A 143809-nucleotide genomic window follows, 5' to 3' on the forward strand; every position below is an offset into this window, starting at 1 on the left:
AGTTCAGGGTGCCACAGGGAAGGGGCTCCCACTGCTTCCGGTGTCCAGGGACAGCGCTGCTGGAAAGGCCAAGGATGAGCTTTCCCCTGGAGCTCCCCCGGGACCTCGCGAGCCTTTCCACCTGGCGGCTTCTCTATCTTAGTCGAATGCCTTCTTTCTGCACATTTGTTTGAAGAATTCTTTTATAAAGTCAACGATGCTTTGTAACCCTGAATTCTTCCTTAATTCATGGTTTTTTATTATAAAAATTATGTAGCCATACAATGGGACATGTGAAGAATACAGATAAGTTACCACTTTGATGCAGTAACTATTAGCATAATATTGTATTTCATGCCAGTCCTTTCCTGTAGATATTTTTAATGCCATTTCAACCTTGGATTTGTGAGTGAAAAGTGTTTCTAAAAATACAGAAATAATGTCAGATCAGAATGTGATCTTCTATATTTGTATTTAAATGAATTAGAAGATTCCTGGTGGTTCTATGAAGAATTTGTAATGATCACTTTCTCTTTCCTCCAAGCCCTGAAACTTTGGTCCTCAAAAGAGCATTTCTTTGATTATTTTTTTTTTTTTGTAAAGCAAATTTATAAAATAGAAGTATTAGGCTATTCATAAATCTTTTATATTGAGAATTGGCTATGTCAATAAATATTACAACATCAAAAAAAAAAAGTAAACCAAAGAAGAGCAGAAGTGGCTATTCTTATATCAGATAAAATAAACTTTAAATCAAAAATGATTTGAAAAGGACAAACAAAGCTATCATATAATGATAAAGTGGTCACTACAGCAGAAGGATATAACAATTATATATATACGTATGCACCCAACATCAGAATACTTAAATATATAAAGAACATAGTAATGGATATTAACAGAAATCTATATGTGTCTCACAACCAGTTTATGTTCTGATGGTAGGCTAGTCTGCTTCTCAGAGCATGGAGTAGATAGTGTATGCCTGCTAGGATCGACCAGGTATTACTATAGGTAATAAACAGCCCCCAAAATGGAAATTTACAACACAGAAGGCTCTTTTCCCAGTCATGCTGCACATCCTCCATGGCTCTCCTGGGCCCTGTGCTCCACATCCCCTCATCTGCCACTAAAATAAAGGAGCAGCCTCTATACGGGAACTATCAACAGCTCTAAGAGATGGAGGAAAGGGTGGCCAGTCTGAATAGCTTCCAACTCTTTTGCCCCAAGGTGACACACTTCACTTCCACTCACATCTCCTGAGTCAAAGCAAATCCCATAACTACATTCACCTTCAAGGGGCCCAGAGGAGAACCTGAAATACCCAGTGGACTCCATTAGGGCCACCATACGGTGTCAGCCTGTACAGGAGACTGTGGAGGGGGAGAGGAGGAGAGTGGGGAATTGATGGGAAATGACAGCAGGACTGAGTCACCTCTGATTTGCTTTATCCTCAGCCAGGTGGAGTTTGTCACAGAGCCGCACAAAATCAGCAGCAGCGTGATCAAACGGGGTAAAGCTCAGAAAAAGGAGTTTGTTGAGCTGTGATCAGTAGTGAACTCAGAATCAGCTGAGTGACACTGAGTCAGTAAATTTCTGACTGCCTCAGTTACCTTGTATGATAGTGGTGAAGATGGGAACGTTGAGAGAGCTGATTTGGAAGGATATCAGGAGTGCAAATGTTCAACATTTTAGTTTCTTTAAATTAAATCCAGGCACTATCTTTCCTGCAAGTCTCCTGTTCCTTTCAGATTGCACAGGTGAGAGTGCTCTGATTAGGGCTGGAGGACATAAAATATTGGCTCCCATACCAACAGCTCCTGTGTTGTGAATGCATTCTGTGCATTTTCCTGTGCTAAACAGTGTTTCAAAACATCGTGGGGCCTGATTCTTCCTCCTTGTTCCAATGGCCCTGGGTGACTCAAGTGCCCATTCAATGACCAGGACACAGAAGTCTTAGAGGGATACTCTGTGAGGCCTCAGGTGCCAGCTGCTGCCCTGCCAAAGCATGAGGCAAGGGACAAGACATCGGCTGTGGGGGCAGTGGTCAGCCAGGCCTGGTGACTCTACTTGGTGGACAGATGATCCTACACCTTCCACCTCCAATGGATCCACTGCCTCTGTGCCTGTTTGTCCTGCCAATGCTCCAGTGGCTGCCCCAGCATCCCAGCCTAGGCCCAATGCCGCTGAAGACAGAACTGGCCCCTGGGGACCCAGGAGACCTACAGGACTCACTCAGCTGTCGCCAGGAGTCCCCAGACCCTCATTCTTATCAAGGACCTGGGAGCCCTAACCCGTGGCCCTCCATCATCAGCTATAAATGATGATTTGCTGCTGTTATGATCATCACTGCCTTTAGTGGCCAAGGGCCTTCCAAGGTGCCAGCTCTAGAAGGAAAGATGTCCTTGGGAGGTGATGACACTTGGTACATGGGTACTCGACAGGTTGCTTCCTCCTATCCTCAGACAGCCTTTGACAGAGCCATTGACACTCCACTGTTTGGAAGGAAACCAGCCCAGGGTCACACAGTTGGTCTCAAATCTAAGGTGACTCACTCTGCCTCCACGAGGGACCTGCCTGCAAGGGAGGTTGACCCTGGGTTTGGGGAGCCTTTCCTGAGCTGCATGAATCACCTCCCCTGTTTGAGGCCCAAAACTCCGCTCACATCTCCTTCCTTGCCCTGTCTCTGCTTGGGCTATAATCAAGGTGACCCCAGCATCCCTTCATGGACATGATGGTACTACTCTCTGCCATTCACTTTTGGCTAATCTGACTTCAATGCCCACTTACTTGGTCTCTTCTTTCACAACCAAGACAACCAAAATCTGGGGCTCTTTATGCAGGTGACAGCATACTAATAGAATTCAATGCCATAGTTGTGTTATCCCTGTTTCATTTTGCTTGTGTCTCAGGGTTGCTTTTCTATTTATGATAAAGGCATTTGTAGCATGAATAGAATATTTGCGGTTTACAATAACTTTACATCATAGTAAATGGTCAAGACACTGAAAGCAGTGATTTTCAGCTGCGAGAGGCCTGAGTGAGTTTGAGCACACTCTGTGTGATCAGGCAGAAGCAGGCCTTTGGGAAGTTTAGCTGAGGATGGGGCCAGGAAAGATGATGGACAGTGGGGGTCTGACATGGTCACCAGACCCCTGGCTCCTGCCCACCTGCCTGGCACTTCCCATCCATCACTCATGATCTGCCAAATCCTCTGGGTATTGTGGCCAAATCCACCAGGGGAGAGGCTGACGAACTTTGTCTCTTGAAATGCACAGATTCCGTGGCCATCCCTGGGAAGTCAACCATGGGAGTCAACTTGGCTTTCTCCCCCTCATTAGGGTTCAAAATTAAAAGCCCACCTTCACAGGCAGTAAGATAGTATAGATAAGTGACCACATCGCCCTGTTTCAGATGTTGACATGGCTAGGTGCGTTAGGGGTGATTTGAGACCACACAACCTTGTGCCACAAAGTGAAATTCCTGGGCCAGAGGGAGACATTTGATTGTCATGTTATGACCTTATCACTGAGTATAAAAGCAGTCTTGTTTCATTTTGGATTCTTTCTTATGTTTATAAGAAAGAATGTTTATGTTTCTTATGTTTATATGCTTTGAAGTTCCAAGCATATAATAATTTTTGGATAGCTTTTAATCATTGACTTCTAGCACAATTCTATGATCAGAAACATGCTGAGATTTGCTTGATGAACAAGATAATTGAGTTTAATTTTGTAAATGTACTATGCATGCTTAAAATGAATGTTGCTCCACATCCCCTTATCTGCCATCATCCAAGATACAGGATGATGGACAATGGCTCCATAGATGTGATGGAGATGCTTTACTATTGGGACCCTTTGCATCCTTCTGATGTTTTGTTGCTTAGAATATGAATGGCAGAGAGGGGGCTGTGGAGCTCCCACTCTGCTTGTGTGTGAGGTTCTTCCTGCCATCATTTGTTTCTTATGTTTTGCAGCCAAGACTGACTGTGAGAAACCCTGGGAGCTCAGGAAGGAAGAAGCCGCTCAGAAGCAGAGATAGGGAGCTGGTGGAAGAGACCAGAAGTCAGGTCTGTGAAGGTTCCAGAGAGGACCTGTCCTTGGGAGTCAAGTAGGGGGCCTGAGGTGGGGGAGGGGCATTGGAGGACACAGGTGCTCTGTGGAATGTCCACTGTGAGGTACCACATTCCGGGGCCGGGGTTTGGTGGAGAGGGAGTAAAAAGCCCCAGGATTGCTTAGGCAGCGCCCAGACAGGTTTGGTGGAAACCAGAGCCCTGGTCTCCATCTAATTGCTAATGAGCATCCTGCTTTTTTTCCCCGTGTATCCTGTTGCTTCTCTGATAGATTTTCTCCCTGACTTGTAGCTGAACCTCCCACTCTCGCTTGAAGACTTAGTTTAAACCAGATCCTTTCCCAGACCGTTTTCTCCTCCCCCTCCATTGGGTGCCCAACAGCCCCCTTCCCCTCCCTCCCCTTTCCTCCCTTCCCCCTCCCCAACTCCCCAACTCCCCATCCCCTTCCTTCCCCCAGCCCTAAGCCACTGCCATCTCTGTCTTGGCCACCTAAGGACACCCTGAGAAGACCAGGAGATGCAGATGCGGTGGCTGCTCTTTTGGTTCCTCCTGCTGGAGTTTCCTAGCCATTCAATCCACCCTTGAGAATAGACACTGGACCCTCGGGTTTCTTCCTTGTTATTGGGCTGTGTCACGTGGCACATTACACAGTGCAGGCCTGTAATTTCAGCGCTTTTGAGGGTTAAGGTGGGCAGATCATCTGAGTCCAGAAGTTCAAGACTAGCCTGGGCATCATAGCCAAACTCCATCTCTACAAAAGATTCCAAAAAAGATGAGCCAGGCCTGGTATCTTTTACTGGAGAGGCTGAGGTGGGAGGATCACTTGGGCTCAGGAGTTGGAGGTTGCAGTAAGCTGAGATCACCCACTACACTCTTGTCTCAAACAAAATGAACCAAAACAAAGTGAAATGTCATTTGAGTTTTGTGTCATCTGGTTTGATGACTTTTTAGGAAATGCTGTGTCATCCCTGTCTTCTGCTCTTGGGGGCTGTCTCTAGGGAGTCTGTGTCCAGTCAGTGTGATGGGAGCAGAGAGGACCATCAGATGGAGAAGAAAGGGCTGCACCTGCTGGGAGGTTTGCAATTTGGGAGTCACTAGGAGTGACAGAACCAGGATGTGAATGACTGTATTGTCCTTTGTTTTGTAAAGTGTGTATGGTGCAGGTCATTGATTGACCCAAATAAGAAGGGTCTTCAAGTCCTTATGTTATCCAAATATAAGGAAATGACAGGCCTGGTGTAGTGGCTCACTCCTAAAATTGGGAGGCTGAGGCTGGTGGATCCGGTGAGGTCAGAAATTCCAGACCAGTCTGACCAACATGGTGAAACCCTCTCTCTACTAAAAATATAAAGATTAGCAGGGCATAGTGGCAGGTGCCTGTAATCCCAGCTACTCTAAAGGCTGAGGCAGGAGAATGGCTTGAAGCCGGGTGTCAGAGGTTGCAGTGAGCCGAGATTGCACCATTGCACTCCAGCCTGGGCAACTGAGTGGGACACTGTCTTAAAAAAAATTTGTTTTTGGTTGGTAATTTTTCTTTTTTTGAGACAAAGTTTCCCTCTCATCTCCCAGGCTTGAATTTGTATTTAATTTTAGAATTACATATACCACTGGAATCACATTCATATTTCTATTACAGTGTACTGATTCTGGGTTAAGAATCACTAATTTAATTCCACTTCATTTTACATATACATTTCCCTGAAGAGATATAAAAAATAAAATCATATGAATAAGTTATATGTTTAATAGTTCCATTCAGTCATCTCATAAGACAAAATTGCTTTCTAAGTTAATTTTAATTCAGATCTTTATTTGTTGAATTTGTTTTAAATTTGAACACGTATGTACAATTTTACCTTTTTCTTCAGAATACTTTAAAGTGTTTTCACAATTAAAAATATCAAAAACATTTTTCTCTGTAAACCTTCAACCTCCAACCTTCTTCAGTCTTATCTGCAGTTATCTCCTGCACATGTAAATGATGTGGTAGAAGATGCAGCTCAAGATGAATTTTAGTTATTTAAAGTGTGTCACAACGTGAACATTTTACTTAAAAAGGTATAGGTACATTTTATTTGAACAGGTATAGGTATATTTAAAATTATTAATCACTTTTAATTTTTACAAAGAGACTTTGAAAATCTCTAGTTTAAAAAATAAATTTAAAATGCGTATGTATGAATAATGTATAAAGAAAGATGGGAAATATGACCATGGATTACACAGAACTCAGTGTACGGAAATTTGCAGTTTTAAAATAACAATCTTATTTTTGTTATCTGAAGAGGATTTCATTGATGATGTTTCCGTTGTATTTGGCTTTAGTTTACCAACATTCACATATAAATTATTACAAAAAATGTACACCAGTTCTGTGGCCTCTCCTTTGTCATGTGTGAGTCGTATAATTTGCTGGACTTAATGAAAGCTTCTATTTCCACTTGGAGGCTGTGAATATGCCAGATTATGTACATTTTGTAGTAGAGATTACTAAGCTGAACAAGTACAACAGACTTGTGAAATATATTGTCTACAAACTTCATCACTTTTGGTAAGAAATGCACAAAGCCTATGATGATGTCATTGCCAGCTTATATGTTTGTGAGTTTCAAAACATTTGCTGTACGTTAAGACTAAAACTTGGTTTTATATATAAACATATTTAAAAACATATTTTTTGAGAGCTATGCATATACAACCAACACAAGGCAAATTAAATTCAAAATGTTGAATAAGAAATATAATATTTAAAATTTTTAGTATAATCAAGAAAAAGATACAGTGCTATTTTATCAGTTGATTAATTGTTCATAGGATTAGGCCTATTTGTATTTCTGGGTATCCAACAGAATCAGTCCCTTAAAATGCGGAATATCACAATTTGTGGTTCAGCTAATAGATTTATATCCATTTTATTACTTAGTCATAATATGAAGGAAGTTTCCTCTTCATATCCCAGGGAAGCTATGGTAATTGACAAGGAGTGGGTCCAGGTTTTATGTCACCTGAGGTGTTACACAGCCCAAGGAGCCCCTTTTAAGAGAAATGGACACGTCACTGGAATAATTTATTGAATGTAGTGATTGAATATTTATTTAGAACATAAAAATAAATCACAACAGATTATAAAATTCATAATTCTGACAAATTCTGCAAGGATAACAAAACATAAAATTAATATTTAGAAAATTGCTTGATGCATTTCTGTGATTTTTTTGGCTCTATAGTTATGGCTCTATATAAACTGCTGTTAATTCTCTGATTGCCTCCTCATTTGACATGTTCTGTTACGTTTTCTGTGTTGAGAATAACAAGATAATGCAGTCTTTTCTCTAGTATGATGGATTATAATCTGTCATTTTGTTACTGATAGTTTAGAAAAGTTGCATCAAGTTTCTCAATTTGTTATTCGTGATTTCATAGACATTCTTAGGACTATGATGAAACTTGGGAAATAACGCTATCAAATGTCTTTCATCTGTGAACTCTAAGATTTGGAAGAATTTTCAAAGACCAGTTCCTGGCTTTGTAAGTTTTGAACATCGTGTCTCCTTCACTCCACACGGCTTTGTGTTGCCTGAAGCTCCGGGCACATTGATTTTGCAGTGATCTCTAGGCTCACACTTTCATGCTGCCAGCACCATGGTAATCAGGAGTGTTCATGGAAGCTACATCTGGAAAGTCAGCAAGAACCTAAGGGTACATGGAAGAGACTGAGAACCACAAGAATATAATCACATCAAACAGAAACTAAGTGTATCTTTAACGCAGTTTCCAATTAGCCCGATCCTGAAACAGACCACAGTCACCCCAATGCCACCTAACCCAAAGGGAAAGTGTGATAGAGGCAAAATTGATATGTAGACATTGATCTTAAACTTCTGCAGTTAAAATATCTCACTCATGCAAAATTCCAATAGCAAAGGAGCATGCCAACCCACCCCTAGAGCCTTTTCCAGTGCCTTAGAAAGGAGTTCATGCAAGTGAGAGGCCCTGAAGCTTCACCCTTCCTAGACTCACAGTAACTCCACCTCTGTAATAGACGGAAACATTTCTAGACCACAGGAACTCTGGCTAAGGAAACAAAGAAACTGTGTTTACAGTTAAACAGAAATAGTTCTATTTTTTTTCCTAGTGTTCAGCACCATTTCTCAAGGGATTTTTCTTAGATGTTATTTTTATGAAGTCTCCTCCACAGGTTCTTTTTGAGCCAATAATTCACACGTGACACTGTTTCTTTAAATCACTCCAGTCTTTGACTAGTGTAATCTTTTCGGGGAGAAAACAGGAGGGCTTCCGTAGGCTTCAAATGTTCATTTATTTTCCAATTTTTTGACTTGAATAGGAAGAAGTAATCTCTTTCATGTGAAATATTCTCCTTGATTTATTTTAAAGAACCAAATGGCATTGTCTGATAATGGGATGAAAACCCAATTCACTGAACAGAATGTGCTATTTGTAATCTGGATTGTCCTTTAGGCTTCTGAGCATAGTCTTCAAGAAGCTGAGAATCTGTTATTTTATTGATTAAAACACACATGCACATACACACATGTTTGCATAAGAAATAAAAATGCTGTAAGCTGAAATAGGCAGGATATTTCACCTGAAAAGCCTGAAATAAATGATGAGAACCTATGAACTAAGTTCCAGTGCAAACGAGGGGGTTATTTAAATTCTTACTATAGAAACTTCCAGTGAGCAATACAGCATGACCATGGAACCGTAATTCAGGAACAATCTGTAGAACAAAATATAGGGACATTAATTTTGTTATATTTGCAGCCCACATACTGTAATCCCAGATTTGCTCCTCTTGTTCTGGCTAAAGATGAGTCAGGAACCTCTGATAGAGCCATTCCTAAAAGACAACAATGGATTCAGAATGTGAGACTGAGAGAAATCCTAGAAGTCTGACCTTCAGATCAGTTTAACTGTAGATCAATAATACATTACTTAGACCCATGCAGGATCAAAAATCTCCTCAGTTGGCTGCCAAGGTTATTTTATCTTAAATAAGCTCGTTGAAAGCAGTCAATATAGATAAATTTTTCCCACTGACAATTTGCCGATTCAGAGAACATGCACCATCCAACCACGAAATAGATAAAGGTCAGCCCTGCCCTATAGAATATGGTCACCTGGCTTTCCTGCCCTGTAAATGTTCTACTGGAAGAATAGCACTTAAGCCCTTAATGTTCATTTAAACCAAGGCTTGTTCTAAATTCCCTAGATGCCATCTCATACATGATTACATCTCTCTTGGCATACTCGTCTTCTTGAAGTGCGTAACATTTATATACCATCTAAAAATGTTGAGTATTATTTATATTGAGGGATGGGGGCAGACCCAGGTCTATGGCCTTATGTGTTATTAGTGAATTACAATTTCTTAGGGTGATAGGCCATGATAAAAGTCACATGTTAGGAAAACTTTAATCCAGTAGGGAAAATTTCCAATATTTTTCAAAGTAATTTGCCACATTCGTATACAAATTATATAGGCATTTTTGATGGTGTCCTCGCTTCTTTGTCAATGTGAAGAGGTGTAAATGTGAATCAATGCTAATTGTGCTGTGCTACACAAAGGGTTAATTTGAGTATTATCCTATCCCATCAGTTCATTTTCACCATACATTTTTGTCTTTACAAAATTATTTTTAAAACTCCACTGGAAGGAAATATATATACATATAATAACCTACATGTAAAGTACACAATTTAGTAAATTTGGATATAGGTATACATATCTGTGAGAAAATTGCCAAAACTGAGATAGCACTCATGTATATATTACCCCAAACATTTCTTCTTGTGTCTTTGTCATCCCTTTCTCCAGCCTTTTCTCAGAACTCTCACCTTCTCCAGGCTCATCATTACTCAGCTGAAGACTCAAGAAGGGGCCTGTATGTCCCTGAGTTCTCTCTCTGGAGCACTCTCTCCTCTCTGTCACTCTTTTCAGCAAATTCTAGCTACCTTGACCTCTTTGAATTCTCAGCTCCATCTCTTCAACTTAGGGAGACTTTTGGGGTCAGTGAAGGACACCCCGTTCTTGTGTTGAGACCTGAAAACCCTCCAGCATTGTATGCTGGGGCAACCATAGGTATCATCTCATTGCCTTCCTTTTCTCTAATCACCATGCTAAGCTAACTGTTGCCTAAGGTCTGAAAACTGTTATTTCATTCACTTTGTCCAGTTTTGCCATTCTTTCACGAGCAAGCATAAACCTGGCTCCTTTGGGCAGTCTCCCTAGTGACTGTATTTACTACATTATTACTGTCAGCTTTGGACAAAAAAATTGTAGAGATCGACTATGTTATACTATTTAAGTATTTTTTATATTGATTTTACTCAAACTGAAGGAGTTTATTAGATATATTTTATTATACAGCTTATAACAAATAATTGTATGAAAATTAGAAAAATCAGATGAACAAATTTTTTTTACAAGACTTCTTGTGGTTATAGAATGACTCTAACATTTGGTAGTAGATTTTTTTAGAATTTTGTTCTTAGTGCATGTATTAGTCTGTTTTCACACTGCTAATAAAAGCATACCTGAAACTGGGAAAAAAAAGAGGTTTCATTGGATTTGCAGTTCCACATGGCTGGGGAGGCCTCAGAATCCTGGCAAAAGGTGAAAACCAATTCCTCATGGCAGTGGCAAGAGAAAATGAGGAAGATAAAAAAGCAGAAACACCTGATAAAACCATCAGATCTCATGAGACTTATTCACTACCATGAGAATAGTATGGGGGAAACTGGCTCCATGATTCAAATGATCTCCTACTGAGTCCCGCCCATAACACATAGGAATTATTGGAATACAATTCAAGATGAAATTTGGGTGGGGATGCAGAGCCAAACCATGTTAGTGCATATGTTTAAAGGGACATAAAAAAACTATACAAATGTAATAAGAATATATGCATATTGTTATGAAATGAAAACATTCGAAATTATAAAAGTAGTAAATATTTTTTAGTAAAATTAAATATATGCACAAAAGGTGAAAACTGTTTTCCTTTCATTCCCAGAGAAAAATTTACTTAAATTTTACATAGTTTTTTCCTGAGTTCTTCCTATACCTGAAAAACACACTGGGTTATTTTTGTATACAAAAGAAATTGTGTTATACATATTTCCTTTCACTCTTTTTCTTTTCACTTAATTCTTTCAGATAATTGTTACCATTTGAATGGCCTCGGATGATTCCTTTATATGAATGAACCATAATAGTTAACCAGTTTACTAATGACAGACATTTATATTGCTCCTAAGATGTTACTGTTGTTCATTTATTTAATTGTTTCTTTAGTTTTAATTTCTAGACAAGTTGCTCTATCAAAAATAATGTACACTTAATATTGCAATAGTTATAAGAAAATCTGTCCTTTTTTCCAGCAATCTATGAGTGTCTACTTTCAAAAACTTACTTTAAACTCTTAGCATCATATTGTCTTCTAAACCTTTGCCAGAAATTAATGTAAATGAATATGCAATTTTAATTGTCATTTATTTGATTATTAGTAAGATTTAGATTTCATTCTGTTTACTAGTCATTTTAGGGAAATGAGCATTCTCTGCCTATAAGCTTTGCCTAGTTTTATATTGATATGTTCATCTTTTTCTTATTTCCTCATTTGTAATATCATTTTAAAGTGCTTTTAAAATAGACAATTTTTTTCACATTTGTTAAGACTCCTGTTGTGATTTTTTTTTTGTCTTCCAAATTCTTTTTTTTTTTTAATTATATTGCATTTTAGGTTTTGGGGTACATGTGCAGAACATGCAAGACAGTTGTATAGGTACACACAGGGCAGTGTGTTTTGCTTCCTTTCTCCCCTTCACCCACATTTGGCATTTCTCCCCAGGCTATCCCTCCCCAGCTCCCCTCCCGCAGGCCCTCCCCTTTTCCCCTCAATAGACCCCAGTGTTTAGTACTCCCCTCCCTGTGTCCATGGCTTCTCATTTTTCATCACCCACCTATGAGTGAGAATATGTGGTATTTCATTTTCTCTTCTTGTGTCAGTTTGCTGAGAATGATGTTCTCCAGATTCATCCATGTCCCTACAAACAACACGAACTCATCATTTCTGATTGCTGCATAATATTCCATGGTGTATATGTGACACATTTTCCCAATCCAGTCTATCATCAATGGGCATTTGGGTTGGTTCCAGGTCTTTGCTATTGTAAACAGTGCTGCAATGAACATTCGTGTGCATGTTGTCCTTATAGTAGAACGATTTATAGTCCTTTGGATATATACCCAGTAATGGGATTGCTGGGTCAAATGGAATTTCTATTTCTAAGGCCTTGAGGAATCGCCACACTGTCTTCCACAATGGTTAAACTAATTTACACTCCCACTAACAGTGTAAAAGTGTTCCTTTTTCTCCACATCCTCTCCAGCATCTGTTGTCTCCAGATTTTTTAATGATCACCATTCTAACCAGCGTGAGATGGTATCTCAATGTGGTTTTGATTTGCGTCTCTCTGATGACCAGTGATGATGAGCATTTTTTCATATGATTGCTGGCCTCATATATGTCTTCTTTCATAAAGTGTCTGTTCATATCCTTTGCCCAATTTTGAATGGGCTTTTTTCCTGTAAATCTGTTTGAGTTCTTCGTAAATTCTGGATATCAGCCCTTTGTCAGATGGGTAAACTGCAAAAATTTTTTCCCATTCTGTTGGTTGCCGATTCACTCTAGTGACTGTTTCTTTTGCCGTGCAGAAGCTTTGGAGTTTCATTAGGTCCCATTTGTCTATTTTGGCTTTTGTTGCCAATGCTTTTGGTGTTGTGTTCATGAAGTCCTTGCCTACTCCTATGTCCTGGATAGTTTTGCCTAGATTTCCTTCCAGGGTTTTTATGGTGCCAGGTCTTATGTTTAAGTCTTTAATCCATCTGGAGTTAATTTTAGTGTAAGGTGTCAGGAAGGGGTCCAGTTTCTGCTTTCTGCACATGGTTAGCCAGTTTTCCCAACACCATTTATTAAACAGGGAATCTTTTCCCCATTGCTTGTTTTTATCAGGTTTATCAAAGATTGTATGGTTGTAGATATGTTGTGTTGCCTCCGATGCCTCTGTTTTGTTCCATTGGTCTATATTTCTGTTTTGGTACCAGTACCATGCTGTTTTGATTACTGTAGCCTTCTAGTATAGTTTGAAATCCGGTAGTGTGATGCCCCCCTGCTGTGTTCTTTTTGCTTAGAATTGACTTGGCTATGTGGGCTCTGTTTTGGTTCCCTATGAAGTTCATGGTGGTTTTTTCCAGTTCTGTGAAGAAAGTCAATGGTAGCTTGATGGGGATAGCGTTGATTCTGTAAATTACTTTGGGCAGTATGGCCATTTTAACGATATTAATTCTTCCTAACCATGAACATGGAATGTTTCTCCATCTGTTTGTGTCCTCTCTTATTTCGTTGAGCAGTGGTTTGTAGTTTTCCTTGAAGAGGTCCTTTATGTTCCTTGTGACTTGTATTCCTAGGTATTTTATTCATTTTGTAGCAATTGGGAATGGCAGTTCGTTCTTGATTTGGCTTTCTTTAAGTCTGTTATTGGTGTAGAGGAATGCTTGTGATTTTTGCACATTGATTTTATATCCTGAGACTTTGCTGAAGTTGCTTATCAGTTTCAGGAGTTTTTGGGCTGAGGCGATGGGGTCTTCTAGGTATACTATCATGTCTGCAAATAGAGACCATTTGGCTTCCACCTTTCCTATTTGAATGTTCTTTATTTCTTTTTCTTGCCTGATTGTTCTGGCTAGAACTTCCAGTACTATATTGAATAGGAGTGTTGAAAAAGGGCATCCTAGTCTAGTGCCAGATTTCAAAAAGAATGCTTCCAGTTTTTGCCCATTCAGTATGATATTGGCTGTTAATTTGTCATAAATAGCTTTTATTACTTTGAGATACGCTCCATCGATACTGAGTTTATTGAGGGTTTTTAGCATAAAGGGCTGCTGAATTTTGTTGAATGCCTTCTCTGCGTCAATTGAGATCATCATGTGGTTTTTGTTTTTGGTTCTGTTTATGTGGTGAATTACATTTATAGACTTGCGTATGTTGAACCAGTATTGCATCCCCGGGATGAATCCTACTTGATCATGATGGATAAGTTTTTTGATTTGCTGTTGCAATCGGCTTGCCAATATTTTATTGAAGATTTTTGCATCTATGTTTATCATGGATATTGGCCTGAAGTTTTCTTTTCTTGTTGGGTCTCTGCCGGGTTTTGGTATCAGGATGATGTTGGTCTCATAAAATGATTTGGGAAGGATTCCCTCTTTTTGGATTATTTGGAATAGTTTCAGAAGGAATGGTACCAGCTCCTCTTTGTGTGTCTGGTAGAATTCAACTGTGAACCCATCTGGACCTGGGCTTTTTTTGTGTGGTAGGCTCTTAATTGCTGCCTCGACTTCTGACCTTGTTATTGGTCTATTCATAGTTTCAGCTTCTTCCTGGTTTAGGCTTGGGAGGACAAAGGAGTCCAGGAGTTTATCCATTTCTTCCAGCTTTGCTAGTTTATGTGCATAGAGTTGTTTGTAATATTCTCTGATGATGGTTAGAATTTCTGTGGAGTCTGTGGTGATTTCCCCTTTATCATTTTTTATTGCATCTATTTGGTTGTTCTCTCTTTTCTTTTTTATCAGTCTGGCTAGTGGTTTGTCTATTTTGTTGATCTTTTCAAAAAACCAGCTCTTGGATTTATTGATTTTTTGAAGGGTTTTTCGTGTCTCTATCTCCTTCAGTTTAGCTCTGATCTTAGTTATTTCTTGTCTTCTGCTAGGTTTTGAGTTTTTTTTATCTTGCTCCTCTAGCTCTTTCAATTTTGACGATAGGGTGTCAATTTTGGATCTCTCCATTCTCCTCATATGCGCACTTATTGCTATATATTTTCCTCTAAAGACTGCTTTAAATGTGTCCCAGAGATTCTGCCATGTTGTGTCTTCGATCTCATTGGTTTTGAAGAGCTTCTTAATTTCTGCCTTTATTTCACTGTTTATCTAGTCAACATTCAGGAGACAGTTGTTCAGTTTCCATGAAGTCGTGTGGTTCTAGGTTGGTTTCTGAATTATGAGTTCTAACTTGATTGCACTATGGTCTGAGAGACTGTTATGATTTCAGTTGTTTTGCATTTGCTGAGCAGTGCTTTACTTCCAATTATGTGGTCAATTTTAAAGTAGGTGTGATGTGGTGCTGAGAAGAATATATATTCTGTGGCTTTGGGGTGGAGAGTTCTGTAAATGTCTATCAGGTTTGCTTGTTCCAGGTCTGAGTTCAAGCCCTGAATATTCTTGTTGATTTTGTCTGGTTGATCTATTATTGACAGTGGAGTGTTAAAGTCTCCCACTATTATTGTGTGGGAGTCTAAGTCTCTTTGTAAGTCATTAAGAACTTGCCTTATGTATCTGGGTGCTCCTGTATTGGGTCCATATATGTTTAGGATGGTTAGCTCTTCTTATTGTATCGATCCTTTTACCATTATGTAATGGCCTTCTTTGTCTCTTTTGATCTTTGTTGCTTTAAAGTCTATTTTATCAGAGATGAGAATTGCAACTCCTGCTTTTTTTTGCTCTCCATTTGCTTGGTAAATCTTCCTCCATCCCTTTATTTTGAGCCTTTGTGTATCCTTGCATGTGAGATGGGTTTCCTGAATACAGCACACTGATGAGTTTTTGTTTTTTGTCCAATTTGCCTGTCTGTGTCTTTTGATTGGTGCATTTAGCCCCTTTACATTTAGGGTAAATATTATGTGTGAATTTGATACTGCCATTTTGATGCTAGCTGGCTGTTTTGCCCGTTAATTGATGTAGATTCTTCATTTTGTTGATGTTCTTTAGCATTTAGTGTGATTTTGGAATGGCTGGTACTGGTTGTTCCTTTCTATGTGTAGTGCCTCTTTCAGGAGCTCTTGTAAAGCAGGCCTGGTGGTGACAAAATCTCTGAGTACTTGCTTGTTCGCAAAGGATTTTCTTATTCCTTCACTTATGAATCTCAGTTTGGCTGGATATGAAATTCTGGCTTGAAAGTTCTTTTCTTTAAAGATGTTGAATATTTGCCCCCACTCTCTTCTGGCTTGTAGAGTTTCTGCCAAGAGATCTGTTGTGAGTCTGATGAGCTTCCCTTTGTGGGTGACCCGACCTTTCTCTCTGGCTGCCCTTAGTATTTTCTCCTTTATTTCAACCCTGTTGAATCTGACAATTATGTGCCTTGGGGTTGTTCTTCTTGCTGAATATCTTTGTGGTGTTCTCTGTATTTCCTGCATTTGAGTGTTGGCCTGCCTTGATAGGTGGGGGAAATTTTCCTGGATAATATCCTGAAGAGTATTTTCCAGCTTGGATTCATTCTCTTCGTCACATTCTGGTACACCTATCAAACGTAGGTTAGGTCTCTTCACATAGTCCCACATTTCTTGGAGACTTTGTTCATTCCTTTTTGCTCTTTTGTCTCTAATCTTGGTTTCTCGTTTTATTTCATTGAGTTGATCTTCAACTTCTGATAGTCTTTCTTCTGCTTGGTCCATTCGGCTGTTGAAACTTGTGCATGCTTCGCGAAGTTCTCGTATTGGGTTTTTCAGCTCCTTCAATTCATTCATATTCCTAAGTTTTCCATTCTTGTTATCATTTCCTCAAATCTTTTTTCAAGGTTCTTAGTTCCTTTGTATTGATCTAAAACATGTTCTTTTAGCTCACAAAAGTTTCTCATTATCCACCGTCTGAAGTCTAATTCCATCATTTCATCACAGTCACTCTCCGTGCAGCTTTGCTCCCTTGCTGGTGAAGGGTTTTGGTCCTTTGTAGGAGTCACGGTGTTCTGGTTTTGGGTGTTTTCCTCCTTTTTGCGCTGGTTTCTTCCCATCTCTGTGGATTTATCCACCTGTCATCTGAGTAGTTGCTGATTTTTCGATTGGGTCTCTGAGTGGACGCCCAGATTGTTGATGAAGTATTTCTGTTACTTGGTTTTCCTTCTACCAGTCTAACCCCTCCACTGTATGACTGCTGAGGTACACTCCAGGCCCTGCTTTTCTGGGATGCATCTATAGTGGCTGCGGAACAGTGAGGGATGCTACCAGTTTCTTTTTCTGCTATCTTTGTCCCAGAATGATGCCTGCCAAATGTCAGTCTTCTGGATATAGAGGGGTCAGGGAGCTGCTTGAGGAGACAGTCTGTATTTTATAGGAGGTCAAGTGCTGAGCTGTGAGTTCTGTTGTTCATTCAGGGCTGTTAGGCTGCTACATTTAATTCTGCTGCAGCAGAACTCATAAAAAAAAAACCCTTTTTTTTAACAGTTGCTCTGTCTCGGGGGGTTGGGGCTTGCTTTATGAGTGTCCATTGCGCTGTCCTGCCCAGCTAGGAGGCAGTCTAGTCACTATTTGCCTGCTGAGGCTCTGCCCTGCTGGTGTAAGGTCCGCCCTCTTGCTGCAGGCTCTGCCCTGCTGCTGTGGTCTCCGCCCTGCTACAAGCTATGCCCTGCAGCGGAGTCTCTCTGTTGTGGGTTGCCTCGGCAACGACAGGCCTCCGCACATTCACTGACAGCTTCAATCTTGGGTTGTTCTCACCGCGCCATCTTGAGTCGGTCTCCTGAAAACAAAATTTAAAAAACAGAGGCTCCCTGAATCCTTCCCTCAACCCCTCCCAAGTGAGCACGGCCCTGACATGTCTTCAGGGCTTTGCTTTGCTGGCATCTGACAAAGATACAGAAATGTCAATGCCCAAACCCATGCTCTCTACATATAGAAGCCTCCAACCTCATCTTGAAAAAGAAAGCAATGAGGCTACCCCAGGACCCTAGGGCTCCAAAGAAGCTAAAAAACCCCTAGGACTAAACATATCTCAGTGCCTCTTGGATTTTACCATGTTCACTGCTTCATACCAGGACCTACTGAGTGCCTCCTGGCCTGCAATACTGGGCTGGGTGGGCTGCTTGCTCGTGTGACAAGAGCCTGGGAGTGCCTCCACCCCTCTCACACCTTTCCCAGGAGGCCTGAACCAGGGGGATTCATGGTCAACCCTACTGTCTCCTCAGAATAAACTAGCGATGCTCCCTGTTGGCTTCAAGGGGCTGGGAGGACAGAGCTGGGTCCCCCCAAATGAGATGTTGGTGAGTTTAAGGGTCACTGCAGAAAAATAACACAGTGCACAGCCCTCAGAATCCCACACATGGTTGCCCAACTGGCACCTCAGTGTCTCCCTCACTAAGTAGCCTGATGAGGGCTCAGCCCAGAAGGCTGATGCTATGGAGTGGGTGTCTGTTCCTGGAGGATGTTCTCAGGGCATCCTTTACTTGCCTTCAGAGGTTTCTAACATATTTTACAAATGTCCAAAATGTTCTGGGCTCGCCGCCTGGTGTTATTCCTGGGCTTACTGGTTTTCCTGATGGAAAAAGAAAAAAGTGAGCGTAGCCATGAAGAACACAAACACTTGTCTCCTTCCCCTCATCATTCTTCCCGCTGCATTCTCACCTTTCCTTCTTCACTTTCAGCTTCTTTGTTGCTTTTTCTGTAGGTTTAGAACATTCTTTCACCTGGGAGAAAAAGAACAATTGTACATGTCCAAAGATACCAATGCAGTACACTGTGAAGCAAGTGTCCAGAACAGACCCAAATGTCACGGGGGGTCTCCAGCAGAATGGGGTCCAGGTCTTCTGATCCCCAGCCTGGCTCCCTCCCTGGACCCTGTAGGGTAGTTCAGAAAATTCAAAGCTGCAACCTGAGGGTCAGTAAACAGACCAATGCCAAGGCAGTGGGCAGGGGGGCTGGAGAGGGATTTTATCAACACTGAAGACCCCAAGGACCTCAACTGTGAAATGAGACCAAGGCCTTCAGGAGAACAATCACATGAAAGGGAAAGAGGAAAAGGACCAGAGTTAACAAAAAAAAAAAAAAAAAAAAAAAGATCATGGGTCAGAAAGAGGATAAGAGAGAAAGAGGATACAAAAAAACATAAATTACCTGCTGATGGCTGCCTGCAATGGAGTCTTCCAGTTCTGTGAAGCAAGTATCAGAGCGTCCAGAAAAGGAGCAGTGATGGGGTAGCCATAAGTAGGAAAAAGGAGACTTAGAGTTGAGACAACCACTCAGACCCCACTGTCTTAGAGCTGTGCAGCTATGTTCATTTCTAGACCCTTCTCAACAGCCTGTATCTCCTCTGTGCTATGAGAAAGGGACCCCAGACTTCCCACATACTTTCCCAGCCTTCACATTCCATAACTGAGGAAAAGGGAAAACTGTGTCATTCTGTTTTTCGAAGAGGCAGTCACCCTCTTGACAATGATGTGTATGATGTGGAATTCCCTCCCTCCTCCATCTGTAGGGCCTATTTCTGTTCTCATGAATCCAATTTTTTTTCTCCCTGTATACCAACACCAGTCCTACTGCTCTTCAATACAAGACATCAGAATGAATATCAAGCCTGCCTTGTCAGGCCCTCCAATAAACCTGTGGATCACACGCTAGGTCAGCAGCACCTGCCGTAGGCCTGGAGTTGTGCTGGGGCCTGTGGAAGGTGATAATGTCTAATGTCACAGTTAAGAGTGACTGTTCTATGTCTGGAATGGCCTTAAAGACTTGGTTAATATTCAGCCCTCAAAACAATCCCAGTAGCTTCTGAAAATGTGGAAACAATGTAACAAAATTTGAGATACAGCCTCTTACCCAGTTGCCTTAATCTGAAGCTGAGGCCAGCAGTTGCCAGCATGTAAGTGAGACGCCCTCTCAGAGTCTGCCTGAACTATGCAAAGACCAGAAGGAAAGGAACCAGGCAGTTCTGACACAGAGAACAAGCTGGGTCTGACTGGAGTGTGAGGAGCAGGTCAAGACTGTTGGGCCAGAGAGGACAATGTGACAAGACAAGTGACCCCTATGCCAGCTGTCCAGCACTTCTGTCCTGGGCCCACTTTAGTCCAGGGACCAGGCTACAGGGAGAGTGAGAGCCACTGTCTACAGAAACACAGCAACCCCTCCACACATATCCCCTAGGATTCCTGCCAGCCACAGAGGGCCTTGAGCAAAAGCTGGCCTCGGGCCTCTCAAGTAAAAACCAAATCAGTTTTCATTCAAAGCCCAAGGATTTGGCATTGGAAAAGACCGGGTGAGGAGTGGAGGCCAAAAATGTGCTCAGTCATGTGTTCTGCCCTCAGGACCCCAGGATTCTGGGGCATACGTACGAATCCCGGAGGAAAGATTCTCTCCAGGAAGCACCCTTAGAGCAGGAGCAGACAGTGAGGACAGTACAGGAAGGTGTTGGTGCAGGTCCCGAGAATGTAGAGAAAGGAGTGCACTCCCTTCACCTGGCACATGTATGAGCGACTTTGTCTTCAGAATCACATAGTGCCTGTGAGGGGCTGTGTCCCACCCCACACTCAACTTTACACCTGCATACTAATCTTCTGTTTTCTATTCACAGAGCCCATGAGAACAAAACTCTTACGACTTTCTCATTAAGATACAAAACAAGCCAAGTGAGAATTCTACACCTATTTTCCTTTGATGTTTATTAACTTCAGAGATCCCATCCTAGGCTCCAAAACAAGGATTGTCTCTCACTGTTGTACCACAATTGTACGCAAGAATTGTCTCTCACTCTTCAACCCCGGAGTGTTGGTCCCGCCCTGATCAGTCTATTTCCTCCTGGATAGATTCATGAGCCCATGTACACACACACAAACAGCACTGCTGCTCTGTCCACTGTGATTCTCCCTGGGCTCTGTGACCTTGGGGGCCTTTATGAAAGCACTGCTCACAGTTGTGAGCCTTTAGATGAGACACAGGACATGAAATAATCTCCTTCAACTGTTCAGTGACACTGGCTCACAGCATCTCTTACTTTCAATCTGAGAACCCTGAGATTCCACCCTTGATGCACGTGCACTCAGTTAGGTGAGTGCAGCAAACAGAACCTGGGCCAGACTCACAGCAGCTGCTTCCCAAATGATTCTGGGAGAATGGCGATGCTCTCTTAAGAGTACACTTTGGCAACTGGGCATTGTAGCATGGCTCTTGTGAGGAGGTTACACATTTTTTTCATTTATTTAAATATGAATGAGCACCTATGACACTGAGGACCACACTGGAATGCACAGGTCTAAACCCAAAGATGAGGAAGATGTGACTCTCCCCCCTGGTGATTCTGGCAGAGTGGTTGCTGCTCTGACCTGATCATTCACAAAGGGGTACTTCAAAGGCACATGAACAAGCTCCAGGACCCCTGTGTAGTGCAGGGAGGCCACAACAAAAATAAAAAAGCCTGGTCCACCGAAGGAGAACTCATAAACAGAAGAAAGAACATCTTCTGCAAGGAGAAAAACTGAACCAAAGTAGCCAGAATAGAGATGAGGAAGATACTTCATTGACTTCAGAGACAACCCTATTGTCCTGTAACCTTGGATCAGAACCCACTCAGGTTTCTTGATTACCATGAGAAACAACAGACTGCAGAAGATGAACAGGACACCTTTTCACACTCGTGCTGGATCTCAGCAAAAGGGTTGCAAGCATTGGAACATCACTGGAGGCCAAGATGGGCTGCCCAGGCTGAGCTCCGGGATGAGAAGGCATCATGAGGACATAGTCCCTGCCCTCTCAGTGACTAGTCATGGCCAGGATTCATTCACACATGAGTGAAACAAAACAAAGTTTGGGACTAATAATTCCAGGACTATCTCAGAGAAACAGGCAAAATGATATCTTATAGGTCACACAGGAGAGCTGCAAGGACCATGTGGACTCCGGAGCAGCACCTCTCCCTTTGCTGAGCTCACCCTGCACTGAAGCAGGGTCCCTCCTCACCTCCCCTGCAACTAGTGTGGGCAGGTGCCCTGCCTGAAAGCTGACACTCCCTCCAGTCACACAGGATTCTGGGCCAAACCACACGTGGCCAACAGCAACTACACAGGGACCAGCTGTCAGGTGACTCCCAGAAGCAGGTGAAAAGTAAGAGCTGCTCTCTGTCACAGCCACAGGGGGACCAGGCCTAGGAACTACGCTGTGTCTGGCCTGACCGTGAAGTCTATCGCTGCTGATCATATCCTCTCTGGGCCAAGTCAGATGTTTCAGGAACTCACTCCTGTTCTCTGCCTCTCATTAATTTCTGGTGGTGCCACTGCCATCAACATACAGGAAAATAGAGAAGACAAGAAAAAAGAACGTAGCACCTCTGTCCAGGGTCTTAGGAAGACCGCCAGAAAGTGCTAAATCCAGCTCTGAAGTCAAAGTGCAACTCATTCTCCCTGTGTCAAAATGTGAACATCCCAGTTGTGCCCAGGTGATGATGTAGAACTGATGCATATCATCAAGAAAATGGCACAAATTATGAACATATTCAACCACATTATGCAAGTGCTGAGATATTTCATGACCACCAGGCCTGCCTTTCAAGAGCTCCTGAAGGAAGCACTGAACATGGAAAGAAACAACCAGTGCCAGTGACTGCAAAAACATACCAAATGGTAAAGACCATCGACACAATGAAAACACTGCATCAACTGACGAGCCAAAGAAACAGTTAGCCTCAGAATGGCAGGATCAAATTCACACATAACGTTAACCTTCAATGTAAATGGGCTAAATGCCCCAATCAAAAGAGAAAGACTAGCAAGTTGGATAAAAGAGTCAAGACCCATTAATGTGCTATATTCAGGAGACCCATCTCACATGCAAAAGCACACATAGGCTCAAAATGGAGAGATAGAGGAAGACTTACCAAGCAAATGGAGAGCAGAATTTAAGAAGAAAATTAAAACAGGGGTTGCAAAACTAGTCTCTGATAAAACACTTTTAAGAGACCTTAATGGTAAAGGGATCAATGCAACAAGTAGAGCTAACAATCCTAAATATATATACACCAACACAGGAGCACCCAGACACATAAAGCAAGTTCTTCATGTCCTACAAAGAAGCTTAGACTCCCACACAACAACAGTGGGAGACTTAAACACTCCACTGTCAATATTAGACAGCTCAACGAGACAGAAAATTAACAAGGATATCCAGCACTTGAACTCAGATCTGGACCAAGCAGACCTAATAGAAATCTACACAACTATCCACCCCAAATCCACAGAATATACATTCTTCTCAGCAGCATATCACACCTACTCTAAAATTCACCACGTATATGGATGTAAATCACTCAGCCAATGCAAAAGAATGGAAATCATAACAAACAGTCTCTCAGACCACAAGGCAATCAAATTAGAACTGAGGATTAAGAAATCACTCAAAACCACACATCATGGAAACTGAAAAACCTGCTCCCAAATTACTGGATAAATAAGGACATGAAGGCAAAAATAAAGATGTTCTTTGAAGTCAGTGAGAACAAAGACACAATATACCAGAATCTCTGGGACACATTTAAAGCAGTGTCTAGAGGTGGATGTGGGAGAAGAGTAGCAGCCACAGGAGCGGAATAGCCAAGAAAGGGAATCAGGGCTTTTGGTTTCTAGCTCCAGGCCACGTCGTAACTATGAACTAGCCAATCTCAAACAGCACACCACACAGTGCAGGCTGTGTGTCCCTGGCCCCCTCATAGGGCTCCTCTTTCCTAATCTCACCTGAGCTCACTTGTCCTCTTATTGATTCCTGCCAATGTCATCTCCTCCTTAGAATCTGTATGTGCTGCTGTCTGTATATCATCTCCTCTAGAAGATTTTGTACTGAATAAGAAGCAACCTTTCTTGAAAGAGGAGATTTAATTCTAGCCAAAAGGTTTTATTAACTAACTTTTTGTTATTAGGCAATTAAAACAAGACTTGAAAACACTCAATTATCCTATGATTTAAAGATGACCCCTACTTAGCATGTGATTATTTGTACTTCCACTTTTCCTTTTCAACACAATGTGTGCGCACCATGGAGGTCACTGCTGCACACTGACTCCAGCATCGAGACGGCCCGTCATGCGAGCGGTGCAGAGGAGGGGCACTGATCCCCTCCAACCCAGCTCTGCGTGTGATTCCAGCTGGGAAAATGGGGCCAGGCTAACACCCAACTTGATCCTTAAGGTTCTAAAAGATACTATGTCCTGGCATTGGGTTCTACTGAGTTTCAAATGCTTGTGGTCATTATCTTTTTAAATGTGATAGAATATGTCACTATTGGTTCTCAGATTTTGAACATAAGGTGAGGAATGACTCCACCACTGTAGACCAAAAGCCTGTGAACTCTGTATGTTTTACATTAACGATGACACTAAAACCCACTGTGCAATGTACCTACTCAAACAAACCCTGGGAAAGTTGACCATTCAGACCATCCAATGATGATAGTATCGGGGATCTGAATAGGTTTTCATACTTCCACACGCACACAGAAGTGCTGGAACAACTTGGCATAGTGAGGAGCTATGCTAGGGCACACCACAGCTGACTGTACGATATACCTACTCCAACACCAGGTTATGCAACCACTGAGAATATCTAACAACAATAGACAGTGTTTGGAACTTCCATACATTTTCAGGCTTTCACGTGCACCCAGAGATGCTAGGACTCCCTGGCATAGTCACGAATCATACCAGGGCATTGTGATGCTTCCAGTGCAGTAGAACATAGCACCATCTTTTCCCCATTCCTGAGCTCACAATTTCCTGTTCCATTGAGGAGACAAGACCATAAAATGTTCACCACTGCCTCATCTCTGAGGATGGGAACATACAACTAACCTTCACATTCAGCTGTGGTAGAGGATGAAGTGACTTACTTATCAAAGTGCAGTGGTGATAAAACTTGGTTTTAGAACTTTAATCTTTGTGTTGTGCATTGCACATGTTTTCTGGGGGAGAGGACACACACTTTCAAACATATCCACAGTCAGTCCATGGAGACTCTCTCCCTTATACCTCCTGATCCTGATGCACACCATCATAATCTATCTGAATGATGCTGCTGCTTCCAGAAACTAGAGATCACCTCAAATTCTATAATGGACTCTCCATCGTTCTTACACCAAACTGCTCTAACCTCATTTTCAGCAGGAAGCTCCAACCAGAGTTGTTTTCCAGCACATGTAGACTAGAAAGTACCACCTTTGTCAACACTAAGATTTTTCCTTAGCAAAGGGGTGATCCCAGAATACATACCGTCATCCCATAAAGGTGACTGTCCCTGCATTTAGGAAAAAAAAACAAAAACAAAACACCATGAGGGTCAGGCATGTTGTGTCTTCTGTGCACAGCTTTTGTCTTCACTTGGGGACATTACAAAACCAGGTGAGAAATACTGGTAGAGGCAATAGCCCCAATGCCTAGAAGATGTCTGTGGAAAGGCACGATGTTTTCATCCATGATGCCATGATGTTTCCACTTTATTTTTCTCAAATTCACTTTTTTAAAAAAACAGTATTTATCCTGAAAAAGGATGCTTCCTGCCACACAGTTCCTAAAGAGCTGTTAAATTATGAATGCCATTCTGAATCATACTTAATTGGAAAAAAAAACTCACTTTGCATTATCCCACAAAGGGTCATCTATAATGTACAGTGTAAGATTTTTATATTCTAATTAAAATGAACAACAAAATACCCATTTCAAAGAAAGACTTTACCTTGTGAATGGCTATAATTTCTTCTGATGATTCTATCCCAGGCAAGATTCCTGCCGGAACAAATTCTCCTGTATGCAGAAAACAGAGTAACAGTCAACACATTGTTTCCACCGAAGGAGCCACTCTGGTGGCCTTGTGTGCTGTGAAGAGGGTGCTGGCCTGTGTTGACAAGCCGGGTTAACAGCACAGGCTGAGCTGCTGCTGACCCATCCCGCTTGGTGGTAAAGGCAGGCAAATGGGGTCATGAGAAGAGCCATGGACAATGAGGCCTTGGTCCTCTAGCTAAAGCAAGCTCCTCAATGTGAGAATGCCCATCTCAAGCAGGGCGCACCACACACGGCAGGCCGTGCTTCCCTGCAGCATTTCAGGGCTCCTCCTTCCTAAACTGACCTGAGCTAACTTGCCCTCCCTTCGTGATCCCCTCGAGGTCATTTCCAGCTCAGGATCCACATGTGCTACTGCTGTGTCCCTCTTAGATCATTTTGTACTAGATAAAAAGCAACCTTTCTTCAAAGAGGAGTCTTAATTCCAGACACAGTATTCTATGCATTCACTAAACATTTGTTTTAAAGAAGACTATATCAAGACTTGAAAATACTCAATTATCCTACCATGCTCTTGCCGGCACTGACTCCAGCACTGGGACAGCGCATCCTTGGGAGCAGCAGGTGGGGGTTCTAACCCTCTCCAACCCAGCTGCACAGAAGACTCCAGAATATATGAGTACCTAAACTACACCCAAGTTTTTCCTTCAATTCTTTTTTGAGATGGAGTCTTGCTCTGTCACCTGGGATAGAGTGCAGTGTCATGATCTCTGCTCCCTACAATCTTTGCATCCCTGTAACCTCTGCCTCCGAGTCATTGGGACTGTAGGCACATGCCACCACACATGGCTACTTTTTGTATTTTTAAAGACCAGGTTTCACCATACTGGCCAGGCGAGTCTCAAACTCCTGACCTCGTGATCCACCCGCCTCAGCCTCCCAAAGTGTTAGGATTACAGGTGTGAGCCACTGTGCCTCAACTTTCCTTCAGTTATTTGGTGCTGTGTCTTGGGTGTGTGCTGAACTGCAGCATATGAAAGGCTTGTCGTGATGATCTCAGTAAATATAATATGTCTGACTATTTTCTGCTTTTGACCAGGAGCTGAAAAAATAAGCCAGCACTGCAGACAAAATCCTGACCTCTCAATGTCTGTTTCCCACTTCTGACCACACCAAAGTCCACTGTAAAATGTTCCTACTCCTACACTGAGTTATGTGATGGTTGCAACAATCCTATGAGAGAGACAGTGTTTGGGATTTCTAAAGGCTATCAAACATCCATATGCACACCTAGGTGCTAAAACTCTCACATAACGACAAATTATACCAGGACTATGTGATTACTTCCGAGTAGTAGTGGTGGCATCAACCTTCCTCCCGCTCCTGAGTTCATCTCTGCCTCTTGCACTGAAGAGATAAAGAGATTGGCAATCTCCTCTCTGCAGTATCTCCATGTGATTAATGGAGATATTAAACTTACCTCCAGCTACAGATGTGGTGGAGGATAAATGGGCTGATTTACATACGGTGTTCAGTGGTGATGAAATCTTTATTTACAACATTCACCTTTGTGTTGAGCTCTGCACATGGAAACACGCTTTCTGGACAAATGTACACAAACTCCCAAAGACATTCACAATCACTATAAACAGACTCTCACCTTATAACCCCCACCTTGAGGCATCCCATTCTATTTCACAAAAATGACACTATGGCTAACAGGAACTATGGAGGAGAGCCACCACTCTTCAGTACACTCTTAATTTCTGCCCAAATCTTGTTTTCCAAAAAGAAGCTCCAATGACAGTGCCTCATTAGACAAAGCAGGCAAGAAAGTGTCACTTTCTCAACACTAAGATTTTTCCCAAGCAGAATGATCCCGGAATACGTACTCGTCCATTCGGAAAGTGATGAAGATGACTCCTCCTGCATTAAGAGAAAGAAAAACACTGAGGGTAAGATTATGCTGTGTCCTGTGTACACAGGTCTTTTTCCTAACTGTTCCTAACAGGCGCTGTTGGAAAACCAGATGGAAAATTGTGGTGGTGGCTACAGCCCCAAACATAAAGCCTAGAAAACACTTGCAGAAAGGCACCAGCTTTTTGGGCAGGATTTTAAAGCTTATTTTGGTTGCAAATTCATAATTTTCAAGAAAGATTTTCTCCTGAGGAAAAGCTTGCTGACATAGTTTATATGAATTCTCATTTTACATTTTCCTACCTAGAAATTCACTAAGTCATCTATAATGTACATGTTAGGATTCTCAAATCTTTATTCAAGTACAATAAAAAGAAACATAGGAAGATAAATAAAATTTAACTTCCAGACAAAGGAAGAACTTACTGTGATAACCGAGAGGGATGCCTGAAAGGGTTTCATATGGGGACATGCTGCAGGGTACTCTTGTTGATCTAGGAGACATAGGGCAAGTGTCACCACACGTATTCTACTGAGGAAATCCCTTGTGTTGTATTGGGGGGTGTGGACAGGAGGCTGGCTTATGGAGGTGAGTTACAGCAGACGGAGCTGTAGACCCACCCTCCTCATTTCACTCTGTTGCTCAGGCTGGACTGGTGTGGCGTGATCTAGGCTCACTGCAACCTCCACCTCCCAGGATGAAGTGATTCTCCTGCCACAGTCTCTCAACTAGCTGGGATGACTGACACCCACCACCATGTGCAGTTAATTTTCTTGTTGTTAGACACAGTGTTTTGCCATGATGGCCAGGCTGGTCTCAAACACCTGACCTCAAGTAATTAACCCACCTCGGCCTTCCAAAGTGCTAGGATTACAGGCATGAGCCACCGCACCCAGCCTGGTCTCTGCTTTTAAACAGGAGCTGAGGAATAACCCAATCACAGCAGCTCCTAACCTCTCCCTGTGTGTTTCACATTTCTAACCACAGGAAAGTCCACTGTAAAAGTTACCTATTCTAATCCTGGGTTATGTGACCATTAAGACCATCCCATAATGATAGAGAGTGCTTAGAATTTCTATAGGCTATTGTACTTCCACATGCACACCATGGTTCTCAAAGTCACTGCTAGGGTGATGAGTTATACAAGGGCTGTGTGATCAATGCAGTATAATAGCCCACAGCATCACCTCCCACCCATTCCTGACTTTGCACTTCCCTCCTCTATTTAGAAGGCCATGAGTTTGGGAAATTTATCTCTGTACAAACTGTATCTGAGGAGTGCATACATTAAACTTACCTTAAGCTACAGCTGTGGTGGAGAATGAATGGGTTGATGTATTTAAAGTGTACGTACATCAACTATTTGAAAAATTAATACTAGTGTTGTACTTTGAACATGCATAAAAATTCACAGGGACCTTCACCCCCACTGCAGATAGACTCTCTACTCCATACCTCCCAAACCTGATGCACACCACCCTCTTTCATGTAAGCAACACAACTTCATGAAAACACTACAGAAAGACGGTACTATTCCCTACCAAACTCTGAATGATTTTTATAGAAAACTGCCTAAAATCTCTTTTCTGTTAGGAAGGTTAAACCAGAGAAATTCTGTAACAAAAGCAGGGTAAAAAGTGTAATCATTCTGAAAAACTAAGGTATTTCCTTAGCAAAAAAGTAATCCCTGGGAGTGAAGGCAAGAGGGAAAAGATCATTAGTACAAATACCTAGTGCATGCGAGGCTTAACACCTCAATGATGGGTTGATAGGTGCAACAAACAACCATGACACGTTTACACTTACGTAATAAACCAGCTCCTTCCACACATGCATCTCAGAACTTAAAATAAAATTGAAACACACACACACACACACACACACACACACAGATGCACACACAGAAGGTAGGATACAGTGGCTAATGACTGTAATCCCAGCACATTGATATGATACTTACCAGCTTGCTGCAGTCCTGTAGCCTCCTGTAATTACAGAAAATAAACTGCTATGAGCACCAGACCATGCTGTTCCCTGACCTTCCTGCACTTGGTAACATTAAAAAACAAGATGGAAACAAGGGTTCAATCAAAGAAGCCCACAGGAAGAAGCGAGCACATCGACTATGCTAAAGACAACGTTTTTCTTGGATGATGTTTCCTTCCAACCATGTTGTTTGGCCATTATGTGCTTTTAGTCCCCAAAAGAAAACAAACCTGCCAAGGCAAAAAAACTTGTGACCACAGAGTGTGTGGTTAATGCTGTCATTTTCTCCCACTGTCTTGAATTGAGTCTCACTCAAGAAGAGACTCTCGTTCAAAACTCCCCCAGCCAAGGAAATTCTGTAAGTCACCTACAATTTATATGGAAAAATTCTCCTATCTTATATAACATTTTCTGATGTTGATTCAAAAAAATAAAGTCAAGAAAGCAATAGTTTAACTCAGACACAGCCTGTGGCCTGACATTCATATCCCATTGTACCTTGACCCATGCAGCATCAACAGAAGGGTCCTCCTGCTGAAGATCAGGCCCTAGAAGGATGCAAAGTGACTGTCAATACCTGGTGGCATTGCTCATTAACAACTCAGGGGCATGCTACGATGTGAGTAAAGGGGGAGAATGGCAGGAAAAGGACAGGAGCGGAAAAGAAAGGGAATCAGGGCCTTTGGGTTTATAGCTCCAGGCCACCTGGAATAGTCCATCTCAAACATGGCACCCCACACAGGGCAGGTTATGTTTCCCCGCAGGTGCTCAGGGTTCCTCCTTTCTAATCTGAGCTCAGCCATCTTGCCCTCCCTTCTTCACCCCTTCCAAAGTCATTTCCTCCCACAGTTCACAAGTAGTGCTACCCTGACTATGACCCCATCTACAAGATTTTCTACATGATAAGGAACAAGCTTGACTCAGATAAAATATTACATTCTGGCCAACATATGATGTTGTATTTATTTATTTTACCTTTCTAACACTTTTTACTTTAAGAGATAACAGTGCTATTGTATTTATTAACCCTTAGTAAAAACTTAAACCAAAATATGAAAATACTCAGTGATCCTATCACTTGAAGATAACCGCTGCTTAGCATATGGTATTTCTCTTTCCACTCTTTATTTTCATCACCTCATGTGTGTTAAATGGGGTCCACAGCTGATCATACACTGGCTCCAAGGCTCTCCCAGTCCTGGGAGAAGGTGAGTGGCCGAAGGTGCGATGTTGATCCTCTCTAACCAAGCTGTGCAGAACAATCTAGCTACACAAGGACCACCTGTCAGGCTACTGCCAGAAGCTATTCACTGTGCCACGAAAGGGAGATCAAGCTGGGTAACTACCCTCAAGTGTCTGGCCTAACCCTCAAGTTCATCCCTGCTGATCATGTCCTCTCTGGGCTAAGTTGAACGTTTCAGGAACTCACTCCTGTTCACTGTCTCTCACTAGTTTCTGTTGGAGCCCCTGCCATCAACACAAAGAAACATGGAGAAGACAAGAAACAAAGTAGCTCCTCTAAAATAGCTCCTAGAAAAACGGCTACCATTCAGGCCAGCCATGAAGTCGGAGCTAAAGTCCACCTTTAGATGAGGCTGGAACATTCCAGAGATGCCCAGGTAATAGGGTACAACTCACTCTCCTGGTGTACACCTTGGCTTCCCCTCCACCTTCATGGCTTTGCTGCCCTCATGCCTTTCTTCTATTCCTCTAAATCATGTATCTTGGCAGGCCCTGGCCAAGGCCACGACCTGCTCTCTCATAGAGCCCACTGGGCAGCCGTCTATGAATTATACATCCACAATGTCGCTAATTCTGATCTCAACCTTTAATCACCCACAGCAGAAAGCCCACCGGGTATCAAACAACAATAACAATAACAAAACAACAACAAACAAAAGCTAAGGATATTCTCGGGATTAAAGAGGACTTAGGGGAATTGGGTTACAAGGAGATGGCATCTGAGGTTAACAGGAAACATTTGAAAATCACAAAAGCCTCAGTGCTTTTAATTGCGGGATAAGTACTGACATTGACACGGCAATAAAATTTGATTTATAGACAATAAGTCGCCACACAGCAGCCTTAATCTGCAGCTGAGGCCAGCAGTTGTCAGGCCCTCTCAGGGTTTGCCTGAGCTATGCAAAGACCAGTAGGGAAGGCACCCGGCAGTCCTGACACAGAGAACAAGCTGGGTCTGACTGGAGTGTGAGGAGCAGCTCAAGACTGTTGGGCCAGAGAGGACAATGTGACAAGACAAGTGACCCCTATGCCAGCTGTCCAGCACTTCTGTCCTGGGCCCACTTTAGTCCAGGGACCAGGCTACAGGGAGAGTGAGAGCCACTGTCTACAGAAACACAGCAACCCCTCCACACATATCCCCTAGGATTCCTGCCAGCCACAGAGGGCCTTAAGCAAAAGCTGGCCTCGGGCCTCTCAAGTAAAAACCAAATCAGTTTTCATTCAAAGCCCAAGGATTTGGCATTGGATAAGACTGGGTGAGGAGTGGAGGCCAAAAATGTGCTCAGTCATGTGTTTCTGGGGCATACGTAGGAATCCCAGAGGAAAGATTCTCTCCAGGAAGCACCCTTAGAGCAGGAGCAGGCAGTGAGGACAGTACAGGAAGGTGTTGGTGCAGGTCCCGAGAATGTAGAGAAAGAGAGTGCACTCCCTTCACCTGGCACATGTATGAGCGACTTTGTCTTCAGAATCACATAGTGCCTGTGAGGGGCTGTGTCCCACCCCACTCTCAACTTTACACCTGCATACTAATCTTCTGTTTTCTATTCACAGAGCCCATGAGAACAAAACTCTTACGACTTTCTCATTAAGATACAAAACAAGCCAAGTGAGAATTCTACACCTATTTTCCTTTGATGTTTATTAACTTCAGAGATCCCATCCTAGGCTCCAAAACAAGGATTGTCTCTCACTGTTGTACCACAATTGTACGCAAGAATTGTCTCTCACTCTTCAACCCCGGAGTGTTGGTCCCGCCCTGATCAGTCTATTTCCTCCTGGATAGATTCATGAGCCCATGTACACACACACAAACAGCACTGCTGCTCTGTCCACTGTGATTCTCCCTGGGCTCTGTGACCTTGGGGGCCTTTATGAAAGCACTGCTCACAGTTGTGAGCCTTTAGATGAGACACAGGACATGAAATAATCTCCTTCAACTGTTCACTGACACTGGCTCACAGCATCTCTTACTTTCAGTCTGAGAACCCTGAGATTCCACCCTTGATGCGCGTGCACTCAATTAGGTGAGTGCAGCAAACAGAACCTGGGCCAGACTCACAGCAGCTGCTTCCCAAATGATTCTGGGAGAATGGCGATGCTCTCTTAAGAGTACACTTTTGGCAACTGGGCATTGTAGCATGGCTCTTGTGAGGTTACAAATTTTTTTCATTTATTTAAATATGAATGAGTACATATGCCACTGAGGACCACACTGGAACGCCAGGTCTAAACACAAAGATGAGGAAGATGTGACTCTCCCCCCTGGTGATTCTGGCGGAGTGGTTGCTGCTCTGACCTGATCATTCACAAAGGGGTACTTCAAGAGCACATGAACAAGCTCCAGGACCCCTGTGTAGTGCAGGGAGGCCATAACAAAAATAAAAAAGCCTGGTCCACCGAAGGAGAACTCATAAACAGAAGAAAGAACATCTTCTGCAAGGAGAAAAACTGAACCAAAGTAGCCAGAATAGAGATGAGGAAGATACTTCATTGACTTCAGAGACAACCCTATTGTCCTGTAACCTTGGATCAGAACCCACTCAGGTTTCTTGATTACCATGAGAAACAACAGACTGAGGAAGATGAACAGGACACCTTTTCACACTCGTGCTGGATCTCAGCAAAAGGGTTGCAAGCATTGGAATATCACTGGAGGCCAAGATGGGCTGCCCAGGCTGAGCTCCGGGATGAGAAGGCATCATGAGGACATAGTCCCAGCCCTCTCAGTGACTAGTCATGGCCAGGATTCATTCACACATGAGTGAAACAAAACAAAGCTTGGGACTAATAATTCCAGGACTATCTCAGAGAAACAGGCAAAATGATATCTTATAGGTCACACAGGAGAGCTGCAAGGACCATGTGGACTCCGGAGCAGCACCTCTCCCTTTGCTGAGCTCACCCTGCACTGAAGCAGGGTCCCTCCTCACCTCCCCTGCAACTAGTGTGGGCAGGTGCCCTGCCTGAAAGCTGACACTCCCTCCAGTCACACAGGGTTCTGGGCCAAACCACACGTGGCCAACAGCAACTACACAGGGACCAGCTGTCAGGTGACTCCCAGAAGCAGGTGAAAAGTAAGAGCTGCTCTCTGTCCCAGCCACAGGGAGACCAGGCCTGGGAACTACGCTGTGTCTGGCCTGACCGTGAAGTCTATTGCTGCTGATTATATCCTCTCTGGGCCAAGTCAGATGTTTCAGGAACTCACTCCTGTTCTCTGCCTCTCATTAATTTCTGTTGGTGCCACTGCCATCAACATACAGGAAAATAGAGAAGACGAGAAAAAAGAACGTAGCACCTCTGTCCAGGGTCTTAGGAAGACCGCCAGAAAGTGCTAAATCCAGCTCTGAAGTCAAAGTGCAACTCATTCTCCCTGTGTCAAAATGTGAACATCCCAGTTGTGCCCAGGTGATGATGTAGAACTGATGCATATCATCAAGAAAAAGGCACAAATTACGAACATATTCAACCACATTATGCAAGTGCTGAGATATTTCATGACCACCAGGCCTGCCTTTCAAGAGCTCCTGAAGGAAGCACTGAACATGGAAAGAAACAACCAGTGCCAGTGACTGCAAAAACATACCAAATGGTAAAGACCATCGACACAATGAAAACACTGCATCAACTGACGAGCCAAAGAAACAGTTAGCCTCAGAATGGCAGGATCAAATTCACACATAACGTTAACCTTCAATGTAAATGGGCTAAATGCCCCAATCGAAAGACAAAGACTAGCAAGTTGGATCAGAGTCAAGACCCATTAATGTGCTATATTCAGGAGACCCATCTCACATGCAAAAACACACATAGGCTCAAAATGGAGAGATAGAGGAAGACTTACCAAGAAAATGAATTAAAACAGGGGTTGCAAACCTAGTCTCTGATAAAACAGACTTTTAAGAGACCTTAATGGTAAAGGGATCAATGCAACAAGTAGAGCTAACAATCCTAAGTATATATATACATATATATATACCCAACACAGGAGCACCCAGACACATAAAGCAAGTTCTTCATGTCCTACAAAGAAGCTTAGACTCCCACACAACAACAGTGGGAGACTTAAACACTCCACTGTCAATATTAGACAGCTCAACGAGACAGAAAATTAACAAGGATATCCAGCACTTGAACTCAGATCTGGACCAAGCAGACCTAATAGAAATCTACACAACTATCCACCCCAAATCCACAGAATATACATTCTTCTCAGCAGCATATCACACCTACTCTAAAATTCACCACGTATTTCGATGCAAAAGAATGGAAATCATAACAATCAGTCTCTCAGACCACAAAGCAATCAAATTAGAACTGAGGATTAAGAAATCACTCAAAACCACACATCATGGAAACTGAAAAACCTGCTCCCGAATTACTGGATAAATAAGGACATGAAGGCAAAAATAAAGATGTTCTTTGAAGTCAGTGAGAACAAAGACACAATATACCAGAATCTCTGGGACACATTTAAAGCAGTGTCTAGAGGTGGATGTGGGAGAAGAGTAGCAGCCACAGGAGCGGAATAGCCAAGAAAGGGAATCAGGGCTTTTGGTTTCTAGCTCCAGGCCACGTCGTAACTATGAACTAGCCAATCTCAAACAGCACACCACACAGTGCAGGCTGTGTGTCCCTGGCCCCCTCGTAGGGCTCCTCTTTCCTAATCTCATCTGAGCTCACTTGTCCTCTTATTGATTCCTGCCAATGTCATCTCCTCCTTAGAATCTGTATGTGCTGCTGTCTGTATATCATCTCCTCTAGAAGATTTTGTACTGAATAAGAAGCAACCTTTCTTGAAAGAGGAGATTTAATTCTAGCCAAAAGGTTTTATTAACTAACTTTTTGTTATTAGGCAATTAAAACAAGACTTGAAAACACTCAATTATCCTATGATTTAAAGATGACCCCTACTTAGCATGTGATTATTTGTACTTCCACTTTTCCTTTTCAACACAATGTGTGCGCACCATGGAGGTCACTGCTGCACACTGACTCCAGCATCGAGACGGCCCGTCATGCGAGCGGTGCAGAGGAGGGGCACTGATCCCCTCCAACCCAGCTCTGCGTGTGATTCCAGCTGGGAAAATGGGGCCAGGCTAACACCCAACTTGATCCTTAAGGTTCTAAAAGATACTATGTCCTGGCATTGGGTTCTACTGAGTTTCAAATGCTTGTGGTCATTATCTTTTTAAATGTGATAGAATATGTCACTATTGGTTCTCAGATTTTGAACATAAGGTGAGGAATGACTCCACCACTGTAGACCAAAAGCCTGTGAACTCTGTATGTTTTACATTAACGATGACACTAAAACCCACTGTGCAATGTACCTACTCAAACAAACCCTGGGAAAGTTGACCATTCAGACCATCCAATGATGACAGTATCGGGGATCTGAATAGGTTTTCATTCTTCCACACGCACACAGAAGTGCTGGAACAACTTGGCATAGTGAGGAGCTATGCTAGGGCACACCACAGCTGACTGTACGATATACCTACTCCAACACCGGGTTATGCAACCACTGAGAATATCTAACAACAATAGACAGTGTTTGGGGCTTTCATACATTTTCAGGCTTTCACGTGCACCCAGAGATGCTAGGACTCCCTGGCATAGTCACGAATCATACCAGGGCATTGTGATGCTTCCAGTGCAGTAGAACATAGCACCATCTTTTTCCCCATTCCTGAGCTCACAATTACCTGTTCCATTGAGGAGACAAGACCATAAAATGTTCACCACTGCCTCATCTCTGAGGATGGGAATATACAACTAACCTTCACATTCAGCTGTGGTAGAGGATGAAGCGACTTATTTATGAAAGTGCAGTGGTGATAAAACTTGTTTTTAGAATGTTAATCTTTGTGTTGTGCATTGCACATGTTTTCTGGGTCAGAGCACACACACTTTCAAACATATCCACAGTCAGTCCATGGAGACTCTCTCCCTTATACCTCCTGATCCTGATGCACACCATCATATTCTATCTGAATGATGCTGCTGCTTCCAGAAACTAGAGATCACCTCAAGTTCTATAATGGACTCTCCATCGTTCTTACACCAACCTGCTCAAACCTCATTTCCAGCAGGAAGCTCCAACCAGAGTTGTTTTCCAGCACATGTAGACTAGAAAGTACCACCTTTGTCAACACTAAGATTTTTCCTTACCAAAGGGGTGATCCCAGAATACATACCGTCATCCAATAAAGTTGAGTATCCCTGCATTTAGGAAAAAAAGCAAAAACAAAACACCATGAGGGTCAGGCATGTTGTGTCTTCTGTGCACAGCTTTTGTCTTCACTTGGGGACATTACAAAACCAGGTGAGAAATACTGGTAGAGGCAATAGCCCCAATGCCTAGAAGATGTCTGTGGAAAGGCACGATGTTTTCATCCATGATGCCATGATGTTTCCACTTTATTTTTCTCAAATTCACTTTTTTAAAAAAACAGTATTTATCCTGAAAAAATATACTTCCTACCACAGAGTTCCTAAAGAGCTGTTAAATTATGGATGCCATCTTGAATCATACTTAGTTGGGGAAAAAAACTCACTTTGCATTATCCCACAAAGAAACGGTCATCTATAATGTACAGTGTAAGATTTCCATATTCTAATTAAAATGAACAACAAAATACCCATTTCAAAGAAAGACTTTACCTTGTGAATGGCTATAACTTCTTCTGACGAATCTATCCCAGGCAAGATTACTGCTGGAACAAATTCTCCTGTATGCAGAAAACAGAGTAACAATCAACACATTGTTTCCACCGAAGGAGCCACTCTGGTGGCCTTGTGCGCTGTGAAGAGGGTGCTGGCAGGTGTTGACAAGCCGGGTTAACAGCACAGGCTGAGCTGCTGCTGACCCATCCTGCTTGGTGGTAAAGGCAGGCAAATGGGGTCATGAGAAGAGCTATGGACAATGAGGCCTTGGTCCTCTAGCTAAAGCAAGCTCCTCAATGTGAGACAGCCCATCTCAAGCAGGGCGCACCACACACGGCAGGCCGTGCTTCCCTGCAGCATTTCAGGGCTCCTCCTTCCTAAATTGACCTGAGCTAACTTGCCCTCCCTTCGTGATCCCCTCGAGGTCATTTCCAGCTCAGGATCCACATGTGCTACTGCTGTGTCCCTCTTAGATCATTTTGTACTAGATAAAAAGCAACCTTTCTTCAAAGAGGAGACTTAATTCCAGCCACAGTATTCTATACATTCACTAAACTTTTGTTTAAAAGAAGACTATATCAAGACTTGAAAATACTCAATTATCCTACCATGCTCTTGCTGGCACTGACTCCAGCACTGGGACAGCGCATCCTTGGGAGCAGCAGGTGGGGGTTCTGACCCTCTCCAACCCAGCTGCACAGAAGATTCCAGCAGAGATGAGTACCAGGACAACACCCAAGTTTTTCCTTCAATTCTTTTTTGAGATGGAGTCTTGCTCTGTCACCTGAACTAGAGTGCAGTGTCATGATCTCCGCTCCCTACAACCTCTGCCTCCCTGAGTCATTGGGACTGTAGGCACATGCCACCACACATGGCTACTTTTTGTATTTTTAAAGACCAGGTTTCACCATACTGGCCAGGCCGGTCTCGAACTCCTGACCTCGTGATCCACCCGCCTCAGCCTCCCAAAGTGTTAGGATTACAGGTGTGAGCCACTGTGCCTCAACTTTCCTTCAGTTATTTGGTGCTGTGTCTTGGGTGTGTGCTGAACTGCAGCATATGAAAGGCTTGTGGTGATAATCTCATTAAATATAATGTCTATTTTCTGCTTTTGACCAGGAGCTGAGAAAATAATCCAGCACTGCAGACAAAATCCTGACCTCTCAATGTCTGTTTCCCACTCCTGACCACACCAAAGTCCACTGTAAAATGTTGCTATTCCTTCACTGAGTTATGTGATGTTTGGGACAATCCTATGAGAGAGACAGTGTTTGGGATTTCTAAAGGCTATCAAACTTCCATATGCACACCTAGGTGCTAAAACTCTCACATAACGACAAATTATACCAGAACTATGTGATTACTTCCGAGTAGTAGTGGTGGCATCAACCTTCCTCCCGCTCCTGAGTTCATCTCTGCCTCTTCCACTGAAGGGATAAAGAGATTGGCAATCTCCTCTCTGCAGTATCTCCATGTGATTAATGGAGATATTAAACTTACCTCCAGCTACAGATGTGGTGGAGGATAAATGGGCTGATTTATATAAGGTGTTCAGTGGTGATGAAATCTTTATTTACAACATTCACCTTTGTGTTGAGCTCTGCACATGGTAACACGCTTTCTGGACAAATGTACACAAACTCCCAAAGACATTCACAATCACTATAAACAGACTCTTACCTTATAACCCCCACCTTGAGGCATCCCATTCTATTTCACAAATATGACACTATGGCTAACAGGAACTATGGAGGAGAGCCACCACTCTTCAGTACACTCTTAATTTCTGCCCAAATCTTGTTTTCCAAAAAGAAGCTCCAATGACAGTGCCTCATTAGACAAAGCAGGCAAGAAAGTGTCACTTTCTCAACACTAAGATTTTTCCCAAGCAGAATGATCCCAGAATACGTACTCGTCCATTCGGAAAGTGATGAAGATGACTCCTCCTGCATTAAGAGAAAGAAAAACACTGAGGGTAAGATTATGCTGTGTCCTGTGTACACAGGTCTTTTTCCTAACTGTTCCTAACAGGCGCTGTTGGAAAACCAGATGGAAAATTGTGGTGGTGGCTACAGCCCCAAACATAAAGCCTAGAAAACACTTGCAGAAAGGCACCAGCTTTTTGGGCAGGATTTTAAAGCTTATTTTGGTTCTAAATTCATAATTTTCAAGAAACATTTTCTCCTGAGGAAAATGCTTGCTGACATAGTTTATATGAATTCTCATTTTACATTTTCCTACCTAGAAATTCACTAAGTCATCTATAATGTACATGGTAAGATTCTCAAATCTTTATTCAAGTACAATAAAAAGAAACATAGGAAGATAAATAAAATTTAACTTCCAGACAAAGGAAGAACTTACTGTAATAACCGAGAGGGATCCCTGAGAGGGTTCCATATGGGGACATGGTGCAGGGTACTCTTGTTGATCTAGGAGACATAGGGCAAGTGTCACCACACGGATTCTACTGAGGAAATCCCTTGCGTTGTATTGGGGGGTGTGGACAGGAGGCTGGCTTATGGAGGTGAGTTACAGCAGACGGAGCTGTAGACCCACCCTCCTCATCTCACTCTGTTGCTCAGGCTGGACTGGTGTGGCATGATCTAGGCTCACTGCAACCTCCACCTCCCAGGATGAAGTGATTCTCCTGCCACAGTCTCTCAACTAGCTGGGATGACTGACACCCACCACCATGTGCAGTTAATTTTCTTGTTGTTAGACACAGTGTTTTGCCATGATGGCCAGGCTGGTCTCAAACACCTGACTTCAAGTAATTAACCCACCTCGGCCTTCCAACGTGCTAGGATTACAGGCATGAGCCACCGCACCCAGCCTGGTCTCTGCTTTTAAACAGGAGCTGAGGAATAACCCAATCACAGCAGCTCCTAACCTCTCCCTGTGTGTTTCACATTTCTAACCACAGGAAAGTCCACTGTAAAAGTTACCTATTCTAATCCTGGGTTATGTGACCATTAAGACCATCCCATAATGATAGAGAGTGCTTAGAATTTCTATAGGCTATTGTACTTCCACATGCACACCATGGTTCTCAAAGTCACTGCTAGGGTGATGAGTTATACAAGGGCTGTGTGATCAATGCAGTATAATAGCCCACAGCATCACCTCCCACCCATTCCTGACTTTGCACTTCCCTCCTCTATTTAGAAGGCCATGAGTTTGGGAAATTTATCTCTGTACAAACTGTATCTGAGGAGTGCATACATTAAACTTACCTTAAGCTACAGCTGTGGTGGAGAATGAATGGGTTGATGTATTTAAAGTGTACGTACATCAACTATTTGAAAAATTAATACTAGTGTTGTACTTTGAACATGCATAAAAATTCACAGGGACCTTCACACCCACTGCACATAGACTCTCTACTCCATACCTCCCAAACCTGATGCACACCACCCTCTTTCATGTAAGCAACACAACTTCATGAAAGCACTACAGAAAGACGGTACTATTCCCTACCAAACTCTGAATGATTTTTATACAAAACTGCCTAAAACCTCTTTTCTGTTAGGAAGGTTAAACCAGAGAAATTCTGTAACAAAAGCAGGGTAAAAAGTGTAATCATTCTGAAAAACTAAGGTATTTCCTTAGCAAAAAAGTAATCCCTGGGAGTGAAGGCAAGAGGGAAAAGATCATTAGTACAAATACCTAGTGCATGCGAGGCTTAACACCTCAATGATGGGTTGATAGGTGCAACAAACAACCATGACACGTTTACACTTACGTAATAAACCAGCTCCTTCCACACATGCATCTCAGAACTTAAAATAAAATTGAAACACACACACACACACACACACACACACACACAGACGCACACACAGAAGGTAGGATATAGTGGCTAATGACTGTAATCCCAGCACATTGATATGATACTTACCAGCTTGCTGCAGTCCTGTAGCCTCCTGTAATTACAGAAAATAAACTGCTATGAGCACCAGACCATGCTGTTCCCTGACCTTCCTGCACTTGGTAACATTAAAAAACAAGATGGAAACAAGGGTTCAATCAAAGAAGCCCACAGGAAGAAGCGAGCACATCGACTATGCTAAAGACAACGTTTTTCTTGGATGATGTTTCCTTCCAACCATGTTGTTTGGCCATTATGTGCTTTTAGTCCCCAAAAGAAAACAAACCTGCCAAGGCAAAAAAACTTGTGACCACAGAGTGTGTGGTTAATGCTGTCATTTTCTCCCACTGTCTTGAATTGAGTCTCACTCAAGAAGAGACTCTCGTTCAAAACTCCCCCAGCCAAGGAAATTCTGTAAGTCACCTACAATTTATATGGAAAAATTCTCCTATCTTATATAACATTTTCTGATGTTGATTCAAAAAAATAAAGTCAAGAAAGCAATAGTTTAACTCAGACACAGCCTGTGGCCTGCATATCCCATTGTACCTTGACCCATGCAGCATCAACGGAAGGGTCCTCCTGCTGAAGATCAGGCCCTAGAAGGATGCAAAGTGACTGTCAATACCTGGTGGCATTGCTCATTAACAACTCAGGGGCATGCTACGATGTGAGTAAAGGGGGAGAATGGCAGGAAAAGGACAGGAGCGGAAAAGAAAGGGAATCAGGGCCTTTGGGTTTATAGCTCCAGGCCACCTGGAATAGTCCATCTCAAACATGGCACCCCACACAGGGCAGGTTATGTTTCCCCGCAGGTGCTCAGGGTTCCTCCTTTCTAATCTGAGCTCAGCCATCTTGCCCTCCCTTCTTCACCCCTTCCAAAGTCATTTCCTCCCACAGTTCACAAGTAGTGCTACCCTGACTATGACCCCATCTACAAGATTTTCTACATGATAAGGAACAAGCTTGACTCAGATAAAATATTACATTCTGGCCAACATATGCTGTTGTATTTATTTATTTTACCTTTCTAACACTTTTTACTTTAAGAGATAACAGTGCTATTGTATTTATTAACCCTTAGTAAAAATTTAAACCAAAATATGAAAATACTCAGTGATCCTATCACTTGAAGATAACCGCTGCTTAGCATATGGTATTTCTCTTTCCACTCTTTATTTTCATCACCTCATGTGTGTTAAATGGGGTCCACAGCTGATCATACACTGGCTCCAAGGCTCTCCCAGTCCTGGGAGAAGGTGAGTGGCCGAAGGTGCGATGTTGATCCTCTCTAACCAAGCTGTGCAGAACAATCTAGCTACACAAGGACCACCTGTCAGGCTACTGCCAGAAGCTATTCACTGTGCCACGAAAGGGAGATCAAGCTGGGTAACTACCCTCAAGTGTCTGGCCTAACCCTCAAGTTCATCCCTGCTGATCATGTCCTCTCTGGGCTAAGTTGAACATTTCAGGAACCCACTCCTGTTCACTGTCTCTCACTAGTTTCTGTTGGAGCCCCTGCCATCAACACAAAGAAACATGGAGAAGACAAGAAACAAAGTAGCTCCTCTAAGAAAGCTCCTAGAAAAACGGCTACCATTCAGGCCAGCCATGAAGTCGTAGCTAAAGTCTACCTTTAGATGAGGCTGGAACATTCCAGAGATGCCCAGGTAATAGGGTACAACTCACTCTCCTGGTGTACACCTTGGCTTCCCCTCCACCTTCATGGCTTTGCTGCCCTCATGCCTTTCTTCTATTCCTCTAAATCATGTATCTTGGCAGGCCCTGGCCAAGGCCACGACCTGCTCTCTCATAGAGCCCACTGGGCAGCCGTCTATGAATTATACATCCACAATGTCGCTAATTCTGATCTCAACCTTTAATCACCCACAGCAGAAAGCCCACCGGGTACCAAACAACAATAACAATAACAAAACAACAACAAACAAAAGCTAAGGATATTCTCGGGATTAAAGAGGACTTAGGGGAATTGGGTTACAAGGAGATGGCATCTGAGGTTAACAGGAAACATTTGAAAATCACAAAAGCCTCAGTGCTTTTAATTGCGGGATAAGTACTGACATTGACACGGCAATAAAATTTGATTTATAGACAATAAGTCTCCACACAGCAGCCTTAATCTGCAGCTGAGGCCAGCAGTTGTCAGGCCCTCTCAGGGTTTGCCTGAGCTATGCAAAGACCAGTAGGGAAGGCACCCGGCAGTCCTGACACAGAGAACAAGCTGGGTCTGACTGGAGTGTGAGGAGCAGCTCAAGACTGTTGGGCCAGAGAGGACAATGTGACAAGACAAGTGACCCCTATGCCAGCTGTCCAGCACTTCTGTCCTGGGCCCACTTTAGTCCAGGGACCAGGCTACAGGGAGAGTGAGAGCCACTGTCTACAGAAACACAGCAACCCCTCCACACATATCCCCTAGGATTCCTGCCAGCCACAGAGGGCCTTGAGCAAAAGCTGGCCTCGGGCCTCTCAAGTAAAAACCAAATCAGTTTTCATTCAAAGCCCAAGGATTTGGCATTGGATAAGACTGGGTGAGGAGTGGAGGCCAAAAATGTGCTCAGTCATGTGTTTCTGGGGCATACGTAGGAATCCCAGAGGAAAGATTCTCTCCAGGAAGCACCCTTAGAGCAGGAGCAGGCAGTGAGGACAGTACAGGAAGGTGTTGGTGCGGGTCCCGAGAATGTAGAGAAAGAGAGTGCACTCCCTTCACCTGGCACATGTATGAGCGACTTTGTCTTCAGAATCACATAGCGCCTGTGAGGGGCTGTGTTCCACCCCACACTCAACTTTACACCTGCATACTAATCTTCTGTTTTCTATTCACAGAGCCCATGAGAACAAAACTCTTACGACTTTCTCATTAAGATACAAAACAAGCCAAGTGAGAATTCTACACCTATTTTCCTTTGATGTTTATTAACTTCAGAGATCCCATCCTAGGCTCCAAAACAAGGATTGTCTCTCACTGTTGTACCACAATTGTACGCAAGAATTGTCTCTCACTCTTCAACCCCGGAGTGTTGGTCCCGCCCTGATCAGTCTATTTCCTCCTGGATAGATTCATGAGCCCATGTACACACACACAAACAGCACTGCTGCTCTGTCCACTGTGATTCTCCCTGGGCTCTGTGACCTTGGGGGCCTTTATGAAAGCACTGCTCACAGTTGTGAGCCTTTAGATGAGACACAGGACATGAAATAATCTCCTTCAACTGTTCACTGAAACTGGCTCATAGCATCTCTTACTTTCAGTCTGAGAACCCTGAGATTCCACCCTTGATGCACGTGCACTCAATTAGGTGAGTGCAGCAAACAGAACCTGGGCCAGACTCACAGCAGCTGCTTCCCAAATGATTCTGGGAGAATGGCGATGCTCTCTTAAGAGTACACTTTTGGCAACTGGGCATTGTAGCATGGCTCTTGTGAGGTTACAAATTTTTTTCATTTATTTAAATATGAATGAGTACATATGCCACTGAGGACCACACTGGAACGCCAGGTCTAAACACAAAGATAAGGAAGATGTGACTCTCCCCCCTGGTGATTCTGGCGGAGTGGTTGCTGCTCTGACCTGATCATTCACAGAGGGGTACTTCAAAGGCACATGAACAAGCTCCAGGACCCCTGTGTAGTGCAGGGAGGCCACAACAAAAATAAAAAAGCCTGGTCCACCGAAGGAGAACTCATAAACAGAAGAAAGAACATCTTCTGCAAGGAGAAAAACTGAACCAAAGTAGCCAGAATAGAGATGAGGAAGATACTTCATTGACTTCAGAGACAACCCTATTGTCCTGTAACCTTGGATCAGAACCCACTCAGGTTTCTTGATTACCATGAGAAACAACAGACTGAAGAAGATGAACAGGACACCTTTTCACACTCGTGCTGGATCTCAGCAAAAGGGTTGCAAGCATTGGAACATCACTGGAGGCCAAATGGGCTGCCCAGGCTGAGCTCCGGGATGAGAAGGCATCATGAGGACATAGTCCCAGCCCTCTCAGTGACTAGTCATGGCCAGGATTCATTCACACATGAGTGAAACAAAACAAAGTTTGGGACTAATAATTCCAGGACTATCTCAGAGAAACAGGCAAAATGATATCTTATAGGTCACACAGGAGAGCTGCAAGGACCATGTGGACTCCGGAGCAGCACCTCTCCCTTTGCTGAGCTCACCCTGCACTGAAGCAGGGTCCCTCCTCACCTCCCCTGCAACTAGTGTGGGCAGGTGCCCTGCCTGAAAGCTGACACTCCCTCCAGTCACACAGGATTCTGGGCCAAACCACACGTGGCCAACAGCAACTACACAGGGACCAGCTGTCAGGTGACTCCCAGAAGCAGGTGAAAAGTAAGAGCTGCTCTCTGTCCCAGCCACAGGGAGACCAGGCCTGGGAACTATGCTGTGTCTGGCCTGACCGTGAAGTCTATCGCTGCTGATTATATCCTCTCTGGGCCAAGTCAGATGTTTCAGGAACTCACTCCTGTTCTCTGCCTCTCATTAATTTCTGTTGGTGCCACTGCCATCAACATACAGGAAAATAGAGAAGACGAGAAAAAAGAACATAGCACCTCTGTCCAGGGTCTTAGGAAGACCGCCAGAAAGTGCTAAATCCAGCTCTGAAGTCAAAGTGCAACTCATTCTCCCTGTGTCAAAATGTGAACATCCCAGTTGTGCCCAGGTGATGATGTAGAACTGATGCATATCATCAAGAAAAAGGCACAAATTACGAACATATTCAACCACATTATGCAAGTGCTGAGATATTTCATGACCACCAGGCCTGCCTTTCAAGAGCTCCTGAAGGAAGCACTGAACATGGAAAGAAACAACCAGTGCCAGTGACTGCAAAAACATACCAAATGGTAAAGACCATCGACACAATGAAAACACTGCATCAACTGACGAGCCAAAGAAACAGTTAGCCTCAGAATGGCAGGATCAAATTCACACATAACGTTAACCTTCAATGTAAATGGGCTAAATGCCCCAATCGAAAGACAAAGACTAGCAAGTTGGATCAGAGTCAAGACCCATTAATGTGCTATATTCAGGAGACCCATCTCACATGCAAAAACACACATAGGCTCAAAATGGAGAGATAGAGGAAGACTTACCAAGAAAATGAATTAAAACAGGGGTTGCAAACCTAGTCTCTGATAAAACAGACTTTTAAGAGACCTTAATGGTAAAGGGATCAATGCAACAAGTAGAGCTAACAATCCTAAGTATATATATATATATATATACCCAACACAGGAGCACCCAGACACATAAAGCAAGTTCTTCATGTCCTACAAAGAAGCTTAGACTCCCACACAACAACAGTGGGAGACTTAAACACTCCACTGTCAATATTAGACAGCTCAACGAGACAGAAAATTAACAAGGATATCCAGCACTTGAACTCAGATCTGGACCAAGCAGACCTAATAGAAATCTACACAACTATCCACCCCAAATCCACAGAATATACATTCTTCTCAGCAGCATATCACACCTACTCTAAAATTCACCACGTATTTCGATGCAAAAGAATGGAAATCATAACAATCAGTCTCTCAGACCACAAAGCAATCAAATTAGAACTGAGGATTAAGAAATCACTCAAAACCACACATCATGGAAACTGAAAAACCTGCTCCCGAATTACTGGATAAATAAGGACATGAAGGCAAAAATAAAGATGTTCTTTGAAGTCAGTGAGAACAAAGACACAATATACCAGAATCTCTGGGACACATTTAAAGCAGTGTCTAGAGGTGGATGTGGGAGAAGAGTAGCAGCCACAGGAGCGGAATAGCCAAGAAAGGGAATCAGGGCTTTTGGTTTCTAGCTCCAGGCCACGTCGTAACTATGAACTAGCCAATCTCAAACAGCACACCACACAGTGCAGGCTGTGTGTCCCTGGCCCCCTCGTAGGGCTCCTCTTTCCTAATCTCATCTGAGCTCACTTGTCCTCTTATTGATTCCTGCCAATGTCATCTCCTCCTTAGAATCTGTATGTGCTGCTGTCTGTATATCATCTCCTCTAGAAGATTTTGTACTGAATAAGAAGCAACCTTTCTTGAAAGAGGAGATTTAATTCTAGCCAAAAGGTTTTATTAACTAACTTTTTGTTATTAGGCAATTAAAACAAGACTTGAAAACACTCAATTATCCTATGATTTAAAGATGACCCCTACTTAGCATGTGATTATTTGTACTTCCACTTTTCCTTTTCAACACAATGTGTGCGCACCATGGAGGTCACTGCTGCACACTGACTCCAGCATCGAGACGGCCCGTCATGCGAGCGGTGCAGAGGAGGGGCACTGATCCCCTCCAACCCAGCTCTGCGTGTGATTCCAGCTGGGAAAATGGGGCCAGGCTAACACCCAACTTGATCCTTAAGGTTCTAAAAGATACTATGTCCTGGCATTGGGTTCTACTGAGTTTCAAATGCTTGTGGTCATTATCTTTTTAAATGTGATAGAATATGTCACTATTGGTTCTCAGATTTTGAACATAAGGTGAGGAATGACTCCACCACTGTAGACCAAAAGCCTGTGAACTCTGTATGTTTTACATTAACGATGACACTAAAACCCACTGTGCAATGTACCTACTCAAACAAACCCTGGGAAAGTTGACCATTCAGACCATCCAATGATGACAGTATCGGGGATCTGAATAGGTTTTCATTCTTCCACACGCACACAGAAGTGCTGGAACAACTTGGCATAGTGAGGAGCTATGCTAGGGCACACCACAGCTGACTGTACGATATACCTACTCCAACACCGGGTTATGCAACCACTGAGAATATCTAACAACAATAGACAGTGTTTGGGGCTTTCATACATTTTCAGGCTTTCACGTGCACCCAGAGATGCTAGGACTCCCTGGCATAGTCACGAATCATACCAGGGCATTGTGATGCTTCCAGTGCAGTAGAACATAGCACCATTTTTTTCCCCACTCCTGAGCTCCCAATTACCTGTTCCATTGAGGAGACAAGACCATAAAATGTTCACCACTGCCTCATCTCTGAGGATGGGAATATACAACTAACCTTCACATTCAGCTGTGGTAGAGGATGAAGCGACTTATTTATGAAAGTGCAGTGGTGATAAAACTTGTTTTTAGAATGTTAATTTTTGTGTTGTGCATTGCACATGTTTTCTGGGTCAGAGCACACACACTTTCAAACATATCCACAGTCAGTCCATGGAGACTCTCTCCCTTATACCTCCTGATCCTGATGCACACCATCATATTCTATCTGAATGATGCTGCTGCTTCCAGAAACTAGAGATCACCTCAAGTTCTATAATGGACTCTCCATCGTTCTTACACCAACCTGCTCAAACCTCATTTCCAGCAGGAAGCTCCAACCAGAGTTGTTTTCCAGCACATGTAGACTAGAAAGTACCACCTTTGTCAACACTAAGATTTTTCCTTACCAAAGGGGTGATCCCAGAATACATACCGTCATCCAATAAAGTTGAGTATCCCTGCATTTAGGAAAAAAAGCAAAAACAAAACACCATGAGGGTCAGGCATGTTGTGTCTTCTGTGCACAGCTTTTGTCTTCACTTGGGGACATTACAAAACCAGGTGAGAAATACTGGTAGAGGCAATAGCCCCAATGCCTAGAAGATGTCTGTGGAAAGACACGATGTTTTCATCCATGATGCCATGATGTTTCCACTTTATTTTTCTCAAATTCACTTTTTTAAAAAAACAGTATTTATCCTGAAAAAATATACTTCCTACCACACAGTTCCTAAAGAGCTGTTAAATTATGGATGCCATCTTGAATCATACTTAGTTGGGGAAAAAAACTCACTTTGCATTATCCCACAAAGAAACGGTCATCTATAATGTACAGTGTAAGATTTCCATATTCTAATTAAAATGAACAACAAAATACCCATTTCAAAGAAAGACTTTACCTTGTGAATGGCTATAACTTCTTCTGACGAATCTATCCCAGGCAAGATTACTGCTGGAACAAATTCTCCTGTATGCAGAAAACAGAGTAACAATCAACACATTGTTTCCACCGAAGGAGCCACTCTGGTGGCCTTGGGTGCTGTGAAGAGGGTGCTGGCAGGTGTTGACAAGCCGGGTTAACAGCACAGGCTGAGCTGCTGCTGACCCATCCCGCTTGGTGGTAAAGGCAGGCAAATGGGGTCATGAGAAGAGCTATGGACAATGAGGCCTTGGTCCTCTAGCTAAAGCAAGCTCCTCAATGTGAGAATGCCCATCTCAAGCAGGGCGCACCACACACGGCAGGCCGTGCTTCCCTGCAGCATTTCAGGGCTCCTCCTTCCTAAACTGACCTGAGCTAACTTGCCCTCCCTTCGTGATCCCCTCGAGGTCATTTCCTGCTCAGGATCCACATGTGCTACTGCTGTGTCCCTCTTAGATCATTTTGTACTAGATAAAAAGCAACCTTTCTTCAAAGAGGAGACTTAATTCCAGCCACAGTATTCTATACATTCACTAAACTTTTGTTTTAAAGAAGACTATATCAAGACTTGAAAATACTCAATTATCCTACCATGCTCTTGCTGGCACTGACTCCAGCACTGGGACAGCGCATCCTTGGGAGCAGCAGGTGGGGGTTCTGACCCTCTCCAACCCAGCTGCACAGAAGATTCCAGCAGAGATGAGTACCAGGACAACACCCAAGTTTTTCCTTCAATTCTTTTTTGAGATGGAGTCTTGCTCTGTCACCTGAACTAGAGTGCAGTGTCATGATCTCCGCTCCCTACAACCTCTGCCTCCCTGAGTCATTGGGACTGCAGGCACATGTCACCACACTTGGCTACTTTTTGTATTTTTAAAGACCAGGTTTCACCATACTGGCCAGGCCGGTCTCGAACTCCTGACCTCGTGATCCACCCACCTCAGCCTCCCAAAGTGTTAGGATTACAGGTGTGAGCCACTGTGCCTCGACTTTCCTTCAGTTATTTGGTGCTGTGTCTTGGGTGTGTGCTGAACTGCAGCATATGAAAGGCTTGTGGCGATAATCTCATTAAATATAATGTCTATTTTCTGCTTTTGACCAGGAGCTGAGAAAATAATCCAGCACTGCAGACAAAATCCTGACCTCTCAATGTCTGTTTCCCACTCCTGACCACACCAAAGTCCACTGTAAAATGTTGCTATTCCTTCACTGAGTTATGTGATGTTTGGGACAATCCTATGAGAGAGACAGTGTTTGGGATTTCTAAAGGCTATCAAACTTCCATATGCACACCTAGGTGCTAAAACTCTCACATAACGACAAATTATACCAGAACTATGTGATTACTTCCGAGTAGTAGTGGTGGCATCAACCTTCCTCCCGCTCCTGAGTTCATCTCTGCCTCTTCCACTGAAGGGATAAAGAGATTGGCAATCTCCTCTCTGCAGTATCTCCATGTGATTAATGGAGATATTAAACTTACCTCCAGCTACAGATGTGGTGGAGGATAAATGGGCTCATTTACATAAGGTGTTCAGTGGTGATGAAATCTTTATTTACAACATTCACCTTTGTGTTGAGCTCTGCACATGGAAACACGCTTTCTGGAGAAATGTACACAAACTCCTAAAGACATTCACGATCACTATAAACAGACTCTCACCTTATAACCCCCACCTTGAGGCATCCCATTCTATTTCACAAATATGACACTATGGCTAACAGGAACTATGGAGGAGAGCCACCACTCTTCAGTACACTCTTAATTTCTGCCCAAATCTTGTTTTCCAAAAAGAAGCTCCAATGACAGTGCCTCATTAGACAAAGCAGGCAAGAAAGTGTCACTTTCTCAACACTAAGATTTTTCCCAAGCAGAATGATCCCAGAATACGTACTCATCCATTCGGAAAGTGATGAAGATGACTCCTCCTGCATTAAGAGAAAGAAAAACACTGAGGGTAAGATTATGCTGTGTCCTGTGTACACAGGTCTTTTTCCTAACTGTTCCTAACAGGCGCTGTTGGAAAACCAGATGGAAAATTGTGATGGTGGCTACAGCCCCAAACACAAAGCCTAGAAAACACTTGCAGAAAGGTACCGGCTTTTTGGGCAGGATTTTAAAGCTTGTTTTGGTTGCAAATTCATAATTTTCAAGAAAGATTTTCTCCTGAGGAAAATGCTTACTGACATAATTTATATGAATTCTCATTTTACATTTTCCTACCTAGAAATTCACTAAGTCATCTATAATGTACATGGTAAGATTCTCAAATCTTTATTCAAGTACAATAAAAAGAAACATAGGAAGATAAATAAAATTTAACTTCCAGACAAAGGAAGAACTTACTGTGATAACCGAGAGGGATGCCTGAAAGGGTTTCATATGGGGACATGCTGCAGGGTACTCTTGTTGATCTAGGAGACATAGGGCAAGTGTCACCACACGGATTCTACTGAGGAAATCCCTTGCGTTGTATTCGGGTGTGTGGACAGGAGGCTGGCTTATGGAGGTGAGTTACAGCAGACGGAGCTGTAGACCCACCCTCCTCATCTCACTCTGTTGCTCAGGCTGGACTGGTGTGGCGTGATCTAGGCTCACTGCAACCTCCACCTCCCAGGATGAAGTGATTCTCCTGCCACAGTCTCTCAACTAGCTGGGATGACTGACACCCACCACCATGTGCAGTTAATTTTCTTGTTGTTAGACACAGTGTTTCGCCATGATGGCCAGGCTGGTCTCAAACACCTGACCTCAAGTAATTAACCCACCTGGGCCTTCCAAAGTGCTAGGATTACAGGCATGAGCCACCGCACCCAGCCTGGTCTCTGCTTTTAAACAGGAGCTGAGGAATAACCCAATCACAGCAGCTCGTAACCTCTCCGTGTGTGTTTCACATTTCTAACCACAGGAAAGTCCACTGTAAAAGTTACCTATTCTAATCCTGGGTTATGTGACCATTAAGACCATCCCATAATGATAGAGAGTGCTTAGAATTTCTATAGGCTATTGTACTTCCACATGCACACCTAGGTTCTCAAAGTCACTGCTAGGGTGATGAGTTATACAAGGGCTGTGTGATCAATGCAGTATAATAGCCCACAGCATCAACCTTCCACCCATTCCTGATTTTGCACTTTCCTCCTCTATTTAGAAGGCCATGAGTTTGGGAAATTTATCTCTGTACAAACTGTATCTGAGGAGTGGATACATTAAACTTACCTTAAGCTACAGCAGCGTCCTAGCATGGGGGCACCCGTAAGTATTGGAGATATGGAATAGAGAGCCCAATATTCAATGCATGCATACACAGTCAACTGATCTTCGACAAAGGTGCCGAGAATGCACAATGGGAAAAGGAAGGCCTCTTTAACAAACGATGGTAACACTCCATATTCTCATTTAAATAACAAAATTTACCAGTGTGCTCAAGGGTGTGCTTCTTTGTCCATTGACAAGACACTAGAGCTTTGCAATGACCCCAGAGCAAATCTTCATCCTGTCCCCATGCCCAGAGAGAGCCCTTGAGATCAGGAGTAAACAGCAAGGACAGACAAATGAATGTGCTGCCATGAAACCTAACGGTTCACAAGGTGAGGATCAGTTTCTCCTAAGCATCTGGGCACACTGTGGAAGACTTGTTGTCTTCAGGATTAAGTAACTGCCATGACAGAACTGTGTCCCAAACCAAAGGCTTTAACATTTTGTAGTGGCAGAGGCAGAAAAGAGGTATCCTCAGAAAGACCATCTTTAAATAATAAAGCAAGAACAAGGTACACAAAAAAAAGAAGAAAAAGAAGAGGTGATCACAGACAGGGGACTCACACTTCTCACCACTATGACATTAAACTCTGACAAGAACAAACTTCAGCCACGTTTTCTTTTTCTTCTCTTTCTACATACTCGTTCACCCTCCCAAGCAGTAAGCAGAAGCTGTAGGCTCCTGGGAACCTGCTTTATTAGATTCCACCTGTAATCTTGTTGCCTACCTGGAAAGATGTCTTCTTCACTGTTGAGATTTTCCAGAATCCACTCTTTAGAACCATCAACAGCAGAGTAAGTCAGAGAGAGGTGCACTCACTTCTACTCCAGGTGAAGCCACGTCGGCTCACGTAACATCCCCTGGCTGGTCCTCTGGGTTCACATGCATTCATACAGTCCCTCTGATCATAGTTATACACTTGCAAAATTATTTGCTCTCACTAAACCCCCAATATTCTTTAACCAGAACCCAGAATCAGGTTTCTATATATTAAAACCAGCAAGTTTGTTCCACAGCAAGTGAGCTACTTCAGGGTACATACCATAAACAGCGAGTGATGAACTCTGCAATTAGACAAAAGAAGACACTATGAGGATCAGATTAATTCTTCTGCACCCCCGCCCCCACCCCCACAGATCTGTCAGTCTCTTGATGACTTCAGGAAACTAGTTGTAAGACAATGTTTAAGTCAAAGGCCAAGAATCAAACATGCTAGAATAGAGGACACCTGTGGAAAAGACAAGACCTTTTCCCACAGAATTTATCTAGAAGTTGATTTACACTGGCAAATACACAATGCCTAAAGAAAAGAGGAAAACTGGTGTTGAGGAAAATTCCTCTGCGTTACAGTTGATAATGAATGCTGTCATCTAAGAACATTCTAATATATCAGGTATCCGATGGGAAGACACTCCCATTGAATTCCAACCCCAAAAAGAGAATTGGACATGTCAGACATAATGTGTCTTCTCAGATTATCACAATTAACAGAAGGAAAGAAATCAGAAAAGAAACAATTCTTTTTTCATTTTCTTTTGAAGTTTAGGTTCCAGAATGCATGTGCAGGACTGTGCAGGTTTATTACACAGGTAAACATGTGCTATGGTGCTTTGCTGCATCTATCAACCCATCACCTAGGTTTAAGCCCTTCGTCCATTAGCTATTTATCCTGATGCTCTCCCTCCCCAATCCCCACCTGACAGAGCATTCTTTAGAGGACAGAAAAAGGGGTTCTTACCTCGCCATCATCCTCAGTAGTGATGCTCCTGCAATCCTCAGGAGGAGCTGGAGGGAGACAGAGTAACAGTCAGTACCCTGGTGGCTAAAGACTGTGAGTAACTCAGGGAGCTTTGCTGGGTGTGGCATATGGAGTGTGGGACTGAAGATTCTGAGAACATCTCAGAGTAACAACTATGTTCAAATAGTACAGTGAGGGAGTCTCACCAGATATCTTTCATCTTAGACAATGCCAAGACCTAATAATACTCTCGCATTCCCAATTCCCAAAAGATATTAACCAATCAAAAAGCAAGGCTTAGATGTTTGCTGTGACATAGGCATATAAAACTAGTCTCCTGGGAAAGGTAATTATTAAATACCAGAGCAAGAAACGATGGTTACAAAAGCAGCCCACAAAGCCCATGGACACACATCCTCTCATCTCTATCTTATTGAAATACAACAGAAATAAGTCAGACCTCTACAGCTATTTTTTTTTTGTTCTGGCTTCATAGCCCCCTTCCTAGGTTCCAAAGCAACAGGTGTAACCCAACTGCTCCCAGAAATACTCCTAGGGTATCATTTTTGTTTTTTTTGTTTGTTTGAGACAGAGTCTTGCTTACCAGGCACCAGGCTGGAATACAGTGGTGAAATCTCAGCTGACTGCAACATCTACCTCCTGGTTTCAAGCAATTCTCCTGCCTCAGCCTCCTGAGTAGCTGGGACTACAGGCACGCACCACCACGCCCAGCTTATTTTTGTAGTTTTAGTAGAGACGGAGTTTCACCATGTTGCCCAGGATGGTCTTGATCTCTGGACCTCGTGATCCACCCACTACAGCCTCCCAATGTGCTGGGATTAATGGCCTGAGCCACTGCACCCAGCCTAGGGTATCATTTTCTACCTGCAGAAATTGTCCTACTGAAGCTTCCCTCATGGATGGTGTCCACTGGCCAATCTTTAGAGACACAAATCTCAGCAAGAAGTTATTTCAGAGAGTGACTGACCCACCCTCCTACTCCAGGTGAGGTCACATTGGATTACACGAGATAACTCTAAGCTTTCCTCTGTGTTCTCAGACTCTCTCTAAGCTCTGTGGAGCCAGAAGTCTTCAACAAGGCATTGCTTATACTTTCCAGCCTTCAAGTAAGAAAGAGAAGCTGAAGGAATCACCTTTCCATTTTTCCTTGCACTGGCCCATTATGGGTCTCACCTCCAATCCCACAACCCTGAGATCCCAACTTTGATGTGCACGCTTTGAGTGCCATGAGTCCAACAATCAGACCCTGGGCCAGGCTCACAGCAGACATGCAAGACAGCATTCTGTGGGGATGGAAATGCTCTCTCATGTACAGCTGCTGGGCCATTTCATGGTGGCTGTCATGATGAGGTTTTGAATATTTCATTGTACATATTTATTTAACTATAAAGAGGCACGTATATGACTGAGAAGCACACTAGATGGGACAGCTCCAGAGATCCAGACATGAGGAAGACCTGACTCCACTCTCCTGTTTTTTGCAAAATTGTTTGTTGCTCTGATTCTACCACACATTTACGGTTACTTCCTGGGCATATGCACAAGGGCCCGTCACTGTGGAACTAAGGATATGACAGTGAGGACAACATCCAGGTCCAGAGGGATTCCAGCAGGGATGTGCTTGCACCCAGTGGAAGAGCGTGGCCCTGCACACCCTGTCTAGACTAGATCAGAGCAGCAGGAGCACAGGGGTGGGGGTGTCTCACTGTCCTCAGGAGCTCACCCTCATCTCCATAAACCCTGACTCAGAAGCTGGGCAGCCTCCAGGATGAGTGTGTGGCTCAACAAACTGGACAGGCTGAGAAGAAAACCTTTCCACACCTGCACTAGATCCCAGCCCTGGGGGGACCTAGAGCTCATCCCAGGGGTGTGTTCATTAAAACATCCATGGAGCCTAAAGTGTCCATCCCAGGACTGAGCTCTGTGGTAAGGACAAATGAAGAAGATACAGTCACTGCCCTGCTAGTTAAATACCCATAGCAAGGGTTCCTCTATTCACCTGTTGGAAGACTCAGACTTTGAGGCCGAAGATTTTAAACCATCTCAAAAATAAGTGGAAACTGAGATGTTATGGACTGCACCGAAAAGTTGCAAGGATGACCTGGAGTCTGGAATCAGTCCCCAGCCCTTTGCTGAGATCACCCTACACTGGAACTCATGTCCTTCCCCACCTGCCCTGCTACTCTGGAGTGCTGCAGCTGCCCAGGGCAAGAGCTAGAAGACTCTGTCCAGTTAAAAAGCATTCCTGGGCCAGAAGACCCTCGGCAAACAGGGTCTACTGAAGACTCATTCCTCAGGAGATTTCCAGAAGAGGTAAAAAATAAAAACTTGTCTGTCTCAGCCCCAGGAAGATCAGGCCTGGGACCTCTCTGTGTCTGGTCTGACCCTGAGGTCCATTCCTACTGACTCGTGTCCTGCCTGTTCTGTGTCAGGAAAATGGGGGCCTGATTCCTCTTCTGCCCCTCTCTGCAATGAAACTCTGCTGGTATCATTGCCATCGTCGCACAAAGAGATGGAGAAGACATGGGTCATGAAGGAAGCTCATTTCTCAAGGTATTTAGGGTGAGGTTCACACCAAGCTTTTGACAGAGAGGAAGGCCAAGTCCTACTCACTCCTCCCCAGAAGGGATCTCATAACCTGCCTGGGCCCTGGTGATAACATTGAACCGATGCCCCTAACATTGCAACCTTGACCTTCTCTTTTAACAATGTCCCAAATGTCCTCATTGTTTCCCCTCTGATCCTCTAAATCATGTTCCCCTTCAGGTCTAGCATGAGGTTCTCCCTTGCTCTCTCCCATGGAGCCCGCTAAGCAGGTGTCCATGAATTCTGAGAACCTCAATGTTGGTAACACTGACATTTTCCTTCACTCACACACAGCAGCGCCCCTGCAGCACCAATGGGAAGCTTTGTCTAGAGATTACAGATGTCTAGGACAATCTGGTGATGAGAAAATCACTTCTGGGGTGAACAAGTGACATTGCACAATCAAACAGTTTCATTCTTTTCTTCCACTGGAAAAATACTGACACAGACAGGACAATCAAATTTTACTAAAAAGCAATGCATCTCCAGAGAATGAATGCTCCAAAAAAAAAAAAAAAACCCCTCAAACCATCATGTGGTCCCCTTGACATTCATCATGACTTAAAGCACCTACCTTAGCTCTCTGTGTGTAAACGTTTTCAGAAGTAAACAAAAACTTATTTCAACAATAGCATCAATAGGGCATGATGGAGAATCTTTTGTCTCAGATCTGAGTTCTTCATGGAGACATCTGTTTCTCACAGCATGCCCTAGGATCCTCACACCTATTAGGAACCTGAAGCTAGGGAGGTTCTCCAGACAAAAGCAAGCAAGAAAATCCCCCCTGACTCATCACTTACATTTGCCATTAGGAAGAAAGTAATATTAGAATATATACAATGTTAGGGAGGGGAACAACACACACTGTGGGAAAAGAGGACAGGAGAGCATCAGAATAAAGAGCTAATGTATGTGAAGCTTAATACCTACATGATGGGTTGACAGGTGCAGCAAACCATGCCACACTTTTAGCTATGTAACAAAGCTGCACATCCTGCACATGTATCCCAAAAGTTAAAATCAAATTTAAATTAAATAAGAAATTGCCAGAGAAGCAAGTCTAGAGAAACAGAAAGAAGCTTAGCAGCTGCCTAGGGCCAGGGGTGTGGGCCTGGAAAAAGAAGAAAAGTGACTACTAATGGCGACAGGGTTTCTCTGAGAGGGAATGAAAAGATTCTGAACTTAGATTGTGAAAATGGCTGCACAGCCCTGTAAATATAGTAAATACACTACATCACCCACTTTAAATAAGTGAATTGTTTTGCAAGTCAACTGTGTGACAATAAAGCAGTTTAAAAGAAAAAGAATACTTACAGAGGTCATTTAAGGCTGTCACAGTGACCTGCAACAAGAGAAAAACACAATACATCATAAGCATCCTATCATGCTGGGTGCTATTGGTGCAGATCTTTTCACATGGTGACATTAGAAAACCACATGTCACTGGTCCCCAAATTAAGCATAGAAGATGCTTCTGGAAAAGTAAAATGTTTTAAAAATTTATCAAGTGGCCATGTCAGCTAGCAAATACCAAATAATTTTTCAAAAATGATATGTTGCTACTGAGAAATATGCCACGACCAGATTAAGTTATGCTATCTTTTGACTGACATCGTGAATCAGGCCTCAGTTGATCATAATCTCCACTGACTGACTGCTAGAGTCCATGACAACTGAGATCTGATTCACAACGGCAGTCAGATATTCACTTGATATTCCAGAGGCCCCAGAAATAAAAATTTCTCTTCGAGACAAAGAAATGCATCTTACCACATCAGAGAGCAGCTCATCATCCTCGATGTCTTCCAAGATGAGGTCCTGTAGGACCTCAACAGGACCTAAGAGAACACAGAGTGACAGTCAGTGCATTGGTGCTGCTGAGGAATCTCACAAGGAGCTTTGGGAAATGTGGACTGGGCTGGAGTGCATGGAGCTGGGCGTGTGACAGGCATGGACCCAGCTGCTGCTGGACCATTCTCCTTGGTGCTGAAGGACGAAAAGGAGAGGGGCAGAAAGAAATGAAAGAGCCTGGCTTCCTAGCTAGGGTAACCTCATCAATGTGAAATCGTCATTTGAAGAACCGGTTAATACAGAAAGGCAGTGTACTATAGAAACAGGAAGTAGATTAGGGCTGCCTAGAACCAGGGGTGTGGGGGGTTGGGGAATACAGAGAAGTCACTACTAAGGGGGTTTTCTGAGAGGGAACCAAGAGCTACTAAAATTAGATTCTAACAATGGTTGCACAACCCTGTAAATATAGTAAAAACACTGAATCACCTACTTAAATGGGTGAATTGATTTGCATGTCAACTACATCTCGGTAACTGTTTACAAGAAAAAGAATACGTACGGCGGTGACACCAAGCCGCAGGCTTCTCCTGCAATAACAGAAAAGGAAACACCATGAGGATTACATCATGCTGGGTCCTGTTGGCACAGGTCTTGTATTCACTTGGTGACATTCAAAAACCAGATAGCAGGCTGGGCAGGAAGGCTCACACATGTAATCCCAGCATGTTGGGAGGCTGAGGTGGGCAGATCACGAGGGCAAGAGATTGAGCCCATCCTGGCCAACATGGTGAAACCCCGTCTCTACTAAAAACTACAAGAAACCTGGAATGGTGGTGGTGAGAACCTTAAGTCCCAGCTACTCAGAATGCTGAGGCAGAAGAATTGCTTGAATGCAATAGGAGGATACAGCAGTAATCTGAGATCATGCCACTGCACTGTAGCCTGGTGACAGAGAGACTCTGTCTCAAAAACAAAACTAAACTAAACAAAAAACCAGATGTCAAACAGTAATGAAGTCACAGGCCCCAAATGGAGCACAGGGGATGCTTGCAGAAAATGCAGTGGGTTTGGAATACCTAGCAAGTATCTATGCTGGCTGAAAAATACAAAATTATTTTCCAAGAAGAAAATGTGGCTACTGAGAAATATGCCCATGACCAGACTGTAAGTTATGCCATCTTTTGACTGACATCATCAATTAGGCCTCAGTTGGTCAGAATCTCCACTGACTGGCTGCTAGAGTCCATGACAACTGAGATCTGATTCACAACGGCAGTCAGATAAAAATGATATTCACTTGATATTCCAGAGGCCCCAGAAATAAAAATTTCTCTTCGAGACAAAGAAATGCATCTTACCACATCACGGGGCAGCTCATCATCCTCGATGTCTTCCAAGACGAGGTCCTGTAGGACCTCAACAGGACCTAAGAGAACACAGAGTGACAGTCAGTGCATTGGTGCTGCTGAGGAATCTCACAAGGAGCTTTGGGAAATGTGGACTGGGCTGGAGTGCATGGAGCTGGGCATGTGACAGGCATGGACCCAGCTGCTGCTGGACCATTCTCCTTGGTGCTGAAGGAAGGAAAAGGAGAGGGGCAGAAAGAAAGGAAAGAGCCTGGCTTCCTAGCTAGGGTAACCTCATCAATGTGAAATCGTCATTTGAAGAACCGGTTAATACAGAAAGGCAGTGTACTATAGAAACAGGAAGTAGATTAGGGCTGCCTAGAACCAGGGGTGTGGGGGGTTGGGGAAAACAGAGGAGTCACTACTAAGGGGGTTTTCTGAGAGGGAACCAAGAGCTTCTAAAATTAGATTCTAACAGTGGTTGCACAACCCTCTAAATATAGTAAAAACACTGAATCAGTTACTTTAAATGGGTGAATTGGTTTGCATGTCAACTACATCTCGGTAACTGTTTACAAGAAAAAGAATACGTACGGTGGTGATACTGGGCCGCAGGCTTCTCCTGCAATAACAGAAAAAGAAACACCATGAGGATTACATCATGCTGGGTCCCATTGGCACAGGTCTTGTATTCACTTAGTGACATTAAAAAACCAGATGGCAGGCTGGGCAGGGTGGCTCATGCATGTAATCCCAGCATGTTGGGAGGCTGAAGCGGGCAGATCATGAGGGCGAGAGATCGAACCCATCCTGGCCAACATGGCGAAACCCCGTCTTCTACTAAAAACTACAAGAAATCTGGCATGGTGGTGGTGAGAACCTTAAGTCCCAGCTACTCAGAAGGCTGAGGCAGGAGAATTGCTTGAATGCAATAGGAGGATACAGCAGTGATCTGAGATCATGCCACTGCACTGTAGCCTGGTTACAGAGAGACTGTCTCAAAAACAAAACTAAACTAAACAAAAAACCAGATGTCAAACAGTGATGAAGTCACAGGCCCCAAATGGAGCACAGGGGAATGCAGTGGGTTTGGAATACTTAGCGAGTATCTATGCTGGCTGAAAAATACAAAATTATTTTCCAAGAAGAAAATGTGGCTACTGAGAAATATGCCATGACCAGATTGTAAGTTATGCCATCTTTTGACTGACAGTGTCAATCAGGCCTCAGTTGGTCAGAATCTCCACTGACTGGCTGCTAGAGTCCATGACAACTGAGATCTGATTCACAACGGCAGTCAGATAAAAATGATATTCACTTGATATTCCAGAGGCCCCAGAAATAAAAATTTCTCTTCGAGACAAAGAAATGCATCTTACCACATCACGGGGCAGCTCATCATCCTCGATGTCTTCCAAGATGAGGTCCTGTAGGACCTCAACAGGACCTAAGAGAACACAGAGTGACAGTCAGTGCATTGGTGCTGCTGAGGAACCTCACAAGGAGCTTTGGGAAATGTGGACCGGGCTGGAGTGCATGGAGCTGGGCGTGTGACAGGCATGGACCCAGCTGCTGCTGGACCATTCTCCAGCTGGTGCTGAAGCAAGGAAAAGGAGAGGGGCAGAAAGAAATGAAAGAGCCTGGTTTCCTAGCTAGGGTAACCTCATCAATGTGAAATCGTCATTTGAAGAACCGGTTAATACAGAAAGGCAGTGTACTATAGAAACAGGAAGTAGATTAGGGCTGCCTAGAACCAGGGGTGTGAGGGGTTGGGGAAAACAGAGAAGTCACTACTAAGGGGGTTTTCTGAGAGAGAACCAAGATCTTCTAAAATTAGATTCTAACAATGGTTGCACAACCCCGTAAATATAGTAAAAACACTGAATCACCTACTTAAATGGGTGAATTGGTTTGCATGTCAACTACGTCTCGGTAACTGTTTACAAGTAAAAGAATACGTACGACGGTGACACCAAGCCGCAGGCTTCTCCTGCAATAACAGAAAAAGAAACACCATGAGGATTACATCATGCTGGGTCCTGTTGGCACAGGTCTTGTATTCACTTGGTGACATTAGAAAACCAGATAGCAGGCTGGGCAGGAAGGCTCACACATGTAATCCCAGCATGTTGGGAGGCTGAGGTGGGCAGATCATGAGGGCAAGAGATTGAGCCCATCCTGGCCAACATGGTGAAACCCCGTCTCTACTAAAAACTACAAGAAACCTGGAATGGTGGTGGTGAGAACCTTAAGTCCCAGCTACTCAGAAGGCTGAGGCAGAAGAATTGCTTGAATGCAATAGGAGGATACAGCAGTAATCTGAGATCATGCCACCGCACTGTAGCCTGGTGACAGAGAGACTCTGTCTCAAAAACAAAACTAAACAAAAAACCAGATGCCAAACAGTAATGAAGTCACAGGCCCCAAATGGAGCAGAGGGGATGCTTGCAGAAAATGCAGTGGGTTTGGAATACCTAGCAAGTATCTATGCTGGCTGAAAAATACAAAATTATTTTCCAAGAAGAAAATGTGGCTACTGAGAAATATGCCCATGACCAGACTGTAAGTTCTGCCATCTTTTGACTGACATTGTCAATTAGGCCTCAGTTGGTCAGAATCTCCACTGACTGGCTGCTAGAGTCCATGACAACTGAGATCTGATTCACAACGGCAGTCAGATAAAAATGATATTCACTTGATATTCCAGAGGCCCCAGAAATAAAAATTTCTCTTCAAGACAAAGAAATGCATCTTACCACATCACGGGGCAGCTCATCATCCTCGATGTCTTCCAAGATGAGGTCCTGTAGGACCTCAACAGGACCTAAGAGAACACAGAGTGACAGTCAGTGCATTGGTGCTGCTGAGGAATCTCACAAGGAGCTTTGGGAAATGTGGACCGGGCTGGAGTGCATGGAGCTGGGCGTGTGACAGGCATGGACCCAGCTGCTGCTGGACCATTCTCCTTGGTGCTGAAGGAAGGAAAAGGAGAGGGGCAGAAAGAAAGGAAAGAGCCTGGTTTCCTAGCTAGGGTAACCTCATCAATGTGAAATCGTCATTTGAAGAACCGGTTAATACAGAAAGGCAGTGTACTATAGAAACAGGAAGTAGATTAGGGCTGCCTAGAACCAGGGGTGTGGGGGGTTGGGGAATACAGAGAAGTCACTACTAAGGGAGTTTTCTGAGAGGGAACCAAGAGCTTCTAAAATTAGATTCTAACAGTGGTTGCACAACCCTGTAAATATAGTAAAAACACTGAATCACCTACTTAAATGGGTGAATTGGTTTGCATGTCAACTATGTCTCGGTAACTGTTTACAAGAAAAAGAATACGTACGGCGGTGACACCAAGCCGCAGGCTTCTCCTGCAATAACAGAAAAAGAAACACCATGAGGATTACATCATGCTGGGTCCTGTTGGCACAGGTCTTGTATTCACTTGGTGACATTAGAAAACCAGATAGCAGGCTGGACAGGGTGGCTCACACATGTAATCCCAGCATGTTGGGAGGCTGAGGCGGGCAGATCATGAGGACAAGAGATTGAGACCATCCTGGCCAACATGGTGAAACCCTGTCTCTACTAAAAACTACAAGAAAACCGGCATGGCGGTGGCGAGAACCTTCAGTCCCAGCTACTCGGGAGGCTGAGGCAGGAGAATTGCTTGAATGCAGTAGGAGGATGCTGCAGTGATCTGAGGTCACACAACTGCACTGTAGCCTGGTGACAGAGATACTCTGTCTCAAAAACAAAACTAAACAAAAAACCAGATGTCAAACAGTAATGAAGTCACAGGCCCCAAATGGAGCACAGGGGATGCTTGCAGAAAATGCAGTGGGTTTGGAATACCTAGCAAGTATCTATGCTGGCTGAAAAATATTAAATTATTTTCCAAGAAGAAAATGTGGCTACTGAGAAATATGCCCATGACCAGACTGTAAGTTATGCCATCTTTTGATGACTAGTTGCTAGAGTCCATGACAACTGAGATCTGATTCACAACGGCAGTCAGATAAAAATGATATTCACTTGATATTCCAGAGGCCCCAGAAATAAAAATTTCTCTTCGAGACAAAGAAATGCATCTTACCACATCACGGGGCAGCTCATCGTCCTCGATGTCTTCCAAGATGAGGTCCTGTAGGACCTCAACAGGACCTAAGAGAACACAGAGTGACAGTCAGTGCATTGGTGCTGCTGAGGAATCTCACAAGGAGCTTTGGGAAATGTGGACTGGGCTGGAGTGCATGGAGCTGGGCATTTGACAAGCATGGACCCAGCTGCTGCTGGACCATTTTCCCTGTGTGCTCAAGGAAGGAAAAGGAGAGGGACAGAAAGAAATGAAAGAGCCTTGGCTTCCTAGGCTCACCTCATCAATGTGAAATCGTCATTTGAAGAACCGGTTAATACAGAAAGGCAGTGTACTATAGAAACAGGAAGTAGATTAGGGCTGCCTAGAACCAGGGTTGTGGGGGGTTGGGGAAAACAGAGAAGTCACTACTAAGGGGGTTTTCTGAGAGGAAACCAAGAGCTTCTAAAATTAGATTCTAACAATGGTTGCACAACCCTGTAAATATAGTAAAAACACTGAATCACCTACTTTAAATGGGTGAATTGGTTTGCATGTCAACTATGTCTCGGTAACTGTTTAAAAGAAAAAGAATACGTACGGCGGTGACACCAAGCCGCAGGCTTCTCCTGCAATAACAGAAAAAGAAACACCATGAGGATTACATCATGCTGGGTCCTGTTGGCAAAGGTCTTGTATTCACTTGATGACATTACAAAACCAGATGGCAGGCTGGGTGCGGTGGCTCACGCATATAATCCTATCACGTTGGGAGGCTGAGGCGGGCAGATCATGAGGGCAAGAGATTGAGACCATCCTGGCCAACATGGTGAAACCCCATCTGTACTAAAAACTACAAGAAACCTGGATGCAGTGGTGGTGAGAGCCTTCAGTCCCAGCTACTCAGGAGTTGGAGGCAGGAGAATTGCTTGAATGCAGTAGGAGGACGCTGCAGTGATCTGAGATCACACCACTGCACTGTAACTGGGTGACAGAGAAAGTCTGTCTCAAAACAACAACAACAATGAGAAAAGCAGATGTAGAACAGTGATCAAGTCACTGGCCCCAGATGACGCTTAGAGGATGCTTACAGAAAATGCAGTGTGTTTAAAAAATTTAGCAGGTGTCTATGTTCTCTAGGAAATACAAAATTATTTTTTCAAGAAGAAAACACTGCTACTGAGAAATGTGCTCACGACCTGTTTGTAGGTGATGTCCTCTTTTGATGGACATTATCCATCAGGCCTCAGTTGGTCATAATCTCCAGCGACCAGTAGCTAGAGTCTAAGACCCCCAAGGCCTAATTTATGATGGCAGTCAAAAATCATATTCACTTCATAGTCTAGAAGCCCCAGAAAAAAAAATTTCCCGACAAAGAATGTATGTTACCGTGTCAGAGGCCACCTCCTCCTCCTCACTGCCAAGTGTACACTCCTCTGGGTCATCAACAGGAGCTAGGAGAACACAGAGTGACAGTCAGTGCATTGGTGCTTCTGAGGAATCTCACAGGGAGCTTTGGGGAATGTGTGTATGGAGGGGCTGGAGTGATGGAGCTGGGTGGTTCACAAGCATGGACTGAGGTGCTGCTGGACCATTCTCCTGGTGTTGAATGAAGGAAAAGGAGAGGGACAGAAAGAAATAAAAAGCCTTGGCCTTCTAGCTAGGGCAACTTCATCAATGTGAAACAGTCGCCTTAAGAACCAGTTAATACAGAAAGGTACTGTATATAGAAACAAGAAATACATTAGGGCTGCTTAGAACCAGGGGTGCAAGGCTGGGAAAAACAGAGGAGTGTCTACTAATGAGGTTTCTTTGAGGAGGAATGAAGAGGTTTTAAAATTATATTGTAACATGTTTGCATAGCCTATAAATATAGCAAAAACACCAAATCACCCACTTTAAATGGGTGAATTGGGTTGCATGTCAACTACATCCTAATGAAGCTATGTTAAAAAAAAGAATACGTACTGTGGTGATATTCACCTGTAGCATTTTCCTGCAGTAAGAGGGAAAAAAACCATCATGAGGATCAGATCATATTGGGTCCTGACTGCACAGGTCTTTTATTCACTTGGTGGTGTTAGAAAACCAGGTATCAAACAGTAATCAAGTCACTGACCCCCAAAATAAAGCATAGAGGATGCTTGGAGAAATGGCAGTGGGTTTTTGTCTTTGGCTTTGAACAGATTCTTGCTCTGTCACCCAGGCTGGAGTGCAGTGGCATGATCTCGGCTCACTGCAACCTCAGCTTCCTGGGTTCAAGCAATTCTCCTGCCTCAGCCTTCCAACTAGCTGTGACCACAGGCGCCTGCCACCATGCCCAGCTAATGCTTGTATTTATAGTAGAGATGGGGTTTCATTACATTGGCCCTGTCTGCTTCAGCCTCCCAAAGTGCTGGGATTCCATGTGTGAGCCACCAAGGCAGTGGGTTTTCATGGAATATTTAGCAAGTCCATGTTGGCTGCCAAATACAAAATTATTTTTCAGAAAGAAAATGTTGCTACTGAGAAACATGCTCACTACTAGTTTGTCAGTGATGTCATCTTTTGACTGACATCATCAATCAGGCTTCAGTCGGTCATACATTCCAGTGACTGGTAGCTAGAGTCCATGAAAGCTGAGGCCTGATTCACAATGGCAGTCAAAAATGATACTCACTTGATATTCTAGAAGCCCCAGAAAAAGACATTTCTCTTCAAGACAAAGAAATGCATCTTACCATGTCAGGTGATGTCTCCTCCTTAACCTTTTCAGGTGTACACTCCTTTGGGTCTTGAAGAGGAGCTAAGGGAACACAGAGAGACAGTCAGTGCACTGGTGATGCTGAGGAATTCCACAAGGAGGCTTGGGGGATGTGGACCAAAGCTGCAGTGTATGGAGGTGGGCTGTTGACAAGCATGAACTGAGCAGCTGCTGGGCCACTCTCCTTGGTGCTGAAGGAAGGCAAAGGAGAGGGGAAAAAAAGAAATGAAAGAGCCTTGGCTTTCTAGCTAGGGCAACCTCATCAGTGTGAAATAGTCTGAGAACCGGTTAATACAGAAAGGCGCTGTATGGCTCAGTGAGAGCATCTCATCACACCTGCTGTCCACGTGAAGGTCTAGGCAAATCCCAACATTTTGTGAAATGTTACAGGATTATTTAGCTTCTGTGGATCTACATATCCTGCTACTACATTAATCATCTATCCTGTTGTATTTTAAAAATTTTAAAAGCTTACATATTTATTATTTTAATTATTAGGTGTGCATTTCAATGATATTATATTTAGTGAGTAACATTCATGATGCTATGTCAATGAGTAAAATCAAATCTAAATTCATAATCTAGCTTCCACCTTGGGCAATGAAAGAAAAACAGCAGTATAATGTCGAATAGAGGAAAAATAAATAACGACTGCAGAAATTAATGGAATAAAAAACAGGAAATCATCAGAGATAATATCAGTTAACACTGATAAACCTCTACCTTGTCTAACCTCAAAGGAAAAGAAGGAAGTCACAAGGTACTAATAATATCAGTTCAAGACGAGTTGAATCAAAAAAAAATAATAAAGGAATGTTGTGAACACATCTGTGCTCACACTTGGAAACATTATATGAAATGAGCTAACTTTTTGGATCTGTTTCGGAAGGTTAAAAGTCTTCTCATGATAAATGAATCATCTGAATAGGCCTATATGTATATCAGAAATTGAACCAATACTTAGTATCTTCTCAAAAGAACAAAAACACTACCTTCAGATGATTTCACCGTTAAATTCTACCAAAATTCTTACAAAGAAACATAGTCTTACCGTACGAGCAAGTAATCATAATTTTAGTATTTCCTTACATTTTAAAAATTATGTTTCCAAACAAGACACAGAAGGTTTATAATTGCTGTATTCATAATTGCCCAAACTGAAAGCAAATGTCTAAATATTTGAGATGTCCTTTACTCTCAAAAGTGAACCAAGCCTGGGCAACACTGTGAAACCCCGTCTGTACAAAAAAAAATAAATTTTTTTAAATAGCTTGGTATAAAGCATGTGCATTACAGCCACCTGCTTGGGAGGCTGAGGTAGAAGGATCACCTGAACATAGAGAGGTCAAGATTGCAATGAGCTGTGACTGCACCAATGCACTCCTGGGTGACAAGATGAGACCTTTTCACAAAAACAAACAAAAAGAACCAACCTCTAAGTTGTTGTGTAGTTGCATCACCCATTGATTTAATGCATTTAAATGGGCACAAATGAAATAAATGAGGAACATCACATAGCATTTACTGAGTCTCTCTGGGACACTGGATGAGTAAACTGGAATTATTTGCTTCAATCAACTTAATGATATAATTTCCACCCTACCTTCATTTGCAGCGGGGCAAATTTTCTTACACCTCCATTTTTTTTGTATCCAGCTCCTGGTGCGGCCAGCCAAACCTGCAAGGTAGAAATGTATTATAATAAAGACAATGCTTGACATCTTGCTGGCAGAAGACCACAGAGAAATTAGTAAAAACTTATTCAGTTTAAACTTCTGATCCTAGTTTTCAACGACTGCTTTTCAATGCTACCTGAATTAGATCTGGGCTCTAGGAAGATTTGTTTGTCCAGGCAGATACCTTTATTCAGATGAGACAATATAGAAAAGCAGAAGATCCAAGTTACCAAGAATAGGCTGGGTTCAAATCCTACTTAGAATCTGCACATACCTGGGAGAGGGATATGAACCCATCTGTGCCTCTCTTCCCTATTCTAAGATGTAGAAACATTAGTTGATCTATGCTATAGACCTACTAAGGTCTATAGCACCTAAAAGGATGAAATGCAGATAAAGACTTAAAAAGACCCTTTTTTCTGTAAATGCCCTAAAATGTTCAATCATTCAATGTCGAGAAAGATAATCCAGATACTTGGTAGTGGTTGAATACAGAGAGGGAGCTTGCATGTCTCCTGTGCAGGGTAGGATGGAAAATGACATCACAGTTTCCATGGCCACATGATTTCCAGCTCATGACAGAGATCTGTGATTTCCCTGATCCCCACATCAGCCCCAAGGGACAGGCAGGGAAGGGGCTACAACCCATATTTTCCAATTCAGTGAATTAAGACTCAGACGTTTTGAGTGACTTGCCCAGAGTCACCACAGTGACGAGTGATAGATCTGAGGTAATAATGTAGTTGGTTCCCCGGGGATAGAGATCCTGGAACACCTGAGTCCTCTAGATCATGCCCTGGACCCCGGACTGAGAGCTCTTCTCACAAGCTTTGTCAAATCCTGCTGCCCCAACATTTCTGTGGGATGGTTGAAGCTCTGGAGAGGTGGCAGGTGGCTTACTGCATTTACTGACCTACTCTATTATCCCTATGTTGTCACTTTTATTAGCTTTATGACCCATAAGGCAAACATTTTAAGTCTTTCAGTTATGATGCATGATCAGAGGTTTTACCTGAGTCCACTCTTTCTACACATCAGGTGATTCTCATCTGCTGGGCTGGAGCTGGCCTGACATAAAAGAGGACACATGGCAAACTATGGAGCTGCTGCGTGCCACACTCCTGTGCACGTGGCATACCACGGAGCTGCTGTGTACCCCACTCCTGGGCACATTCTTGCCTTGCTTCTGCTTTCCCAGCTCTGACAATCCTAATTCTGGCTTCCAAAGCAATCCTGTACATCCCTCTCAGTTCTCAGACTTGCCTCAACTGTTGGATATTTTAATCACTGTTGTAGTGACCATGACTGAACTGTGACATTCCATATACCATAGTATATGTTTATCTTTTTATATATGCCTTAATAAAAGTTAACTTACTTTTTTCAGACTTTTAGGAACATTTCTGGGCTAGGTGTGCTAGCCATAGGCAACACAGTGAGACCTCATCTCTACAAAAAATCTTCTAAATGTCACTAGATGTGGTGAGCCCTTGTATCCCTAGCTACATGGAAGCTGGTTGTGGGAAGATCATTTGAGCCTAGAAGATTGAGGCTGCAGTGAGCTATGACCCTGTCTCTTCAAAATAAAAAGCATTACTGTGTTACAAGTATCCCATTTTATTTCTCATTATCTAATATTGCTGTTTTCATCCTGAGGCTTAATTGCTTTAGTAAGCTAAAAGAAAGTATTTTAGACAAGGTAGTATTTAAAGCAGGCCATATGCACGCCTTTTTATAAATTCTAGTTTTATATGCCATATATCTAGAATTTACATTCTTGATCTACTCAGTCTTCTTCTTAGAACCAGCCTCCTCATATGTAACACAAGTATAATTCCCATATTACACCTAACTCAAAACACTGAGAGGATAGAATAAAATCAAAGAGCAGTCTGTATACTACACAAGGTACAATAGATTACAAACCAAAGCTTTCTCTAACTCAAAGGCGAAAAGTGCACACTTAACATCCTTTGCAGAACCCATAGCAAAATAATATTTTGAGAAAATATGCACTTTGACTACTCAGTGAAGTTAGGAGAAAACTGTCACAGGTCATCATCAAGACTTCCCCAATGTTGTCTTTTATTTTTAAATAATGAAATACACATGATTTCTTCTCCTTTCTTTCATGTATATTACTGCACGTACTCCTTTTGGCTTTTCTGCATACCCTATCTTGGGAATCATTCCACAGCAATAAAAAGACATCTTACTCTTTTTCACAGCTTCATACTTCTCCTTTATGTACAAGTACCAGCTTATTTTACTAGTCCCTTACTAGGCATGTCAGTTATTTCCAATATTTAACTATTGAAAATAATGCAACGAGAACTTTGCACATAGTTTGTTTTATATTTATGGAGCATACCTTCAGGATAAAATTCCTCAAAGTAGAATGTCTGGTTCAAATGCATTTTCACGGTTGTGAGATGGTGCCAAATTCCCCTTCATGGAGTTGAGCCTTTTTGCATTTCCACCAGCAATATATGAATACAACTTTCCTTACAGCCACACCAAAGAACATTTTGCCATGGTTTTGGGATTTCCCTCAATAGGAGAGACCCTGCAGTAGAGCTGTCATTTGCCTTTCTTTTATGAGTGAAGATGTGTTTAAAAATAACCTGCATTTCTTTTTCTGTGATTTGTCTATTTACCACTTTATGATCTACTTTTAGTTTCACTTGATTTTTCTCAAGTCCGCCTCTTTCAGGTCATTGTTGTTTTTCTCTTCACTGTCGGCTCTCACCTGAACTACTCCACCAATCTCCTAGCTGCTCTTCCTGCTTCCACCCTTGCCTGTATTACAGCATATTCACAGAGCTGCTGCTCAGTCTTTTTCTTAGAGAATTAACAGTAACCCTGGGCTATAATCCTCCAGTGGTTTTCCATCTCAACTGAAGTTCATCTTCTCTGTAAGTGCTCACTGTGTGTACAAGGCCTTCACCCACCTTATTCATCCAAGCATCCTTTTACTCTGCTGCAGCTGCCCTTGTGGCTTTCTGTCCTTTGCCTAAAACTTCGTTTCAATTTCAGAAATTCCAAAGTGGAAATCCCTCTCTGGAAGCCCTCTCCCACCATCCTCACAGGGTTCCCCTCACTTTTTTATTTTTAAAAATAAATAAGATGGGGTGTCTCTGTGTTGGCCAGGCTGGTCTTAAACTTCCATCCTCAAGGAATCCCCTCATCCTGGCTTTCCAAAGTGCTGGGATTAAAGGTGGGAGCCACTATACCCAGCCCATTTCACTTTTAAGACTGTTCACATGTCACTTAAAGAGAGCATCCAGCTCTTAACACCAACCCTCCATAAAACTGCCCTCCTCTTTAATCCATTACCCTACTTTACTTTCTTCCCAGCATGTCACCACCTGCCATTCTTGACTATTCATGTGCTGGCTGCCCTTACTTCCCTATCGAATGTAAGGGTCAGACTTAGAATGGGGCTCTCTGCTGTGTTCCACTGTTGGCCCTGCATCTGCAACACTGCCAGGACATCTGAAACTGCTCGATACATATATTTCATTTTACCCCAAACTAGTTAAGTTTCTCCCAATTCTCCCAGATCTGCTAAAGTTGTCTTTTGTTTTATCATCTAAGACAGCATCGGATTTCTTAAACTGGTAGCTATTTAGAATTAAAGACACAAGCTATCAAGATCCACAAAAATATAAATGAAGAATGTTAATGTCTAAAAGTCAATGGTAACTGCAGTTTGACACAAGTATATTTAAAACTAAAATACCTTAAATACAAAGTGACTCATTTCATCAGTTTAATTATGTCACTAGACAAAACATATTATCTGAATTTTATAACAAGATATCACGCACCTGTCATCAAAATGTGCTTTGTGTGTGTTCTGAATCAAACATGACAGGACTGTTTCTGACTTTACGAAAAAAGACGGCCAATCGCAAAGGGCAGGTAAATAAATAGTGCTTTAACCAGTCCGTAGTACACTAAGCAGTTATTCAAAGTCATCAGGTAGAGCAGGGTGCCCTGGCAGGCAAAGACATCCTGGAGTGCTCTCTAGGTGTCAAGTACTGTTTGAGAAACTTACGCCATTATCTCACCGCTTTAAGTAAAAGTTACAAGGCAGCACATATAAAATAATCAGAAAGTTTTCTTTTACAAAAAATTAGTGAAATAAAATATTATATTCAAATGCATAGCAATAATTTCCAGAATAACAGTGCTCAAACTGTAACACAAGTGATCTATGGGTGTTCTGAGTGTAATAAGTAACTTTTATTTTCTACATCTTTTACATGAAACATACTGATAGTTATTTTAAAAGGAGGGTTCAAAATAGGTACTAGAAAGCTGAAAGACCTGCTGCTCAGAGGTCTCTACATCATAAGCCCATGCTTTCCCTTCCCTGACCCCTCACTTCAGAGAGCCAACAAACTAGCAGCGTTCCTATGGTAAGAACACAAAAGGCTGCATGAAAAGTCGATGGGTAGTGTTAAAATTGGATAATGAGCTCCTACTATCTTAATCTGTTCCTTATAGTACCCCCAGTCATATTAGATATACTGCTAAATAAAGGCATGATAGGACAAAATATGCTTGAGTCTGAGATCTAAACTGGGTTCTTAGAGCTTCTCTTTGAAATGGCTTCAAAACACAACGTTCTTTGGAAATATTTCAGAAGAGAACAATGAAGCAGAGCATAATTTATGGCATAAGTTCCTGAAACAGGACTTGCCACCTAGAGAGCACTCCAGGATGTCTTTCCACAGCAGTGCGCCCTGCTCTGCCTGATGCCTTTAAATGACTGCTTAGTGTGCCACAGAATGGTTGGAGCACTGGTTGCGGTGATATTTGTCTAAGTTAACAAAAGAATTCAATTCGTCATTATAGAAAGGCTAAAATGTTTCACATCTAAGTAGGAATTTATTATTTTCAAAAAAGAGTGATACACAATTTTCTGAAATAAAGATATTAACAACAAACTCTGAATGTGTCTATACTTTATATTGAGTGCTCTGAACATGTTTCTTTCTTGTTTTTTTGTTTTTGTTTTTGTTTTTTTTAAGGTGTGAGGAAAGACAAAGCGGCAAGGGCAGTCAAAGGCAGAGTTTTTTTTTGTTTTATTTGCCCAGCCAGGCTGGAGTGTACTGGGGCGATCTCGGCTCACTGCAACCTGCAACTCCTAGATTCAAGTGATTCTCCTGCCTCAGCCTCCCAGGTAGCTGGGATTACAGGTATGTGCCACCACACCTGGCTAATTTTTAGTAGAGAAGGGGTTTCATCATTTTGGCCAGGCTGGTCCCAAACTCCTGACCTCAGGTAATCTGCCCACCTCAGCCTCCCAAAATGCTGGGATTACAGGCATGAGCCACCGTGCCTGGCCAAAGAATGAACACTGAAATTGAGGTTTCTGTTGTCCCTTTACTGAATACCACAAAAATACGTTTGAAGAGACATATAGAAACTTACTGTCATGCACATACACATAAGATGGTAAATTCTGTGCTCACAAACTATTTTTTCTTCAACTGCTCTGACTTAACACTTCTTACTCACAGCCTGTGCTTTAATGTGAGGGGCCTTGCCGCCCTCCTGCCAGCTTCTCCTTTCTCCTGACCAGGGCATTCTCAGCTTCAAATCAGTTAGCAGATGAAACTCTTCCACATTTATTAAACTTGATTTGACTGGTAAATGTAGGCCATTTTGTCACCCCTACTTTTGTCCTTATCCATTTTAATAAATGTACGGACAGAAGGTAGAGCCAGGAGAGATGGCACATGCCTGTATTGTCAGCTTTCCTACAGGCTGAGGCAGCAGGAGTGCTTGAGCCCAGGCCAGGGTCAGAAGCCTGGGCTCTGTGCCCACAGTGAGGACCCATCTCTTTAGGAGGAAAAACGGAGAGGTAAATGTGTAAAATAAGATGCAAAAGGAACTAATCAAGATGAAAGTAAGTTCTAAGAGAGGTCTATGTTATGGGTAGACCTTAAAATATAAGACATTCTGGAGTCTGTCAAGTTCTTTAAGAACTGAGTTTGGCATCACTACGACCTCCAATGTGTACTTTGATGACTTAGAACCTCAGTCCTGTTCAGCAGCCGTCTCACACAGTCCCTTCAGATCTCTAAGCCTTCCCTTCTGCATCAGCAACATAGCTAGAATATACACAGGCCTTATTTGTATTTGGAAGCTTCCAGTAAGATGTACATGAAAACATGTTTTACATCCTAAAGAATAAGGAAAAGGCTCACTTTGTTCTCTCACTACCTCATCTGCCAAATCAGACAGAATATCACACAGAGGCTTGCCATACACCACCAAGCAAGGAGTTTCCACAGGTACTTGCATGCTTTGGGTATAAGGTACAATCTAATTATTTGTTTATTCTTTCACAACTTTTCAATATTCTGAAAAGGGAGTACAGCACTTCCTTGTTACAAAGGCACACCCATCATGAGGCTTAATTATTCTGTGAAAGAAGGTAAGAGCCAAACTGAAGGTTAAACACAAGACCTGTAAGACATTTTCTCCATACTAATAAAATCTCTGCCATTAAAATGAAAGAAATGAGCTGATCATATTTCTATGTCTTTATGATATAATGTTTTCTATTTCACTGGACTTAGTTTTTGTTCAAGGAACTGGTAACCCAGAATTATCTGTTGCTAGATTCATCTATTTCTATAATTCTAAAGGATTTTAAACTGAAGGCTGCTGGCCCTGGCTGATGCCTGTCACCCAAAAAGCCTATGTCACCTGGTCAGCAGGAAACAACCAAGTCAGGCTACTGGCTCACAATGCCCTGTCCCAGAGCCCCACCCAATGGCTCACAATGCCCTGCCCCACAGCCCCACCCAATGGCTCACAATGCCCATCCCTGCTGCTGCCCACCTATGGTCACCATTCCCCCCATGTGACTGCATTATTCATCCTGGGCTGCCTGAGCTTTCCAATCATAAGAAAAGTGTGTGGAGGGAAGAATGGTTGTTATTGGAAGTCACCCTGGTCGCTGAACTCAGTAGAAAACCCTGGTTACTAATGTCAATTCCATTAGCATCTCTGGTTTCCTGAGTCTGGTAGCTTTCATTTGCTCAACAAATGTAGTGATACACAAATGTTTGACTGATTTTGTAACTAAATGCTTCTCTCCTGTCTTACAAGTGTTAGTTTTTGTCTTCAATTTGACCATAGCAAAAAAATGCAATACTTCCTCTTTCCTCCCCTTTCCCATCCTGTAGGAAGCGGAGCCCTGAAAACAAACTCTTTTCCACAGGCAGGCTCTGGCCTTCTAACTCTCAAGACTTTACCTTACAAATTCAAGTCTAAAGTCATTTCATCTCTTTTGGAACCTGTAACCATGAGCTAGCTCTACCTGTCTTTCAGAACAAGGAGGTAAACAAAGCCTGTGAAGTTACTGGAGAAGGGCTGAAGAGACATTCATGTCAAAGTGGGAATTTTAAAGTAATCAGAGCTCCTCGGCTAAACTTTTGGATAAAACCAAAACACAAACAATTTTTTAACAGCTCTGGCAGTAACATTTCATATCTTTTGCAGTCATTTTAAGCATGTCCCTCAATTTTTCCTTCAGTTTTCAAATTACAATTGGAAGAAGTAAAGCTGCTTCTGTCAAGGTGACTTCAAACCATCTATTAAGAACACCATATAATCTCTTCCATGGCAAACTCTATTTTAAATTTAAGAAGTCTCCAAATATTTGAGTCTGAATTATCCCAATTATTAGCTTCCTTATCGAATAGGAGAAAAGAGATGATTGGGCCTTTACCCAGCTCCTTCACTGAGGTATCATAGTAGCTGGATAGGTAAGGCTAGAGAATGCGATGGAGACTCCAAAACTGGAGGATCTGAATTTTCATCGGGGAAAGAAAGAGACTGGACCAAAAATGCCTCAAGCAATAAGGCTCAACAACAAAGACAAGAAGCAGGACTAGCCTTTGTCCCCCATGCCCAGCCCTGGAAAAGCTGGCTATAGCCAGGAAGGAACTGGAAGCTGAGGATGTCTCTGGGGTGAGGAGATGGGAAGGAGGTGGGGGAGGTGGTGGCCAGAGAGCAAATGGCACCTGTGGCTTCTTTACCTTTGCGCCGCTTTGACTTGATGGGCTGCACATGCTGAACCTCCACCATTCCAGGATGTAACACGGCAGCCTCTGCAGTGGTGGATTCTGGTGCTGCAGCTGCCACAGACTGAGTCTCACATTCACAAAACGGCACCACTGCCCGCTGGCACCAGGCACAACTGAGGCCAGCCCTGCGGCCTAGGCAATTCCCCATGGGTGACCTACAAGGGGACTTTCAAAACAAAGCAATGCACAAAATCAGAAAAAAGAACAATGAGAACACATGGACACAGGTAGGGGAGCACTACACACTGGGGTCTGTTGTGGGAAAATAGGGGAGGGAAAGTGGGGGGGGTGGGGAGTTGGGGAGAGATAGCATGGGGAAAAATGCCAGATATTGGTGATGGGGAGGAAGGCAGTAAATCACACTGCCACGTGTGTACCTATGCAACAATCTTGAATGTTCTTCACACGTACCCCCAAATCTAAAATGCAACTAAAAAAAAGAAAAAAACAAAACAAAGCAACACACACACACACACAAAAAACAAAGCAACGCACAAAATAAAAATGAAAAAGCAAAGCAACAGAGCAAGTGCCAAGGGCACAAACACTTCCGTGAGAGTAGTCGGAGCTCCTCCTCCTCCCACTACCAGCTTCCGACTGAAGGCTGCTGGCCCTGGCTGATGCCTGTTATGACAAAGCCTCCTATGTCACCTGGTTACCAGGAAACAACAAAGTCAGGCCAGTGGCTCATAATGCCACTTCTCATAACCCCATCCAATGACTCACAATGCCCATCCCTGCTGCTGGCCACCTGCAGCCACCCTGCCCCTCTTGGTGACTGCGAAATTCATCCAGAGCTGCCTGAGATACTCCATTTTTCACTATAGGCCTCAAAAAATACAGAAATGTCCCTTCATAGATTCTATATAGAGAGTGTGTCTAACTTGTGAATAAAAACAAAGGTTTCATTCTGCGCAATAAAGCCACAAACACAAAGCATTTTCACAGAATCCTTTGGGGCCCACCTCTCATCTTCAGCTTCCTGTTCTTAGTTATTTGGGCTTCCGTCTTGTATACTCTGTCAGGTTCTAGGCCTTGTAAGGGTGAGTTCCATGTCTCCACTCATTTATATGGGCTCAGGATGGTTGGCTTTTGGGAGGGTCTTCATGGTGACTGAGGCCATGGATCCTTTGCACTGTTCCTGGAATCCACTTGACACGAAATACTTATCCTGAAATGATGCTTTGAAAGTGATGCTTTCAATCAATTAGTGGTCCACTGTATTATGGATCCCTAGTACCCAATACATGGCATATAAGAAATGAATAAAAAATGAGTGAATGAACTCAAGTGTGCCTACAAGGTGAGAGAAAAGTGGTCCTACTTACTAGGTGTGATACAAAGGCATCTGGGACCATTGGCTTTGCTATTTGATAGTAGGCCTGGGGCTTTGAAGGCTGGTATTTCCTTATTCTAAACCTCAAATTCCAATAAATTGCTACCCAGTGGACAAAGGTCCATGGGCCAGAGATCTTGGTGTGAACAACATACCTTTTTTGGGTGTGATTAATGGACAGGGACTATACAAAACTAAAAACAATGTTTGTGTGCTGACTACCTGCAAGCCATGGTGATAAAACACTCTGTATACAGGATCTTATTCAATGCTTGTTACAAATCCATGAAGTGGATTTTTACACAAAATTTCTATTCTAGAGCTTTTTGGAACAAGAGGCTAGTGTGGTGAGCTTTCACCTACTCAGCAGCAGATTCAGATATTTGTTATCTGATGGCCAATCTCATTACATGTATACTCCCCTACATGCTTCTCCTCTTCCTCTCATGATTTTATAGCAAATCCCACACATCATATAATTTCCTCCCCAACTGTCTTGGTATATGTCTGTAAAAGATACAATTCTTGTTTGTTCTTTCAAGACAAGGTCTCTGTCAACCAGGCTGGAGTTCAGTGGCATGATCTTGATTCACTGTGGCCTCTCCTGCCTCAGCTTCCTGAGTAGCTGCAACTACAGACTCACACCACCATGCCAATCTAATTCATTTATTTGTATTTTAGTAGAGACAGGGTCTTGCTATGTTGCCCGGGCTGGTCTAGAATTCCTGGATTCAAAGGATCTTCCCGCCTTGACCTCCCACACTACTGAGATCATAGGTGTGAACCACCATGCCTGGAGACAAGAACTCTTTAAAAAATATAATAATCCCAATACCATCATCAACCAACCATCTTACACCATTGCTCTTTATCACTGTCAATTCCCCTTCTAGCTCCAAATTTCCAGCCATTTCATGTATTTATTGTTTGAATCAGGATCCAAATAAAGTCTCTCTTTGGGATTGTTTGATTTACCTCTTACAATTTTTTTGATCCTGACAGCTTCCCACTTTGATCTCTGTGCTGTCCCTTGCAGTTTATTTATTGAATAAATCAGGCCATGTCCCCATACTTTGGATTAAGCTAAGTGTATTCTTATTATGCTGTTTCTCATACTGTGAATTTTGCTAATTCTATCTTGTGATGTTGGTTAACTTGCTCTTCACTTTGTTCTAGTTTTGACAAATTAGTAGTTTGATCTCAAGACTTGGTGAGATTCAGGTTGGACTTGAGGGTCAGGGCAAAGACTGTGCTAGTTTCTTCTGGGAGGAGGTGTGTATTTTCTGGGCATCTTTTTTTTAATTGGTGATGTTAATGGCCATTGATCAATTATGTATTGAACAATGAAGGTATTGTTGCATCATTCCTTCTTCGTGTATGAGCTGCCATACTTCCAGAAAGAGATACTGCTGCCTGAAGAAGGGCCTTCCTTGCATGAAGAAAAAAATGAAGCAAATATAAAAAAGAGATGCTGCTTCTTATAAACTGTGTTACTCACTTGCACAACTTATATAGAAAATGCCAGTTCATGGCTTGATTTCCTCCATTTACCATTTTTCAAAATGATGGGCTCTTTCATTTATATCCTTCAATGGTGATCACTTCTATTTATTAATTTATTTAGACAGGGAGGGCCTAGCTCTGTTGCCCAGGCTGGTATGCAGAGAAGCACTCATGCCACTACAGCCTCAAACTTCTAGGCTCAGGTGACCCTCCCATCTCAGCTTCCTAAGTAGCTGAAACCAAAGACACAGGCCCGCATACCTGAGTAATTTAAAAATGTTTTGTAGAGACAAAGTCCCCCTATGTTGCACAGGCTGGTCTTGAACTCCTGGATGAAGTGATCCTCCTAACTCAGCCTCCCAGAGTGTTGAAATTACAGGCATGAGGAACTGTGTCAGCCCACTTTTATTTTTTCAAAAGGATCATTATGAATGCAGATATTCAAACATATCTGATATATCTCCATTCACTGCAACTATTATCCTTATTAATGTACAAAATGTCCTATCTTTGGTTAGAAGGAGTCCCTTCAGATTGGCCCTTCAGACATGTTGAAATCATCCTAATAATCTTTGATGGATTCTTTGCTATCCAGAGTGACAATATGTTCCAGGCTTCTTACACATTTCTGGCCTAGACCTGGAATCAGCACTTTCCCAGGAAGGCTAGTTTTCTTTCACTGGGCAATGGTATTTTGAGACTACAATCTTGGTGCTAGGGGTAAATAGTATAATTTTAAAACTTAGAAAACCGCCTGACTCATGCCTGTAATCCTAGCACTTTGGGAGGCCAAGACAGGTGGATCACCTCAGGTCACGACTTTATGACCATCCTGGCCAAAATGGAGAAACCCAGTCTCTACTAAAAATACAAAAATATTAGCCAGGCATGGTGGCACGCTCCTGGGGTCCCAGCTACAAGGGAGGCTGAGGTGAAAGAATTGCTTAAACTAAAGAGGGGGAGGTTACAGTGGGCCAAGACTGTGCCACTGCACTCAAGCCTGGTGAGAGAGCAAGAATCCATCTAAAATCAATGAATCAATCAATCGATCAATCAATCAATCAAGAAACACAAGCCAGCCTTTAAATCATTATTTAGTTAAGAAAATGATAAATGCAAGCCTGCACACAAATACATAAGTAGATAATTAAATGTCAGCCTGTGTCTAAATGAATAAATAAGTAAATGTAAGCCTGCCTCTAAATAAATAGATTGGTAGATAAATACATAAATCCAAGGTTGCCTCAAAATATATAATTAAATGCAACCTGCTTTTCCATTTCCATCAGTAAATAAATAAATAAATGCAAGTTTGCCTCTAAATACATCAATTAATAGATACATAAATAAATCAATAAATAAATAACCTTACTTAGTGGCTCATGCTTTTAATCCCCTACCCATTTGGAGCCTGAGCCCAGTATATCACCCGAGATCAGGACATCGAGACCAGCCAGGCCAAGATGGTGAAAGGAACCCTGTCTCTATTTAAAAAAATAATAAGATGAAAATAATTAAATAAATATAGATTTTAAAAAGTAAATAAATGCAGGATGGTCTGCTTGCTACTAAGTAGATAAATAAGTAGTTAAGTAAATAAATAAACAAAGGCTGGGGGCGGTGGCTAAAGCCCGCAATCCCAGCGCTTTGGGAGGCCAGGACCAGCGGATCACGAGGTCAAGAGATCAAGACCATCCTGGCCGACATGGTGAAACCCCGTCTCCACTAAAAATACAAAAATATTAGCGAGGCTCAGTGGCACTCACCTGTGGTCCCAGATCCTCTGGAGGCATAGGAGGAAGAATCGCTTGAATCCAGGAAGCGGAGGTTGCAGGAAGCCAAGAATGGTCCAGTGCACTCCAGCCTGGTGACAGAGCTAGACTCCCTCTAAAATGAATAAGCAAATAAATAAATAAATGCAAGACTGCCTCTAAATCATTATACAGATAGTTAAGAAAATGGATAAATGCAAGCCTGCACACAAATACATAAGTATAAAAAAGATGCTGTGAGCTTGGGTCTCAATAAAACAAACGAGTAAATGTGAGCCTGCCTCTAAATAATTAGATAGCTAGCTAAATACATAAATAGAAGTCTGTCTCCAAATAAATAAATAAAGTAAATTTGACCTGCTTCTCCAAAAGTACATCAGCAAATAAACAAATAAATGCAAGTCTGTCTCTAAATAAATCAATAAATAAGCAGCCCCACTTGGTGGCTCATGTTTTTAATCACCCACCCATTGGGAGCCTGAGCTGGCCATATCACCTGAGATCAGGACATCGAGACCAGCCTGGCCAAGATGGTGAAAGAATCCCTCTCTCTATTTAAAAAAATAATAAGATGAAAATAATTAAATGAATAAGTAAAAATATAAATATAAAAATGTCATCCAGGCTTCCTGCCTCTAAGTAAATAAATCGGTAATTATGTAAATAAATAATAAATAAATAAATAAATAAAGGCCAGGTGACAAGGCTCAGTTCAGTAATCCTAGCACTTTGGAAGGCCGAGACACTTGGAACATGAGGTCAAGAGATCAAGACCATCCTGGCCAACATGGAGAAACCCGGTCTCTACTAAAAATAGAAAAATATTAGCCAGGTGTGGTGGCACGCTGCTGGGGTCCCAGCTACAAGGGAGGCTGAGATGGAAGTATCACTTGAACCAAAGAGGGGGAGGTTGCAGTGGGTCAAGACTGTGCCACTGCACTCCTGCCTGGTGAGAGAGCTAGAATTCATCTAAAATCAATGAATCAATGATTCAATCAATCAATCAAGAAACGCAAGTCAGCCTCTAAATCATTACATAGTTAAGCTAAGAAAATGAATGAATGTGAACCTGCACACAAACACATAAGTAGATAATTAAATGTCAGCCTGTGTCTAAATGAATAAATAAGTAAATGTAAGCCTGCCTCTAAATAGGTAGGTAGATACATAAATACGTAAATCCAAGCCTGCCTCAAAATATATAATTAAATGTGACCTGCTTCTCCATAAGTATGTCAGTAAATAAATACAAGTTTCCCTCTAAATAAACCGATTAATAGATAGATAAATAAATCAATAAATAAATAGCCCCGCTTGGTGGCTCACAAACAATGGACTGCTTTGGTAGTGATTTTGTTTTTTCTTCATTAGTAACCAACAGCACAGCTAACCAAGAAACCATACACATTCGGGGCCACATCAAACTGAAGAGTTTGTGCCTAACAAACAATGAACAAATTGAAAAAGCATGCTAAAAATTGTAAGAAAAGTTTGGGCAAACATTCAGTTGAATAAGGGGTTATTTTTTTAAAGGTACAAGCCAGTAACACTACCAGCTTAAAAGAAAAAAAAAAACAGCAGAAAAATAACCAAACCAAATAACCTGAAGAGATATTTGTGCAGACAAGAAACTGATGCAACATTTGCAAAAATGTGGTTACCATTACTACGCATGAGAAACATGAAGATCAAAACCACTCTCAGATCTTATCTCACTCCCAACTAGAATGAACATTATAAACAGATTAAAATATTTAAAAAGACAACTTCTAGTATTAATTTCCACAAAGGGGAACTGTTTGTGGAAGCGTAAATTAAGTATTAATGCTATAAAAAACAGTTGGGGGTACTGCAAAGAATAGAAAAGAAAAATACCATACCATCTAGCATTCCCACTACTGGGTATACATCCTACCTACCTGTCCATCCACAGAGGGATCAAGAAACTCTCATATGCATACACTAGGGAATATTCTTCAGCCACCAAAATGATGAAACAGTGTCATGTGGAGCAACCCAGATGAACCTGGAAAACATTATGTTAAATATAATGAGCTGGGCCAAGAAAGACAAACACTGAATTTTAAGATGTCTATCTTAAAAGAGGTAGAAAGCACAATATTGGTTACCAGGGTCTGGGAGCCAGAGGGGGAGTAGGGATTGGTTATGGAAGCATAGCTATCTTAACCTTAAAGGAATCAATCTGAGTGTTCTCCTCCTCAGCCTGATGACTGGAGTTAACAATACTATATTTTTCAAAAGAACAAGAAAGGAGAATTTTGAGTGTTCTCTCTACACAAAAATAATACCTTATGAGGGAATAGAGATCCTAAGTACCCTGATTTGATCCTTACTCAATCTATATGTGTGAAAATGTACCCCTAATTATGCACCTTTATGTTGCAAAAAAAAAGTAAACAGAAATAAATACATATTGCGAAAAATCACAGGGAACCATAAAAACACTTCATGTCTAAAGGAATCCTGAGAAATACAATCAAAGTGAGGACCCACAATCCTTGATATTAAATCACACTGCCAAGCTGCAGTTATGCTGCAGATATATAGTACTTGGATAAAAACAATACCTAGAACTGTGGACAAAAATGGGGAGGACAAAACAAGATCAACACAAATATGGGCACAGTCAACTCACTTTGATAAAGACCACCACATGTGGAAGGCAGAGTCTGCTCAATGAATACCTTTGAGAAAAATGTTATCTGGATGCAGAAGAGAGAAACAGGACCCTATTTTACATGATATATGAAAATCAACCCCTGCACCCTCCACACCCCCCACAAAAAACAAACACACAAACCCCTGAAGACCAGAACAAAAGACCATAAACCACAAAATGTTTTTAACTAAAACACAGGTTGAGCATATATTCTGGGTCACGTGAATCTCTGTTCACCTTTGAAAAGAGAAAAAGAAAGAAACACCCTGGAAGCAAGACCTCATTGACAATTAAATGCTTTGTAACTGATACCTATTTCCTTATATGGATGACCAAAATTATACGCATAAAACGCAAAAATAAACATGGACTACATCAACCAGAGAAGTTTATGCACAGCAAAGAAACTACTTTCCAAATAAAAAAAGCATCCTACAGATTAGGCAAAAATTTCAGGTAATCATGTAATTCATGTGTTGTCATCTAAGGTGTACACAAAAAACACTACAAAGTAACAAAACTATCTAATATTTCACAAACGACATGAACAGAAAATTCTGCTACATAAAACTGAACAACAGACAAAAGGTCCTCAAAATTAACTATCCAACGAAGTTAACTGTGTGTGGTTTAATTGAAAACCACACAGATAATCTCACACTTAATGAACATTCCTAGAAAGCTTTTTAAAACATAGGAGAGGCTAGGCTCGGTGGCTCACACCAGTAATCCCAGAACTTTTGGAGTCCGAGGCAGCAGATCACCTGAGGTAAAGAGTTTGAGACCAGCCTGATCAATACGGAGAAACCCCGTCTTTCCTACTGATACAAAAATTAGCCTGGTGTGGTGGCGCCCGCCTGTAATCTCAGCTGCTGGACGGGCTGAGGCAGGAGAACCACTTGAACCCGAGGAGGAGGTTGCAGATCTGGGGTCACTGCAGTCTCCGCCTCCCAGGCTCAAGCAATTCTCCTGCCTCAGCTTCCCGAGTAGCTGGGATTACCGGCACCTGCCACCATGCGCGGCTAATGTTAGTATTTTTAGTAAAGACAGGGTTTCCCCATGTTGTCCAGGCTGGTCTCAAACTCCTCAACTTGTGATCTGCCGTCTTGGCCTCCCAAAGTGCTGAGATTACAGGTGTGAGCCACCTTGCCTGGCCGTGTCTGGAGTTCGAAACCAGGCTGACCAACATGCAGAAACCATGTCTCTACTAAAAATACAAAAATTAGCTGGGCGTGATGGCACATGCCTGTAATCCCAGTTACTTGGGAGTCTGTGGCATGAGAATCACTTGAACCCGGGAGCGCAGTTGCAGTGAGGCCAGATGGCACCACTGCACTCCAGCCTGGGCAGAGCAGGATTGTCTCCAAAGGAAAAAAAATAAAGAAATGCGGGTATGGTTTTGGAGAAAAGGGAACTCAGACACTGTAGATGAAAACGAAAGTCAGAATACACACCACGAAAAACAGCTAAATACTCGGAGACTCCTCAAAGAATTGACACTACAGAAGTCCCCTGCTCTATTGTGCTCTAGCGAGGTCTCTTTCTAAAGGTCCTGAGACATCAAAATAACCCTGGACCTCAGCTCAGAGGCCCGTGGGGCTCGGAGGGTCCCAGGTCCCGCTCTTCACCGTGGCCTCTGGGCCAGGCGCTCCTATATGCTGGACGCTGGTCGCACACCATTCCCGGCCAGGGTGCGGGAATCATACAATTTTGATTTATTAATTTTTTGTAACCGTAGATTATTATGCATATGCTTCTTAGAAATTTCTCTGCCAGATAACCCAAATCATCTCTAAGTTCAAAGATCCACAAATCTGTAGGGCAAAGGCAAAATGCCACCAGTCTCTTTGCTAAAAAATGATGCGTCACATTTGCTCCAGTTTCCAATAAGTTTCTCACCTCACCTCCATCTGAGACCACCTCAGCCTAGATTTCATTGTCCATATAATTATCAGCATTTTAATCAAAGCCATTCAACGAGTCTCTAGGGAGTTCCAAACTTTCTCACATTTCTCTGTCTTCTGAGCCCTCCAAATTCTTCCAGCCACTGCCTGTTATCCAGTTCCAAAGTTGCTTCCACATTTTCAGGTATCTTTTCAGAAGCACTCGACTCCTGGTAAAAATTTACTATATTGGTCCATTTTTTCACACTGCTGATAAAGACACACACAAGACTGGGCACTGGACAAAATAAAGAGGTTTAATGTACTCAGTTCCACATGGCTGGGGAGGCTTTCCAATCGTGGCAGAAGGTAAAAGACATGCTTCACATGGTGGCAGATGAGAGAAGAGAGCTTCTGCAGGGAGATTTCCATTTTTGAAACCATCAGATCTTGTGAGACTTCTTCACTATCATGAGAACAGCATGGAAAAGACCTGCCCCTACAATTCAGTTACCTCCCACTGGGTCCCTCCCACAACACATGAGAATTTCAGATGAGATTTGGTTGAGGATACAGTCAAGATATAGCAGACAGTGAGTGAGTTCTCATGAGGTCTGCTCATTTAAAACTGTGTTGCACCTTCCTACTCACTCTCGAGCTCCTGCTCCGGCCTGTGATGTTCCTGTTCCTCCCTCACCTTTTGCCGAGATTGGAAATTTTCTGAGGGCTCCCCAGACGCTGAGCAGATGCTAGCATTATTCTTCCTGTACAGCCTACAGAACTCTGAGCCAATTAAACCTCTTTCCCTGCAAATTACCCAGTCTCAGATTTTACTCTGTAGTAATGTGAAAACAGACTAACATACTGAGCATGGGATAAATCTTAGAATATGTTTTGTGTAAAGATAAGAAAAATGTATATTCTGTGATTGTTGGGTGGAGTGTTCCATAGATTTCTGTTAGGTCCAACTGGTCGAGTGTCAAGTTTAAGTTGAGGGATTCTTTTTTCGTTTTCTGCTTCCATAATCTGTCTAGCACTCCCTGTGAATTGTTGAAGTCTCACACTATTACTGTATAGTTGTCTACGTCTTTCTGTAAGCCAAAAGGAACTTGTTTTATAAATGTGGGTGCTCTAAAGTTAGGGGAATACATATTGAGGATAGTTAAGACTTGTTGGATTGTGTTCTTTATTATCACGCATTGCCCTTCATTGTCCTTCTTAATTTTGTCTTAAAGTCTGTTTTATTCGTTTTAAGAATAGCAACTCCTGCTCTTTTTTATTTTCTATTTGCAATAACAGATCTTACTCCACAATTTTAGTGTGAGTCTGTGGGTGTCATTGCATGGTAGATGGGTGTCTTGAACACAACATGTGGTTGAGTCTTTTTCCCATCCTGCCACTCTGTCTTTTAAGTGAGGGCTTTAGCCCATTTACATTCAAGGTTAGTATTTCTATGTGTAAACCTGATCCTGTCACTGTGTTGTTAGCTGGATGTTATGCAGGACTGATCATCTGGTTGCTTTATAGTGCCTGTGGGCTATGTGTGTAAGTGGGCTTTTGTGGGAGAAGGTGTCATTCTTTTGATTCTATATTTAGCACTCCCTTAAGGTCCTCTTATGAGGCTTGTCTAGTGGAAATAACGACCTCAGCATTTACTTGTCTGAGAAAGATTTTATTAATATTTCTCCTTCATTTTGAAGCTTAGTTTGGCAGGATATGAAAGGCTTGTTTGCCATTTCTTCTTTAAGGATGCTGGAAATATGTCCCCAATCTCCTCTAACTTCTCAAATTTGTGATGAGAGGTCTGCTGACAGCCCTGTAGGGTTCCTTCTTCCAGCCACCTTTGAGAATTTTTCTTCTTCATTGACCTTGTTGCATCTGCTGACTGTGTGCTCTAAGGTTGGCTGTGCTGTGTAGATCCTGGCGAGGATTCTCTGTATGTCTTTGATTTGCATGCCAGTCTCTCTGGTGAGATGAGAGAATTTTTCATGGGCTCTATGTTCAAATCTATTTTCCAAGTTACTTACTCTTTCTCCTACTCTCTCAAGAATGTGAATGAGTCATAGGCCTGGTCTTTTTACATAATCCCATATTTCTTAGAGGTTATGTTCCTTTTTCTTAAGTTTTTTTTTCTTCATTTTTATCTAAGTTGATTCAAAGATCTGATCTTAAAACTCTGAGATTCTTTTCTCAGCTTGGTCTATTCTGCTGTTAGTACTTGTGACTGAATCATGAAATTCCTGTAGTCAATTTTTTTTAGCTAAAATAGTTCAGTTTGTGTCTTTTTGAAAATGGCTATTTGTCTCTGAACTCTTGAACTATTTTACTGAATTGCCTTGCTTTCTTAAATTGAGTTCCAACTTTCTCCTGAATCTTGAAGAGCTTCCTCGCCATCCAGATTCTGAGTTTCCTATCTGTCATTTCAGGCTGGTTAGAAACCATTGCTGGGGAGTTCGTTAGCACATTTGGAGGTGAGAGGACACTTTGGTTTTTTGAATTTCCAGAGTTCCTGTGCTGATTCTTTTTCATCTGGGAGGGTTAGTATTGTTTTAAGTGTAATGTAAGTTGGATATAAACAGTTGGCTTCACTTCTTAAAGTTTGCAGATGGCTAAGGCTCTGTACAGGGTCTTTATTCATTCTTGAATTCTCGACCTTGCTTTTGCAGAAGGCAGAGTTAGTCAAATGTTTTTCAGTGTTGTAGTTTGAATTGTGACCCAATAGATGGCATTGGAAAACAATGGGCAGTAGACAGGCTCTTAGCTGCTTGGCTCTTTCTCTATCCTGGTGTTTGTAGCTGTGTTCCACGGCGCAAGGGGGAGAGAGATGACCCCTCATCAAATCCATTCCTGGGTCTTGGGCGAGCTACCTATGATCACTAGCACTGTGTTAACAATTCTGTTGTCGTTTTTGTCATTGCTGTTGGGTTTTCAGGCCATGGGGCTCCCTTGGGAGAAGATCCAACAGGGAGATAGGTCACAGCATTTCTGGACCAGCTCTTTGGAAAAAGACATGCGTAGGTCCCAAACAAGGCTATCAACTTGTAAACATACCCCTTCTCAGTTTTCCTAGCATGTGGGCTCCTCCCCTGCTCGAATGCTGGGCACAGATCCCAGCTTGGCACTCCTGAGCTGTGTGCTGCAGCCCTGGGGTGCCAAGACCCGCCCATGTCCCCCTTGGACCCTCAGCATTGGGTTCTCGGTGTGCTGAAATAGAAAAATGCTTTTAGGCTGCCATAATGTACTCAAGTGGAGCACAGCACCCAGGCTTGGCAGTGGAGAAAAAATAATCCCAATGTGTGCACGTTCCTGCAGGACAGCCAAGTAGGAGCCCTGGAAGAGGCCGCCAGGAAGGCAGACCTGCAGGACAGACATGCCCAAGTCCTTTGAGGAGGTAGGCCCTGCTTTCTCCCTTGTGGTTAGCTGTAGTCAGAACCTCTCTGAGAAAGATGAGCAATCCTGGGATGTGGACCCTAAAGGATGGGCTCTGCCAGAGCTATCCCATAGTCAAAAGTTCTCGGCTCCATGACTGCTGCAGCTCTGTCTCTGGCTAATCTCTGTGGCTATTCCCCTGTTAAACATCTGTGGGGGTTTGTGGTCTTCGGCAGATCCCAGAAAAGCACTGTGAGAATGAGTGCTCCTCCAGCCTTTCAGTCACCCCTTCTCCATGAATTGTTCAGGGCTGGGAACCAACCCTAGCATTCATACACCCCAGGCAGTGTTTCCACCTTCCTCTCCCTTCAGCCTCAGCACCTGTGTCTTTTATCCATCTACATTCAGTGTTTTTATCTGAAGTTATGCTCAAATTATGTTGGATTAGTCAAAATCCTAGTCTCTTTTTGTGGGAGTGGCACTTCCAGACTGCATCCAGTTAACCATCTTGCTCTTTCCGATTTTTTTTAATATTCTCTTGATGGGCATATAGGATGATTCCATGAGTTTTCTATCATGAATAATGCTGTCATAAAAATAAGCAAGTAAGGTTTTTTTATTTTTTAATATAATCATTTCTTTTCCTTTGGATATATACCCAGTAGTGAGATTGCTGGGTTGCATGGTAGTTCTATTTTTACTTCTTTGGAAAATTTCCATGCTGTTTTCCATAGAGATTTTACTAATTTACATTTTCCACAACAGTATATAAGCATTCTCTTTTCTTCCCCTTCTCACCAACATCCGTTGTTTTTAGACTTTTCAGTAATTATAATCCTGACTGGTGTAAGATGGTAACTCACTGTAGTTTCAATTTGCATTTCTCTCATGATTAGGGATGTGACAATTTTTTCAAGTTTGTTGGCCTCTGGTATGTCTCTTTTGAAAAATATCTGTTTATGTCCTTGGCACACTTTTTAATAAGATTATTTGGGTTTTTGTCATTTTATTTGTTTGAGTTCCTTTTAGATTCTGGAGATAGGTCCTTTGTAGGATGCACAGTTTGCAAATATTATCTCCTGTTCTGTAGGTTATCTTTTCAATTTGTGTGATCTTGGGATTTTTTTCTTGAGATTCTTTTTTTATTACTGATTTCACTACTCAGTATTGGTCTGTTCAAGATGTCTATTGGTCTGTTAAAGATATCTATTTCATCCTGGTTCACTCTTTAGAGGTTGAACATTTCCAGAAATTCCTTTTTACTCTAGTTTTCTAGTTTGTGTGTACACCGTTACTCATAGCTGTCTGTGATCACCTTTTGCATTTTGTGCCATCAGGTGCAATATCACTTAAAATTTATGATCGTGGTGATTTTAATCTTCTCCCATTTATTCTTTGTTAACCTACCTCGTGGTCTATCAATTTTGTTTATCTTTTCAAAGAACTAATGTTTTGTTTTATTGTTTGGTTTTGGTTTTGGCCAAAACATTATTTAGTTCTGCTCTGATCTTTGTTATGTTTGCTTTAGGCAGCGTATGATTGAATCTTGTTTTCCTTTTTAAATTCATTCCATCAGTCTATATAAGGAGAGCATTTATACCATTGACTTTCAAGATTAATATTGATGCATGAAGATTTCTTCCAATCATAATGTTATCTAGTTGCTTTACAGTCTCAACAGTGTAACTGTTTTATGACTCTGTATTATACTTTTGTATTCCTTTATAAGACAAGTATCATCCTTCCCTTTCCCTGTTTAGAATTCCTTTTCTTATAGGGTCGGTCTAGGGATGATACATTTTCTCAGCATTTGCTTGTCTGGCTTATGGCCCTTCTGTCTGCAGGTTTTTTTATTTGGTTGTGCACTTCAATCTCCATTCCAGTAGGTGGCTCTTATGGATAAGGGGTGGCTTACCCCTGATACCTCAGTGAGGAGAAGTACCTGCCTTAAAGGTGAGGGGCTCTGGGGGGAGTTCATGGTGTAATACATGGAGGTCTCCACAGTGGGGGAGGAAGGTACACCACCTGCATGTTCTGAACAGGCAGGAACATGATTTGCTTTCTTATGGCACCCCTGCCCTAGGCCTCATGACTTACTTGGTTCAGATAGAAACTGTCTTTTATCTTTAGGCAGCAATGCACTGAAGGCCATGGAAAACACCTGCCCTGTGGCTGCCATCCAACTGGCCTTGAGGCAGGACCTCTTTCCTCAGCTCAAAACAGACAGCTCTGTGGTTTGCCTGTATTGTACTGCAGGAATGCTGCTTCTCCATGCAGGGAGAGTTATTGGCCCTACCCTTCATGGAAGCCCAGGCCAGTGAGCCCACTGTCAGTGGAGGTGCAGCTTTTCCCATAGTCCTGGGAAGGCTGTCTCTAAGCTCACCTGTTCCAAGCTCCAGCAGGAATAGGGGTAGCTGCCTCTACAACAGTGGATGGCAGCTTGGGAGAATCCCTCTCTCTAGATACACTTCTAGGTACCAGTGCCATCTTTCTGCTGAGACGCAACCACATTCCTTCCCTACAGAAACTAGCACCACATCTGCATCTTCTCAAGGAAGGGCACAGTAATCTGCTGACTAGCAGGGAGCTCTTGAGCAGAGAAGAGTATGTGATCTGGTTTCCTTTGTCCTAAGGAACACTTAGGTGCACTGCACTCTCCCTTCACCTTGGAGGGGCCCATTCTGAGGCTTAGATGTCTGGGAATCCTGCAGCTCCTCAGGGTCCTAGTGATTTGTGATTGCTGCAGTCTGAGCAGGTTCTAGGGAATGTTTACAGAAAACTAGTGTTACAGACACAAGAGCTGAGACTCCCTGGCAGGATAAAGGCCCACAATGGTTGCAGACCACAATGGTTGCATACCCTATGGCACCGGTGGCCTTGGCTAGGGTCTGGGTATTGTGTGAGTGAACTCATGTGAGCTGGCCACATGGTTCTGTGTCCTCAAGAAGTTCCCACATCACCTCCCACAAAAATTGCTTTGGCTTACAAAGGAAGGGGGCCTCTCCAACAGTTCAGCAGTTGGCAGTCTGCCATAGAGGTGAGGGGAGCAAGAAATATGCCCACATTTCCTTTCACAAGGCTTCAAGATCCCTGGGGTTCAATCGCTGCCAAACCCTTGCTTCCTTGATTTTTTCCAGCTTCTTCCCACAGATTCTCTGATAGGTTCTGGAATTCTCCTCTCAGTATTCTACTTGGGTCATGATTGCTCACCCGTAAGTTGGGCCCTTCTTAGAAGAACAGGCATCTGATGTCTCTAGTCAGCCATCATTTCCCAGCTGCTGGGGTGTCCCCTCTGATCACTATTAACTTACATTTAGTTTGGTTTTTGTTTTTCTTTGTTTGGGATGCTATAACAAAAATACCATAAACTGGGTGGCTTATAAACAACAGAAATTGATTAATCACAATTCTGGAGGCTGGGAAGTATAAGATCAAGGTACATTTGTTGTCTGCTGGCAGCCTGTTTCCTACACAGCAGTCTTTTTGCTGTAATGATACATGGAAGAACAAGAAAGGGGTCTCTCTGGGATCTTTTACAAAAGCCTCACTCTCATGACCTGTTACAAAGTCTCCATCCTCAGGATCTAATCACTTCCCAAAGGCCCCACCTCCTAATACCATCAGCTTAGGGGTTAGGATTTCAATGTATAAATTTTGGGCAATATATTCAGTTCACTGCATTTCCACTTGGAGCCCTTATAAATCATGCTGCTGTGAACATTTGTGTAAAAATCTGTAAACAGATATTTTTTGTTTATCTTAAATACCTAGGAGTGAAATTGTTGGTTCATATGTGGGTATATATTCAACTTTGTAAGAATCTACCAAGTATATGTCTGATGTTATGGTCATCAGAACTACATGATACTTACAGTTGGTTAACATACTCATTGCAGTGGACTGACTTTTCTAGGATTCAGCTATCCCACTCTTAGGCGTATACCCAAGAGAAACTCATAATGTCCTTGCGTGAAGCTTGTATGCTAATGTTTTTAGTAGTACTTTTTGTAATAGCCAAAATGTGGAAACAATAAAAACTTTCATGAAATGATTAATGAATAAACAAATATACATATTATTATTAATCAATGAAAAGAATGTAGTATACATGTAACAACACAGATAAACCTTGAAAATAAAATATATACATATTATTATTAATCAATGAAAAGAATGTAGTATACATGTAACAACACAGATAAACCTTGAAAATATACTAATTGAAAGAAGACACAAGATCACATATTGTATGATCACATTTCTATGAAATTTTAAAAATCAGTGTATCCCGACAGACCAAAAGTTGGTTACTGGTTGCCAGGGGTTTGAGATTTGAAGAGAATGGAAACTGCCTGTAATGGGTACAGGATTTCTACTTTGGAAGATAAAATATTCTAACATTTTTAAGTTGGTAGAATTGTACAACTCTGTGACTATCTTAAAAACCACCAAATTGTACGCTCCAAAGAGTGTATTTTATGATATGTTAATTATCTCAATCAATGCTTTATAAAGTAAAATTGAATTTGCAAATCTGAAAGCCAGGCCAGATCTGTATTTATATGTATCCAGAAAATCAGTTCATGAATAAAATGTTCAGTCCATTTTGATATGCATAATTATACAATATTTCTGTTATAATGTTATATTAAATATAGTAACATGAGTAAATTATATCATCTAATATTCTAGAATAAACTTCAGTAACACTGCTTCTGAGGTTTCTTAAAATTTTATGACTACTTACATTCTGGAATCTTGGTAATTCAAAATCGTTTTGCAATCTTTTCTTACTCAAATATATTATTTTGCTATGCAAAATCAGCTTTTGTTGTTTACAACATAACTAATATCAAATTCTCTATCATGTATTTCGGACTTACCTTGTCAACACTGTGTGATGTTTTCATCTACAGCTGCACAGTCACTGCCAATTTATTCTGTAGAATACCTCACAACTGCATGTCTCCTGCACAGAGAGTAGGAGTAAGAACCATTTCAATCCTCAGCATCAAAGTAATGCCAAATGATCCATGCTCTGATTCTCTCATGTTTGATCATTGCCTTTCTAAGTATAAGATTTCTACTCTATGACAAGATGGTAGTAAGTTTTCCGTATCGGCTATTTTCTGTATCCAAATCAAGAACATGTGGAAGTTCAGACCTTTGTTCTCTCCTGTTATTCTTAGAACCTTCATCCCTAGAAGTATTTTGCTCATTGGGCTTTCCAAAATTATGTGCTGCCATTAAGACTTTGATTTTAAATGAGAATAGACAGGAAGAAAATTAGATCCTCAGTTATTTTCCACACTGCATGGTCTTTTATTTCTGCTCTAAACTTTAGTTTACTAATTTTCCCCTAGCTTTATCGAAGTAGAATTGAAAAATGAAAAGTATATATAAGTTGTACAATATAATATTTTGATGTATGTGTTATAGGTATACATTGTGCTATAATTACCACAATCAAGCTAATCAATATATCCATCACCTCACAGGATATTTTGTCTGTTTGTTTGTTTTACTGTGTGGTGAGAACAGACTTTAGTGTGTGGAGAAAGTATGAAACACAGTATTATTAAATATACTTCCCGTGCTGTACATTAGACCTCGAGGATTCATTCATCTTGCATAATAGTTTGTGCCCTTTGATCAAATCCACCCATTTCCGCAGTCCCCTACACCCTGGTAACCTCTGTTCTACTCTCTGCATTTTTAGATTTCACATATAAGTGACATCATGCACTATTTGCCTATCCATGTCTGGCTCATTTCACTTAGCATGATGTAACCCAGGTTCATGGATGTTTGCACACTGAAGGATTTCCTTCCTTCAATTTTGCATTCTGTATGCAATACTGGTATGTATGAGGGGATAAAAAATGTGGCATATTTTCTTATCATACCATATTTTATTTATCTATTCACTTCACTCAATTTTCTTTTTTCTTTTTTTAATGAAGAAACTTGTTTAAAATTGTAAAGGAAAAATTGGGAACGGGATGGCAAAATCTTAGCAGCAAAGTGGTTAAACAAATTGAAAATATTAATGCACAAACATTAAAATATTAAAGCATATATGTTGCATATAAAATACAGTACAGAACCAGGAGTTGCACTATACTGATTAGTGCTTAACAGAAGAAATGATTAAATTTGTTCCTCCCAGAAGTGTATACACAGTTCATTTCCACAGCAGTTTCCTATCTAGCCAGCAAGTGACTTTCTTCAGTTATTCACACCTTGATCAAACCTGAATTATACACTCAACGCTTACAATTATGAAAATTCATTCACAAGGAAAACCAGTATTTCCATTTCACCAATAAAATCTTTGAAAGTTAACAGTCTATTCTAGAAACCAAGTTTAGTTGAAAACTTCAGGATGAAGATCATGTATTGTAGCAGCATTCAAATATATAAATAGCAAGAATAAGACTTAAAACTGCTGCTACAGAGCCATGTTTTGGATTTAGTTCATCCAATTGATTTTTAGTACAAAACTAGAAATACCCTCTTCTTCACCTATAGTTATCAATATATTTTTCTACTTTTCAATGTGAAATGGTACTTCAAGATGATCTATATACACAATGTTGTCAGTTCAAGCTGTCATATAAATATAAATGCTTTCTTAAAAAAAGTATTTTACAGACAGTGTTATATACATTGCTCAGTTTGATCTGGGGCTAAAGAGAAAAGCTAACACAAGTTTAGTGTGATATATAAAAAGAACAATATATAAAGTTCAGTTAAAAACCTGCATAAAAAGTGAGCTTCAAATGGTAGTGTGATTTTAATTTTTATCACCTCTGAAACTTCAAGCCATTCAAAAAAAAAAAGGCACACTTCTCAATGTTATCCCTCTAAGGGAATGTTCTTAAAGAACCCTTTCCTTGGTTAGAGTTTTAACGTAACACTTCAAACAACAACAACAAAAAAAAAAAAACAGGCAATCTGACCTCAAGGTACTATGAAGTTTGTTGGAAGATTATCCGACTACTTTGTAAATTAAACATCCAGTAATATAATGCTCTGTAAAAGAAATTAATTTATATGTACAAGATACTTCATTTACAATGTTGGATTAAGTACTTTGCTGGGAGACTTTAGCACACATTTTAACATAAAATAATTTTGCTTTTGGCCAGTTTAAATAAAAATAAAATGTAACTCATAAAAAGTTATCATCGTTACGCAAATAATAGGCACTGAGGATTAAGCTAAACATAAGCTGAACCTATTCTGGTTTAGCAGAATGATAACTGAAGATCTCAAGAGGAAGCTTTTACACTAACTATCCAGTCAAACTTTCTGCCTTGCAAAACATTTGTGAATGCAATATAATTTTTTGAAGGAGGAAACTCTGAAGATAACAACTTGCTGGTTGAATACCACAAAAAACAAAACAACTAAAAAACTTCACTTTTTTTCTATGTTTACTCAGTCTCTTTTTATATAAAAATGTGTTACGTTCCCATCAGAACGTTAGACAATTACATCTGTGCTTTAAAAAACATTTGGTCACTGAAGGCTATTAGAATATTTTTAAGGATTTTAGATTACCAGAATGTACTGATATAACTCAATATAAATTGTAGCCAAAGAGAAATAAGGATGAAAATATCAAATCATTCACATGGAATAAAAGCATTACTAACTAGATGAGTTAAATATTCAAAATATATGGAATGTGACCGTAGAGATATATATATATGTATATACCTACTTCAGAACTCAGAAGGGAAGCAAAGTTTAATATGTGATAATTCGTACCTTACATTTAGTTAAATATAAACATTTGTTATTTATACATAAAACTGCTTTCTAAAAACAACTAACATGATTTAGTTGCACTTGTTTTACTTCTTGTAATTCCCAAGTGTTAACTTTTCTCAGACTGAAATCAGCTGTCCCCTAGTGCACTTTTATTTTTAGTCCATGTTCTAATAAATTCAAATCTTTAAAAGCCCATCACCTAACGCATAAATACACAAAAATGCCCCAAAGTAATCCCTTTTAGTTGGATATTTTATGCTGACTTTTTATAGCCAATAACCAGAAATGGTTTCCTTCTGCAAATACTCTACAACCTGTAACAAAACATGCCATGCACCCAAGGGAAAAGTTAGGCATGGCTAGCATTTGTGAAACGCTAAGACGTGATGACTTCTGCTGCTTCCACGTGTGGCCCCAATGATACCAGGCAAGATTCCATATTGCTTGCCAAAAGCTTCCAGAAATCCAAGTTAGCTAATTCCTGAACACTAAGATTTTAAACTCGTTTTGGCTCTGGATCATTTCATCCAGCAGCTTTATGTTTCCCACCCCAGCAACCACAGGCCTCACCACAGCGATGGCACATTCTCAAAGGGACGTAGCAGCACATACATGCTACAATGAAAGACAAGCTACCAGGGCTAACCATCGCAAGCAGAACTTGTCATCACTAGTGTCACATGAACAGGCATCAGAAAAATCTCCCTCTGAGTCTGACATACAATGATACAACATGCTCTCTGCACAGAGCATGCAACGAACTTGATATATGCATCTTTTAATGGGGTCTGGAGCATCCTGACATTTTCTTCATGATTAAACCTTTCCTGGCAGTATTCGCAGCGAGAACGTTCACCATCCTCTTTTCTTCGTTTTGACTTCTTAAATTTTTTTTTTTTTTTTTTTTTTTTTTTTTTTTTTTTTTTTTTTTTTTGAGACGGAGTTTCGCGCTTGTTACCCAGGCTGGAGTGCAATGGCGTGATCTCGGCTCACGGCAACCTCCACCTCCTGGGTTCAGGCAATTCTCCTGCCTCAGCATCCTGAGTAGTTGGCATTATAGGCACATGCCACCATGCCCAGCTAATTTTTTGTATATTTTTTAGTAGAGATGGGGTTTCACCATGTTGAACAGGATGATCTCGATCTCTTGACCTTGTGATCCACCCGCCTCGGCCTCCCAAAGTGCTGGGATTACAGGCTTGAGCCACCACGCCCGGCCTGACTTCTTAAATTTTAATGAGGAAGGCTGCGCCTTAAATACCACTGGGTCTTCGGGTGAACTTAACTTAGTCTCATCCCCACAAGAGTACAGATAGTCTGATTTTTACTGTCTGGTTTAGAAAAGTGAATACTGGAATCAGCATCATCTCTTTCCAAGTCACTTTTCCAAGTCAGGATGTCTGTAGTCTGCATAGCGATGTACTAAGATACCACGAGGGTTTATTCTGACAATCGCGTCCTCATCTTGAAAGCTGACACGTCTGATTGATTTCAAAGGGACCCTATTTTGGGACTTGAGACTTCCACACTCCTTGGGTATTTGCCTCTGTGCATATTCCATACTTCTGCTCTGAATGTCCAAGCCTGGCTGACCGAATGTTATCTGATTGGCTTGGCTTTGCATGTAGACTCTTCTGGCATTCAGATCTTCAAAGGGAGAAGGTCTGATATCTGAGATTCTATAAGGCTCACTGGTAACAACTGTCTCTTGCCGGAAAAGGCGATCCCTCACTAGAGAACTGGAAGAATCCTCTTCAGTTGCTTGTAAGTCATCTGCCCCTTCAGCTTCATTTTTCGATTCGGGGCATCCTTGAGAAATATCCTCTACAGCTCTTCGGATGCCTCTATCAAAAGCCCCAGCATCAGCAGGACTTTGAAACGTAAGAACAAACTTGTTGTCATCAACCTCCCAGTGGTGAAATGTTGGAGAGACCTTATGATAAATGAGGTCTTTTTTAAAGCATACATTCCAAAACTACCATTTTGTCCCTGAGTCGCTCTCCACGGGTAAAAAAGTCAGCACAGCCATTTTCTTCCTGATGTGGGGCTTTGAAGACAGTGACGCTGCTTAGTCCACTCCCTCCGAGTGGTAACCATCCACCACTTGAGTCATCTCGGGTCATCACCGCAGCGCACACTCGTGCATAACTGTTGTCGTTGTCAGAAGTCGCCGTCTCCTCGCTCATCTTTCCTTCACCGTGATCCGATCTGGAGATGGAGGAGCAACAGCAGACGGGGGAGCAGCAGCAGCACTGAGGGGCGGGCGGCAGCGGCGGCCATGGGGGCGCGGGGGCAGCGGCACAGGGGCCTCACCACGGTGGATGCCTCACCCAGAACGGTGCACCCCCCAGCCGGGAACCCCACCCCGGCCACCGCCGCAGGGGGGTGGCGGCAGCAACCTCCGCCGTGGCGACCCCAGCCTCTTCCCCCGCCTCAGCGCCCAACAAGGGATCCGAGGAGGCCCGGCAGAAAGGGAAAAAGAAAGGGCTGCAAAGGCTGACTGGAGAGCGGCTCCTCCGGCCACTGGGCTGGAGCGCAGCGGGGTCGGCCAGGAAGGAGCAGGCAGGCGGAGAACCCGGAGCAGAGGCGGCGAGGAGGAAGCAGAGCTCCACTGGGTGGGGGCCGGCGGGGATGCCGAGCCCAGGCTCCCGGCAGCCGCAGCGAGGTCCCGCCGGAGCCCACCCCACCATCTCCCGCCTCGCCGCCGCTGCCCCTCAACCCCCGTCGGCCCTCAGGCGCGGGCAGAGCAGGGAGAGGGGCCCCCGGCGGCGGATTCCTCCAGAAATGCTCCAGCCGGGACTCCTCCTGAGCGGGGAGGAGGGGGCGGCGGGGAGCGTGTGAGGCGAGGAGCAGGGGAGCCGATCGCTCCCACCCGGCCAGAGAAGAGCGGACGGGCCGGGGTCGGGGGGCAAGATCCCGAGAGGCGGCGGGAGAGGAGAAGAGCAGCCGCAGGTGCCCCGCCAGCCAGTGCCCACCAGCAGCCCGGCGGGCCAGCTCCTCACGCCCGAGAGAGGGGAGCGGACTTTTTCTTTTATTTTTTTGAGAAGAAGTCTTGCTCTGTCGCCCAGGCTGGAGTGCACTGGTGTGATCTCGGCTCTCTGCAACCTCTGACTCGTGGGTCCAAAGAATTCTCTCACCTCAGCTTCCTGAGTAGCTGAGACTACAGGCAGCCACCAACATGCCCGGCTAATTTTTATATTTTTAGTAGAGATGGGGTTTCACCATGTCACCCAGGGTGGTCTTGAACTCCTCACCTCAGTTGATTCAGCCACCTGGGCCTCCCAAAGCCTGGGATTACAGGTGTGAACCACTGCACCCAGCCTCTTCAACAAATTTTTAACCAGAATATTATTGCATTCTCCCACGTGGCAGGCATTACCTCTGGTACTAAATTAATTCATATTCCCCACCAATAATTTTAACTACAATTTCTGAAATGATTACATGCATTTGTAATGCAATTATTCATTCCGAGTTGGTTTTACCTTTACTGAAAATTGATTGGTAAAAATTTCTGTTTTCATTTTATATGCAAGTACATGATAGATGAAGCTGAACATGTTCCGTGTGCTTTTATTATTTTTCATTAAAACAACAACTATTTATTGAAAACCTACCATTCTTAGGGTTTATCCTAGGTGCCAGAAATACAAAGTCATTAATGCTGCTTTTGACTCTTTATAGTTTTGTGAAAAATCATTTGCATTTAAATGTATGTTAACCATACAGTTCGGTGAAAAACATGCCCCAGGCCTCTGTGCATTTACATTTACCAAACTTTTCAACTTTAACAAATATTACTAAATTTGTAACTATTAAAATTTAAGATTCATATATAGATCAAATGTAATTTATAATTGTAAGAATCATTACAAACACAACTACTCTTTTTTTATGCTCCAAAGGCTGGGCTATCTAATGATACAAATAATTATTATTGGCCAAAAAAAAGTAAGAATGAACATTTGTGTTTAAAACCACTGACCTAGTTAATTCTACATAACCAAATCAATTAAATAACTGATCTAATGTTGCATAAATAGGGTATAAATGATTAAAAGTATTTGTAGGTCTCTACTGATATATTGTTTGCTTATAAAGTCATAGAGAACACAAAAATAGTTATGTTAATTACCTTAATACATTTTGTTAATCAGCTTTAAATATATGTACATGGTCTGTAAAAGACAATGTTAATTCCATTCAGCATGTGGTATGTATGATTTCTACATAGCATATGGTTATATTATTTTAAATAAAATTGTGATAAAAATGCTAACACTTTTTTTGTTGTGAGTTAAAATATTAAGAAACACTTTGTCAAAAGTTTTTAAACACTTGTTTTACAAATGCACTTTTAAGATCCTTTCTGGTTTTAAGTGAAACATCAATATAGTCATTTTCACATTTAGGAGTCACATGGGCTTTTTGCCTCTGACTTCACTGTAGAAAGTCAAAGGTGTCACAGGGTGACCCACCCTTCTGCTGTTACTTTTGAGCCAATGGCAATTATTTTCATTCTAAGTTTATAGGGCACCAGCATCTCAGGGTATGTTTTGACAGTTGAAACTTTGCCATTTAGAGATTAGAATCTCTTTTGAGAGGAAAACAGAGAAGCACTTCCATATTATCAGATATTTTTTAACTTTCCAAAGTATGTGAAAATAGCATTAAATCATAAAACTTTTCAATTTAATGTAACACACTTAATTGTTTTATTTAATAATGAACTTAATAACCTAATAATCTATGTCCATTATCAAATGCTGAATATTAAAAAAATGATCAAAAAATAAGAACAGAAAATTTAGAGAAGAAACTCAAAATGGTAACCATTACATAATGAGATACTCAAAATTATTAGTTATCAGGAGAAAATGGAAATCAATACTGAGGTATTATTTTACCTTTGAGGGGCTACCCACAATTCAAAAGCTGACTAGGTATTTCTAGACGTGGATGTTTAGAATCATTCATGTACATCAAGTAAGAGAGGTTTTCAGAAATCAGTCACAAAAATGTGCTTTGAACTGGAGAAAATGACTAACTTAATTTTTGCTACTTGATATCCAGAAAAAAATGTAAAATTAGTTAATTAGGAAACATAAAATTATGATGAAGACATAGTACAAGACCATACTATTCCAATAAATTTAAAACAAAACTTTCTGTTAATTTAATTTCAACACGTTTTTGGCATCTCTCTACGTGTCTTTCTATCTATGTCTATAGCTATACTGACATCCACATCTGTGTCATGTTTTATCTATATTCTGTATCAGTATACTTTTTAATTTCACATACAGATTATCTGCATACACATGCCTGTCAAGATGGCATTCTCCCATACTGAAATAGGTTTAATTAGTTTTCTTTTGTTGATCAACAGGTTGCACTAGTAATATATGAGAGAACGGGCAGTCAACAATTTTGGTGGTTTCAGTGAGATCTAATAATAACATTTTTGCCATCACTCAGACACAGATTAGCCCCCTCAAGAACCTGGATTCCAGTGTTGTGGCTACTCTCAAACCATAGAACTGAACTCTGATTTCTTTACGTCAAGCTCCCACTTGCTGAGTATGGCAGTCAGAAAAAGATAAATACTGTATCATCTCAATTAGGTAATATTTTGACAAAGGCAGAACTAGTGAGAGTAAAACTGTGAGTGGTATGTTAGGATATTGGGGGGATGAGGACAGGGATGAAAAGAACAGGGAATAGGTAGGGGAGGGAAATTCCTCTGTATGATACTGTCACAGTGGAAAATGGCATTATGTGGTTGTTTAAATCCATAGACCTTATAGCACATGATGAGCCTTAATGTATGCAAACAAAAAAGTCATTGAGGATATTAGAAGATTCTAGGAAGCAATGCAGACTTTGACAAGAGAATGTCATGGCATTTACAAACACATGAAACGACCTCAGTGAGAAGAGGGGTAGCTGCTGAACTACGAACTTTGGAAATGACAAACCTATGTAAGACTAAAGGTAAAAGACACATCGCAAAAGCACTCTACCGCCTAATGAAGTTTTTCTAATAGGGATATGGTGGACAATCTTGATTCTTCTTCTGCACATGTATACTGAAACTCAACAATAAAATAAATAGATGGTAAATCATGAAAGTGAAGTTTTTCTTTGTCAAAGTGGGAATTTACATGAAAGTAAGGGCAAGAGGCCGGAATAATTCATATGGTGATACATGAGGATTAGGAACATCAGTAAGATCCATCAATTAATAAAACATAGAGGTCAAGAACTCAGATTATTAGTGTAATATATAATCACATATGGAAATATTTATTTGTATGTAAATATATGAAGATGAGTATGTAGACATGGTTATCTTTGATAGGTACTAGAAGGTCCTAAAAGAAATCATACCCCAGTGGTACATGCACAGTTAGCATCAAATCCTGTTTTCTAATATTAGATTCCAGTAAAAGGAACCAGAGCTCTTTGGATAAATGGCTCCCTCTAGAGCTAGGCCTAGAAATACACAAGATGAACACTGCTCATCCCATCACCCTGGAAAATGAGGAGGTATCCAAAAGCAAAGACAAACAAACCAAACAAAAAATGCCTACAGAGATGTAACAACAGAACACAGGAGCCGACTGAACGAGCTCTCAACGGCCGGTGCTGAAACAATTTGAACAAGAAACTGAAGGCTGTATTAGATTGCAATACAAAATATATGTTGATGAGAACACAATGATATATTATGTGAACAAATAAATATATAAGAAGAAAAGATAAGACAAATCTCCCATGCAGAACATTTCCAAATGATTCACATAGATTCTCCGTTATCAAGGAGAGGGAGATTAGTCCCCATTTGTAAATGTGTGATACATATACTTTCTTCCTTCCAGAGTCCAGTTTAGAAAAAGAAAGGGGAGAACAGTCAGTTAAGAGTGGAGAAACTGAACAATTTGGAATACCAAGAAGAAGGTACAGAACAGGAACGTGAACAGATCATCGAATATATGTGTTTTTACTCCCTGGTGACTAAAATGAAGTCCACAGGAGCAGGTGAAGAAGAACAACGCAATCTCCTGATGTACAGCTGTCACAGACTCAGAGCAGTCTGCTGCTGTTGACTCCTCTGCCTGTGACCTGAGGGTCGGTTGCCTCATTAGATGCAGGGGAAATAAAACTGACGGGATCTGAAGAGAGATTTTAAAATGGAAGGTACACTCAGCAGTTTTTACTTTTGGTGAAGTCATACGGTTTCCACCACTGAGCAAACTGCAGTGCCTTTCTCCTCTGATCCTCAAAGCCTTCTCGGATGCCTTTCCTCCAAAGTCGTGGCTCTATATCCAGCATCCCACCAATGATTTCCTTTGAAGGAATGAGCAAAGCAAAAACACAAGCATGTGTAAATAATAATGAAACCAGAAATCAAACTATTTGTTTATTCTGCTATAAAATATAACAAGTAGTTCTCCATGACAATGTTTAATAGTAAATACTAGTTGAAATTTAAAAAAAAAAAAAAAGAGTGGAGAAACCTGACAAACTCCCCCTCTGTCAGGCAATCAAGGCCCACATCAATGGTCATTAATCATGTTGATAGTGTTTTCTTTATTTGATGTAATAAAAATGGCACCTCGTCTCTGTGACCTGTGTCCCCAAAACACATATCCTCAGTCTGATCATGAGATAAACATCAGATAAATTCCAACAGAGGATAGAGGTGTATACTACAAAATACTTCAGTAGTCTTCCAAACTGTCAACATCAGCAAAAATGTCACAGAAATTGACACAGCCTACAGGAGCCTAAGGAGACATGGCATCTAAACGCAATGTGGTCTTCTGAATGGAGTCCTGAAACAGAAAAGGGACATTATAAAAACTGGCCGGGTGCGACGGCTCAAGCCTGTAATCCCAGCACTTTGGGAGGCCGAGGCGGGTGGATCACAAGGTCAACAGATCGAGACCATCCTGGTCAACATGGTGAAACCCCGTCTCTACTAAAAATACAAAAAATTAGCTGGGCATGGTGGCGTGTGCCTGTAATCCCAGCTACTCAGGAGACTGAGGCAGGAGAATTGCCTGAACCCAGGAGGCAGAGGTTGCGGTGAGCCGAGATCGCGCCATTGCACTCCAGCCTGGGTAACAAGAGCGAAACTCCGTCTCAAAATAAATAAATAATTAAAAACTAAGAAAATCTGAATAAACTGGGGACTTTAGTAAAAAACAATATAGAAATTCCTGTTTAATAATTGTAATAAATATATTCTACAATGTAAGAAGAAAATACAAGTAGAAACTGGGTATTAGATATACAGGGACTCTCTAATATCAACTCAACTGTTCTATTAATCTGAAACTTTTCTAAACTATAAATCTAAAACTTTAAAAATGTCCTTGAAATGCTTCACAACATTCTCTTTGAAACAGATTCAATGCTACCTGTTCTATTGGCATCTTTCATTTTCCACCCATCTCTCTGTCTGCCCCAGCCACACTGGCCTCCACACTGGTCCTTGAGGATGCTATACCCGCTCCCACCTTGGAAGGACCCACTGTGACTTCTACCCGGAACACTCTACATATGAGCTTAGCTAATATTCTTAGTTCTTCAGGTCTCTGCTAAACAATTTCCTCACAAGAGACAACTTCCGTGACCATTATATACACAATAAATACTCTCCTCCAATCTGTCTCAGGAATACTCATCATTCATGCTCAGTTTTACTATTCTTCAGATGGATATGATATGTTATATACTTCTATGTTTATTTATTTAAGGTTTGTCTTTTTCCATTAGCATGTAGGCAGCATTTAGGAAGGAATTTCCCTGCTTTATTCACTACTAAGTGCTCAGCATTTAAAAAAGGATGTGGTTGACATTCAAAAAATTAATGTAAGAAGCATGCAATAAGGTGATACATGAATATAGAATCTCTATAAATATATGTTGATATAATATATCTATATCTGTAGCGATCTTCTAGCAAGGCTTTCGATGTCAATTTTATCCCTGCTCAGCTTTAATTTCTGTGAAATTTGCAGATTGAAGTTGACATTTTATATCTGTGCAGCACTTTATAATACCTTCATTCTGACAGCTGCACTCGGCATGATGCTGTTTGCAAAACAGTGAGGATCACAGTCTGGAATAGGTCATGTTTAAATGTGACTGAACTGGAATATATAATTTAGCAGCATAGTAAAACATGTGTATGAGCTTGGCATTAAAAATGACAATGAAATATTACTGCCAAGCAGACTGTTGGAACACTTGGAGACTTCTTGAGCGTGTGCTAGAAAGAAAATCTTTACTAACACCCAGTTCATGAACTTTACTACAAAAAGAAAAGAGAAAGAAATGACAACTAGGTCACATCACGGTATTGCAATTTGATTGTAACAAAAACCTGGAGGATGCAAGATGTGAGAAATAAAATAATATGCTTCCTACTGAGTATTCAAATCTGTTTTAAACACAAAGTGAACCCTCAAAATTCCATTTTAATTTCTTCCAACCGTATTAGCTGAAGAAAAGCTGTGCTGTCGATTGAATATGCTGAAATTCGTCACAGCATTGACTAAGATGTAAAACAAGTAATCTGGAAACACCCATTATTGAAAGACAGCTTCAAACATTGAAAAGTAAGATGTGTATGATGTTTCAATTATTATCATTACCATTGAGTCTACGTAGCTAAGATATTCACATAGCAAAAAAAAAAAAAACTCACAATGTTGAATAGCCACTAATACGTTTCTGCTACATATCACAACTACCTAATATTTATTGACACATCTACTTGTGTTTAATGTATTTCAGGGCATGAAGGTTTCAGCAGAAGTTCCAGACTTTAGAATTAGAAAGATCTGGGGGCTCTGAATTACTTAATATATCTGAAATAATTCATGAAACCTTTGTTATAAAACAACAAATTGGTCACTGCATAATATTAGTATTACTTAAGGCATATTGATTAATTATATACTATAATTTTTAAAGGACATATTTTTATTGGTCAAAAATATTCATTAAGCATTGACTCTGTTAAAGAAAATGCCACAGATTATAGGGAAGGTAAATTTTATAAATAAGTATATTATACATGAGTATTTTAAGTACTATATTTATTAAGGAGAAATAAGTGTGGTTCCACACAAGATAGCTACTACATATGGGTTCCTGGCAGCCTCTCCTAAACCTACACTTGAGACTGAAGAATGAATGAATGATATGGTTATAAACTTGCAGCAAACACCATTACAAAATCAATGGTCTGAGAAACCTTGGAGAAGAAAAAAGAGAATAAAAGACCAACGTCAAGGAAAACCAAAACCAATGGAAATGGGTTGGATGAGAGTTCTGCATTATGTTCTTTACTTTCTCATACATTACGCTGGATATCTCAGTACCTGTCCTGTCATTACTATAAGTTAATTATTATGATTGTTTTAAAATATATTCACAAATTCCTTGATGCTCCTACCTTCAAGAAGCAGAGTCTAATTCCTTCATCTTGAGTACGACTGTGGACAAACACACTAATATGCAAGTCATCATGTATGACCTTAAAGACTTGGTCATGCAAAGCACTGATGCCTTCTCCCCTTTGAGTTCTTCACTCTGGGGAAGTTAGTTGTCATGCCAGCAGAAGAAACAAGTAGCCTACAGATTAGATCAGGGAACTACAGCGCCTGCCAACAGCCAGCGAGGATCTGAGGCCTTCTGCCACCAGCCACGTGAGTCATCTGGGAAGCCAGTCCCTCGGCCCCTACTGTCTTTCTGTCTATAACCGAATGAGATACACTGAGCCAAACCCGCCATTCTAACACGTTCTTAAATTTTTTAGACACAGAAACCCTGAGAAACTAAAACTTAGACCTGTAAGTTAAGGAGTAGTACTCTATTTCAAAATAGGTAACTAATATAGTTCTCCTTTGCTTATTGAAATAGGAGCTCTCCTTGAATGATACACACATGACCAAACATGGTAATTTATGATGGGCAGATTTTATCCTAATTTATTTTGTTCTGGGTTTAACGTATCTATTTTCAAAAAACATTTTAAATATGGAATATATTTTACTATTTGCATTTTTTATTTTAGAACATATATGTATTATCTTGGATTTACCAAGATACATACAACTTATATATTTTATACAACCTCCACCTCCGAGGTTCAGGTGATTCTCCTGTCCTAGCCTCTCAAGTAGCTGGGATTATAGGCCAGCACCACCACCTCCCAGGTTCGAGCAATTCTCTGGTCTCTGCCTCTGGACTATAGGCAAGCACCACCATACCTGGATAATTTTTATAATTTTAGAAGAGTCAGGGTTTCATCATGCTGGTCTCAAACTCCTGACCTCAGGAGATCCTTCCATCTTGGCCACCCAAAGTGCTGAGATTGCAGGTGTGAGTCACTGCACCCAGCCTGGAATACTTTTAGATTTACAGAAAAGAAGTTGCAATATAATACAGAGTTTTCATATGCCCTGTCCATAATTTCCTTTAATGTTAACACAATACTTAAATATCATACACACACACCCATATATCCCTACTGAAAAATATGGGTACATTATTAATAGAGTTACAGACTTTTTGGTATCTACTAGTTCTTTTACTATTGCTCCTTTTTTGTTGCTATTCAAAAATATAATCCACATTGCATTTAGTAATCATGTATGTAGTACCTCCAATCTATGACAGTTTTTAAAAATTAAATTAAATGTTTATTCTTGCTTTTCTGTTTTATCATTTTGATGTGCTTAAAGAGAACTGGTCAGATTTATTGTGTAGTTTCTCTCAATTTGGATTTCTCTGATGTTGTGTCAAAATTACATTGGGGTAAGTGATATTTGGAGAGAATACCACAGAGACAAAATGCCACTCTCAATGTATCGTATCTGAGAATGCTTAATTCTAGCATAATTTATTACTGGTGACATTAACGTTGATCACATGGTTAAGGTGATGACTGCCAAAATTATTTCCTGAAAGATTTTTTTGTTTCCATGTTCTTTCTATTATAAGTGAGTTGCTAATTCCAGTCCACTCTCAAGGGGAAAAGCATTAAGCTATATCTCAAAAGATGGGGGAGTATTTAAAAGTTGCAGTCATGTATTAAAACCTCCATAAAATTCATGAGTATTCTGGGAGAGACACTTTGAGGATATGCAATTGTTCCATTTCTCCTTAAAGCTTTACCAACTGATTTCAGCATCCGTCAGTGATCCTGCTTGTAGTATTGTTACTATACTGTTCTAGTGGTGAATAGTATTTCTCTCATTCCATTTACATTTATTAACTGGATTCTTTTTTTTTTTTTTTTTTTTTGAGATGGTATCTCACTCTGTCTCCCAGGCTGGAGTGCAGTGGCAGAATCTTCGCTCACTGCAACCTCCACTTCCCAGGTTCAGGCTATTCTCCTGCCTCAGCCTCCCAAGTAGCTGGGATTACAGATGTGTGTTACCACACCCAGCTAATTTTTCTATGTTTAGTAGTAACAGGGTTTCGTCCTGTCGGCCAGGCTCATCTAGGACTCCTGACCTCAAGTGATCCACCCACCTCAGCTTCCCAAAGTGCTGGGATTACAGGCATCAGCCACTGCTCTCGGCCTTTAATTGGATTCTTAAGCAAGGAATATTTGTCTTTTCTCCTCTATTTACTTATGCAATATTTTTTATAATAGTAAAACTTTCATTTTATTCCTTGTGTTATAATTCAGTGTCATGTTTATTTACATGTCATCAGACTTTTCCAGCAGCAACTATTGAGCCTTCTATCAAGTTGACTCTTTGTCCTTATGACATATACTTCCCCCCACCTCAACTTTCTTACTTTCTGGCCTTGCAATGTACCTTAGACTCATTTAGTTGTTCTTCAATCTCAGTTCGAGAATCAGCCATTTCTCCAAGGAGCCCTAATCACTTTTACTGAAAAATGGTATTTAGAAACAAAGATCTAGACACTGAATGTGATCATGCCTATTGGTGCACTACTCCTAGGCCCTCTCGGAGGACAGGGCTACAAAAAGCATGCATGAATATTAAGCTCTGTATAAACACAAACCTAAAATTGTTTGAGTGATTATCTGTATATATGAACATAGGTATTTTTCAGTATATGCACACATATATACACATATTAATTATACATGTATATACTTAATACATTCTATATACACATATATAGTTTCTGTATATAAAAAGCATATATATTTAATATACTAAATGATCAAAATTATTTAATGTTGTAATGTCTTGAAATCAGGTAATATGAGTTCTCCAACTTTGTTCTTACTTCTCAGAGTTGTTTTAGCTACTCTAGTTCCAGCTCATAAAAACCTTAATATGGCATTATTAATACCTATTAAAATACTTGCTAGGTTTTCAATTGAGATTGCATTGAATTTACAGATCTTGGTGAGAGTAATCACATCTTGGTAATGTTGATTCTTCTAATGCAATAAACAGTATGTATCTTCTGTTATTTACAATGTTACTAATTTCTTCAGCGTTTTTAGTGTTCAGCATTTAAGTCCTGAGCATGTTTTATTCAGTTTAATTGAAGGATCTAAATACTTCAATTTTTCTGGTGTTACATAAATGCTATTTTTAATATCCAGTTCCAGTTCTTTATTTCTAGTATAAAACAGTCCAAATGATTGTTGTATGATCTTTGATCCTATGGTCTTGCTGGACTTATTCTAAGGCTTTTTGTTTGTTTGTCTATTTTTTAGGATTTTCTAAGTACACAATATAGTGTTTGTGAAAGAAACAGCTTTGCTTCCTTCTTTCTAGTTGGCTTTTTTTTTTTAATTTTGCTTGTCTTATGGCCTTGGCTAAATACACTGTTGAATAGGAGCAGTGGAAAAGCTGTTGCCCGTTCTTCCCAAGGAAGAAAGAACATACTCCTTGTTAGAGAGATGGCATTCAGCCTCTTAACTAATAAATCTGATATCAGCAGTTGATTTTTCAGTCTTTTTAAAGTTGAATTCTCCCTCGTATTCCTTGTTTGCTGAGTTTTTTTTTTATCATAAATGATTGTTGAATTTAGTTGAACGTTTTTCTGAATACCTTGGTATCACCTGATTTTTTAAATATTTAATATATTTACATGGTAAACTACCTGATAAAGTTTTGAATGTTGAACTAACCAGATAGTTCTTGGATAAGCTCCATTGATCATGATTTATTATCATGCTATACTACTAGTTTTAGGTGCTCATATTTTGTTGATGATTTTTATATCTTTGATCATGCGTTATGAGTCTAGAGGTTTAGGAACTTTTGTGGTATCTTTGTTTTATTAGAGTAACCCCGGCTTCAGAAAATGAGCTGGAAAGTGCTTTCTTCCTTATATTTTCTGGAAGACATTAGGCAGGATTATTATTTTGTTTCTTAAACTTTTAGTAGAATACACAACTAAATCTTCCAGATGTGTGTTTCCTTTTTTAGAAAAAGAAAAAACTTGGCCGGGCGCGGTGGCTCACGCCTGTAATCCCAGCACTTTGGGAGGCTGAGGCGGGTGGATTACGAGGTCAAGAGATCGAGACCATCCTGGTCAACATGGTGAAACCCCGTTTCTGATAAAAATACAAAAAATTAGCTGGGCACGGTGGCGCATGCCTGTAATCCCAGCTACCCAGGAGGCTGAGGCAGGAGAATTGCCTGAACCCAGGAGGCGGAGGTTGCGGTGAGCCGAGATCGCGCCATTGCACTCCAGCCTGGGTAACAAGAGCGAAACTCCGTCTAAAAAAAAAAAAAAAGAAAGAAAGATCTTTTTAAAACACAAATTCAACATTAGAGGACTATTTATCTGTATATTCTTGAGAGAATTGGTTAGGTAGCTTATTCCAAGGAATTCCTTTTTTTTTTTTTTTTTTTAATCTAAGCTATCAAATTATGATCATTACACTTCTTATAGAATCTTTTTTTTTTTTTTTTGAGATGAGTCATGCTTTGTCCCCCAGGCTGGAGTATAGTGTAGCAATCTAGGCTCACTGCAACCACAGTCTCCCAAGTTCAAGCGATTCTTCCACTTCTGCCTCCTGAGTAGGTAGAATTACAGGTGCATGTCACCATGTCCGGATAATTTTTGTATTTTTAATAAAGAGGGGTTTCACCATGTTGGTCGGTCTGGTCTCAAACTCCTGACCTCGTGATCCACTTCCTTTGACCTCCCAAAGTGTTGGGATTACAGGCATGAGCCGGTGTACCCCACCAGAATCCCCTTTTAACCCTTGTAATATTTTGGGATCAGTAATTACAGTCCCTCTTTCATTTGCAATGTAGGTAATTTGTGTCCCCTCTTTTTTTCTTTGTTAGCTTAACTAGAGACTTACTAAATTAACCAAACTTTGAAGGGACCAGTTTTTATTCTCTTGCTCTTTCCACTTTTCTTTAGTTTGACTTATTTCTGTTTTGATTATTTACAGTTGTATTTCCTTCTGTTCAAATTATGTTTCATTTGCTTTTCTCTCTAAAATTATTTTAAAATTATAATTTAGGTTCTGGGGTACATGTGCAGATCATGCAGGATCATTGCATAGGTACATACCTGGCAAGGTGTTTTGCTGCCTTCATCCCACCATCACTTATATCTGATATTCCTCCCCTCATTATCCCTCCCCACTCTTCCCACCCCTGCTGTCCCTCCCCTAGCCACCCCCTACTCACCTCAGTATGTGATACTCCCCTCCCTGCGTCCATGGGTTCTCATTGTTCAACATCCGCCTATGAGTGATAACATATGGTGTTTGGTTTTCTGTTCTTGTGAGAATGATGGTTTCTAGATTCATCCACGTCCCTATGAAGGATATGAACTCATCATTTTTTATGGCTGTGTAGTATTCCATGGTGTATATGTGCCACATTTTCTTTATCCAGTCTATTGATGATGGACATTTGGGTTGGTTCCAGGTCTTTGGTACTGTAAAGAGTGCTGCAATGAACATACATGTGCATGTGTCTTTATAATAGAACAATTTATCATTCTTTGGGTATATACTCAGTAATGGAATGGCTGGGTCAAATGCTATTTCTATTTCTAGGTCCCTGAGGAATTGCCACACTGTCTTCCACAATGGTTGAACTAATTTATACTCCTACCAGCAGTGTAAAAGTGTTCCTATTTCTCCACATCCTCTCCAGCATCTGTTGTCTCCAGATTTTTTAATGACTGCCATTCTAACAGGGGTGAGATGGTATCTCAATCTGGTTTTGATTTCCATGTCTCTAATGACCAGTGATGATGAACATTTTTTCATATGTTTGTTGGCCTCAAAATAAATAAATGAACAAATAAATTTTACAAAATACACTTAAATAAATTTTAAAAGTTTACTGAAAGATATTTTTTAAATTCTAAAATATATGGGCAGAAATATATCGTTGCTAGTAAATGGGAGACCCTATGAATCAATATATCAATGTATCTCCAAAAGTTTTATATTTTTAATATATTTCATTAAAAATCCCGAGGTTTTATGAAGATTTATAGTTTATTTCAAAATATCTGTGAATAAGAATGCCATGAACTGTCAGTGGCTGAAATAGAAGGCCAACCAGTAGTATTTAGCATGCTAGATATAAAGAATCATTATAAATCTATTATAATTAAAACAGACCAGTAAGATAAATAAGCAGATCTATAAGAAACACAATAAAGAGGTCAACTTAGGAAAAGGGTATGACACACAAGATGAAATAAATACTGATGGGGAAGTCATATGTTCATAGAAAATTTTTAAAAAGGATTTCTAACTCTTTTAGTGCTATATATATGTATGCATGTATACACTCATATATTAACAAAGGAAACAAATGTTGACTAGGATGTGGAGGAAGTTGGAATCTTTCATTGATTAAAATGTAAGGTGGTGCAGCCACTGGAAAATAGTATGGAAGGTTCTTTAAAAAATAAACTACCATATGATCTAGCAATTATTTATCTGAAATAATTGAAATCCATACCTCATAGAAATGTCTGCATCGTTATGTTCATTGTAGCAGTTGGATATTTGGATTGTATCTCTATCTTGGCATATGAAAATCTTGACTATCCAAATATAGAAATAATCCAAATATCCATCAAAAGATAAAGCAGATATGTTATATACATGCAATGGAATTGTATTTATTCTTTAAAAAGAAGGTAATCCTACCATTTGTGACAAAATGGTTGAACCCAGAAGACACTGTGCTAAGGAAAATAAGCCAGATACAGGACAAATACAGCATGATTTCTCTTATATAAGGTACCTAAAATAATCAAACTCATGAAAGCAGAAGGGTGGCTTCCAGGGTTTGGAGAAGCGGGGAATAAATAGTTGTCACTCAGTGAGAATAAAGTTTCAGTGATGTCAGAGGAATAGGTTCTAGAGATTTGCTGAAAACATCAATCATGCCTATATATTTAAAAGTATGGTGTCATTCATTTAAAGATCTGTAAAGAGAACAGATCTCATGTTAAGTGTTACGATGAATACACACACAAACACACACACACACACACACACACAAAGAAACACAAGGAAACAACTTTCGGACATGATGAATATGCTTATTACCTTGATCGTGGTAATGATATTGTGGGTATATGCATAAGGCTAGGCTCATCAAATTGTACATATTAATGTGTGCAATGTTTTCGTATATTAATTATATATCCATAGCTATTAACAATGGAATTGAATTTTAAAAATTTCCCAGATAAAAACAACTTTGAAAAGCAAAATTCTTAAACTTCAGTGGTTGTATATATCTTATAATTCAGAGAAACGAGTGATTTCTTAAATAAAACATTTAAATATGTCACTGTAAGGACAACTCTGAAGGATTCAGTTACACTAAAATTTTAAAAAAATTATATTCCAAATGACTACATATAAAAAGCACATTTCCTTCAAATGGAGGAACAATATTTGAAACTATATAACTAATAGAAATTAAGATACTTATATATATCATTCATCTCTCTATTTAGCTATCTATATAGCTAAAGAACTTCTAATGGCTGGGTGCAGTGGCTCATGCCTGTAATTCCAGCACTTTGGTAGGCCAAGGGGTGTGGATAACTAGCTTGGGAGTTCGAAACCAGCATGACCAACATGGAGAAACCCCGGCTCTACTAAAAATACAAAAAATTGGCCAGGTGTGGTGGCATATGCCTATAATCTCAGCTACTGGGGAGGCTGAGGCAGGAGAATCCCTTGAAGCCAGGAGGCAGACGTTGTGGTGAGCCAAGATCACACTATCGCACTCTAGCCTGGGTGACAAAGTGAGACTCCATCTTAAAAGAAAAAAAAAATTTTCTACAAATTAAGTAAAATAAACTGTCATAAGAAAGAGTAGAATTTATATAGTTATTTATAGAAGAGGAAATATGAGTAGATAATAGTGTGTACCTACCTTCTAGGATAGAAATTGCCAAATGTGCTCCCACCCTGCCCCTGTATCAATTCTGCCCTTGGTACTTTTTGCAATGGAATCACCAAAGTCAGAGTCTTAGCAGAATCATTATTCATCTGGAACCCTTCTATCAATTTATAGTCATAAAACCAGATAATCTTGACAAGCGGATGTGAACAAAAGTAACACAAGCAATTTATGGGTCCATTTGCTGAAATGGAAGTTCTTGGTATTTTTGTTGTTGTTGTTGTTGTTGATGTTTTTATTTTACCTTTCCCTAGAACTGAAATTAAGGTGTCATGCTGGACATCCACTGTCAACTATGTTCAAGAAAAATCCCTATGAGATGATGGGGTCACAGGTAAAAAATAATGTTAGGCTCCATGGATGGCTTCATGGAACAGAAAAACCTTCCTTCTCCTGACTAGCCATCCACACAGTGAAAGTTTGGCAAAAAAAAGAATAATTTTTACCTTGTTTGAACCAGTTAATAACTTTGTTACAACACCATACTGTAACTAATCATCAGATGGAGTTACTGAAGTTAACTAAAAGATTTTGGTTGCCATGACAATCACTTTCATTGAGGTACCAAAGGAGGCAGACAACATAACCACAGAGCCTGCATAAAAGTCCAAACACTGGCCTGCCTTTTTAGCTCTTTGTTGCTTTAGCAACATAATACAGGTCAGATTCATGGGCTGGAGCAGAGATGGAGGTCATACTGAAAAGGCTTTCTCAGAGTACAGCTGCAATCTAAATTTACTTAGAATACAGGAACTTGGAGCCCTGTGGAGCTGTAAATGCCGACTACTTCTATTCTCTGGGCAACAGTCAATGAGATTATGAAGCTTACACATCATTGTACTTGGACATAAAATGCCCGACAACCCAGGTACAAAGATCAGATTATGCACACTGACTGTTCACCCAGCCTATTATTTCAGATGCCCTTGAGGTGGCTGCCATTAAATGAGTACAGATGTCACTAAATAAAAGAGTCATCATCCAAGCTGAAGAACTACTCCAGGTAGATGTTTGATTATATCGTTGTTTCTTTCACATGTAACTAAATGGAAACAGATAAATCAGAAACTTCTTGGATTTTGGATGAAATTTTCTTATCCAAACACCTTAGCTTCCAAGACTGATGGTTGAATCCTCAGACAAACCTAAGCCTAAAACTCTGAACCAATAAGGGATTGGCAATTAAACTCCGCCACAACAAGAAAGAAACATTCCGCATAGTTTATTTTAGATGTGGGAACAGTGGACAAGAGAGATCCCGTCATACAGGTTCCTATAAAGAAGTTACTCCAACACTGAGAAAAGCAGGCCTCATAATACCTATCCAGGCAGATTTTATGTTATCTAAGACTCCATTATGCACCCTCCCCCCTCTTTTGACAATTGAGTTGTTATTTAGTTACTCTGTACATGAGGGCAGAGGGTGGTTAGAGTGAATATCTTTGTCTTTTGATTTCTTGGTTACCAAACTATGAGGATTTATATTCAAACCTTTGGGTAACAGTAAAATCCAAAGAGAACAGCATGAGTAAAGCAGCACGAATTAGCTGGAAAGGAACAGGAAACAAGGTAATAATGAGGTAAAGAACATATGATGCCGGTCGTGTAAGGCCCCCCTCTCAGCTGATACTGAATGCATGTATACGTGCCACGTCAATTCAGAAGGCCAGGGATAAATGTATCCTAAGGAGTCAAAAGCACCAAAATACTTCTGTAAACATTCAAGTGTTTAGAATCAATTGCAGTCTTGCTATTGCAATTATAGCCCTTCAGCGGAATCCAGGCAGTCTCCACTCTCACAGCTCGGAATGCGGTAGGTACTTTAGTTTCTAAGTTTGTATCCCATCGTTGTGCAATGAGATGTACATCATATGTGGGGCTGGAGGACCAGGGTGCAAGTCCCAATTCTCTTAACCTACTAATGCATGAATGAACTGGGGCAAGTTAACCTCTCTAAAATAAATTACTGCATCGAAATAATGGGATAATAATACTACCTTTCTTCTTAGACTTACTGTAAGGATGACTTAATCTAAATTCCTTGGCGTATCTTTCACATGAAAAACACTGTTTGCCAGAGATCTCCTTTGAAAAAGGCGGATCATTTCATGTTCTTGCTCCCACTTGGCAATTTGCCAAGCAACAGCACTGAAATTCCTACCAAATGCGAATGTTTAAATCTGTAACTTTTTAAAATTGAAAACACAAGGGCCCTTAATGAGGCTGAAGACATAATAAACAGAAGTTTCATTTTTGTGGCACTCATTATGCCTTCTGTTAATTGCCAATTCATAAAAACCAGCCTAATACCCTGTTGAAAAAGTACGGTTTATAGCTTACAAAACGGGACACCACCACCCTGGAAGAGTCTTAGTAGCCCCTAGGAGAGAGAAGGTCAGACACTCCACCCATACACATTCACACACATTTAAGTCACTGAATATTACTAATGAAAATGTAATGTAATCAAAATGTAATGTTTCATTTTTCCATTGCTCTCAGCCTTCACAGAAATATACTTTGGTTCATGAAACAGTTAAAAAACTCAATGGTGTATCTCTTGAATTTCTATTCCAACTATTACAATTCTACATTCTGGGAAATATATGCATAAAAAACATGGACTCTGTGGAACAATAAAACAATTCATTATTATTTTTCTCTTTCAACCTATTATATAGTTTATTTATTCATTAACAAAATAAAGCAAAGCTTTAAAGAAAAAGAAAAATAAAATATTTGAAGGTAATATTTTGTAGCACATACATTATAGAATTCAGAATTTTATTGCTTTACTCTTCAATGTACATATGACCTTATTATTTTATATTTAAAATATATATGTGCATGTGTCCCTGCTATTGACCAAGAGAAAACCAAATCCAAAAGCAAAATCAGGTTTGAATTTTGCAGCATTATAAAGTTCGCCTTACGTGTGATCCTTTCTAAAGGCAGAGGATTTAGCTACCTTAGTTAGGCTCTGGGGACTTGTCTAATCTACATTTAGTTTCCCAAGGATAACATGCTGAGGCATGTCGTCAATCATGCCCCCAACATGTTTTCTTCATTTTAACATGTTCAATTTATTTGTTGGTTTATCATTAAAAGCCCTTTTATCTCACCTGTTTCAGAAAAAGCTTCTAGAAGAGCTATCAAGGTATATAATGAATTCGTTACTTTCCACGAAGTCACTCTATATCCACCTGACTGACGTTGAAATGACTGACTGCTTCTCTTACTGTTGAAAACTGAAATGCCAAGATATAAGGTAAGCTCTACCTATGCCACAGTCTATTGGCACTTGTCACCTCCAGCTTGTTTCTCTCCAGGAAGTTGGCAGAGTATTATCAGAGAAATCTCCTCATATAATTTCACAGAAACTGAGCTTTATCATTAGCCAGGATACATTGAATTTTTAGGAAAAAAATCAATACATAGGCTTAAGGTGTCTCCGTTATTGTGACTGCTACATGCTTTGGATTTTGTGTACTTAAATCAAGATATGACTGTTTATATTGTCTTTTTTGTGGAATTCTTCTTTTACCTTTCAAGTAAAGTTGTAATAAAAATTGTATCTCTTATTGGAAGTAAGTGAACTTTCTAGAACTGAAAAAACATTACATCTAGCTACCTGTAAAAATTAAAGTAGAATTTAGTTCTTTCTTTTCAATAAAATCTTCAATGCATTAAAATTCATAACTGATATTGTGTTATATAATAACGGATATATAGCATGAAAGTGCAATGGTTACAAAGAGCTAACAATTCATTCATCATTGGCCAGTCAGGGGTAATACTTATTAAATAAAAAATAACATAACAATTAATAAAAACCAATAAAAACTATCTGACACTTTAACATTTTTTTTTTTTTTTTTGAGACGGAGTTTAGCTCTTGTTACCCGGCTGGAGTGCAATGGCGCGATCTCGGCTCACCGCAACCTCCGCCTCCTGTGTTCAGGCAATTCTCCTGCCTCAGCCTCCTGAGTAGCTGGGATTACAGGCACGTGCCACCGGGCCCAGCTAATTTTTTGTATTTTTAGTAGAGACGGGGTTTCACCATGTTGACCAGGATGGTCTCGATCTCTTGACCTCGTGATCCACCCGCCTCGGCCTCCCAAAGTGCTGGGATTACAGGCTTGAGCCACTGCGCCCAGCCAATATTCTTAAATTACTTGAAATATAGCTTACATTTATTTTCTTACACTGCAGATTTAAGGCATACAAAATTCAGGTGCTTGTAAACATCTCAGATTTAGCAAACTCTATGATTTAGCCAATATAAAAACCTATGTAAATAAATAAGTTATAACATTTGGATATGTCATATCAAAAAATTAGAGAAAAGAACAAAATTGACAAGAAATCACATCCAAAGTCTAATAGAAAATTTGTCATTTTGAGATTCTCTAAATTAAAAATAAATATATGTGATTCCTTACATTGAAAATAAACTGAATCTGTAATTAAACTGACATAATTTACTCTAGGATACAAAATCATCAGTGAAGGCTACAGTTTGACATAAGTATTAATCAGAGTGCCAAATCCAAAGTAAAATAAAGTATTACACAGACATATAGGAAGAAAATTCACAGAAATCAGAGGGAAAAAAGAATCACTTCAATAACCAAATGTGCAGAGACTGACCACCAAACCTCAGTGACAGATTTAATGGACAGTTGAAGTTTGGAGCAAAAATACTATGTCCCTAAAAGCGTCTTTGAATCTAAATTGGTTTTGATTAGAAAGACAAAGGGAAGATTTTATGAAAGCTATAAGGAATATGGAACATTTTATCTATTAATTCTCCTGTATTCTTCTAAATTGCACATCTGCACATGTGCACACACACACACACACACACACACACACACATCCCAGCACGGAGAAATGGTTCAAAATAAAGAAACAAGAGAATAACAAGGTCTGAAGCACAGGCAGCAATTAATCGCCTACCAGACAAAAAAAGTTCAGGTCCAGTTGGGTTCACGGCCAAATTCTTCTAGATATACAAAAGGAGCTGGTACCATTCCTTCTGAAACTATTCCAAACAATACAAAGAGGGAATCCTCCTTAACTCATTTTATGAGACCAACATCATCCTGATACCAAAACCTGGCAGAGACACAACTAAAAAAGAAAATTTCAGTCCAATATTTATGATGAACATTGTTGCAAAAATCTTTAATAAAATGCTGGCAAACAGAACACAGCAGGACATCAAAAAACTTATCCATCACGATCAAGTAGGCTTCATCCCATGGATGCAAGGCTGGTTAAACATGGGCAAATCTAAAAACATAACCTGTCACATAAATAGAAGCAGAGACAAAAACCACATGATTATCTCAAAGATGCAGAGAAGGCCTTCAACAACATTCAACAGCCCTTTATGATAAAACTCTTAATAAACTAGATATCAATGGAACGTATCTCAAAATAAAAGCTATTCATGACAAACCCACAGCCAATAGCATACCGGATGGGCAAAAAACCTGGAAGCATTCCCGTTGAAACCTGGCATTAGACAAGTCTGCCCACTCTCACCATTCCTATTCAACACAGTATTGGAAATTCTAGCCAGAGAAATCAGGCAAGAAAAAGAAATAAGGGTACTCAATTAGAAAAGAAGTCAAATTGTCTCTATTTGCAGATGACATGATTGTATATTTTGGAGACCCCATCAGCTCAGCCCAGAATCTCTTTAATCTGATAAGCAACTTCAGCAAGGTCTCAGGATACAAAGTCAGTGTGCAAAAATCACAAACATTCCTGAACACCAATAACAGACAAACAGAGCAAAATCATGAACAAACTCCCATTCACAATTGCTACAAAGAGAACAAAATACCTAGAAATACAACTAACAAGGGACATGAAGGAACTCTTCAAGGAGAACTATAAACTACTGCTCAAGGAAATAAGAGAGGACACAAACAGATGGAAAAACATTCCATGCTCATGGTTAGGAACAATCACTATTGTGAAAATGGCCATACTGCCAAAAGTAATTTACAGATTCAATGCTATCCCCATCAAGATGCCCTTAACCTTCTTCACAGAACTGGAAAAAACCACCTTAAACTTCATATGAAACCAAAAAGAACAGGGGCTTTTTCTCTCCTTCACTGCAGCAGCTGCCGGCGTCCAGCTGCCTCCGTTCTGCCTGGATCTCTAGCTCCTCATTTCTCCAGTCTCCTCAGACCGAAGCCCTCGGGATATGCAGCAGCCATGCCTGTGGACACGCTGAGCCCTGGAGCCCCGGCCGCCCCTGCCCTACCTTGCCGCCTGCGGACCAAGGTCCCCGGCTACCTGCTACGGAGGCCGGCAGATGGTGGAGTCCGGAAACCCAGTGCTGTGGAGCGCCTGGAGGCCGACAAGGCCAAGTACGTCAAGAGCCTGCATGTGGCCAACACCCGCCAGGAACCTGTGCAGCCCCTGCTGTCCAAACAGCCACTCTTTAGCCCTGAGACTCGCCGCACAGTGCTCACGCCCAGCCGCCGAGCCCTGCCTGGCCCCTGCCGACGGCCCCAGCTGGACCTGGACATCCTCAGCAGCCTCATCAACTTGTGTGATAGTCCCGTGTCTCCTGCTGAGCCCAGCCGCACTCCTGGACGGGCAGAGGGAGCTGGCCAGCCTCCCCCAGCCACCCGCCCACGACCGCCACCCAGTACCTCTGCGGTCCGCCGAGTGGACGTCCGCCCTCTGCCTGCCTCACCTGCCCAGCCCTGCCCGTCATCGGGTCCTGCGGCCGCCTCCAGCCCAGCCCGGCCACCGGGTTTGCAACGCTCTAAGTCAGACTTAAGCGAGCGCTTTTCTAGGGCAGCCGCTGACCTTGAGCGCTTTTTTAACTTCTGCGGCCTGGACCCGGAGGAGGCAAGAGGGTTGGGTGTGGCCCACCTGGCACGGGCCAGCTCGGACATTGTGTCCTTGGCCGGGCCCAGTGCTGGGCCGGGCAGCTCTGAAGGGGGCTGCTCCCACCGCAGCTCGGTTACTGTTGAGGAGCGGCCCGGGAGCGCGTCCCCTACGGCGTGTCGGTGGTGGAGCGCAATGCCCGCGTGATCAAGTGGCTGTATGGGTTAAGGCAGGCACGGGAGAGCCCCGCAGCTGACGGCTAGGCTGCCACTGGACCTGGTATTCGCCACAGGACAGATCTTACAGAGGGAAGTGGCCCCTGGACCTCTCTTGCACCCATTCTCTGGATCTGCATGCCAGAGGCTTCACCCTGGTGTGAACTTGGCATGGAGGCAAAGGCTTAGAGGCTGGACCAGCATTCTTGGGCAAGGACTGACCCTGGAGGGTTTTGCTCTTGACTTTGGACAGCCGAGAATCCCTCCTTCCACCCCAATACAAGGTTTTGGACATGAATGTATTCCTCCTTAGTTCCTCTTATGGGGCTGCATTTGGGGTGCTTTGCCCTCCCCTCTGAGAGTGAGGGCCAAGGAATCTCCTCCATCCTGTCTCCCCAGCGGCTGTGTATCCTTCCTTCCTTCCTTGGCCTCTGTCCTTTGCTGACGTCCTCTTCCTTACCCAGCAGAACTCACCCTGGGGTCGTGGCAGCGGAGAGGGGCCTATCCACTGCTCTTCCTAGTCCTTGGCAGCTGGCCTTGGTGGGTAGATGATGTTGGGGCCCGTTAGAAATCTGCACTGCTTTGACTTACCTCCCCTTGGTTAATAAACACAAATGCTTGTTTCTCAAAAAAAAAAAAAAAAAAAGCAAAAGGAACAAAGCTGAAGGCATCATGCTACCTGACTTCAAACTATACTACAAGGCTACTGTAATCAAAACAGCATGGTACTGGTACCAGAATAGAGGCCTCTGTTCTGTTCTATCGGTGTATATCTCTGTTACAGAACTAATGCCACACATCTACAACCATCTGATCTTTGAGAAACCAGACAAAAACAAGCAATGGGGAAAGGATTCCCTATTTAATAAATGGTGTTGGGAAATCTGGCTAGCCATGTACAGAAAGTTAAAACTCCACCCATTCCTTACACCTTATACAAAAATCAACTCCAGATGAATTAAATATTTAAACATATTTAAACATAAGACCTAACACCATAAAAACTCTAGAAGAAAAGTTAGGCAATACCATTCAGGACATGGGCATAAGCAAGGACTTCATGACTAAAATACCAAAAACAATGACAACAAAAGCCAAAATAGACAAATGGGATCTAATTAAATTTAAGAGCTTCTGCACAGCAAAAGAAATGATCATTAGAATGAACTGGCAACCAACAGAACAGGAAAATGTTGCAAGCTACACATCTGACAAAGAGCTAATCTCCAGAATCTACAAAGAACTAAAACATATTTACAAGAAAAAGACAAACAACCTCATCAAAAAGTGGGTGAAAGATATGAACAGACACTTTTTAAAAGAAGACATTTATGAGGCCAACAAACATATGAAAAAATGCTCATCATCACTGGTCATTACAGAAATCCAAAGCAAAACCACATTGAGATACCATCTCATTCCAGTTAGAATAGCAATCATTAAAAAATCTGGAGACAACAGATGCTGGAGAGGATGTAGAGAAATAGGAACACTTTTACCCTGTTGGTGGGAGTGTAAATTAGTTCAACCATTATGGAAGACAGTGTAATGATTCTTCAAGGATCAAGAAATAGAAATACCATTTGACCCAGCAATCCCATTACTGGGTATATACCCAAAAGATATAAATTGTTCTATTACAAAGACACATGCACACGTATGTTCATTGTGGCACTGTTGACAATAGTAAAGACTTGGAACCAACCCAAATGCCCATCAGCGATAGACTGGATGGGGAAAATGTGGCACATATACACCATGGAATACTATGCAACCATAAAAAAGGATGAGTTAATGTCCCTTACAGAGACATGGATGAATCTGGAAACCATCATTCTCAGCAAACTGACACAAGAATAGATAACCAAACACAGCATGTTCTCACTCATAAGTGGGTGTTGAACAACGAGAACACATGGACACAGGGAGGGGTACATTATACACTGAGGTCTGTTGGGGGAGTTGGGGAGGGATAGCAGGGGGTGGGGAGATTAGGGAGGGATAACATTAGGAGAAGTATCTAATGTAGGTGACAGGGGGATGGAGGCAGCAAACCACATGGCACGTGTATACCTATGTAACAATCCTCCGAGATCGGCACCTGTACCCCAAAACGTAAAGTAAAATTTAAAAAATAATAATTTCAAAAATAAATAAAATGCTTCCAGTGAAGCAAAAACAAAAAAAAATAGTAAATAAGAAGCCACTGGTAGGATAAGATCTGTGCTTACTTATTTTACATTGTAAAATAGAAATGTGATTTACATCTTCTATGTAGTTTAAAAATCATTACTATTTTAATCATTTTACTACAATATCTTCTAGATTATCTTTATTTCTTAAAAAATAACTTATTTTATTAATTCCCCAGATAAATACCTGAGCTCACATGTCACAAACCAGGACGCATCTGTACCGTCATTGTTCTCAGGATTCCCAGTGTAACCTGCTGGATGGGAGATAACCTAGTAAATGTTATCATGCAATTCTCAGAATCACTTTTTCCAAATAGGAGGAGTTGAGTAGGGAAAAATACAAAATGAGCAAATGTAGTGAATCCATTTCCCCGGTATAGGGAAAAAGGATAAAAATGTCCTGCTATATGGAAAAGAGTTCCCCAGGGACAAGGTACACTCCTTCAAACTATCATAGAAGGACCAAAAGAAACCCTTTAGGCCTTTAGCATCCTAACTTTGTCTGCTGTGAAGAGTCTAAATATGAATTTGGAAGCAATTCTAGTAATTTCAGTTTCTTCATTGATGACCTTCTCATTTACCTTCTTCTGTAACTTAGTAGGAGAATCTGAGGCCATAGGTATAAATTCAAATTCTGGCCATATACTCAGGACAATCTAGAACAAGGGCCAGCAAACTGCTTTGGAATTCATTAATTTTATGAGTGAATACCCTTATTGGCTGGCAAACTTTTCACAAGAAAAAACATTTTAGAAACTGTTTTGTTGTTGTTTTGTTTTCAAAATCTGAATCATCATATTCAATACACACTTCACATAGTAAAGAAAACTATCCATTTTATATAAATGCAATTTAATTTTTCAGTCCTATTAAAAGATATAATACAAACACAGTACAAAGTTAAATGAGACTTGACCCTGAAGACACATCAAGCTTAACTCAGGAAGGGCAAATATTGTTGTGGAAATAATCAAGAAGTTCTAGGAAAAAAATAATAGATTGCTCTTTAGAGTCATATTGTTAAAATAACAAATGACTACATTTTAGAAGGAACCATGGATCCAGACATGTTACATTAGGATTGTAAGCCCAAAAGAATCTGAGACAGGTCTCAATGAATTTAGAAACTTATTTTGCGAAGGTTAAGGACATGCCCAGAAGGGAAAAAAGTAAAAATCAGAGAAGCAGTCTGAGGTCTTCGCCTTTCTCTAAAGATGAATTTGAGGGCTTCAATATTTAAGAGGAAAATGGGCTGGAGGGGAAAGAGTGAGGTATTGTAATCCACAAGTTGCAAGATCAAAGAAGCAAATAGGCAAATAGTCAGCTTAGGCTCCCTCAGTGAATCAGCACTTTACATAAGATAAGATGAACAGAGAGTAGCTGCCTTTGGGGATACTTAACCTTTTATCTCTAGGTATCTGCTTAGGAACAAAAAGAGAGTTGCAGCAAAACTCAGTTTTCACCTTATTTTTTTTCTTTTTGGAATAGTGAATTGGGGTCCTTAATTTTTAGTTTCCTCTCTCAGGATAATATTACAAAATGAACAAACAACCAAAAAAAATTATGTGGTTTCTTTAGGTTAAAGGAAAGTAGATTTTTTCATGCTTTGGGTTATTATATCTAAATAAAAAACTAAAAATAATGCTAAATATCCTATCTTTAATGAACTGAAAACCTAAAGACAGTCTGCAATTAAATTGTAACTCTGCTCATAAATGCATTTTGACTCATTCAAGCTTTTTTGTTTATTTTGTTAGGATGTTCTTTCTCATCCATTTAGAAATCACTATATGTGTTTATAGTGTTTGAACAAGTATAGTGGGTCTTCTGAAAGTATATTGTATATTTTTCCTACAAATATATCCAGTTTAAATTATATATATTTCAAATTCAGGTAGCCACAAGATATTTGTGTTAAATTCCATATGATGAATTGTTAACTATTAATCTTTGTATTTTACAAAATATCTTGAACATTTATTCCTGAATATATTACCTTTTTCTTTTTCTTTTTTTTAATTGTACTTTAGGTTCTGGGGTACATGTGCAGAACATGCAGGATTGTTGCACAGGCACATACATGGCAAGGTGGTTTGCTGCCTCCATCCTCCCGTCACCTAAATCTGGCATTTCTCCCCATGTTATCCCTCCCCAGCCTTTAACAAATAGTGGCAGGTCTATTTGATTTATTCTCAAAGTATTCACTCTTTTAGGTTTATTTAATCAAAGGTGACAAATCCAGGTAAAAAGACCTTTTCTGATTCAAATCCTAGCTAGTGTCAGATGCCAGGTTTTTAATTTGATTCCCAATTACGCTGTTGAATCACTCTGTAGTCCCTTGCTTTGGATTCCCGTGTCTGGGAAATTGAATAGTCTCATGAAAGTTATAGAAATCTTCAACTTCCCAAGCAGGAAAAGAGGTACATGAATAAGAACCTTTCCATTCTCTGATTGTCCCTCACGCAAGAAGCGTGTTTCATCCCCTGAAGCACACAAGCATTGAAGCTTTTACACTGCATTGCTTAGAGCATGCTCAGCGGGACATCATGGTTGCAGGGGAGGGTGGAAAAGTTACCAACGTGACAGAAGGGATAAGAGTGTCATGGCTGGTTTAAAAAATCGTAATTCTTGCCTGGGGCCATGCACTGAGCAAAGGCAAAGGGTAGCAGAGAGGGAAGGAGAAATAACGTAGAGAAACCACAATCATCTTCTATACACCCTTATTCTCCTTAAGACCCCAACACAGCCTATGAATTCCATTTGCACAAATTTTGTTAAACTAATGAAGAACTTAAGATCAATTTATTGGTGTATCTGAATCTTTATCAATCAAACATTAAAATTACATGCAAAATGGCTTAAATTTATTATTTGAATCACGTGTAAAATGTTAGTAGCCCTGTGTCATTAAATATAATTCACATTAAGTTATGGACACTCAAACTAGCAAAAAATACATTGAATAAAAGCAATTTCTGTATTTGAGGTATAGATCCAAATACAGAAAAAAGGCAGCAGCCTGTCAGGGACTTATGAATACAGCCACACCTTCCCAGGACAGAACCCCTGGGAAAAGAGCTGTTGTGAGTTCTGCTACAGCAGACTTAAACGTCCCTGCCCAGAAGTTCTGAAGGGAGCAACTGAGCTCCCAGCACAGCACTTGGGCTCTGACAAGGGACAGACTGCCTCCTCAAGCAGCTCCCTGACTCCTGTATATCCTAAAAGTCACCTCATACAAAAGAGCTCGGGCTGACATCTGGTGGGTATTCTTCCAGGACGAAGCTACCAGAGGAAGAAATAGGCAGAAATCCTTGCTCTTCTGCAGCCTCTGCAGGTGATTCCCAGGCAAGCAGGGTCTGGAGTGGGCCGTCAGCAGTCCTGCAGCACAGGGCCTGACTGTTAGAAAGAAAACTAAGAAACAAAAATAGCCTCAACATCAACAAAAAGGATGTCCACTCAGAGACCTCATGCAGTCACCAACTTCAAACCAAGGGTAGATAAAACCAAAGGAAGATGGGAAGAAACCAGCGTGAAAAGGCTGAAATCACCAAATCCCAGAATGTCTCTCCTCCTTTATGGGATCACAGCTTCTCCCCAGCAAGGGAACAAAACTGGATGGAGAATGAGTCTGACGTATTGACAGAAGAAGGCTTCGGAAGGTGGGTAATCACAAACGTCTCTGAGCTAAAGGAACATGTTCTAATCCAATGCAAAGAAATTAAGAACCTTGAAAAAAACTTAGATGAAATGCTAACTAGAATAACCAGCTTAGAGAAGAACAAAAACAACTTAATGGAGCTGAAAAACTCAACACGAGAACTTTGTGAAGCTTACACATTTCAATAGGTAAATCAATGAAGCAGAAGAAAGGATATTGAAGATTGATGATGAATTCAATGAAATACAATGAGAAGGCAAGATTAGAGAAAAAGGAATGAAAAGAAATGAACAAAGCCTCCAAGAAATATGGGATTATGTAAAAAGACCCAATCTACATTTGATTTGTGTACTAGAATGTGATGGAGAGAATGAATCCAAGCTGGAAACGTTGTTCAGGATATTATCCAGGAAAACTTCTCCAACGTAGCAAGGCAGGCCAACATTCAAATCCGGGAAATACAGAGAACACCAAAAAGATATTCCTCAAGAAGAGCAACCACAAGGCACATAATCGTCAGATTCACCAGGGTTGAAATGAGGGAAAAAATGCTAAGTGCAGCCAGAGAGGAAGGTTGGGTTACCCACAAAGGGAAGCCCATCAGACTCACAGCAGATCTCTCAGTAGAAACCCTACAAGCCAGAAGAGAGTTGGGGCCAATATCCAACATTCTTAAAGAAAAGAACTTTCAACCCAGAATTTCATATCCAGCCAAACTAAGCTTCCGAAGTAAAGAAGAAAAAAATTCTTTACATGCAAGCAATTGCTGAGAGATTTCATCACCACCAGGCCTGCCTTACATGAGCTCCTGAACATGGAAAGGAACAACCAGTATCAGTCACTGCAAAAACATACCAAATGGTAAAGAATATCGACATAATAAAGAAACTGCATCAACTGACAGGCAAAATAACTGGCTAGTATTAAAATGGCAGGATATCACAAATAACAATATTAACCTTAAATATAAACTGGCTAAATACCCCAATCAAAAGACAGAGACTGGCAAATTGGATAAGAAGTCAAGACCCATCGGTGTGCTGTATTCAGGAGACCAATCTCACATGCAAAGAAAGCAGGGGTTGCAATCCTAGTCTCTGATAAGACAGACTTTGAACCAACAAAGATCAAAAGAGACAAAGAAGGATATTACATAATGGTAAAAGATCAATGCAACAAGAAGAGCTAACTATCCTAAATATATCTACACCCAATACAGGAGCAGCCAGATACATAAAGCAAGCTCTTAACGACCTACAAAGAAAATTAGACTCCCATACAATAATAGCGGGAGACTGTAACACTTCATTGTCAATATTAAACAGATGAACACAGAAAATTAACAAAAATATCCAGGACTTGAACTCAGATCTGGGCCCAGTGGACCTCATAGATGTCTACTGAACTCTCCACCCCAAATCTGCAGAATGTACATTCTTCTCAGCAACACATCACACTTACTCTAAAATTGACCACATAATTTTAAGTAAATCATTCCTCAATAAATACAAAATAATGGAAATCATAACAGTCAGTCTCTCAGACCACACTGGAATCAAATTAGAACTCAGGACTAAGAAACTCAACCAAAACCATATACCTATGTGGAAACTGAACAACTACTCCTGAATGACTACTGAATAAATCATGAAATGAAGGCAGAAATAAAGATGTTCTTTGAAACCAACAAGAATGAAGACACAACATATCAGAATCGCTGGAACACATTTAAAGCAATGTCTAGAGGAAAATTTATAGAACTAAATGCCCATATGAGAAGCAAGCAAAGATCTAAAATTGACACCCTATCATCACAATTAAAAGAACTAGAGGAGCAAGATCAAAAAAATTCAAAAGCTAGCAGAAGACAAGAAATAACTTAGATTAGAGCAGAATTGAAAAACATAGAGACAAAAAAAAAAACCCCCTTCAAAAAATCAATAAATTAAGGAGCTGGTTTTTGAAAAGATTAAAATAGATACACTGCTAAGCAGTCTAATAACAAAGAAAAGAGAGAAGAATCAAATAGATGCAAAAAAAACAAGCAAAACAAAAATGATAAAGGAGATATCACCACCAATTCCACAGAAATACAAACTACCATCAGAGATTACTACAAACAACTCTATGCACACAAACGGGTAAATCTAGAAGAAATGGATGAATTCCTGGACATTTACATCCTCCTAAGACTAAGCCAGGAAGAAGTTGAATCCCTGAATAGACGAATAACAAGGTCTGAAGTTGAGGCAGCAATTAATAGCCTACTAACCAAAAAAAAGCCCAGGTCCAGATGGGTTCACAGCTGAAATCAACCATATGTACAAAGAGAAGCTGGTACCATTCCTTCTGAAACTGTTACACATAATACAAAAAGAGGGAATACTCCCAAACTCATTTTATGAGATAGACACAACTATAAAGGAAAATTTCAGGCCAATATCCATGATGAACATCAATGAAAAAATATTCAATAAAAGACTGGCAAACCAAATGCAACAGCTCATCAAAAAGATTATCCATCACCATCAAGTAGGCATCATCCTGAGGATGCGAGGCTAGTTCAACATACGTAAACCTATGAATGTAATCCATCACATAAACAGAACGAAAGACGAAAGCCACATGATTATCTCAATAGATGCAGAGAAGGTCTTCCACAAGATTCGATAACCCTTTATGCTAACAACTCTTAATAAACTAAGTATTGATGGAATGTACCTCAAAATAATAAAAGCTATATAGGACAAACCCACAGCCAATATCATACTGAATGGGAAAAATCTGGAAGCATTCCCTTTGAAAACTGGCACTAGAAAAGGGTGCCCTCTCTCACCACTCCTATTTAATATAGTACTGGAATTCCTAGCCAGAGCAATCAGGCAAGAAAAGGCAATAAAGAGTATTCAATGAGGAAAAGAGGAAGTCAAATTGTCTTTATTTGCAGATGACATGATTGTATATTTAGAAGACTCCATCGTCTCAGCCCAAAATCCCCTTATGATGATAAGCAACTTCAGCAAAGTCTCAGGATACAAAAGCAATGTGCAGAAATCACAAGCATTCCTATACTCCAATAACAGGCAGAGAGCCAAATTGTGAGTGAACTCCCATTCACAATTGCTATAAAGAAAATAAAATAACTAGGAATACAGCTAACAAAGAATATAAAGGACCTCTTCAAGGAGAACTACAAGCTACTGCTCATGGAAATAAGAGAAGACACAAAGGAATGAAAAAACATTCTATGCTCATGGTTAGGAGGAATCAATATGGTGAAAATGGCCATACTGCCAAAAGTAATTTACAGATTCAATGCTATCTCCATCAAGCTACCATTGACCTTCTTCCCAGAACTGAAAAAAAAACACCTTAAACTTCATATGGAACCAAAAGAGAGCCCTCATAGCCAAGACAATCCTAAGCAAAAAGCAAAAAGCTGGAGGCATCACGCTACCTGACTTCAAACTATACTAAAGGCTACAGTAATCGAAACAGCATTGTAATGGTACCAAAACAGAGATCTAGATCAAGGGAACAGAACAAAGGCCTCAGAAGTAATACCATACACCTACAACCATCTTATCATTGACAAACCTGACAAAAATAAGCAACAGAGAATGAATTCCCTGTTTAATAAACGGTGTTGGGAAAACTGGCTAGCCATGTGCAGAAAGCTAAAACTGGACTCCCTTCCTTACATCTTATACAAAAATTAACTCCAGATGGATTAAAGACTTAAACATAAGACCTAACACCATAAAAACTCTATAAGAAAACCTAGGCAATACCATTCAGGACATGAGCATAGGCAAAAACTTCATGACTAAAACACCAAAAGCAATGGCAACAAAAGCCAAAATAGACAAATGGGATCTAATTAAACGTAGAAGCTTCTGCACAGCCAAAGAAACAATTATTAGAGTGAACTGGCAACCAACAGGATGGGAAAAAAATTTTCCAAGCTTCCCATCTGACAAAGAGCTAATATCCAGAATCTACAAAGAACTAAAACAAATATACAAGAAAAAAATCAAATAATCAAACAACCCCATCAAAAAGTGGGCAAAGGATATGAACAGACACTTTACAAAAGAAGTCATTTACGCAGTCAACAAACATAAGAAAAATGCTCATCATCACTGGTCAGTAGAGAAATGCAAATCAAAACCACATTGAGTTACCATCTCACGCCAGTTAGAATAGCAATTATTAAAAAATCAGGAGACAACAGATGCTAGAGAGGATGTGGAGAAATAGAAACACTTTACACTGTTGGTGGGAGTGTAAATTAGTTCAACCATTATGGAAGACAGTGTAGTGATTCCTCAAGGATCTAGAAATAGATATACCATTTGACCTAGCAATCCCATTACTGGGTATATAACCAAAGGATTATAAATAGTTCTATTATAAAGACATATGCACACATATGTTCATTGTGGCCCTGTTAACAGTAGCAAAGACTTGGAACCAACTCAAATTCCCACCGGGGATAGACTGGATAAAGAAAATGTGGCACATATACACCATGGAATACTATACAGCCATAAATAATGATGAGTTCATGTCCTTTACAGGGACATGGATGAATCTGAAAACCATCATTCTCAGCAAACTGACACAAAACAGAAAACCAAACACCACATGTTCTCACTCATAAGTGGATATTGAACGATGAGAACATGTAGACACAGGGAAAGGAACATTACACACTGGGGTCTGTTGGGGGTTTGGGGAGTAGGGGAGAGACAGCAGGGGGTGGGAAGGTTGTAGAGGTATAACTTCAGAAGAAATACCTTATGTAGGTGACAGGGGGAGGGAGGCAGCACACCCCCATGGCATGTGTATACCTATGTAATAATCCTGCAAGATCGGCACATGTACCCCAGAATTTAAAGTATAATTTAAAAATAAATAAATAAAAAGGAATTTAGAAAAAATCTTTTTAAAGTTTAGTAAGCTACATGAAAATAAAGATCAAATATTAAATGAAACTTGAAAAACAGTATGGTAATAAATGAGAATTTTGACAAGCAAATAGAAGTAATAATTTAAAAAACCACATGGCATCTTAGGGATGAAAAGTACAATAACGGAACAAAAATGTCATAGAAGGCTTCAATAACAGACACAATCAAGTATAAAAGAAACATCAGTGGACTCAAGGACTACACATTTGGAATTATCCAGTCAGAAGAGCAAAAATTAAAAAAGACTGAACGACAGTAAAGAAAGCCTATGGGAATTATGGTATACCATCAAAAGAACAAACTTTCTTATAATAGGAGCTTCAATAGAAGAAGAACAAGAGCAAAAAAGCACATTTCGTAAAATGATGGCTGAAAATGTTACGAATCTGTTTAAAGATGCCAACATCCAGGGTCTCCAATCAAATTCAACTGGAAGAGCTTGTCCAAGACATATCATAATCAACTTATCAAGAATTAAAGACAAAAACATTTTGAAAGCTTCAGAAGATAAGAAACATCATGTGGAAGATAATTCCCGTGGCCAGCAGAAACCCTACAGGCCAAGAGAGAAAGGATGCTGTATTCAAAGTGCTAAAAAACAAACAATAAACAGAATCACCAGAATACTTTACTCGGAAAAGGTGTCCTTCAAAAATAAGGAGAAATAAGAAGTTTCATGGACAAACGGGCACCAGGGCAATTAATCACCACTAGGCCTGCCATATAATAATTTCTATAAAGGTTCATTAGGTTGAAATAATAAGGCACTGATTAATGAAATAAAAGAGATGAAAGTATAAAGTTGGGGAAGGATAGCCTGGGGAGAAATGCCAAATGTGGGTGAAGGGGAGAAGAAAAGCAAAGCACACTGCCATGTGTGTACCTACGCAACTGTCTCGCATGCTCTGCTCATGTACCCCAAAACCTATAATCCAATAAAAAATTTAAAAAATAAAAAATAAAAGGAAAGTATAAAGCTCAGAAACATATAATACACAGTCATTTTCAAAATACTCTAGTACTATTATTGTGGTGTGTAAAGCAATTTTATCTCTACTATAAGGGCTAAAACACAAAAGCATTTAGAACTGCTATGTATACAATAATTTGTTAAAGGATGTAAACTACAAAAAAACTGTAATTTTGACATCAAAATCAGGAAAAAATGAGAGGGAAGGTAAAAATGTAGAATTTTATATATGATGTATAAAATAAGACATCTTCGGTTAAAAATAGTTCGTCATAACTATAAATGTTACTTTTTAATCTTCACAGTTAACACATGGCAAAAAGCTATAATATATACATTTAAAGTAAAAAGCAGAGAACCTAAACATACCACTGGAGAAAATCACAAAACCACAAAGAAAGTGAGAGAAGAAGAAAGGATTTACAAAACAACCGCAAAGCAAGTAAGAAAATGGTAGAATTAAGTTCTTACCTATCAAGAATTACCTTGTATGTAAATTGATTAAATTCTCCAATTAAAAGACAGAGTGGATAAATGGATTTTAAAAAATCACATTCCAACTATTCTGCCTAGGAGAAACTGACTTCACTTAAAAATACATGTATACACTAAAAGCGAAAGCATAGTAAAAATATTCCACATAAAATAAACCAGGCCGCGCGGGGTCGGGGGAGGGGGGGGCTGGGGATGCGCGTGGGGAGCGCGGCCCAGCTGGGCTGCTGCTGGGCGGTCACCTGGGAGTGCCGCCTCGGGAGGAGCCGGGGCTGTCCCAGGAATGCTTTCACTCGGCCCAACCATGGCTGCGGCCCTGCGCGCCGCGGGCGCCCTGCTCCGGGATCCGCTGGCGTCCGGCAGCTGGAGGGCCGGTCAACAGCGGAGGTGGAAGTGGCTGCAGCCGCAGCAGCTGCCGCTGCAGAAACAACCCAGCATGCCTGGGCTGCAAAGCCTCAAGTTCAGCCGGAGAAGAGGAAGCCAAAAACTGGAATATTAATGCTAAACATGGGAGGCCCTGAAACCCTTGGAGATGTTCACGGCTTCCTTCTGAGACTCTTCTTGGACCGAGATCTCATGATGCTTCCTATTCAGAATAAGCAATGAATGGCACCATTCATTGCCAGACGCCGAACCCCCAAGATTCAAGAGCAGTACCGCAGGATTGGAGGCGGATCCCCCATCAAGATGTAGACTTCCAAGCAGGGAGAGGGCGTGGTGAAGCTGCTGGATGAATTGTCCCCCAACACAGCCCCTCACAAATACTATATTGGATTTCGGTATGTCCATCCTTTAACAGAAGAAGCAATTGAAGAGATGGAGAGAGACGGCCTAGAAAGGGCTATTGCTTTCACGCAGTATCCACAGTACAGCTGCTCCACCACAGGCAGCAGCCGAAATGCCATTTACATATACTATAATCAAGTGGGACGGAAGCCCATGATGAAGTGGCGCACTATTGACAGGTGGCCCACACATCGCCTCCTCATTCAATGCTTTGCAGACCACATTCTAAAGGAATTGGACCATTTTCCACTTGAGAAGAGAATCGAGGTGGTCATTCCGTTTTCTGCTCACTCACTGCCAATGTCCGTGGTCAACAGAGTGACCCGTATCCTCAGGAGGTGAGCGCCACTGTCCAAAAGGTCATGGAAAGGCTGGAGTACTGCAACCCCTTCCGACTGGTGTGGCAATCCAAGGTTGGTCCAATGCCCTGGTTAGGTTCTCAAACAGATGAATCTATCAAAGGACTCTGTGAGAGGGGGAGGAAGAATATCCTCTTGGTTCCGATAGCAGGACATCCAGTACTCAAGTTTTAGCCAAGGGGTGTGGAGTTGAAAACATCAGAAGAGCAGTCTCTTAATGGAAATCCATTGTTCTCTAAGGCCCTGGCCGACTTGGTGCATTCACACATCCAGTTAAACGAGCTGTGCTCCAAGCAGCTGATGCTGAGCTGTCCACTCTGTGTCAATCCTGTCTGCAGGGAGATTAATTGTTCTTCACCAAACAGCAGCTGTGACCCCTGCCAGTGGACCCTGTGACATTAGGTAAATGCCCAACCTCTAGATACCCCTGACTTGGAGAGGATGTTGTTTAGAGATCAAGGAAGGAAGTCACCCTTCCTTGATATATATCCAGCCTTTGGGCACAAATTGTGTGATTTCTTGAGGATTGGACTCTATTGATAGATTTCTATTTTTATATAACTATACAGGAAGCATTTAGATTTTCTCTCTCTAGGTGTAAGTTACTAATTTGGAATGTACACTAGGACCTTTAATAAGTAAAAAATTTATCTTATCAGATACACCTATGTTAAATACAGATTGTGGCTTTATTGCCCCAAACCCTCCTGAAAGGGTACAGAGAGCCCTCTTTGTGGGCCGTCAGTGTGAATGAGATCTGTTTACAGTCTTTCGCATATAGTTGCTGTTTTTTAAATGAACATAGTTGAGTGTTTGAAATGAATTTGAAAAAGAAATGTTACTTAACCTTTCCCTAATCCCATGGTTTACAGAAAGCTAGGGGGGCAATGTGGTTACCTGCAACGGCTGCTTTCGCCAGCGAGGCCACCATTCACTGGTCATCTTGGTATTTGTGTGGGAATCTTACTTTCCTCCATGTAAAAAAAACCAAGTATGCATTTCAGAAGTGCTCTGAGAGTCCTCGTATAACCAAGGCTAGTAAATATGTAGAAGTACAGTGTCCGTCAAACGTGCCTTAGTGGGAGTTCAGGGTGCCACAGGGAAGGGGCTCCCACTGCTTCCGGTGTCCAGGGACAGCGCTGCTGGAAAGGCCAAGGATGAGCTTTCCCCTGGAGCTCCCCCGGGACCTCGCGAGCCTTTCCACCTGGCGGCTTCTCTATCTTAGTCGAATGCCTTCTTTCTGCACATTTGTTTGAAGAATTCTTTTATAAAGTCAACGATGCTTTGTAATCCTGAATTCTTCCTTAATTCATGGTTTTTTATTATAAAAATTATGTAGCCATACAATGGGACATGTGAAGAATACAGATAAGTTACCACTTTGATGCAGTAACTATTAGCATAATATTGTATTTCATGCCAGTCCTTTCCTGTAGATATTTTTAATGCCATTTCAACCTTGGATTTGTGAGTGAAAAGTGTTTCTAAAAATACAGAAATAATGTCAGATCAGAATGTGATCCTCTATATTTGTATTTAAATGAATTAGAAGATTCCTGGTGGTTCTATGAAGAATTTGTAATGATCACTTTCTCTTTCCTCCAAGCCCTGAAACTTTGGTCCTCAAAAGAGCATTTCTTTGATTATTTTTTTTTTGTAAAGCAAATTTATAAAATAGAAGTATTAGGCTATTCATAAATCTTTTATATTGAGAATTGGCTATGTCAATAAATATTACAACATCAAAAAAAAAAAAGTAAACCAAAGAAGAGCAGAAGTGGCTATTCTTATATCAGATAAAATAAACTTTAAATCAAAAATGATTTGAAAAGGACAAACAAAGCTATCATATAATGATAAAGTGGTCACTACAGCAGAAGGATATAGCAATCATATATATACGTATGCACCCAACATCAGAATACTTAAATATATAAAGAACATAGTAATGGATATTAACAGAAACCTATATGTGTCTCACAACCAGTTTATGTTCTGATGGTAGGCTAGTCTGCTTCTCAGAGCATGGAGTAGATAGTGTGTGCCTGCTAGGATCGACCAGGTATCACTATAGGTAATAAACAGCCCCCAAAATGGAAATTTACAACACGGAAGGCTCTTTTCCCAGTCATGCTGCACATCCTCCATGGCTCTCCTGGGCCCTGTGCTCCACATCCCCTCATCTGCCGCTAAAATAAAGGAGCAGCCTCTATACGGGAACTATCAACAGCTCTAAGAGATGGAGGAAAGGGTGGCCAGTCTGAATGGCTTCCAACTCTTTTGCCCAAAGGTGACACACTTCACTTCCACTCACATCTCCTGAGTCAAAGCAAATCCCATAACTACATTCACCTTCAAGGGGCCCAGAGGAGAACCTGAAATACCCAGTGGACTCCATTAGGGCCACCATACGGTGTCAGCCTGTACAGGAGACTGTGGAGGGGCAGAGGAGGAGAGTGGGGAATTGATGGGAAATGACAGCAGGACTGAGTCACCTCTGATTTGCTTTATCCTCAACCAGGTGGAGTTTGTCCCAGAGCCGCACAAAATCAGCAGCAGCGTGATCAAACGGGGTAAAGCTCAGAAAAAGGAGTTTGTTGAGCTGTGATCAGTAGTGAACTCAGAATCAGCTGAGTGACACTAAGTCAGTAAATTTCTGACTGCCTCAGTTACCTTGTATGATAGTGGTGAAGATGGGAACGTTGAGAGCTGATTTGGAAGGATATCAGGAGTGCAGATGTTCAATATTTTAGTTTCTTTAAATTAAATCCAGGCACTATCTTTCCTGCAAGTCTCCTGTTCCTTTCAGATTGCACAGGTGAGAGTGCTCTGATTAGGGCTGGAGGACATAAAATATTGGCTCCCATACCAACAGCTCCTGTGTTGTGAATGCATTCTGTGCATTTTCCTGTGCTAAACAGTGTTTCAAAACATCGTGGGGCCTGATTCTTCCTCCTTGTTCCAATGGCCCTGGGTGACTCAAGTGCCCATTCAATGACCAGGACACAGAAGTCTTAGAGGGATACTCTGTGAGGCCTCAGGTGCCAGCTGCTGCCCTGCCAAAGCATGAGGCAAGGGACAAGACATCGGCTGTGGGGGCAGTGGTCAGCCAGGCCTGGTGACTCTACTTGGTGGACAGATGATCCTACACCTTCCACCTCCAATGGATCCACTGCCTCTGTGCCTGTTTGTCCTGCCAATGCTCCAGTGGCTGCCCCAGCATCCCAGCCTAGGCCCAATGCCGCTGAAGACAGAACTGGCCCCTGGGGACCCAGGAGACCTACAGGACTCACTCAGCTGTCGCCAGGAGTCGCCAGACCCTCATTCTTATCAAGGACCTGGGAGCCCTAACCCGTGGCCCTCCATCATCAGCCATAAATGATGATTTGCTGCTGTTATGATCATCACTGCCTTTAGTGGCCAAGGGCCTTCCAAGGTGCCAGCTCTAGAAGGAAAGATGTCCTTGGGAGGTGATGACACTTGGTACATGGGTACTCGACAGGTTGCTTCCTCCTATCCTCAGACAGCCTTTGACAGAGCCATTGACACTCCATTGTTTGGAAGGAAACCAGCCCAGGGTCACACAGTTGGTCTCAAATCTAAGGTGACTCACTCTGCCTCCACGAGGGACCTGCCTGCAAGGGAGGTTGACCCTGGCTTTGGGGAGCCTTTCCTGAGCTACATGAATCACCTCCCCTGTTTGAGGCCCAAAACTCAGCTCACATCTCCTTCCTTACCCTGTCTCTGCTTGGGCTATAATCAAGGTGACCCCAGCATCCCTTCATGGACATGATGGTACTACTCTCTGCCATTCACTTTTGGCTAATCTGACTTCAATGCCCACTTACTTGGTCTCTTCTTTCACAACCAAGACAACCAAAATCTGGGGCTCTTTATGCAGGTGACAGCATACTAATAGAATTCAATGCCATAGTTGTGTTATCCCTGTTTCATTTTGCTTGTGTCTCAGGGTTGCTTTTCTATTTATGATAAAGGCATTTGTAGCATGAATAGAATATTTGCGGTTTACAATAACTTTACATCATAGTAAATGGTCAAGACACTGAAAGCAGTGATTTTCAGCTGCGAGAGGCCTGAGTGAGTTTGAGCACACTCTGTGTGATCAGGCAGAAGCAGGCCTTTGGGAAGTTTAGCTGAGGATGGGGCCAGGAAAGATGATGGACAGTGGGGGTCTGACATGGTCACCAGACCCCTGGCTCCTGCCCACCTGCCTGGCACTTCCCATCCATCACTCATGATCTGCCAAATCCTCTGGGTATTGTGGCCAAATCCACCAGGGGAGAGGCTGACGAACTTTGTCTCTTGAAATGCACAGATTCCGTGGCCATCCCTGGGAAGTCAACCATGGGAGTCAACTTGGCTTTCTCCCCCTCATTAGGGTTCAAAATTAAAAGCCCACCTTCACAGGCAGTAAGATAGTATAGATAAGTGACCACATCGCCCTGTTTCAGATGTTGACATGGCTAGGTGCGTTAGGGGTGATTTGAGACCACACAACCTTGTGCCACAAAGTGAAATTCCTGGGCCAGAGGGAGACATTTGATTGTCATGTTATGACCTTATCACTGAGTATAAAAGCAGTCTTGTTTCATTTTGGATTCTTTCTTATGTTTATAAGAAAGAATGTTTATGTTTCTTATGTTTATATGCTTTGAAGTTCCAAGCATATAATAATTTTTGGATAGCTTTTAATCATTGACTTCTAGCACAATTCTATGATCAGAAACATGCTGAGATTTGCTTGATGAACAAGATAATTGAGTTTAATTTTGTATATGTACTATGCATGCTTAAAATGAATGTTGCTCCACATCCCCTTATCTGCCATCATCCAAGATACAGGATGATGGACAATGGCTCCATAGATGTGATGGAGATGCTTTACTATTGGGACCCTTTGCATCCTTCTGATGTTTTGTTGCTTAGAATATGAATGGCAGAGAGGGGGCTGTGGAGCTCCCACTCTGCTTGTGTGTGAGGTTCTTCCTGCCATCATTTGTTTCTTATGTTTTGCAGCCAAGACTGACTGTGAGAAACCCTGGGAGCTCAGGAAGGAAGAAGCCGCTCAGAAGCAGAGATAGGGAGCTGGTGGAAGAGACCAGAAGTCAGGTCTGTGAAGGTTCCAGAGAGGACCTGTCCTTGGGAGTCAAGTAGGGGGCCTGAGGTGGGGGAGGGGCATTGGAGGACACAGGTGCTCTGTGGAATGTCCACTGTGAGGTACCACATTCCGGGGCCGGGGTTTGGTGGAGAGGGAGTAAAAAGCCCCAGGATTGCTTAGGCAGCGCCCAGACAGGTTTGGTGGAAACCAGAGCCCTGGTCTCCATCTAATTGCTAATGAGCATCCTGCTTTTTTTCCCCGTGTATCCTGTTGCTTCTCTGATAGATTTTCTCCCTGACTTGTAGCTGAACCTCCCACTCTCGCTTGAAGACTTAGTTTAAACCAGATCCTTTCCCAGACCGTTTTCTCCTCCCCCTCCATTGGGTGCCCAACAGCCCCCTTCCCCTCCCTCCCCTTTCCTCCCTTCCCCCTCCCCAACTCCCCAACTCCCCATCCCCTTCCTTCCCCCAGCCCTAAGCCACTGCCATCTCTGTCTTGGCCACCTAAGGACACCCTGAGAAGACCAGGAGATGCAGATGCGGTGGCTGCTCTTTTGGTTCCTCCTGCTGGAGTTTCCCAGCCATTCAATCCACCCTTGAGAATAGACACTGGACCCTCGGGTTTCTTCCTTGTTATTGGGCTGTGTCACGTGGCACATTACACAGTGCAGGCCTGTAATTTCAGCGCTTTTGAGGGTTAAGGTGGGCAGATCATCTGAGTCCAGAAGTTCAAGACTAGCCTGGGCATCATAGCCAAACTCCATCTCTACAAAAGATTCCAAAAAAGATGAGCCAGGCCTGGTATCTCATGGCTGTAGTCTCAGTTACTGGAGAGGCTGAGGTGGGAGGATCACTTGGGCTCAGGAGTTGGAGGTTGCAGTAAGCTGAGACACCCACTACACTCTTGTCTCAAACAAAATGAACCAAAACAAAGTGAAATGTCATTTGAGTTTTGTGTCATCTGGTTTGATGACTTTTTAGGAAATGCTGTGTCATCCCTGTCTTCTGCTCTTGGGGGCTGTCTCTAGGGAGTCTGTGTCCAGTCAGTGTGATGGGAGCAGAGAGGACCATCAGATGGAGAAGAAAGGGCTGCACCTGCTGGGAGGTTTGCAATTTGGGAGTCACTAGGAGTGACAGAACCAGGATGTGAATGACTGTATTGTCCTTTGTTTTGTAAAGTGTGAATGGTGCAGGTCATTGATTGACCCAAATAAGAAGGGTCTTCAAGTCCTTATGTTATCCAAATATAAGGAAATGACAGGCCTGGTGTAGTGGCTCACTCCTATAATTGGGAGGCTGAGGCTGGTGGATCCGGTGAGGTCAGAAATTCCAGACCAGTCTGACCAACATGGTGAAACCCTCTCTCTACTAAAAATATAAAGATTAGCAGGGCATAGTGGCAGGTGCCTGTAATCCCAGCTACTCTAAAGGCTGAGGCAGGAGAATGGCTTGAAGCCGGGTGTCAGAGGTTGCAGTGAGCCGAGATTGCACCATTGCACTCCAGCCTGGGCAACTGAGTGGGACACTGTCTTAAAAAAAATTTGTTTTTGGTTGGTAATTTTTCTTTTTTTGAGACAAAGTTTCCCTCTCATCTCCCAGGCTTGAATTTGTATTTAATTTTAGAATTACATATACCACTGGAATCACATTCATATTTCTATTACAGTGTACTGATTCTGGGTTAAGAATCACTAATTTAATTCCACTTCATTTTACATATACATTTCCCTGAAGAGATATAAAAAATAAAATCATATGAATAAGTTATATGTTTAATAGTTCCATTCAGTCATCTCATAAGACAAAATTGCTTTCTAAGTTAATTTTAATTCAGATCTTTATTTGTTGAATTTGTTTTAAATTTGAACACGTATGTACAATTTTACCTTTTTCTTCAGAATACTTTAAAGTGTTTTCACAATTAAAAATATCAAAAACATTTTTCTCTGTAAACCTTCAACCTCCAACCTTCTTCAGTCTTATCTGCAGTTATCTCCTGCACATGTAAATGATGTGGTAGAAGATGCAGCTCAAGATGAATTTTAGTTATTTAAAGTGTGTCACAACGTGAACATTTTACTTAAAAAGGTATAGGTACATTTTATTTGAACAGGTATAGGTATATTTAAAATTATTAATCACTTTTAATTTTTACAAAGAGACTTTGAAAATCTCTAGTTTAAAAAATAAATTTAAAATGCGTATGTATGAATAATGTATAAAGAAAGATGGGAAATATGACCATGGATTACACAGAACTCAGTGTACGGAAATTTGCAGTTTTAAAATAACAATCTTATTTTTGTTATCTGAAGAGGATTTCATTGATGATGTTTCCGTTGTATTTGGCTTTAGTTTACCAACATTCACATATAAATTATTACAAAAAATGTACACCAGTTCTGTGGCCTCTCCTTTGTCATGTGTGAGTCGTATAATTTGCTGGACTTAATGAAAGCTTCTATTTCCACTTGGAGGCTGTGAATATGCCAGATTATGTACATTTTGTAGTAGAGATTACTAAGCTGAACAAGTACAACAGACTTGTGAAATATATTGTCTACAAACTTCATCACTTTTGGTAAGAAATGCACAAAGCCTATGATGATGTCATTGCCAGCTTATATGTTTGTGAGTTTCAAAACATTTGCTGTACGTTAAGACTAAAACTTGGTTTTATATATAAACATATTTAAAAACATATTTTTTGAGAGCTATGCATATACAACCAACACAAGGCAAATTAAATTCAAAATGTTGAATAAGAAATATAATATTTAAAATTTTTAGTA

At 41.4% G+C, this 143809-nt stretch overlaps 2 protein-coding genes and 2 pseudogenes across 25 annotated transcripts; 2 read left to right on the plus strand and 2 right to left on the minus strand.

The window, feature by feature from the left end:
• Positions 1-7120: 7120 nt before the first annotated feature.
• LOC103790783 (uncharacterized) lies at positions 7121-77795 on the minus strand. 24 transcript variants are annotated; one of them, XR_013529317.1, is made up of 44 exons: positions 77609-77795; positions 76596-76809; positions 68460-68534; positions 66834-66898; positions 66082-66109; positions 65503-65567; positions 64715-64742; positions 64135-64202; positions 63382-63409; positions 62801-62868; positions 62007-62034; positions 61424-61491; positions 60639-60666; positions 60057-60124; positions 59258-59285; positions 58678-58745; positions 58222-58249; positions 54301-54347; positions 53605-53626; positions 53290-53334; positions 51650-51717; positions 51198-51231; positions 49283-49350; positions 48817-48841; positions 41879-41928; positions 41360-41384; positions 39823-39890; positions 39371-39404; positions 37456-37523; positions 36990-37014; positions 30049-30098; positions 29525-29549; positions 27990-28057; positions 27539-27572; positions 25603-25670; positions 25140-25164; positions 19013-19047; positions 18524-18585; positions 18350-18434; positions 12041-12124; positions 10613-10681; positions 8738-8795; positions 8075-8128; positions 7121-7747 (listed from the first exon to the last, which is right to left on the minus strand). XR_013529317.1 is itself a non-coding variant. In XM_054247469.2 (42 exons), the coding sequence occupies exons 3-42, from the start codon at positions 76789-76791 to the stop codon at positions 7673-7675; spliced, it is 2070 nt and encodes a 689-aa protein (XP_054103444.1). In that variant the 5' UTR covers positions 76792-76809; positions 77021-77073; positions 77609-77795; the 3' UTR covers positions 7121-7672. The 24 variants fall into 24 exon arrangements, 12 of the variants coding, with proteins under 12 accessions (XP_054103444.1, XP_078211620.1, XP_054103441.1 ...); XR_013529319.1 differs by having other exon boundaries at positions 7996-8128; XR_013529320.1 differs by lacking the exon at positions 10613-10681 and having other exon boundaries at positions 7996-8087.
• A 19547-nt stretch (positions 77796-97342) lies between these two features.
• Positions 97343-99218, minus strand: LOC100405502 (sprouty-related, EVH1 domain-containing protein 1-like; annotated as a pseudogene).
• Positions 99219-121609: 22391 nt separating this feature from the next.
• On the plus strand, positions 121610-122485 carry LOC100393890 (protein FAM110A-like). Its single transcript, XM_078355279.1, has one exon. The coding sequence runs from the start codon at positions 121628-121630 to the stop codon at positions 122456-122458; it is 831 nt and encodes a 276-aa protein (XP_078211405.1). The 5' UTR covers positions 121610-121627; the 3' UTR covers positions 122459-122485.
• A 12460-nt stretch (positions 122486-134945) lies between these two features.
• Positions 134946-136820, plus strand: LOC100400895 (ferrochelatase, mitochondrial pseudogene; annotated as a pseudogene).
• The last annotated feature ends 6989 nt before the right edge of the window (positions 136821-143809 follow it).

The sequence above is a fragment of the Callithrix jacchus genome, chromosome 18 (assembly GCF_049354715.1).
Source record: "Callithrix jacchus isolate 240 chromosome 18, calJac240_pri, whole genome shotgun sequence".
NCBI classification, from domain to species: Eukaryota; Metazoa; Chordata; class Mammalia; order Primates; family Cebidae; genus Callithrix; species Callithrix jacchus.

What these genes read in the sequence shown, in the direction of transcription:
- LOC100393890 (XM_078355279.1), top strand. Translation starts at nt 121,628, where the DNA reads ATGCCTGTGGACACGCTGAGCCCTGGAGCCCCGGCCGCCCCTGCCCTA.
- LOC103790783 (XM_054247466.2), bottom strand. Translation starts at nt 76,791, where the DNA reads ATGGGGAATTGCCTAGGCCGCAGGGCTGGCCTCAGTTGTGCCTGGTGC. An exon ending in TGCGGCTTGGTGTCACCGCC is followed by an intron (nt 62,869 to 63,381) that starts GTACGTATTCTT and finishes GTGTTCTCTTAG; the next exon opens with GTCCTGTTGAGGTCCTACAG. An exon ending in TGCGGCCCAGTATCACCACC is followed by an intron (nt 60,125 to 60,638) that starts GTACGTATTCTT and finishes GTGTTCTCTTAG; the next exon opens with GTCCTGTTGAGGTCCTACAG.